The sequence below is a fragment of the Schistocerca cancellata genome, chromosome 4, assembly GCF_023864275.1.
Source record: "Schistocerca cancellata isolate TAMUIC-IGC-003103 chromosome 4, iqSchCanc2.1, whole genome shotgun sequence".
NCBI classification, from domain to species: domain Eukaryota; kingdom Metazoa; phylum Arthropoda; class Insecta; order Orthoptera; family Acrididae; genus Schistocerca; species Schistocerca cancellata.
Window position 1 is genome coordinate 691,764,751 of NC_064629.1, and position 144,179 is coordinate 691,908,929.

Here is a 144,179-nt window from a genome sequence, read left to right on the forward strand (position 1 = left end):
GTTAGACTTGTTGTTATCCATTAGTTGGCTATACTATCAGTCCCACAAAACTTCATTGTATCTAGGAGAATATTGTGATTTACACAGTCAATTGCTTTAGACAAGTCGCAGAAAATACCAACATGCCCTTTTTTATTATTTAATGCTCATAAAATGTCGTGAGTGAACTTGTAAATGGCATCAGTAGAACAACTCTTCTGAAACCAAACGATGATTTGCTGAGGATATTAACGTTGCTCAGGTGAGATTCTATTCTATAATATGTCACTTCTCAAAAATATTGGAAAATGATGTTAACAGTGAAACAGGTCAGTAATTATTGACATCTCTTCTATCAGTTTTCTTAAAGAGGAGTTTAACAATGGCATATTTCAGTATCTCTAGAAACATGCCTTGTGTTAGTGATGCATTACGTATTTCAGACCATGCAGGGCTTATTACACGGGAACAAATGTTTATTACTCTATTGGAAACACCATCAAAACCAGATGAGGTTTCATTTTTTTGAACATATAGTTTTCTTCATCCCAGAAGGTGAAGTTGGTGATACATTCATTTGAATGAATTCTATGATAGTTACATTTTCAACATAGTGCTGTGATTTTTTTCTCTATACTCTCCACTATCTTTAGGAAATGATTATATATATATTTGCTACCTGTGACTCATCATTTATAGCCCTCCATACAATTCAGTAGTGATGTTACCCTGTTCTGTGGTTGGCTGTCCTGTCTCTCGTTTCACCTTGTTCCGTTAGCCTTATGGCTGTTGTCAGAATTACTTTTGTTAGTAATTTTTTGTAGTGTGCAATTACTGCAAAACCTCTACTTCTTCTTGCCAATGGCTGATACATTTCCCTTTTCCTTTCACAAGGTAATTTAATCCCTCTTATGATCTGTGGTTTTTTACAGGGCTGTGTCAAAACAGATGGTTGATATATCAGTGGTATATCACCAGACCACAAAAAATGTGATAGATGAAGAAAAAACTGACACAGAAACAAGGCCCTGTGACTGATCCAACTACAGAAACCACAAACCTACGTGAAGGCCAGTCAGACATGCCTGCAAGTGTTGTTTTAGTTGCATTACGTGACAGTCTGGTATCTCTGGATAACTCCTCAGTGCAATAGAGGAGACAGAGAGAGAATACAAACATGCATAAAAAAATTTGAGAAAATGTCTGAGATATTCGAAATTACATACATATCCACTGTGACAGAAAATGCAGAGGCTGAGAAAGAAGTTAAATCTACAATTATAATGCAATTAAAAAATAAATTCAGTACCAGTACCGCAAGCAGTAATAAGATTCAAGTATTGTGTGGTAGTATTGGTGTTGGTAAACCTGGATGAGATATATCAAGCGTTCAAAGGTGAACATCAAAGACAGAAACAGGATTATCTGAACACTGCCAGTTACAGGCCAAGAACTGTGTTGTGGCCGGAGCAATCAATGTCTACAGCATGTATGTTTGCAGTATTCATCAAAATGTGAATCTCACGTCAGAAAGTGCAGAATAAAAGAGTTAACATGTGATACCAGTTGTCAACTTCATGTGTATAGACTTTTCTTCCTCGGGTCATTTGTAATCCTACACAGCCAAAATGTTATATGTCAATATGTGAGAAATGCCCTGGTATGTATTCTTTCATAATGTGTCGTGAAGAGTAGTTTGATGAAAATGGAAGTGATGAAATAACATATTAACTGTAGACATCTACAAATAGAACAACCAACCCTCCAGATATGCCTATTTTCTGTAGAACATATGTTGAAACACGCTGTAGACAAAATGAAACAGATACTGCTGCTCTCCTTCATAGCCAACCTACAATCTGCATTTCTACATTTCAAAGAGGCACTTTGTTACAATGAACACATTGTAATGCGTGATTTTACAGAGATATAGGCATTTGTCCTGCAGGATGGGATCCTGTGATTTCACTGTAACAAAGAAAGACCTTCATTCATTCATTTCTTATTATTGACATCCAGAAACCCATGCAGTAGAGCACATTTCATTTCTTATCGTATCAGATCGCCTCAAACGTGACATTTTGGATGAAACTTTTTTCCAACATCACTCGGTTTATCTCATGATCCCCACTATAAAACCTTTTGCAAACACATCTTTTCATCAGAGTGATTTCAGTGTCTGTACAGAGTGACATCTGTCACATCACATGGCAAAGGACCATGTGATGTTATCGCTGGTACCATAAGGAGACTTGCTCCCTGTTAGTCTGCAATGCATCTACAACTCTAATATAATAGTAGTAGTAATAGCTTTATTCATTCGTAGATATCTTTTTACAAGGATATAGGACATAACAAAGTATTTAAAATTTAGATAAATTTAAAATAAGCTAATTCGTATACACATACATTTACAGACTTCTAGTTAGAGACAATCATTAGTTTTACTCCTGGTATACAATACTTTTTTAAAAAAAATAACTTATTAAATAATGTAATGCCACATTGTTCACTCATATCTCACTATCAGTCACTGCACACACTATACACACATTGCTTCATAACACTTCACTCACTATACATACATACACACACAAACACACACGCACGCACACACACACACACACACACACACACTCACACACACAGGTGATTTCTGAGCCATTTTCTGTACCGCAAATTGCCATTTGCTATCCTGAAAAATTGAGTCAGCATCCCTCCATAATGACTGAGATGTCAAGCTCAGAAAGAGGAAGAGGTGTTACTATTGTGCTATGCGTAGCTTGGGGGTAAGTATTTCTAGAAAGGAAAAAAAGAAGGAAAAAACGTAAAGTGAAAGTGTTATGTGGAATGTTGGATATTTTACAATTATTATTATTATTATTATTTATTTGTATAACATTTTTTATCAAACCCCTACTCTGTTTTAGCTCAGTAATCCTTCAATGTATAAAATGTATTGCATAACAAGTACTTTTTAGCTGCCTTTTTAAATCAGCGTATTTTTGCAAATTCTTTAATCTCTTTTGGTAATTTATTGTACAGTTTTATTCCTTGGTAGAAAATGCTGTTTGGAGGTTTATGTTTATTTTTTCTTGGTAAATGTAAGTTACATCTATCTCTTTGTTGCATGGTCATGGGCAGAGCTGTTTGTGCAGTAATTACCAATGTTATTTTTCATTTGTACAACTGACTGGTAAATGTATTCACAAGGAACAGTTAAAATACCCAGGGTTCTGAACAGATCTTTACAGTGAGCTCGACTAGTATTTTCGGTTATTATTCTTATGGCTCTTTTCTGGAGTTTTAAAATTGTGTTCATATTTTGTGCATTTGTTCCCCAAAAAAGAATGCCATAGCTAAGAACTGACTGTACATATGAATAATATGTAACTAAAAGACACTCCATGTTATGCACTGATGATAGGATTCTAAGGGCATAATATGCTGCCAGTTCTCAACCACCCTCCTCCCCCTGTCTCCATTGATCCTTATGAGCTCCTTCCTTTCTTCCCCCAACTGTGCCTGAAGGGCACAGATTTTCCTTTCCTGTTCCCCAATCATAATGTTCCTACTGCAAACTCTACAGTTCCAGGTGATAGCCCCTTCTGTTCTCCCAACATTCTCCCCACTTCATCCCCCTCAGTGAAAATATTTCCTACATGATTGTCAACAAATCCCTCTACTCACTACCCCATAACAGCTCCTACATTTCTCACTCATGGTCAGTTTCGAAAGAATAATCAAGTTTAAAGAATGTTTTAAATTTATCAAGGACACGAGATTGGCTGTGTAAACAAAAAAAAACACACATAAAGATGTTATGTGCGGTGGTTGTTTTTTTCTGATTTATAGATACAATGAAAGAAGAATGAATTTGTAATTAATTTGCTTTTAGAGAATTTACGTTATCAGGCGTGTTTGGTCAGGTTTTTAAACTTTATAACTCGGAAAATTAAGGCGTAGATCGCGTCTATCTAACTAGTAAACAATACGAAATGTGTTAGTTAAATACGATTTAGAAACGTTTAATTACACTTTTATTGCGACAATAGATACTGATGAAACTAGTAGCAGTCCTTTTTAAACGAATTTTGCACTATCAAGAAAACTTGAATAGAATTTTTTTGTATTTACGTCAAGCAAAATTTCGGGTTATGTCGCGATTATCGGGACTTCAGCTAAAGAACAAGTTTTTTCAAGAACAAGCGCTGCTGGAACCCTAATATTCAGTTGTGTGACAAGAACGGCCATTACAGCGAGTATACAAAACAAAGAAAATTTAAATTTGACACTATTTCCTCTTAAATAAGTTATTTTAGCTTACAAAGAAAATACCTGTGATCTCACTTGGCGGCCATCTTGGTGACGGTACTCAGACAGTTGTTTGAAACAGGCGTCTAAATCTAGCGAAATGAGGGATGCTCAACTACCGGACCTACCGATAGATGGCTCTAGCGCGTGCCGGCCAAAGATGATATCATTGAGTGTCCGCCATATCTGAATTTGGCGAAAAACGAAGTGTCAAAACACGGATGAAAATGTTTTTCGTTCTGCGCCCTGATAAGTCTTTTATATTTGATGTTCTAGATATCTACACATCAACATAATGAAGTGTTTCTAATCTAGTGAGAAAAAACAGTGTCAGTTCTGCTATGAAATTCCTAAATTCGAGTGTGTTTTGGAAGTTTGACAAGCTGACCTATAAATTGTTTACTATTAATTTTATGAGTGCTTTACTTATTTGCCCGTTTTAAAATACTATTTAAGATTCAATGCAGCTCAACAAATTACCTTGGTTGCCAAAGCTTTTAACTACATGTATAATTCGGAAAATCAAGTGTGGAAAACAGTGAAGACGTGCCTTGAAAAAAAGTTGACACCATTTGCTTAGGCGTATCTTTACTGACAACAGAAATTACAACTGAACTATTAAAGTATTACTTAGTTATAAACGGAAAAACTTATTTTTCTTTATCTGAAGTGATGCTTACCGATCTGCATATATGCCGACACTGTAATTGCAACATTCACTTACGAATTTGGCTCTCTCTTTGATCAGAAATTTAAATGCCATGATTTTATTAACGCCTGTATATGACACAGTGTCTTTTAACTGAGTGATAAGGTAGAAGCACAAGGTTTTGACAGTGCTTCAGTCTTTGATACGAGACAAGAAATACATTTAAATGAGACAAACACAAAGGCCAACGTTAAGGCTCCTCTTAAATGCATAACTTGTATCATTTGGAAGTTAAGTGTAGTAATAATATTATATTGGACTGATCCATGATGATGTAGGAAGTGAAGGAACTTGTTGAAAATAACATTGATCACAGCTGTTAATTTTAAGGTTGGGGTGTCTTAAAACTGTAATTTTCCAGTCTGTCACCCAAATAATGACTGGTACCATGGTTTTATTTTAAAATTTAATTCAAAACATGTCAGTGAGCAAAATTAATTACACTATGTATTACAACCATGGAATTTTATTTCTGTGAATCTTGGTTCCAGTCTTTGACATGGTGTCAATCACTGGAATGAGTGGTTGTCATGATATGGCCCAAGCAAAAAACAAACCTGAAAGCGAAAGCTGTAGAAGCTGGCCACACAGGCACCCCAATGGCTGCTACAATCAGTGTTAGACAAGGGTGACATTGTATTGCAAATTTAGTGTAAAAAGTTCCATATTGTCTGAATTTGTCCTATACTGACAGGACATTCTAGTCCAGTCGATCTTCTTATCTGCAAAAGTACACTAGCCAATACCAGTGGTACAAAGGTAGTGTCAAATTACAAACTATCCAGTAACAGAAGTATTGCTGGACAATGTACAGTAAATAATATGTAATAACCTGAGACATTCAGAATTGGTTTGAAGAAATAGAACAGCATTTGGAAAGAGAGTAACATTTTGAAAATAACAAATGACACAAGTAGAGTTTTCAGTTCTTATGAAAGCTCGCTTGCTTTTTCTTTTTTTTCTTCTTCCTCTCTCTTCTCCATTCTCAAGGGAAAAATGTGATAAAATAAAAGTGCAAGAAAGTTGTGTACAACGTTGGAAATGATGAAAAAGAAAATCTCACTATGCTCTCCCCCTCCTCCATGTGAAGAGTATTCCTGTAATAATAGCATACCAAGAACATGAGGGTGTCACAGTGGAGATTTGTTTTCTGGTACAGACGTCTGATACAACTATTCCACAGCAAAACTTACTTTCAACAGGTGTGGTAGCAATGCGTTCCCATAGGATAACAGAATATTATGTCCTCCAGGAATCACATTGGGTACACCACTTACAGCATAAACTGTACAGCAACTACAATGTTTTGTGAGCAAGTAATACCAGTCAGTATCTTTAATTTTAACATAAGTCTTGACTCCCTTAATTACCTGCTTATACATGTGCTTGTACTACAGGTTATTGGTAAAGCAAATACTTATTGAATAGGTCTTCACACTTTTAATACTTAGCAGAAATTCTGAAAAAAGTAAATTCTTTTATTACTGTATCACCTCTATGGTGAATTAAGAGGTACTGACTGGTTTCGTTGAACATTTAATAGAAGCCTTCTTTTTACCTGCTATTGATAAAGAGCCATTCCAAGATCGGTACATTACAATCTCTCACATTTTTCATGAGGTTTATTATTCTGTACACTAATATTTCTTCTTCTAAATGGTAAATATTGCATTCAGACATTGTTGGTATTAAAGGTAATTCATGAAATAAATTATATTTAAACCAGAAAATTAAAGGTTCCACATGACACATGAAAAGTACGTTGTTACACACATGTATGTACAGATTCCAAAATGTCTGCGAATTTGAGTTACAAACTTTTTTAAATAGAAATATGAAGATCACAATACTTTGGCTCTGCAATAACTCAAATGTAAAATACTTTAGTTCCCTATGGGAAACTTTGTTCTTTACGTGACTCATGCAACTGCTTTCACTCTTAATGGAAAACTAAATGCTTTATGTTAAAGTTAACTTGCAAAAAGTGTAACCATTGTTACATAATTTCTGTGAAGTAAGATTCCTTAATGTTAATTCCTTCCTTTGTCATTATGACTTGATAAATTCAGTTCCATGTGGGACATATGACCCAAAAAAAATAATGAAATGCTTTTATTACTATGACCAAACAAAATCTTTTTAACATGTAGTACACAGTTCAAATCAGCAAAAAGTGTAACTGTATAATTAAGGTAAATGTTGATGAAAATTAGACATGTAACATGAATACTGAAATTTCCTAATCCGCAACTAGTGGTCGTGTGCTAGCGTTCTTGCTTCCCGCGCCTGGGTTCGGTTCCCGGCGGGGTCAGGGATTTTCTCTGCCTCATGATGACTGGGCGTTGTGTGATATCCTTAGGTTAGTTAGGCCTAAGTAGTTGTAAGTTCTAGGGGACTAATTACCATAGATGTTAAGTCCCATAGTGCTCAGAGCCATTTGAACCATTTTTTTAAATTTCCTAGATTTCCAAGTGTAACTGTAATCACTGTATTCAATACTTTGTAGTGCTAGAAAGATAATTCTGTATGATTATTTGCATTCTCTTCTCCTCCCCCCTCCCTCAACACAGGAAAATATAATAGAAAGACCTCCTAGCAAAATAAAGACAAAATTAAGAAAATTAGGTTTTGCCTGAATCAAGCCCCGTTATTCTAGAATGGTTCTAAAGTAATAAGAATGCTTATGATCAATTGGAACATTGTGTTCATTCTAAGAAGTATTAAAACAAGAATTAAGAGAGTAACAATTTTATTGCTCTTATGTTGCAGAGTATCCACAAACATTAGTGTTTGAAACATAGGGCCACTGCATACTCCATTAGATCACACCCATTCTGTGATTAAACTGTTTTCTTAAAGTGAAAAATTCAAGTTAACATAGTTATTGAGGGAAATATTTTCTCACACTGAAAGCTATCTTTCAAATAAGTCTCAGAACTTTTTTCATTCATTTCACACAAATCACCTGTTTTTAGTGCAAGTGCATATTTTGTAACACCTAACATCTTAAAATAAGCTTATATAATAAATAATTATAATTTAGTTACAATATCTACACAAGATGTAAAGAGTGTATTTCACTTCTATGTGATTCATCCTTTGAAGTTCATTACACAACAACAAATCTATGGACAAAATAGTTTTAAAAAATCTGTCAGAATGTCACCCATCTGCATGGAATGTCCCATTACATAATCTTTTCCAATTTGAGCACTATACATGATTAAACAATATGAGTTTATTTAACTTGTGCCTTATACTTGATTTGTTGTTTAAAATTTTCTCAGCAGACATTTTTTTCCATATATTTTTAAGCGTAGGCAGGAGTACAGGGATGCAACCTTACAAACAAGTTGAGTCTGATGTAAGTCCTCAATCCCAATTTCATAATGGTAATCATGACCGAGAGCAGAAAATGGGTAATCTACAAATTTATTTTTAACACAATGCAAAATCTTGGCCTGTATATATTTCTGTCGCATATCCCCAGCAATTGCAAACATCTGAAACAGTTTCTGAGTATTCAACAACAGAGTACACGCAGTCACTTGTTTTAAACAGTTTTCCCCAGTTAACAAAATTTACAAATGCATTTTTATTGGCCACATTGGGAAAAGCATAGAGATAAATACATTCTAATGCAGATTTAACATTTCTTGCATGGAGCAGCAATGGAACACCAATGATTTTTAAGCTTTTGATATAATTTTCAGTGTCTGAAAACACCAAGCCAATAAGATTTGTTGTCAAGTCTCAGGGGGCTCTTATACCCTTTACCTAATGGATTTCTGGAGTTCAGAATATCAAAAATCCTATCAATATAATACAAAAATTCTACTGTTGCTTCACTTCCTTTAAAATTTGGATCACCAACCCTCCTCAAAAACTCTATACTATCTGCCACACTAGAACTCAAAGTCTGTGCAGCTAATGAAACATTCATTTTTCTATTTACACTACTTATATGTTGTCCTGATAGTTTGTTGGCAAATGTCATACCATCGTGTTGTACCTTGTTCAATTGCTCAATGAAATGCCATGTAATAATGCCAGTTGGAGACTCAATAGCAGATACTTCTGCTAGAGCATTTCTGGCAAACTTAATCATATGACACATGTCCAAGATACACTAAACATTGTATTTTTCCACAGGATGAGGAAAGTAGCTTTTAAAATCACCCTTGGAAAAATTTAAAGTACAGCCAAGTGAACGTAAAGTGCTTATATTTACCTTACAGCCATCACATGTAACACACCAAACCCTAATGCCAGAACTATGCAGCCTCTCTAAAGCAGATTTTATCAGTGTGGCCTGATTATTTGCCTGTACACTGTTGATAAAGAAATATGCAATCAGGCATTTAAATTTGCCTTTAATAGAGACAAGCATGAAAACCAGAACCTCAGATGGCTCTATTACTTCTTTTACTGAGGCACTTCCCCACCAAAGTCTAAAAAACCTGTGTACTGCTTAGTTCCTTGGTCCCAAACTACTTGCTTCCTAATTGCCATACTGTCTACAATTAGACATGAATCGCTGAACTGGTCCCTTACAATGTACTTGAAAACATCTTTTAAGAAGCCAGGTTCACAGTCTACACTTGCCACCCATTTTGAAATCAATGATGTATGGGGCAGAGGCATTAATTTTTTCAGGTATTCATATGCTGCTGGTGAATAAAAGTACACAGTCATCGCAATCATTTTCACATTTGTTGTGTATCTATTACCCTTTGATGAGACAGAATTGTTCACTAAATTGCACACTAATTCCACTTGTGTTCCTTTCTGATGATTGAGGAAGTTATGTAACTTCTCAGGAAGATACCCCTTCTCCTTCAGTGAACTTATGATGTCATCCACGGAAAACACTTTCTTCTTCGAAGTTTTTCACGGACACACTTCAGTTTACGTTTTATTTCGTGCACAATGACTGAGGAAAAAAAATAAATAAAATATGCAAGTTTCGGTCGCCTTGTCTTCCATTTCTACTTTCGACTGTATACCACAATCAATTACTGAAGAACCAACTGCACTCTAAATAAGGAAATAATTTCGTTATATACGATTGAAATAACTCAAGGCTTGATGAAAAAATATAAGAAAACGTTGGGGGTGTGGAAACATCCTTATACTAACGTTTTCGACACAATTCGCAGCTTCTGCATTAGATAAGTGCGACATGCTTTCCACGGAAGAATTCTCATTGACAACATTCTCCAAGCAATCAGTAGCGTCTGCAATGGGCAAATCGAGCACGGATTCCATGACAGAACGCTAAAAACAAAAATATGGACCTGTATTACAACATTGCTTACCCCTATGTAGCGTACTAAATAAATTCACAAAAGTAAAAAGCGCACACACAGCAAGGAAAGTAATTAGCTACCTCAAATGGAGAATCATCGTTGTCACTCAAAATCCTAACAACATGTCGTCGTGGCTGTTTATTTGGTGCATCAAATGTGTCGGAAACTGATGACACTGCTTCGGGTTTGAAATGTTTCTTCCACGTTCCAGGGCTCACTACGTAATCATCTTGTCGGAAACGGTTTCCGCAAAGAAAACTGCAAGACGTAGGATTAACACGGAAGTAATCCACGTCTTTAGTAGCTCTGGGTGCTTTAGAGGAAGCCTGTTCAAAAACATCGAATTAGCAAACGCACTAAGTCTGTATTTTTATCGTATTGTATCAGTAGTCGTATTACCTGTGAAATGTTAAGTCACTCTCCTTACTCCATCGCTTCGTACAATTGAAAGCGGAACAAGAAATCACCATTGCGATAATCCGTAGTTCCTTATACACCATACAGACCGAGAGAAACTTCTTGCCAAATTCGAATATGGCGGGCAATACAGACGACAGTAATCAGCTGGTAGAGCTGGTAGTTGAGCATCCCTCATTTCGCTAGCTTTAGACGCCTGTGTTGTTTGAATGGTGTTTCAAGAACATTATAGTGTATCACTATAATGTTGTATAGGGTAAATCAAGGTGATATGGTGATCAAAAAATTTGGGCCTCTTAGAAGAAAAGAAATTGTTTATTTAAATAAAATAAAAACACTCTCCTTTCACAAAATACATAAGTAACACATTAACAGTACCACATCCTCTTTAAGGCACTACAAAAGTAAAAAAAAATACTTATTTTTATCACGCATTGGGTGAAATGGTGAACTTATTTCCCCTGTTTTTTGCCACATACGACACACATAGATTCATATTTTGAACAGTCTTCATGCAGCCAATGTTGGTAGCTAATACGTTTGATCGAATCCACATCCTTTTTAGTGCAAATGTACAGTTCACCACACCCTACACAAAAATACTCTTCATCATCCGCATCGTCATCATCGTCTTGCAATTGGATATCCAGCGACGAGTCGGATTTGGTGTCAGTGGTAGACGCTTTTCGTTTCATAGGCTGCTTCTTTTTGATAATTCCTTTGGTAGTCTCTTTGATTACGGTTTTTCATTTGGTTACGGTTTTCCTTTGGTTACGGTTTCTCCTTTGATCCTCTTTTTAGCATTTGATCTAATCTTCACTGACTCATTTTGTCGTTTTCTGTTTCGCAGGTTGTTGATGTTTTCTGGAGAAGTCAAAACCTCAGATAAAGCTCTGGACTTCTTCCTTGCAGATGCAACTTTATCTAGGATAGCTATCGGCGAAATATTGCCCAAGAGTTTGCCAGGGGTTATTTGACATTCTTCTGTTGCCACTGTCGAGGTCATATCTCTTGCTTCTGATGAAGACTGCATGTTTTCCTGTGGATTTTCTGCCCGTTGCGAACAACCCAGTTGTGGTGAAGCTTGTATGTGTTCAAGTCCCTGAACGTTATCTACGTCAGCAGTTGCTTCTTTCAAGGGATTAGGTATCTCCTGCTAGTGCGAACAACTTGGTCGAGGTGAAGTAGGTCTGTTCTCATTTCGTTGCTTTCCTGATGCTGATCTGAAGCTGATGTTAAAAACGTGTATTCTGGGATGATATCAGGATTAAACGGGATGATTCCTGTGCTTCCAAACCCCGATATTGCATTCTCTGTCGTAGCTGCTTGTACCCATGCCTTTGTAAGCAGTCCTCCGAACTCTAGTCTGGAAATTTTTCTATTTGGATTCATTTTAATCTACGAATTGCAAGCATTGTAATAATAGGATTTCAGAGCTTTACAAAATGCTCTGTATAGCGGCTGCAGATAGTGTGTGGTGTGGCTGGGTAGCCCGAGCAAAATTATGTTTTTTTTTCCTGCAAATTCTAATGTATCCATGCTGCTGCAATGAGAGCTATGTCCATCCAAAATACGCACGACTGTTCCCTCAGGCTTCCTCGGTGCAAAATGGTTCCTTAGCCACAGAAGAAAAATCTCAGTTGTTACGACGCCGGCGGCATACCGTCCTTGTACTCGGCCTTTTCATTTTTTCCCTTCAAAACACAAGCTGGGGGTAAAAACATGCCCTCCCCATTGCAGCAAGTGATTACAGATATGGTTTACCCTTTTCACGGGATGTTAGAACTGGAACGCTCTTAGACCCCTTTGCTGCCAACACGTAACCTGGTCTATTATTCAGCTGAAGTGCAGACTCATCTCCGTTGAATATATTTCCCGGCTTATCAAGGAGGTTATGCTCGACCAAGATGTTCTGCAGCAATGAAAAATAGTCTGAAACGTTTTTCGTACTTAAACCCCTTGACCATGCTTGTGCAACTCCTTCCGATTTGCGGATTGAGAGTTCCGGATTACTTTTTAAGAATAAATATAGCCAGTCCATTCCAGCAATTTCCTTTTCTCAGTTAAATTTCTAATGTTGGTTATATTTCTCAGCTAGTTTATATGCCATGGTACGTACTTCTGCCCTTGTCGGTGCAAATCCGAAGTTTTGAATTTTTGATATGTTTTTTCGCACATCCTTGTGTTAGTGCAGGCGGCCTACCCAAAGGTTTTTTCGTAAAGCACCCGTTTGCTAATCGTCTCTTCAGCGTTGATCATGGCTCTGAGCACTATGGGACTTAACTTCTATGGTCATCAGTCCCCTAGAACTTAGAACTACTTAAACCTAACTAACCTAAGGACATCACACACATCCATGCCCGAGGCAGGATTCGAACCTGCGACCGCAGCGGTCGCGCGGTTCCAGACTGTAGCGCCTTTAACCGCTTGGCCACCGTGGCCCGCCGTTGATCATGGAACGTGAAACTCCTTTGAGACTTTATTCAGATTCATTCCATTTTGCACCACTTTTACGGCATCGTTAAGTTGCTCCTCTGTCCAATCAGCATGGCTGGATCCTTTTTTCTTTTGTAAAATGTAGGAATCTTTACCTGGAACAATGGCGGTAGTTAGAACATTTACTTTTTTAATCACTGACAAACCAAACTGTACTCACAAAAAATATATAAAAACTAATTTTTAAATTAACGATTGTATTGAGACGTCGGATAAAACAGAATATAACTCTCACATGGGATAGAAAACGCTAACATTTCATGACTTGTCAAAAACCCTGGTTGGGATGTACCTAAATAAAAGCTTTACACTTTACACATAAGAAAAGTCCTTCGCCATATCACCCCTGCCTGAGTTCACCATTTCTCCCATGTGCTATGGGTGAAACGGTGCATAGCATGGCAAGAAGTTCAAAACACTAGATGCAACGATTTCTAGGTTATGTAGTACAAAGCAATATAAGAAGGCAGAATATATCAAAAAATACCCCACGGACTACGCTACCTGAAGTAGCATCTACAAATGCATGCAGCATATAAAAATTATTCAGCATCAAAAACAGTTTCGTACAAAATACGTACGGTTTTTAAAATGGAGCTGTTTTTCAACACGTGCACACTGCACAGATGATCAGGAACCGTTGATACGCAGACATACAGGGACATCTGTTTAACCAGTAAATAATTAAAGCAATTCACCATTTCACCCAATTCACCATATCACCCTGACTTACCCTAATTAATTATACAGCTAACAATAAGATGAAGAACAATCTCTCCTTCAAGAGCGTTTTGCACAGATTCGCACATCTGCAGGCACGCATAAGTTACACTGTGTGATTCCAGATGGCCATAACAACACTCAAATAAAAGTTTTCTCCAGTTCACCAGACATCAGAAATGAATATCTAAGATGAACGAAACAAGCCTCATACCTCAGCGATATCACAGGGTTTGTTGCATGCGTGTATGAAGGTTACTAACGACTTGGACATGTCTGCAATGTTAATGAAGATACCAGTTCGGTACCCTGACAAAAACGAAATCTTTTCTTTGGACAAAAAGGACGTTGTACTTTTTGCCACACTCATAATTAAATCAGTAAGATGATTAATCTAGGAACTTTCAACAGACTTCTAGTGTAGCTCCCACATGGATTGTGAGGATAAGGTTAGAATAATCACAGTGAACACAGAGGTGTTTCAAAAGTCATTCTTGATGTGGTAAAACAAGACAAGTGTATGTACTTTCACCAAAGATATACAAGCAATTTTACATCTAGCTACACATAATTGAGACACAGTAAGTATTTTGTGTAAATTTCAACTTGTTTGCCATACCTTCCACAAATGCGTTTAGCTGTGATGATTGTAGCATGTTTTGCATCACTGAAGGACAGAGGTGACAGTCTGTTACCTTGGGTATAACAAATGCATGCTATTGGCCTGTACACATTCCTATCTTATCGCACATTGCTATCACACCAAATTTTTCACAGTTAACATGCTTTACAGTGGTTTACGTTATTTTGTTGCTGTTTGCATACAATTTGTATTGCTATATAGCATCACATAGCTGTCCATATTAATTTATATATCCTAATCTAAATGTCATCCCAACTAGATTTTTTAATATTTTGTACAGTTTAGCATGAAGAAGAAAATATACAGTGGTATTTTTTCATCAGATTTGAAGATGATATGTATTGAGATACTCACAGTCAAGGAAAGTGACCTCAATTGTGTACATTGTTTGGATATGGCCTACCAAAATATCATTTGAAAATTTGTTCCCACTCTTTTTCCAAAATTACCTGTTTCACAGTCCCATCTCTAGTCATACAGAAGTTACAGACGTTTGTGTTTGCAGTGTTCGTGGAATTTTCTTCATGTTTTCAGAACTTCAACTAAATCTTTTGTTGCATTTGTGTCACGGTTCTGAAATATGAAGCTTTTAATTCCTCTGGCATGTGAAGTGAACGTGAGAGTCTCTTGTGACAGTATGCATTTGTCTGTTTTGACATTTAATTACAGGAAGTTGACATCACTTGACTGTCCCTTCACGAAACACTTGGCTGAGATGACAAGTTTTCCTGCAGTCCAGCCCCTGATGGCAGCAGAGCTTTCTAAACCAATGAAGGATTTAGTTCAGCATGAACTCTAATTTCCATCTCATGTTTAAGTCGTTCATGTGCAACAAACAAAACGAGGTAAAAGTTGTGTAGCAGGTCCTCATTGTAAACTGCGTAACTTATATATGATATATGTGTATAATTTGCTTCAAAATGGGTTCTGGTGACGTGTCTATTGTTTTTCTGCGTTTATCTTGCTGTTTTTGATGTTATAACGAAATATGCATTAAATATGGAAAACTAAATATGGCGAAAAGGTTGATATAAGGCTACACTGCTACCATGGGTTACTTAGCATTCACATTTCTTGGCTTCACCAGTTCAACATAATTGTCACCTTCCACCCTAACCTACACTGCAGGCTGTCACAACAACCAAAATTTCTGGTGTAAGCAGTTCACTATCCCATTGCTCCACTAGCAGGCCATATCCTGCTAAAGACTAAAAAAATTCATGGAAAGCAAGTAAATTACCAGTACTATTTTCCGAATATACATGCAGTGTCTGAACTTAATTCAACATAACAAACTATCTTCCGAACACACAATCACGGATCAAGTTGATAAAAATCTTGCTCTGTGTATGGTAAAGTACTTCATCATAACAGGCTTGGCAGTTAAGCGGTTTTGAGAATTTCAGAAGAGTTCAGCCAGTTTTTTTAAATAGAAATAAAGGCATACTGAAGAATGACACAAAGTCCTTGAATTTTTCATATTTAGTTTTCATGCCCAGCGGTAAAAACAGGACACAAATTCCATTTTTGTTCTTACTTTATTGTGTTCTGTTTGCTTAAATCCTTTACCATACTCTGATGCAGACCAATGATAGTGTTTCATTGTACAATGCAATTTCATGTCAACAATTTGATATCATTCAATTTACTTGAATGTAACAACATAGTGGGATAACATTACAGGGTGTCCATTAAGTCCAGGAACACTTTCAATTATTTATTGCACAAGAAATAAATATTGTACAGATATCTTACATATTGGGTTTTGAAGAGACTCTGAAAGTTTCTTTTTGTTTATTTATTTATTTTTTTTACAAATATCAGATATGAAAACAATGAGTGCCCTGGCAGACGTCAATACAGTAATCGAGTTCTAGCCATACCCATCCCAGCATGGCATCATCGACTGTGGCAGTCGCTTCCTGTATTCTCTCCCACAGCTCTGCTACATCACGTGGTAGAGGCGCTACATACACCAGATATTTAATGTGTCCCCACAGATGAAAGTCACACGGAGTGAGATCTCGTGATCGGAGAGGTCATTTCATGAAACACCTGTCCCCTTCTGTAGCACGGCCGATCTATCCATGCACAGCTTCGTCTTCAGGTACCCACGAACTTCACGATGAAAATGGAGTGGAGCCCCATCCTGCTGAAAGATGAATAGAGAGACCAATCGCATTTGAGGCAACAGCCATTGCTGCTGCATGTCCAAGTAGGAATATCCAGTGACAGTGCTCTTGGCGAAAAAGAATGACCCATACTGTTTACTATATGACAAGGCACAAAAAACTACTTAAACCTAACTAACCTAAGGACATCACACACATCCATGCCCGAGGCAGTATTCGAACCTGCGACCGTAGCAGTCGCGCGGCTCCGGACTGAGCGCCTAGAACCGCGAGACCACCGCGGCCGGCTATGCCTGTTCACTTTCCCATTAGTGTGAACAGTGACTTCGCCACTAAAATTTAAGCGGTCGACAATGTCATCCCCATCCTCATTCAATTGTTGCAACTGTGAACAAAACTCAAAACGCTTGTCTTTGTCGTCATCATTGAACTTCTGCACTAGCTCCAATTTGAATGGCTTCATAGACAACTTATGTCACAGGACTTTCCACACTGTCATTGGAGCCATTTCAAGTTCACAGGATGGACGACGCACCGATTTCTTTGGACTCCTTATGACTGTCTCTCGTATACCCTCCACATTCACTTTACTCACACCGGGATGTCCGCTTCCCTTTGCTTGGCACAAGCAACCCATCGTAACGAGTATATTGTGCCAGCGATAAATAGCCTTCTTCTTGGTGGCTTCATACCGCACTTGGTTCTAAATATCCAGTGAACAGCTGTAGCACACTTGTTTTTGTTGAATTCCAACACATAGAAAACTCGCTCCGCACCTGAACACACCATGTTTGCGACTAGTGCTGACTATCAGCAAATTTACCAAACTACGCTGTGGCGATATACACGAAAAAAAACTTTCAGGTTTTCTCTTCAAAGTGACATATGTATGATAGCTGTACAATGTTTGGTTCTTGTGCAACAGATAATTGAAAGTGTTCCCGAACTTTATGTACATCCTATATTTTTGTATACCATTATTAACAAAACTCAAACTCCTTTTCCCCTTCGTGCAAAAAATCTAACCTGAGTGTCAACCTTGACATTCAAATTTACTGTATTTCCTTACGAGAAAGAAAACTCTCCAATCAGATTACCAATAGTCTTATTCAGATCATTCAAAACTTTGGACTTCATCTCCTTTCCACTCTACGCTCTTTTGCTGAGTGCAGCTGTGTCTGCATATACATCTACATGATTACTCTGCAATTCACAGTTAAGTACCTGGCAGAGGGTTCAGCAAACTAACTTCAAGCTATTTCCTTACCGTTACACTCTAAAATAGTGTGCTCTGTTTTCTCTTATTTTATTATGATGAACATTTCTTCCTCTGCAAGTGGGCGCCAACAAAATATTTTCATATTCTGAGGAGAAAGTGGGTGATTGAAATTTAGTGAGAAGATGCCTTTGTTTTAAAGACTGCACCCCCATCAGTGTATCATGCCCCTGGCTCTCTCTCCCCAATTTCGCGATAATACAAAACGAGTTGGCCTTCTTTGAACTTTTTTGATACCCTCCGTCATTCCTATCTGATGCAGATGCCACACCACACAGTAACACCCTAGAAGAGGATGGACAAGTAGACCTGTTACATTTTCTAAGTGTTGTGCCAATAGATCATAGTCTTAGGTATGCTTTCCCCACAATGTTATCATGTTCTCGATCCAATTTAAGTTATTCATAGATATTAAACAGCGTATTTAGCTGAGTTTACAGCCAATAGAGTTATGTGATTTATTGTGTGACAGAAATTTAGTTGATTTCTTTTAGTACTCGTGTGGATAATTTCACACTTTTCGTTATTTACTGTCTACCACATTACTGGGACAAGGGCGGTACTGGGACACTCTGCATTCTTGCCAGATATATCCAAGATGGCGGTGATGACGTCATCCAAGATGGCGGCGTGTAGAATTGGCAACATCACATGTCGTCATCCAAGATGGTGGCCTAGTCGTCATTGAAGATGGCGGCTTTTGGCGGGAAGTTTGAATTTTGGCGAGAAAGTGCCACGCCCCTCCCCCCCCCCCCCGCAGAAAAAATGGTGGGAAGATCAAATTCCAATAGGATAATGCATCACAACAAAGTTATCTCTACTAAGCAAAGAAGATATCGAGAAGATAGCTCACTTGGCCTACCTCCATTAACCTAAGCCACCAGACCGCCACTTCCTCCTACGAACTGGCGTCAAGTTTGAATTATGGTGGTAAACAAATGTCACTTGCGGTTTCGCAACCAAACTAAGAAATTTGCGGGAAGATAGGTCACTTGTACTAACCTAAGTCATCCAACTGCCACCTCCTCCTACGAACTGGCGTCAAGTTAGAATTCCAACAGGGATATGTGTCACACTCTGGTTATCTCTACTAAGCAAAGAAAATCGCTGGACGACAGCTCACTTGGCCTACCTCCACTAACCTAAGTCACCTGATCGCCAAGTCAGGTGATGACACAAAAACCGTTATCCAAGATGGATAACTTGTACTAAAGTGTAGTCATGTGCACAGCCAGGATGGTGGAGCAAAATGGCGGGGAAACAACTCTGCCTATTATGGACAGTTTTTATTTTGCAAGCATTGTCTCCACCACGAGATCTAGTCTCCAGCTGACATAGTATACATTACTGCCACCAGAGGATACTGTCATTCCACCTGTGACCAAATCCCAGATAGTGGTCTGTAGGGGGAAAATGAAGTGAAAATGACTCAGGCCACATTGGGCTGGTGGGGAGAGTAAGTAAAGAGTGCGGTACTTATTTTGGAACATTTTATTTGGGGATGGAGTATATTTATCACACTGACTCAAAACACTCACCCCGATGTGCTTGGGGTCACAATACACAGTCTGCAGACACGCAAACAACTCAAAATTTTCCAAAATAATTTCAGTACAGACCTGCAAACTGATCCTAAATAATGCAGCTAAGTGATGTGCAGACACACTCAGTACTCATAAACTGTCCAAATAGCGCATGGTGCAGTCTACAGGCCAGTTCACAAAATAATTCCATCAATGTGCACAAGCAACCCCCCACCCCCACCCTCGCACCCTGCCCACTAGAGCGCGAAGTCAGCTGTGAAACCACTCACAGACACCCACAAGCGTGAGGCAGGGACATCCCTTTCGTACTTGACACAAGAGAAATCCCTATCCAAATACGTGTTCACCTAAGTGCCATTGATGATGCTCTCGGGGCGAGCACAGCCGCGAGCGGACGCCGGATGTAGATGAAAGTTCCCCCTAACGGAACATACGAGCTGTGTTCAGTTGTGCGTACCCATGAGACGTCCGCATGGCGACAGTTAGGAATGCTTGGATTCTTAAAAGTATTGTGAAATCTCTCCGCGCTGGACCGCGCCGCAGCTATGTGTCATTGCGTCCCCATGGTGTCTAGGTGACTTCTGAATAAGATGAGCCTTTATAGTTTGTAATATTTCTCTGTTGGAGGGTAGAGAATAACGATGACAGCATGTTGAGCTGACTGATTTGATGGACGCGAATTTGTAGTGCTGGTATCTAGTTTAGGGACGTACCACATTGCGCGCATTTCCGCCGAATGGTAAAACACGCTCCTTTTCCACTAACTCAGGTCGTTCTGTTTCTACTCGGGTTGAAGAAGGTGGTGGATATGTCTTTCTCGGACTTCTGCTCAGTTCCGACTTAAATTGGAACGATCACATGCGGAAAGCTGTAGAAATGGGACCAGTTGCAAGATGTGTAGGGGGTGACTAAAACCACATTGGAATTTTACTGTGTCAGCTAGGCTCGGGAAAGGTGACTCGTTTCGGGATATGGGAGTACCAGAAATATGACTGAGTGGTGGTTGTAATCATTAAATGAATTGCCAAAAGGATCCAACAGATGTATGTGCTTGAATGGAAAGAGCGGATTCCAAATCATGGACATCATTTCTAGCAGATAGCGAAACACTAGAGATCTGAGAAGCTAGTGTACATTTTCTTACGACCTCAATCGACACATCATCTACAACTACTGTTTGTGCTCCTTCCCAATAAGTCATCGTCTATAACTCAGTGGATATGTCGCATATCCTCTGATATGGTCTCGAGACAGAATGCACTATAAAATTATCCAGCTGGGGCGGTATGATGGAGTCGAAAATACCACTTACATACCACGTTCCTTAGCCGAATCACTTTCGAAGTTCAGTGATTTTATAGCGAGGTTGGATCGTGGGCTGATAATATACATTTCTACGATCACCGTCGCGGTATTTGACCAGAAAAAAAATCACCTCATTCAGAGGTAATGTCGTACCTCAATTCGTAAAGCGGGTATATCTTTTAACATGGATACTTGTGTGCACCTGTAGAACCAAGACCGCTTGTGACAGTAACATGCAGTAGTTGTTGCGATCGAGTTTTTTGTAACATCTGGTCGAGTACGTCTCTCTTTCTAGGACACAGTGGTAGGATTGGCAAGAGTAAAACTTATGCGATATGTCCACCCATAGCTAATGTTCGGCCAGTATTATTTCGTATCGTAGGCAATCAGTTATTGACGAAGTATTATTCTTAGTAGTAGTAGTGGATGCGTGATATGTTCGCATTTGAGCACCAGGTTTAAAAAGTATGTCTTTGTGGAAAGGAAATGCCAATGTCCACCCGTAAGGAGGGTATGGATTGTGCAGTACTGTGGAGTACTGTGATAGCAAAGGGAAGAGTATGTAGAGTCGTAAGGAAGGTACAGATATTTCCATTTCCAGAGCCACAGCCTTCAGCAGGGTGTATTTCCGATACTTCGCTCATTGTCGAATGCCATTCAATTGAGCCTGTGATCATAACATTTAATTGTAAGTATAATGATAAAGTATATATGTGACCAGTTTTCGAGAATGATTCTGTGTATGCATGGCCTGTGGTGGTAATGAAAGAATTGGCTGACGGTGCTTCCCTAGGACTGGTGAGCATCGTGACATGTAGCCAGTGTGAGTGTAGGCATACGATAATTTTTTTCAGTTGCTGTACGGATATAAAAGATAACTGCACTGGTTGTGTAAACCGTGTATATATTGTATTGTAAAGTTACTGTGCATTACGTTGTGTAAAATGTGTATATATTGCATTGTAAAGTTAGTATGGTTTATGTTATGGCATGACTAGAGAGGATGACTGTGTGTCCTGTCGTGACGGACGTACAGATTCAGCACATTGATAACTGTAGGGGTATGAGAGAGACTTTTCATGTGGAAAATTATGTGCACTATAGATACTAAAGTAAAGTCGTCAAGAGGAGACATTACCTGTACATCGATCGTTTGTCATACTGTAGCAGCAATAGTAATATTTAATTGTAGTTACACAGGAAAATATCTTCCTGGCTGCCAATATTCTTGTGAGTATGATATGTATTTGATGATCTGTAGACAACTTTGTGGGTTTAACTGTCAATGAAATTTAGCAATCTGTGCAAAATAATTTTACCTTTGAAAGTCCCAGAAAGAAAAGGTGGATTGTGTTTCGATACTGGCGGCATCAGTAATTCGGCGGGTAAATTCGATAAGAGCCAATCATAATGCTCGATTCATTCCCATCCTTTGTGCTGAGATATAGGAGCCACTTCATAGCGCCGGCCGGAGTGGCCATGCGGTTCTAGGCGCTACAGTCTGGAACCGAGCGACCGCTACGGTTGCAGGTTCGAATCCTGCCTAGGGCATGGATGTGTGTGGTGTCTTTAGGTTAGTTAGGTTTCATTAGTTCTAAGTTCTAGGCGACTGATGACCTCAGAAGTTAAGTCACATAGTGCTCAGAGCCATTTGAACCATTACATAGCGGTGAGAACATTTGCCTATGTTGAGAGCAGAAAGACTATCACGTTAAGAGCGCTGGGAAGAGTGCATTCGATGTTTTAGTTGGCGAGTCGCCACACGGACGTTTCACGGGTACGCACGGCTGAACGCAGCTCGTATGTTCCATTAGGGGGAACTTTCATCTACATCCGCCGTCTGCTCGCGGCTGTGCGCGCCCCGAGAGCGTCATGAATGGCACTTAGGTCACGTATTTGGAAAGGAATTTCTTTGTTGTCAAGTACAAAAGGGATGTCCCCGCCTCAAGTGGGCAGGCGTCTGTGAGTGGTTTGACAGCTGACGACCGCATCACTTCACGCTCTAGTGGACAGGGTGGGGGGGTTGGGGGGGGGGGGGGAAGGCTATGCTTGCACACATTGATGGAATTATTTTGTGAGCTGGCCTGTAGGCTGTGCCATGCGCTGTTTGTACAGTTTACGAGTACTGAGCGTGTCTGCACATCACTGTGCTGCATTATTTAGGATCAGTTTGCAGGTCTGTACTGAAATTATTTCGGAAAATTTGGAGTTGTTTGCGTGTCTGCAGACTGTGTATTCTGACCCCAAGCATATCAGGGTGTGTGTTTTGTGTCAGTATGATAAATATATTCCATCCCTAAATAAAATGTTCTAAAATAAATAGAGTGCACTCCTTCCTAACTCTCCCCAGCAGCCCAGTGCAGCCTGAGTCATTTTCGCATCATTTTCCCCATACAGACCACTATCTGGGATTAGGTCACAGGAGGGATGACAGCACCCTCTGGTGTCAGTAATGTGTACTAGGTCAGTTGGAGTCTAGATCTCTTGGTGGAAACAATGCTTGCAAAATAAAAACTTATGTCCATAATAGGCAGAGTCGTTTTCCCGCCATTTCGCCCCATCATCTTGGATGATGTCATGCACTGTGCACGTTAGTACACTTTAGTACCCGTTAGTACACGTTAGCCTGACAACATGGTTCGGTAATGGGACGTAGGGTTCTGTTGAGGGTCGTGGTGGAGACTTTAACTATTTCCTTCCAAGTCCAGGTGGGCGTGGTATTCGCGAAAATTCATTCCAAGTCCACAGTAGTGCACTCTGGTGGTGCCAATATGTACTATGCCTTGTGATGACCATATTGTATGTCTTGGGTAACAGTACTTGCGTCATCACCTGACATCACGGTAGCGCCCTCCGGTGCCGGTACTGTGTACTAAGTCAGTTTGAATCCAGACCTCATGGCGACCCACTGTTTGCCACCATCTTGCATTTCATCAGAGATGAGAACGTCTTCTGGTGGTAGCGATGTCTACTAAGTCAGCTGGAGTCCGGAACTCATGATGAAAACACTGGATGGCTGTAGTGCATGAAAATAATTAAATAAAGACTTCTGTCCAAGTCCTTTTCCTACAAATCTTTGGAGGAGGTGGCAGTCGGGCGACTGAGGTTAGTACAAGTGTCCTTTCTTTCGCGGCATTTTCTTATATTACCAGTGAAACCCCAAGTGACCTTTGTTTACCGCCAAAATTCAAACTTGGTGTCACTTAGTAGGAGGAAGTGGCGGTCTGGTGACTTAGCTTAGTGGAGATAGACCAAGTGAGCTATCTACCCACGATTTTCTTTGCTTAGTAGAGATAACTGGGTTGTGATGCATTATCCTGTTGGAATTCAAACTTGGCGCCAGTTCGTAGGAGGTGGCGGCGGTCGGATGACTTAGGTTAGTACAAGTGCCCTATCTTCCCACAATTTTCTTAGGTTGGTAACGAAACCCTAAGTGAAATTTGTTTACTGCCTAATTTCAAACTTTGCACCAGTTCGTAGGAGTAAGTGGCGGTCGGGTGGCTTAGGTTAGTGGAGGTAGTCCAAGTGAGCTATCTTCCCTCGATTTTCTTTGCTTAGTAGAGATAACCTTGGTGTGATGAATTATCCTGTTGGAATTTGAGCTTCCCACGATTTTTTCTGGGAGGGGCATGGCACTTTCTCGCCAAATTTCAAACTTCCCGCCAAAAGCCGCCATCTTGGATGACGTCATCACCACCATCTTGAATATATCTGGCAACAATGCAACAATCTCGGAGTGAAAATCTCATTCGGGAAATATCCCCCAGGCTGTGGCTAAGCCATGTCTCCGCAATATCCTTTCTTTCAGGAGTGCTAGTTCTGCAAGGTTCGCAGGAGAGCTTCTGTAAAGTTTGGAAGGTAGGAGACGAGGTACTGGCAGAAGTAAAGCTGTGAGTACCGGGCGTGAGTCGTGCTTCGGTAGCTCATATGGTAGAGCACTTGTCCACGAAAGGCAAAGGTCCCGAGTTCGAGTCTCGGTCGGGCACACAGTTTTAATCTGCCAGGAACTTTCATATCAGCGCACACTCCGCTGCAGAGTGAAAATCTCATTCTGGTCTCCAAGTAGCTGAGCATAGCCATTTCCAGTAAATGATCAATCCACCTGGACCAGAAGACCCAGTCCATTCCATGTACACACAGCCCACCCTACATTGAGCCACCACCAGCTTGTGGAGTGCTTTGTTTCCTACTTAGATTCATTGTTTCGTGGGGTCTGCACCTTTATCAAACCCTTCCATCAGCTCTTACCCACTGAAAACGGGACTCATCTAACCAAGCTACCGTTTTTGAATCGTCTGGGGTCCAACCAATACGGTCACAAGCCCAGGAGAGTCACTGCAAGTGATGTCATGCTCTTATCACTCTTAGCTAACGCACTTGAGTCGGTTGTCTGCTGCCATAGCCTACATTAATGCCAAACTTTATCACATTGTCCAAATGGATATGTTCATCGTACGTCCCACGTCGACTTCTGTGGGTACTTCATGCAATGTTACTTGTTTGTTAGCAATGATAACTTACCTATGCCCTTGGTTGCTAAATGACGGCCGCGACCCTGTGTTGCGTGCTGTGAGTGGTAATGCCTGAACTTTGGTATTCCCGGCATACTCTTGACACTGTGGATCTCAGAATATCGAAGTCGCTAACGATTTCCGAAGTGGAATATCCCCTGCGTGTAGCTCCAACTACCATTCCGCGTTCAAGTCTTTTAATTCCTGCTGTGTGGCCATAATCACATCAGAAACCTTTTTGCGTGAATCACTTGAGTTCAAATGATAGCTCCACCAATGTATTGCCCTTTTATACCTTGTGTATGCCATACTACTAACATCTGTATATGTGCATATCGCTATCCCATTACTTTTGTTACCTCAGTATGTATATAGATCCACAGCATGATATTACATCCTGTTCAAATTTGTCTGCAGGTTTTTCTGAATTGCGAGATAGCAATGCTGACACATATTCCTCATCTGAACTACAGGAAAGGAACATTGCTCATTCTTCTGGATAGCACCACACAATCATTGGACACATGTATTTATATGTTTACAGATATCAAACTTTAAATGTTATTTAAACAACTGTGCTTATATGAACGCACACAGATGTTACACTTAAATGACCAGTTTCCTTCAGATGTTAGTTCTGGGTTTTTGATAACACTGTACACTTCAGAACTTGTGGAAGAAAGCACTTCCCATAACCCTTCACCCCTGCACAAAATAATGATATTTGTGCTTTCCGAGGAACCATTGTGGCTTGCTTTCAGTTTTGATTCGTGGAGTACAGTTTATGTTTGAAGACTTTCGCTGAACTCCCACAAACTTTGTCTTTCACTAAACATAACAACAAATTTAACGACTTATCCAGCCTTCTGTACTTTTTCCCTTATAAGTAAAGGGACTCCAAGTAATTGTTCACATTAATCCCTAATAGGTGCCTAAAGCAATATTTCCACTTTTCCATTCGCTGGCAGCACGTCTTAAGAAAGTGTCTGGTAAATTCTACAGTGCTTCAATCATTTAACAAGCCTTCCATCACTTTATTCTGGCCGCTTCTAAAAACATCTGTAACCAAATCAGTCTGGAGTTTCTTCAGTCAACTAAACACTGACCATTTCTTCTCACTACCTCTTGCAATTTGCCTTAAATTCTGAGACTGGTTCCATTGTATGTGACTAGAACACAACAATTAGTGTGGTACAGGTTCCATTACTGCTGATTATACTTTATAGAAAGCTGGAGAATCGTCAGGCATAAACACATTGGTATTTGCAGTGCCCACCCTTATTTTCATGCAACTGAAATAAAAAGACAGATGGTCCACTATGTCCACTATTTGGAAAACAAAATGTAACTGACATGGTCCACTATGTCCACTATTTGGAAAACAAAATGTAACTGACATTCCAGCACCATATTGGTCAACAACCATAACAATAAAAAGCTGAAAATCGTATTCAGTCAAGCTGTGAGTGTCATCCTCACACATTCTGTCTTCTCCATACTTTAGATGTTGTTCAGCCTGAAAGTCCATCATTATTTTAAGTATCAAGTTCTCATCCTGAAAAGTAGAATCCACTTAGATTTGCTGTTAAAAACACAGTATTGCTGGGCTATCGCATTGATGTTTCAGAATACGTCCAAGGAACATCCTGTGACAGCTGACCGAAAAAGATAAAACGTTGATAAGAGTCAGTTTAAACAAATGAACTTGATAATTTCATGTCGCATTATTTATTTTACCTGCGAGCTCCGCTCTCTCATTCCCATCCATAAACTAGAACGACTAGAACTTTCATGTAAAAAAACGGGAGGTTTCTGAAAAATAGAAGTAAAAGACCCAGACAAAACTGGACACTGGTTGCAAAGAAAATATATTTCATATATGTCAGCACTGTTTTAATGATACAAATTAAAAATAAATTTTATACACGCTAATAGACTTTTATTTTAATAACATACTTTAAAAAAACATACACATCTTGACACTGAGTCATATTCAAATACATTAAGTTTTTTCCAAAAATTCTGTAAGGATTTAAAATATAAAAAGAACAGCAAAGACTATTGTAGATGTCAAATACCTTTTGAACATGAAATTGTGGCTTCTGAGCTAAGAACATCATTATTAACTTTGTACTTATCAGAAGACCTGATATCTTGCAAGAGTTTTGACTGGTCTAATAGCAAATTTTAGAGTTCCTTACAGCTGATGTATTAGAAATAGCGATAATATTTGCAACAGCTACAATAGGTTTGGTAGTAAAACGATTCTTTTCATCAATCCAAGGGGAATAAGCGTTTGAAAAGAATAGGGAGAAATGATCATCACTACAAAAATAAGAGAAATCAGGGCTCACACAGAAAAATTTAAGAGCTCGATTTTCCTGCACGCTATTCGAGAGTGGAACGATTGAGAGACAGCTTCAAGGTGGTTCATTGAACCCTCTGGCAGTCACTTTATTGTGAATAGCAGAGTAATCACGTAGATGTAGATTAAGGGAAAAACTCACAAGCACTACTATATTTATACATGAAATGCATGCATTTTTAAGTATGTCGAATACATCACACCATTTCTTATGAGTATCCATATATTTTTTTTTTTACATTCTTCAAGTTTTCTAGAAACAGTTTTGTTCACATGTGCTAACTTATCATATAATTCGTCTTCCTGTACCTGAGCTGTTGAAGCCAAATCTATGGTCTTAAGAATTTTCAGGCTTTTTAAAACTACATTCCAAGACACAGAACTTTTCAATGTTATCCAACTGAATGGTTTCAGAAGCTTGTATGGAGAGAGAAACCTACTTTTCTAAATAGATTACAAAAGTGTCATAAAATAAATTTATAATATTTTCATATTTCGATTGAGAGATACACCTTTATTTTCTAAATTAGTTAACAATGAAGAAATAACTGAAGTTTGAAAATTAATACAATTCCCCTCACTGAGTTTTTCTTTAAGGAGTTATCGTTCATCAGCTGATTCAGTAACATAAATTTTGGTTCTTTCCTATTTTTTGATCGAATTTAAAAACATTTTAAGTTGACTTTGTGTAAAATGAAGCCAAATAAGTGACTGTGGGTTCTCAAAAAACTGGTTTAGCAATGTGGGATATCTATACTGAGACATGAAATAAGACTTTAGAAGTTTGCACATATCAAGAAATCTTATACCTTTTGGCAGCAATAACAACCATCTACTTTCAACACTACCCAGCACCTGCTTATATTCAGTAGCAAAAAAACCACTAAACGATTTAAGTTCTTCCACATGCACAATAGAAATATGAATATCTTGAAATATTTTATTTAGGCTACAACAGTTTATGTATCTCGAGGAAGAATTTCTGCACTTATTTTTACACCATTGTGTACGACATGGGCTACACAACCAACACCTTAAATGTTAATCTTGTGCAAACTTTTCAATTTGGGATAAACATTGTTTCTCCCAGCCCTCTTGCAGCCACCAAAATTTGTGTTACAGTTCTCTATGGAAAGGGGGCGATCATGTCAACTAAATTATGCTTTCTCAAGATACCCAGGACATAACTAGCTAATTTCTGCTGTTTCTCTGCTAATACTCTGTAAACAGATTATTTTGCACTGAGTAGCTTTGGTAGCTGGCACTAATTTTGATCTTTTGGGATTTGACACATAACCATCACAGACAAGTGGTTAGCGTTTTTAAGTTCTGATTGCACTAGATGAATTGATACGGCGATAAAACATTCACTAAAATCGATTCTCACGTTGTCCTGGAACATATGAATTTCTTCTCAATATGTTCTCTGACGATAAGAGCTGTGCGGTCCATTGAACAGAATAAATGGTTGTGTTTTGCAGTATGAAACATAAACAGCAGCAATGCTTTTATCTTGCTCAGTTTGTAGTCGATTCATGCTTACAAAGGAAGTTACACTACTGGAAGTTCTCACAGAAAGTGCCAACATGTGCTCCTTCTTCTTCTTAATGTCTTGTTTTATACTGGCACATACTCTATGGTCAATGAAGAAACGTGAACGACATAAAGTACATTCTACGTTCATAGATATTGCATTTCGATTCAAAGAAGAACACTGTAATAGTTTCGGAAAAAGTACATTTTCTTTCCCCGTATTAACACGCATGTGTGTTCGAATAAAGAGGACAACAAACAGTAAAATACACTGGCTTGGGCTCACCATGTCCCCATTGTTAAAAGTTGTTCACTATCTTTTATCGTTAGTTTTTGCAATGTCGTGAGTGTGTTCCACATGTTTAGGATAAAATTGTAAGAAGCATTTGTTGTCTGTTGTAGTCACTTGTGTTAGATGGACAGGTACTGCCTATTTTGTTCATACTCACACTTTTGACACACCTGACCCCTGTTCCTCATTCAGCCTTGTAATGCCATTTGATGAACTAGTTGACTGACCAGTATCCAATAGCGTCTTCCCAGTCTGGAAAGTGTGCAAAATGGCAAAGAGAGCAGTGTGCTCACAACATGCACTCCATGCTGCATCTGCCTGCTGCTGAAAGGCAGAGAGTGACTCTCAGATGGTGGATATCACTTGGGCCTTCTTAGCCTCACGAGGAATTCGTTTGGCACCTCTTTCTTTAGCACTGAAACTGAAGGAGCGATGGCAGTGATTACAATTGTACACGTTTTTCTGGCCACTTGCACTCTGAACAGTTCGTAACGTAACGAACATCCATCTCTTGTTCGTAAGAAATTTTTCACTCTTGAAAGTCTGAAAAAATGTTAAGACAGCATTTGTAAGTTATGTATTTAGGACAAAAAATGTTCACTAAAACGCGACCGACACATTAAATATAAGATACAAACCTCCGATGCTATCAAATTCTCTCTATTGGTAGCCAAACAAAAGTCATTAAATGATAGAGACCATTGAGGGCATCTAAAGCGACATGTCTGACCATTTTCGGCCGACTTGAATCTATGTACCGTTACTTGACGCCATTTAAATGAGCTGAATGTCATAAATGCAATGGACAAAGTTTATTGACTTTCACTTTTTTTTAACAGATGGTTGTCCTCAATTTCATGAACTTTCCTCATGTGGGAATAGAGAATATTTTGCATTTTAAACTCGGAACTCTATTCCTCACACTTATCGAGCGTTTTGTGTGAAGCACTCATGTTCACCAAAACAAACTAAACAATATCAAGAAACATGAACAAAATTGAACAACAAAAACGAAATAACAAAAAATAGCAACAATTAAGTAAAAACTAGCAACAGTTAAATAACATCAAAATTAATTTGCAACTATGAAAGCAGTTATGTGGATAAACTTGTTTTACTTGTATTTTTGTTGGTAGAATTTCTTGGTGTTTTGTAATTGAGATCTAATTCTACTCTAGGTACTATACTTCACTCACTGAAATACAAGATAAATATTTTCCATTGCTAGTTTTGAGGAACATCAATTTGTGCTTCACACTCTGTAGCAGGTTCCAGTGATGCTTCCTGCATCTTGAATACTGTAATTTTTTCTGCATTCATAATTGATTTCATCGACTGATTTTGATTTGGTCCCATTTGATTGCATTATGTACAGATTGTATAGTGTAAAACAACATACTATTAGTCATTTAAATACATCATACTACAGTATTTCCAACTGATTACAGTACATATGTACATTAATAACTCCATTCCTCATTTTTTTACATATACAATCCACTATGGTGTAAAATTCTTTTTCCATTAAGTGATCCTTCTGAAGTTTCTGGAATGTTCTTTGCTCATACTATCCTGTAGACTCTTGGGAAGATGCTTCATCAGTTGTACATCTGAGTATCAAGGAGCTTTTTCAGCAACTCTCAGTCTGTGAGGTATACTTCTCAGCTGACCTTTATTTCTTGTGTCATATCAATGAATATCTGCATTTTTTTTCTGATGATGAATTGCCTATGATTGATGAACTTATTGTTTTGTACATGTAAATCGGTGGAAACATCAGTATTTTTAGATTACAGAAGGCAGTTCTATGTGCTTCTGTTTTTTTTTCAAAATGATCCTAATGTCCTTTTCTGAAACACAAAAATTCTTGTTGTGTTATTGCTGTTAGAGTTTCCCCAAACAGTAAATCCAAATTTTAAGTATGGTTCAAATAGAGCAGGTACCTGATTTCAGATATGTATCCAGATTCTGTTGTCACTTACTGTTTTCTGTCAAGGTCAAATGATTTTATCCATTGCAATGCATGTTCCTTTGTTGGTGATATGACTGTGTATCATAGTGTATAGAACAGCATACACCGAGAGAGGTGGCGCAGTTGTTAGACACTGGACTCGCATTCGGGAGGACGACGGTTCAATCCCGCGTCCGGCCATCCTGATTTAGATTTTCCGTGATTTCTCTAAATCGCTCCAGGCAAATGCCGGGATGGTTCCTTTGAAAGGGCATGGCCGAATTCCTTCCCCGTCCTTCTGTAATCCTATGAGACCGATGACATCGCTGTCTGGTCTCCTTCCCCAAAAACAACCAACCAACCAACAGCATACATCACGAACGTGCAGAAGTTAAATATTTAACTGTTTTGTTAATAAATTACACTTTGACATTGTCAAAAGCCAAGAAGTGATTTTCTTTTCTTTTGTAGCCCTGCCCTCACTCAGTATCCTGTTCCCTAGCTCCTCTCTGGGTAAACAATATAGTTAAGTAATGAATGGCATGTTTTTCAATTAGTACTGTGGGGGTAATGGTATCAAAAGGTTTAGACAAATCCAGAAATATAAGAGACACAGAGTTGTTTTTATCTAATGCATCTATTATAGGTTCTATTAGGCCGGAGATAGATTTTCTGTAGATGTCCCTTCTTGTAAACCATGTTGTGCTGGAATAAGAATCATAAGTTTCACTAGGAATGTGGTCACCCTACTACACAGGAGCATCTATAGTATTTTTGCGAAATGAAAGATTAAATATACTGGTCTGTAGTTATTTGGATCTTCTTTGTCACTTATCTTATATATTGGTAATACTTCACTTATTTTTATTTTTTCTGGAAATACTCCTTCTCTGAATCAGGTGTTTGCTATATTATAAAACAGGTTCTGTTATTTCTTCATTCACATACTTTATTAGATAATTTGATAGTTCATCATCTCCTACAGACTTCTTAGGTTTTTATTTCTGAATTACATTTATGAATTCTGTTTTTGTTACTCGTTCTAGAATGCTTTGACCCCTGGCGATTTCTTTCCACTTTTAAATTTTTCATGGCATCTATAAAATTGTTGTTGAGTATATTAGCGATTTTTGTTCCATCTCTTACCATATTGTTCTCAGTTTGCACTGTCCTAATCAGATTTCTATCCTTCACACTATTTTTACTACATTTTTCAGTGTTGATTATATCCCAAGCTCTTTTACATCTGTCCTTTGAATTTGCTATGGCTCTGTTTATTGAACTGGGTTTTGCTTCTCTTATTGATTGCCTGTATTTCTTCTTACACTGTTTCTACGTCTCCATGTTCCCTGTTTGCTGAGTTCCTTCGCTCTAGTCGTGAGTTCAATTAATTCTTTGGTATTCCATTGCCTACTGTGACTTAGCATTTTCTGACAGCCCATTTTTGGAGAAGACTGTATGAAATTTTGCATTAATACATTACAAAATGCATCATACTTCTCATTTGTCCTCTGTGCTTTCATTGTTTCAGTCAATCTTCTTTCCTCAGTGTTATTTTAAAAATGTTCATGTTTTGTATATTTGTAGTCCTCACACTTCTATTGTCTTGCTTTGTTGCTGTTTTTGAGCACCCATCTTTGTAGACACAAATCATTAATTCATGATGATCAGAGACTGCTGTTTGCAGAACTTTTACTTCACACTTTTTATTTTCAATGTTAGTGATAATGGACTCCATGAAGATTTAAAACAAATGTCAGGGTTCTTTTAATTCTTGTTTTAGTTTGATTCTTTAGCCATATCTGTGTTGTAGTCTCCACATATTACAACATACTTCTTTTAAACTTCAGTAATAATTTTGCTAGTTTTTTCTGCAATGTTACCACTTGGAAGCCTGTATACACAGAATATTCGTAGTTCTTCACTCGTTATGCCAGTAATTTCAGAATCTTTTTCAATGCAAGCTGGAAGGTTTATACATTTACAGTGCTGAGTATCTTGTAAACTACTAACTTCCTTCTTGTATATAGCACCACCTCCACCTTTATATTTTGGTCTACACAAATAATTAATGATATCATAGTCTCCTATGATTAGATTGTAAAGTTCTGCTTCATGTAGTCCATGCTTACTAAGGCATAAGACATCTGTTTGTGGTTCATTCAGAAGCACTTCCACTCCTTGTTTTTTGTTGACTAAATATTTAATGTTTGGTACACGACTTTAATATTAATTTCCTTTGAAAACTTCTGTATTGCTGAAAATCTCTTCTAGTTGGATACTGACACTTGATGATATTGTATTCGTTATTATTTGTTTTGTCCTACTTCTCTTTCGTCGCCTGTGGAATAAAAAATATTTTGGTAAGACATGGGGAACTGCTCATACTCTTTGACAAGCATGATTTCCTGTCAGAGAGGTCAACGTTCGTAGTAACTAATGGAAAGTCACTGAGTAAAATAGAACTGATTTCTGACGTTTCCCAAGGTAGTTTATAGACCTTCTGCTGTTCCCTATCTACTTATATAAACGATTTTGGAGACAATCTGAGCAACCATTTACGGTTCTTTGCAGATGGTGCTGTCGATTATCGTTTATTAAAATCATCAGAAGATCAAAATAAATTGCAAAACGATTTCTGTGTAGAATGAAAATTGGCAATTTACTCTAAACAATGGAAACTGTGAGATTATCCCCATCAGTGCCGACAGGAATCCGTTAAACTTCGGTTACACGATAAATCAATCAAATCTAAAGGTCGTAAATTCGACACAACTTCAATGGAAAGCACACAGAGAAAATATTGTGGGGAAGGTGAACTAAAGACTAAGTTTTGTTACCGGAACACTAAGAAGGTGCAACAGATCTGCAGAAGAGACTGCTACATTACACTTGTCCGTTCACTTTTGGGGTACTTCTGAACAGTGTGGGATCCTTAACGGACTTCACAGAGAAAATTCAAAGAAAGGAAGCACGTTTTGTATTATCAAGAAATAAGGGAGAGAGCGTGCTGGTCATGTTACTGGATTTGGGGTGGACATCATTGAAACAAAGACGTTTCTCGTGGGACCTTCTCACGAAATTTCAATCAACTACTTTCTCCTCCAAATGCGAAAATAAAATATTTTGTTGACGGCGACCTATATAGAGAGAAACGATCATCATAATAGAATAAGGAAATCAGATCTCGCGTGAAAAGAGTGTAATAACAGAGAATTATTGCAAAGGTGGTTTGATGAACCCTCCACCAGTGTGGTTTGCAGAGTACCCATGCAGATATATATGTACTTCGTGAGAATAAGGTACTAGTCGTGTTTCGCAGGAATGATATGTTCTGAATCCATGTTGACTATTTGTCAATAAGTCGTTTTCTTCGAAGTGATTTATAATTTTGAAGGCAGTATATGTTCAAAAACCCAACTGCAAACTGTCGTTAGTGGTATGGGTCTATAATTCAGCAGATTACTCCTATTTCCTCTGTGTGGGCTTGGTCGATGGGCTATAGTAATAATAATTAATAATAATAATAATAATAACCCCCGTGGAGGCCCGGGAAAAGAATAGGCCTCCGGTATGTTCTGCCAGTCGTAAAAGGCGACGAAAAGAACAAACCACTAGAAGGGCTAACCCCCCTTTTAGTGTGATTACTTGGTTCAGGATAGAACTAAAGAAGCCTCGGACAAGCGCCGTCATGGTCGGGGACGACGCTTGAACCCTATGCCCGCCCACAATGGTAACGACACTGCTAGCCAACTGCAAAACGATTTAAATCCAAATAGAGGTGTTTTGCAGGATATGATTCCTGCAACCACCCTAGAAGGAAAACAAAGACAGAGGATGAGATGGTCAGATGAAGCTAATCGACACCTCATGTTCTGCTATTACCAAGCAACAAACCTAGGAACCAACACAACTGGATACAGATCACAAGTATATACAATATTTATTACCAGATACCCGGAATTAAAATTTTTAACAGAACAACGACTAGCTGATCAGATCCGTGTAATAATAAAAAATAACAGGATACCCCAGTCAGAATTAGAAAACATCAAACAACAAGTACAACAAATACTGGAACAAAATAATGTGCAATCAGAAGAAGAAGAAAATACAGTAATGGACTCAAACATCCCAGAGCAAACAAACAAAGAACAACACGCATCAATTAAACAATCAGAGGAAAACGAAATCTTAAGACAGCCACCAGAACAAGCACAAATAGAACACGAAGAGACACACGTGTTAGATATAGAAGAGAAATTTCAGCTGACATATATAGAATACAAAGACACAAATACAGACATTAGACCATTCTTGCATAGACAGCCAAATAACCCACAAGTCGAAACAACAATAAAAACTATCAACACAATCATACACAACAAAATAAATGAAAATACAACTATGAAAGAGTTACAACTACTGGTTTATATAGGAGCACACACTACACTAAGTATACACACTAGGCAGAGATCAGAACAAACCAACACACAGAAGAAGCCCACAAAACTAGCATGGCAACACAGGCTACAGATCAGAATAGAAAAACTGAGAAAAGACATTGGACAGCTAACACAATTTATAAGAAATGAAATATCAGACAAAAAACGAAAAAGGTTAGGTAAAATCTCACAACAAGAAGCAATAGAGCAATTAGATGAAAAGAAGCAGAAATTACAAGCATTGGCCAAACGACTTAGAAGATACAAAAAAAGTGAAAATAGAAGGAAACAAAACCAAACATTCAGCACAAACCAAAAGAGATTTTACCAAACAATAGATAACACACACATTAAAATAGACAATCCACCAAACCTAACAGACATGGAACACTTCTGAAGCAACATATGGTCAAACCCGGTACAACATAACAGGCATGTACAGTGGATACAAGCAGAAACAGACTCATACAAGATGATACCACAAATGCCTGAAGTGATAATTTTGCAACATGAAGTCACCCGAGCAATTAATTCTACACACAATTGGAAAGCCCCTGGAAATGATAAAACAGCAAATTACTGGCTAAAGAAGTTCACCTCAACACATTCACATCTCACTAAATTATTTAACAGTTACATTGCAGACCCATACACATTCCCTGATACACTTGCACATGGAATAACCTATCTGAAACCTAAAGATCAAGCAGACTCAGCAAACCCAGCTAAATATCGCCCCATAACATGCCTACCAACAATCTACAAAATATTAACTTCAGTCATTACACAGAAATTAATGACACATACAACACGGAACAAAATTATAAATGAAGAACAAAAAGGCTGCTGCAAAGGAGCACGAGGATGTAAAGAGCAACTGATAATAGATACAGAGGTGACATATCAAGCTAAAACTAAACAAAGGTCCCTACACTACGCATACATTGATTACCAAAAAGCCTTTGATAGTGTACCCCACTCATGGTTACTACAGATATTGGAAATATACAAAGTAGATCCTAAATTGATACAGTTTCTAAACATAGTAATGAAAAACTGGAAAACCACACTTAATATCCAAACAAATTCAGATAACATCATATCACAGCCAATACAGATTAAACATGGAATATACCAAGGAGACTCATTAAGCCCTTTCTGGTTCTGTCTTGCTCTGAACCCACTATCCAACATGCTAAATAATACAAATTATGGATACAATATTACTGGAACATACCCACACAAAATCACACATTTGCTATACATGGATGATCTAAAACTACTGGCAGCAACAAATCAACAACTCAACCAATTACTAAAGATAACAGAAGTATTCAGCAATGATATAAATATGGCTTTTGGAACAGACAAATGTAATAAAAATAGCATAGTCAAGGGAAAACACACTAAACAAGAAGATTACGTATTGGATAACCACAGCGACTGCATAGAAGCGATGGAAAAAACAGATGCCTATAAATATCTAGGATACAGACAAAAAATAGGAATAGATAATATAAATATTAAAGAAGAACTAAAAGAAAAATATAGACAAAGACTAACAAAAATACTGAAAACAGAATTGACAGCAAGAAACAAAACAAAAGCTATAAATACTTATGCTATACCAGTATTCACCTACTCATTTGGAGTAGTGAAATGGAGTGACACAGACCTAGAAGCACTCAATACACTTACACGATCACAATGCCACAAATATAGAATACATCACATACATTCAGCAACAGAAAGATTCACATTAAGCAGAAAGGAAGGTGGAAGGGGATTTATAGATATAAAAAACCTACATTATGGACAGGTAGACAATTTAAGAAAATTCTTTCTAGAACGAGCAGAAACTAGCAAAATACACAAAGCAATCACTCATATAAATACATCAGCGACACCATTGCAATTTCATAACCACTTCTAGAACCCTTTAGATCACATAACATCAACAGATACAAAGAAAGTAAATTGGAAAAAGAAAACACTACATGGCAAGCACCTGTATCATCTAACACAGCCACACATAGATCAAGACGCATTCAACACATGGCTAAGAAAAGGCAATATAAACAGTGAGACGGAAGGATTCATGATTGCAATACAGGATCAAACAATAAACACCAGATATTACAGCAAGCATATTATTAAAGATCCCAATACCACAACAGATAAATGCAGACTTTGCAAACAGCAAATAGAAACAGTAGATCACATCACAAGCGGATGTACAATACTAGCAAATACAGAATACCCCAGAAGACATGACAATGTAGCAAAAATAATACATCAACAACTTGCCATAAAACATAAACTAATAAAACAACACGTTCCCACATACAAGTACACACCACAAAATGTACTGGAGAATGATGAATACAAATTATACTGGAACAGAACGATTATAACAGATAAAACAACACCACATAACAAACCTGACATCATACTCACCAATAAAAAGAAGAAATTAACACAACTAATTGAAATATCCATACCCAACACAACAAATATACAGAAGAAAACAGGAGAAAAATTTGAAAAATACATCCAACTGGCTGAGGAAGTCAAGGACATGTGGCATCAGGATAAAGTTGACATTATACCAATTATACTATCAACTACAGGAGTCATACCTCACAATATCCACCAGTACATCAATGCAGTACAGCTACATCCAAACATATATATACAACTACAAAAATCTGTAATTATTGATACATGTTCAATTATCCGAAAGTTCCTAAATGGAATATAACATACACCATACAGTTACAAGGAAGTCACGCTTGATCAAGGTCCGCGTCACGTTCCATTTTTAACCAGACTTAACAGTCTGAGAAAGTAAAGAAAAAGAAATAATAATAATAATAATTTTATTGTCTCTAAGCCATTACAGCAATAGACAAAGTCATACACATAATACAATACAGTACAGTACATGCTATAGAAGGACAGAATTGTTAAGAACTTTACAGTTTAATATCACAGGTCATGAAATCCTTTATATTGTAGAATGGGCTTACAACTAACCAGTCATAAAGTGTTTGTTTGTATTGTTGCTCTGGTAAATTTTGTATAGCTTGTGGAAGTTTGTTAAATACTTTGTGGCCCATAAGTTCATAACTGTTAACTGATTTTGACAGTCTATGGTAGGGCGTATAGATAGAGCTGTTTGTCCTAGTGCTGTAACAATGTATATTTGCCTTGCGTTTTACTTTAGGTAAGTTCTTTTTTGTGTATATTAAAACATAATAAATATATAGGTTTATTACTGTCATGATTTTTTGGTTGAGTAAACAAAGGTTTACAATGAGCCTTGTATGGTGAGCCTGTAATTATCCTAATAGCTTTCTTTTGCAGCAATAGTACATCATGCACACAAGTGGCGTTTCCCCATAAAATAATGCCATAGGATATGATGCTTTGGAAAAATGAGTAGTAAGATACTCTAACATAATTTTTAGGTACACAGTACATTAATCGCCTTAACAAATAGATTACCCTAGACAATTTACCGCTAATATACTTAATATGTGGATTCCAAGAAAGTTTACCATCCAAATATACCCCCAAAAATTTAACACAACTAGGATCATCTGATGGAAACTTGTCTTTTAAACTAAATAGCATCTGCTGGGTTTTGCTTTCATTAAGCAAGAACCCATTTGCTTTAAACCAGAGTGAAGCTTGCTCAATTGTCTCTGTAACACATGTTTTAAGGCTATTAAGATCATTACTGCTGTTCAGAAACGTTGTATCATCAGCATAGAGTACTGTTCTGCATTTAATAAATGATGGCAGGTCATTTATCATTATTAGGAAAAGGAAAGGGCACAGCACGGATCCCTGCGGAACACCTACCTTAACTTGTTTTAGGACATTTCTCTCACAACACAGACGGCTTCCTTACAGTTTTGTAAATATGATCTTAATAGCTTAAGGCTGTTACCTTTAACACCATAAAAGTCAATTTTTTGAGTAGTAGTGTATGTTCTACACAGTCAAAGGCTTTGCTTAGGTCACAGAAAGTCACTTGGGCTAAGCATTTATCTTCAAATACTTGATGGATGTATTTAACAACATTGTCTATGGCATCAATGGTTGACAGGTTTTTCCTAAAGCCATACTGTGATCCACTTATTAATCCTATGTTATCAAAGTAAACAGATAATTGTTGGTAAATTATGCATTCTAGAACTTTTGAGAAAACTGGGACTGTGGATATTGGCCTGTAACTTGAGACAGAATTTTTATCTCCTTTTTTATGTATTGGAACTACCCTAGACAGTTTAAGCTCATCAGGGAAAAAATCCTCCAGTATACACTTGTTTATACAATATGTTAGGGGGTACACTATACAGTCTATTACTTTCTTCAGCATGTTACAAGACAGGTCATATATGTCTACACTGTCTGATGGTTTTAACTGCTTCACTATTCTTAACACAAAACCAGGTGAGACCTCAGAAAAATTGAAGGTACTTGTGTTTGTTGATGACTTAGCAATATTTTTTGACAGTAATTGTGATGAGCTGATTTCAGGTTTAAGTATAGCACTTTCTACTTCCTCAACTGATTTAATAAAAAAGTCATTAAATTCCTGGGGAGATATACTAATTTTGTCACTTCTATTATCTTTGTAGACACTATTTATTAGAGTCCATGCTGCTTTGCACTTATTGGTGGATTTCTCAATACTTCTGAGATTGTGTGCTTGTTTGGCTTCCACAATTGCTTTTTTGTACTCATTCCTAGATCTAACATAGGCTAATTTAGCATGGTTGGTTTTCAGATTTTTATAAATATTGTACAACAACATAACTTGATTTTTCATAGTAGACAGCTGTTTTGTATACCATGTATTTTGTATATTTGGAACTTTTGCTTTTAGGACTCTGTCAGTTACTTTGCATTTCTTTATTGGTATGCAATCATTAAAGTTTCCAAAAAATGCTTTGAGAAACCTATCAAATAGTACCTTTGCTGGCAGATAATTGCTTAGAGTATAATGTGTCTCATCATAACACAGGCCAAACCAGTCTCTGTTGAAAGGGACATACGAAACCTGTCAATTTTCTCATCTGTGACTGGTCTAGTGACCACAACTTCTGGGACAAGCTTATTTACATTACTCTTATCAAGAGGGAACCTACTTGTATAATTTAAAGATACTGAATCATATCAGAATATGGAAATACTGTCACAAAACATGATTCTTCTGTTGTTTTAAAATATACAAAAATATTGTCAAGACATGCATGTTCTCTTGTAGGTTTGTTATTGACTGAATGTAAGTTGCACTGTCTTAGTAGGTTTTGGAGTTCAGTGACAGTACGTTTTTGTGTTGTGACATCGAATTCAGCATTCACATCTCCACCTATCACAATATCATAATGTATCCATCTAGTATCTGTAAGTACATGTAACAGCAGGTCCAGTTTTTCTAAAAATACATTGTTTATACCCTTAGGTGACCTGTACAGGGAAATTACAACTAACTTAAAACTGTCTATTACTATACCAGCAGCTTCAAAGTTCTGTTCATCACACAGAAAATCTAGATCTAATCTATTGAATGTACCGCTAAGTGACTTGTTAACATATATTGCCACACCACCTCTTAAATGCAATTTTCTGCAGTAGCTACTGGCTAGATTATAATTATCAAATTTAATAAATGTAAGAGATCAATACACTAAGCAGATTCAGAAGGATGTAGGTTGCAGTAGGTACTGGGAGATGAAGAAGCTTGCACAGGACAGAGTAGCATGGAGAGCTGCATCAAACCAGTCTCAGGACTGAAGACCACAACAACAACAACAACAAGTTCACTCTCACTAGCCCAGTGTTCACTTAAACAAAAGATATCAAACTTATTTTCTAATCCAAAGTCATTGACAATAAATTCTTTATCCCTTACTCCTTCAATGTTAAGATAACAGATTATAAAATCAAACCTGTCTTTCTTTACAGATGCACTATTTTGCTGAGAGGCTATTAAATCTCTGGCACTATTTGTCTTATGGGCTTCTTCCCCTTGCTGCCTTCTACTAAAAAATCCTTTAGACGTAATGGAGGTACAGTTTTCCGTTTGCCCGCTACACTTGATACTGCTTCTACTCTTGGAGGTCTCTTCGCTACTTCTTGTTCATGGCATGATCTAAGTGGCTGGGTTCCCACTGTAGGTAGTTCAAATGTTGCTGCAGAATGGACAGCTGGATCACCTGTTGCTACACTTGTTGCTGAATATGCTGCCACTTTTGCTGTTTCTGTTATCTTAGTTCCTGAATGAGGTGTCCTGCCTGTTGTAACTGTAGTTACAGCTTCTTCTCTCCCAGCACATTCTTTTGTAATCAGTGATACCTGATGTTGTGTTACTGCTGCAACTGGAGAACATGGTAGGGAAGATACTTTGCAGGGGTCCTTTACCATTGGTAGTGGAATAGGATCACTTTTCTTACATCTAGGAGAAACACTATCCACTACCATTTTGATCTTTTGAGTGAGCAGCGATTTGCCCCATTTATTTAAATGCATACCATGTGTTGTGAAGTGCTGTCTTTCAAGATCGTCAATACCGAGGAAAAAAGCATTTGAAGTGGTCTTGCAGATCTTTTTATACACCCTGTTTGCTTTTTGGATTTCTCTGTTCACACAAGAAGATTCAGTACGGTCATGTCTGTGTGGAATGCCTACAACAATAACTTTTTGATCCTCTGTTGTACATAGCGCATCTCTTAGCACTCTGTTTGCTACTATTAGTTCATCCTTATATACATCGTTTGCGCCGCCCAATATTACAATGCATTCACTTTGTGTCATGTGATTATTGTTTTTATAGTTTTTCAAAACTTCTTTTAGGCCTGCTCCAGGTTTCACAACACTTGTAACATTGAGATTCTGCTGGAAACGAAGAATTCCTGCAATTCCTTCCGTAATGAGATGTTGAAATCGATTTCTTAACGGAACTTTTAACGCACTGGAAACAAATTTAGGTTTTGCATATTTCTTTGGTTCACTGCACTCCTGAAGTTGACCGAGTTCCTTATGTGATGGGTCAGATAGACTTTTAATAATGTTTTCCAACAACAGAGCATGTTCTCTTGTGGCTTTCAGTTCTTTCTGCAGTGATTCGAGTACTATGATTTCACGATTTGCGTGGCACATTTCGCTCGCTGCCAGACGTCCGTTACACTTTGTTCCACACGTACACGAAATGTTTTCTTGATTTATTTTCGCGAAGCACTGCGAATGATACCAAATATGCAACACTGAACAAATTCTAATGCCACTTGATACGATTTTGTCGCATAACTTGCACCTTATTGACGCTAAATACTCGCAATTTATGGACCGATTTACTACCACATCTATATGCGTCGCCATCTTAGAAACCAAGTTTTGTTTGTTTCTGAATTTTCAATGCCTTACCTGAAAGCAGAGGAGGTCGCAATACCACAAATTTTGCTTACATATTTCTTCGACCCCGTCGTCAGATCGAATGGATTTCATTACATTGCTTAGCTCTTTGCGGCAAACAGTCCGCAACGAATTTTCTTCTGGTTTCCCTATTTACCGTAGGGTCAACAGCCTGTAATTTCTCTTGCAAAGAATTATAAGCAGGTGCCCTCTTAGCTCCATCGCTGTATCCCTTCCTTTTAATTTTTCACAAGCATGTGTTACTCTTATAATTTTTAATAAATTCACCATTGAACTCTATACCGGTCTGACGTGTGTTTGCCATTTCGAGGTTAATCGTGCACACACATGTGAGGAAACACTAGACTGAACAAACTGCTAATTCAAATACGTTTCTCCTTCCCACACGTTACAAGTTGTCTGCGCAGACGTGGTTGGTGCCCACAGACATGAGCAATTTTGCTCAAACGTCTTTAACTCCCAACTTCCACGTTTGCGCACATTTCATATCTGCACAAATCTCCTATCCACACACATCATTCTATCTGCGTAGATGTTTTGTGCGTAGATAGACGGTTGCGTGTGGACAAGCCTTTAAATGAATATGCATGAATGCTACTCTAGCCTTGGTAAGAAAAGACAATAATGCCTCGTATCGATTTGTCTGCGCAGACGTCATGTGCGCAGACAGACCTTTGCGTGGGGGCGGGCCTAGAAGACAGTACGCGTGTATACTACTACAGCTTTTGGTCTGATAAGAAAAGAATTCCTGTACAACTCTCTTCCCAATCAACTCTTTCGTTATTTCTCGAATAACTGCACCTATAAAGTAAGCAATGGCCAGAGTATCATTCAGTGAGTTGTAAGACGCATAAAATACATAAAACAAAACAAAAAACAATCTAGAAAAAAAAGTAAAGTGCTGAAAGTTGCTACTTTAGACACAGCTGCTGACAGCGTCGATGTTGTAGATTATCGGTTCTTTCCGTGGAAGTTCGGGATCTTGGAGACAGTAGGGGTTAGCCACGAGTTGGAACAGGTGATCAGCTGTTTTCCCACATTGTGTGTCTTTTCAAAGAAGTTACTTTGTGTGGACGTGTCTATGACAGCGTCACTGGGGGTGTTTTGAAACAGTGTTTGTGGTAAATGTTAAAGGTGTAGTGTTTACATCTGTAAGGGTTCAATTAATATTTGCGAAGTGTTTACAAACGTATTGGTGACCAGGTTAGTAGAGCGTTATGCATACTAAAACATAAAACTTTTCAAATATTTACAGCGACTATAAAGTTTTTGTTTGGAATTTTTCTTTGAGCGCGACATATGTGTTTTAACCAATCTTCAAACTTTAATCCGAACCGTTCTGCTTTAAATAGTATATAACCTGCTTTCAAATTTCGAGTGAAAACTTGTAGAGTCACATACAATACGTTCGAGTGAAAACTTGTAGAGTCACATTCAATACGATTACTGTTCACCGGAACAGGCTGACGCAATCGAAGTCTAAAGCCTGTCGCTTAAACGCAAGCACATTAAAATCTGCTACGAATGCTGGGTGTAATGCGTTAACTCTGTGAAGTTCTGTATAGAGTGAAATAAAAAGCGAGAAAAGCGTGGTGCTTGATATGTGAACAAGTGTTGACATTTTTCTCTTCAATAAGAGTGAGTTTCCTACCAAGAGTCTGTATTGTTTGGATCGGCTTCTCAGTTTTTGCTCACTCACGGTAGAGCATTTTCTGTGAATAAAAATGAAATTGCTCTATGAATAGGATTCCACTTTAAATTGTGATTGTCTGTATAATTCGTCGGGTGAAATGAATGTCACCGTGGATGAAGTAAGGTCAAGCCTGCTTCCTATCCATGGTTTGCTTTGTGTTGGTATTTCTCTTACGCCATATGATCCCTTCAGTTATAATACTGTTCAGGAGCAATTCTTTGAATTGTTACACAAATGATCTCTCTCGCAAGGAAGTTGTTTTTTTAAGCCAACAGTAATCTCTATATGTACACAATACTGAAAAGGGTTACAACTGGTTTAATGTTGTTTGTGACTCCATGTAATTCCATTCAATGTTATTTTCAATGTTGCTATCTAGATTTGTGTGGATTTGTTACAGACATGGTTACCGTATACCAAAAATTAAATTTGAACTTGGTGTATATCTGGTTTTACTATCAACTAATGTTTAACATCCTATTTTTGTAGTCATTTTGTCTGTGGACACTTTAAATGATGATATTGTACACACCAACTACGGGAAATGAATATTTGCAAATAACAACCCACAAACATAAGTTATATGTAATTTGTAAAAGACTATGTGAGAGAATGGATTAAGAAATGACATTGTTAATGCTAATAGGTGATTCACAGAGACCTGTAAGAGGGAGATTGGGGCACACATTCAGGTATCGAACACAAGTGCAATGATGTATCTTCTTGTCCTTTTTGAACATTTTAATTACATTAAGTATATTCCATGGATCTCCTGGAGGGTGGTCTCTCAGATGTGTAAAGAAGTCAGATATGTGTATTTATTTTAATTAAAGTGTATTGTTGCAAAGTGACTGAACTCACTGTATTACAGTGTTAACTGTAATTACAAACTAACTTAAAACATCAGGTTTAAAAGATTCTGTGAAGATGGGTTTAAAAGATTCTGTGAAGATGCTCGGAAATACGGAAGCGTCCGATCCCGCCCGTCTGCTTTGACCCATGACGTCACAAATATGGCGGAAACAAAAACAAACGCACACATTTTCCACAAGAAGCCTAATGACACTAACGGGACAAGCGCAGGAAATGGGGTGTTTTGGGTGGGGGGCAAACTAAATATAAACAAATTTAGACGCCTTGCGTAGCTACAACGTGTAAGAGAAGACAGCCATGCATGAATACCCACCCACCTCCCCAGGGGTCGTAACCCCTGCAACCCATAGAAGATAAAGATGCTTCAGTAGCTGATGAGTGTTTCTTGTCTTTTTTTAAAAAAAAATCTCACGGGATAGAACGAACAGATCAGAAAGATAAATATAATAAACTAAAACAGAAATTGGAGGAAACATAATTAAAATAAGTAATAAGCGTTTTTAAATTTTAAAAAAATCTCACGAGATATAACGAACAGATCAGAAAAGTAAACAAAATAAGATAATACAGAACTGGAGACAGCCACACTCAAACCAAACTCCGCGCCGTCATGACGTCACACACAACACCCTTACGTCACGGGTCAAAGCCGACGTGTGGGATCGGACGCTTCTGTCGACCCAGATGCTCTTCACCAGAGTAGGGGAAGCTGACCAACAGAAAGTAGTGTAATAATGTAATTCAGCCTTCAAGTCCACTGCTTTATCTACATGGCATTAATTTTCTCTGAGCAATTGTTGAATCCATGGGTACCATTGCGTTCAACTCCTTTTTGTACTAGTGTTAGCTCCTTGGTGTCTTTGTAGTGCTTGTTTATGGCCCAAGGGTTCCAATTTAGTTAAAGAGACATTGGCAATGACAAAGGAGATCAACAAATATGTGTATTATGAAGTAGTTGTCAGAATACAGAGTTTTATGAAGAGGCCTTTGCATAATGTTTCAGAGTTCATACCAGATTTAATTATTATATTGTGCTTCTGTATTCTGAAAATATTTTCCGTGTGCATCTAATTTCCACAGAAAATGATTCCATAACTCATTGTGAAAGGAAATGTGCAGTTATATTAAATTATCAGGCCACTAGGAACATAATTATACATTGAGGTATACTGAGGTGACGAAAGTCATGGAATAGCGATTTGCACATATACTATGTAATCAAAAGTATCTGGGCACCCTCATAAACAGGTTTTTCATATTAGGTGGATTGTGCTTCCACCTACTGCCAGGTACTCCATATCAGTGACCTCAGGAGTCATTAGAAATCATGAGAGAGCAGGAATGGAGCCTTTCGCAGAACTCACGGACTTCAAACGTGGTCAAGTTATTGGGTGTCACTTGGGTCATATGTCTGTACGGGAGATTTCCACACTCCTAAACATCCCTAGGTCCACTGTCTCCAAAATGATAGTGAAGTGGAGATGTGAAGGGACACTTACAGCACAAAAGCATACAGGCCGACCTCATCTGTTGATAGACAGACCGCCAACAGTTGAAGAGGGTCGTAATGTGTTATAGGCAGACATCTATCCTGACCATCATACAGGAATTCCAATCTGCATCAGGATCCACCGAAAGTACTATGACAGTTAGGCGGGAGGTGAGAAAACTTGGGTTTCACGGTCAAACGACTGCTCATAAGCCACACATCATGCTGTTTAATGCCAAATTACTCCTCGCTTGGTGTAAGGAATGTAAACATTGAACAATTGAACAGTGGAAAAACTTTGTGTGGAGTAACAGATCACGGTACACAATGTGGCAATCTGATAGTAGGGTATGGATATGGTGAATGCCGAGTGAACGTCATCTGCCAGCATGTGTAGTGCCAACAGTAAAATTCGGAGGTGGTGGTGGTGTTATGGTGTGGTTGTGTTTTTCATGGAGGGGGCTTGCACCTCTTGTTGTTTTGCATGACACTATCACAGCACAGGCCTACACTGAAGTTTTACACACCTTCTTGCTTCCCACTGTCGAAGGGCAATTCGGGGATGGCTATTGCATCTTTCACCACGATCAAGCACCTATTCATAATGTACGACCTGTGGTAGAGGGGTTACATGACAATAACATTCTTGTAATAAACTGGCCTGCACAGAGTCCTGATCTGAATCCTATAGAACACCTTTGGGATGTTTTGGAATGCCAACTTCATACCTGGCCTCACCGACTGACATCGATACCTCTCCTCAGTGCAGCATTCCATGAAGAATGGGCTGCCATTCCCCAAGAAACCTCCCAGCACCTGACTGAACGTATGCCTGCGAGAGTGAAAGCTGTCACCAAGGCTAAGGGTGGGCCAACACCGTATTGAATTCCAACATTACCTATGGAGGGCGCCATGAACTTGTAAGTCATTTTCAGCCAGGTGTCCAGATACATTTGATCACATAGTGTATACAGATGGTGGTAGTATTGTGTATACAAGGCATTAAAATGCAGTGCATTTGGGGAGCTGTCATTTATACTCGGGTGATTCATGTGAAAAGTTTTCCAACATGATTATGGCTGCATGACAGAAATTAACTGACTTTCAACACAGAATGGTGTTCAAGCTAAGTGCAAGGACATTTTGGAAGTCATTAGGAAATCCAATATTGCAACATCCTCAATGTCAAGAGTGTTTCAAAAATACCAAGTTTCAGGCATTCATTTTCATAAAGGACAGTGCAGTGGCCGCTGGACTTCATTTAACCGAGAGCAGTGGAGTATGAATGGAGTTGTCAGTGCTAACAGACAAGCAACACTGCATGAAATACCACCAGAAATCACTATGTCATGTACAAGAAATTTAATCATTAGAATGGTGTGGCAAAATTTGGCATTAATGGCAGCAGACGACCGACTCAAGTGCCTTTGTTAAGAGCATGGCATAGCTTGCAGTGCCTTTCCTGGGCTCGTGGCTATACTGGTTGGACCCTAGACGATTGAAAAACTGTGGCTTGGTCAGACAAGTTCCAATTTCAGCGGGTCTTAAGAGATGATGGGAGGATTTGATTGTGGTGCAGGTGGCTCCGTATGTGGTGGGCTATGTGTACATGGAATGGATTGGGTTTTCTGGCCCGGGTGGAATGATGATTTACTGGAAATGGTTATGTTCAGCTACTTGGAGACCATTTGCAGCCATTCATGGACTGCATGTTCACAAACAATGATGGAATTTTTATTGATGACAATATGCCATGTCACCGGACCACAGTTCTTTGCAATTGGTTTGAAGAACATTCTGGACAATTCAAGCAAATGATTTAGCCATCCATATTGCCTGATATGAATCCCATCAAATGTTTATGGGTCACAATCAAGAGAGAAGTTTGTGCACAAAACCCTGCACCAGCAACACTTTTGCAATTCTAAATTTCTATAGAAGCAGCATGGCTCAATATCTCTGCAGGGGACTTATGGATGACTTGTTGAGTCCTTGCCATGCCAAGTTGCTGCACTAAACTGGGTGAAAGAAAGTCAAACATGATATTAGGAGGTAGCCCATGACTTGTCACCTCAGTGTATATAGGGTGTCCCAAAGAAATGGTCAATATTCAGCAATGTGACAGCAACTACCATCCAAAGCAGAAAAGCCTAGTGAACATGGGCTCTGAAATGTGTATCTTAAGAGCTAGGAGCACTTAAGCTTTGATACTGTGAAAAATCTCTTCTACTGCAAGCTCTTTGCTTTCCATGTTTGGTTAAAAGGTAGTATGGACAAAAGAAAAAAAAAAAAAAAAAGAAAATCTAGTGAACATGGGCCCTAAAATGCATACTGTGACATACATCACAGACTGATGTTGACAGATACGAAGTGTGGAAGGAGCAAGGTGCACCTATCTTGTGCAGTGCAGGTACTATACCTTTGCTTTGTGTATTGTACCAAGCAGCTTTCTTCATTGTGGATGGTGAGGTTTGTTTTCTGAGGAGTAGATGGCACCAGAAACTCCATCACCCTTTTCAGCATAAAGATCCTGAATACTGCATAGTTAAATAAAGCGCAGTGTTCAATAATGGCTATGACTGTGTCACCATGCACTGAATTATTTTAGTTGAAAGTTTGGTATTGGCTGCACTGGACACAAAAGACTATCCCCCACCACTTTTTGTTGCATATAAGCACCAACAATCCTCGATGCTGATTGATTGATTGTTTTTTTACTGATCCAGTATTATTGTACAGCACAAACTGTAAAATTGTTACTGAACAGGTAAAGGAAAGCTGCAATAATCCAAATTAAAGTTAGATACCTATTCTTAAAATTTAACTTTTAAATAACTTTTTTGTTACGTATTCAGAAATTATTTTAGAGAATAGATCAAGGCTTTATTAGAAATGCCTTTAGTTTAATTTTAACTGTTGGATATCTACTAGTTTTTATTTCTTCTGGTATCTTATTATGTAGTATAACACCAATTATTATGCTCCTCTGATAGGCTGTCATTGTGTGATATTTTTGATGTATATTTGATTTCCTTCTGGTTCAATAGTGGTGTACATTTTCGTTCCGTAGTTGCTTGCCTGTTTTCAACAGGTGGTCTCTAGTGAACAAGATAGCTTCATAAATGAATAAACATGGGACATTCAGAACACCAATCTCAGTAAAATGAGATTTACAGGACTCCATCTTTTTTAAGACTACAAATTATTCTTAGAACTCTTTTTCATTCTAAAAACATCTACACTGTGAGTTGAGTGTCCCCAGAAAATGATCCCATATCAAATCAGTGAGTGGAACTGTGCATAGTATGCCTGCAGTACTATTGTTTTGCTTGTTGTTGACTTTAATATTCTTAAACCATAACACACGGATGAGAGTTCCATAGACAAGTTATTTATATTTGTGTCCCACTTTAAATCTTACTGAATCCACAGATCCAAAAGTTTTGTGACACTTATATTTGGGGATCATTTTCTGATTGTACTTGAATAGATATTTGGTTAGATGGAGGAAATCAATAAAAGTTGACACACACAGTCTTTTCAGGATTTACAATGAGTTTTGTTTGGTGAACCACTCCGAATGTCTTTTCATAGAACCTCCAGCTGTTGACTGCAAGGCTTCTGGGCTGGATCCAGTAGGCAATACACTGGTGTTATTTGCAAATAATTTTTTGAGATCTCGTACATTCAACAAAATTGTGAACATAAATCAGGAGTAGTAGTGGACCTAAGATTGAACTCTGCAGTATGCTGCATTTTGTTGGTAATTTGCTAGAAAGGAAGGAGTTGTCTTGTTTTATTCTTAGCCATGAATTCATACTGAACTGATACCTTCTGCCTACAGTTTTTTTTTTTTTTGTAGGTATGAACACAACCAGCCACATGTTACACCTCTTACTCCACAACTTTGTAATTTTTCAAGCAGACTGCTCTGGTCCAGGTGTTGAAGGCTTTTGACAGGTCTAGGAAAATACCTGCAGCTAATTTATGTTGATCAAGGGATTTCAAAGCACAGTCTAAGAATTCAGAAATCACTGTCTGTGTGGATTTAGGCTTTCTAAAACCATGTTGTTGTACATTAAGAGGAGAATATTTATTTATGAAACTTAAAAACCTATTATAAAAGGGTTTTTCTTAAAAACCTGTTATAAAAAGGGTTTTGTAGAATTTTTGAGAAGGAACTTAACTGTGACACAATTCGGTAGTTTGATATTCCATCAGGAGAACCTTTTTTTAGAGATGGTGAAGCTTTTGCTATTTTGAGAGTATCTGGAAAGACACCAATTTCTAGAGAGAAAGAGGTCGAAAATTTTTGCCAACAGTTTTACTATGTGGTGAGCACATGCTTTTAATAGGAAATCAGGTACTTCATCAAGGGCACTTGACATTTTATTGCTTAATGATTTAATTTTGCTTATAATTTCCTTAGGATTTGTTTGATAAACATACATAAAGGCATCCAAGATCACCGATTTGCTGGAGAAACTTTTGACTGATCCTTTACAATTTACTTGAATGATGTCTTCAGCTAGTGAAGTGAAGTATTCATTGAATTTTGTCATGGCTAATTTTGGGTCTATGACGTTTGTGCCTTCTGGTGATAATGATACATTCTCATTTTCTGGTACTGAACACAATTCTCTTTCTTTATAACTCTCCACATGGATCATATTTTGTTAGATGAAATTCTCACCAAACTGTCATTCCACATAATTTTTGCCTCTCAGACTACTGTGCCATCTTTTGTAGGCTTTAGAATAATCTGCAAACTCTTGGGTAACACAAAATTTCTTACAACAGTACCACAGAAATCTGTTTTCATCACTGGAAATTTTTATGCCTTTAGTTACCCAATGCTTATTGTTGTTAGATTTTACAGTTTGTAATTCTTTTGGAAATGCTGCATTAAAATACATTGAAGAGCCAAAGAAACTGGTACACCTGCCTAATATCATGTAGGGTCCCCGTGAGCATGCAGAAGTGCTGCACCACGATGTGGCATAGACTCGACTAATATCTGAAGTAGTGCTGGAGGGAACTGACTCCATGAATCCTGCAGAACTGTCCATCAATCCATAAAAGTACGAGGGAGTCGAGATCTCTTCTGAACAGCACATTCTAGGCATCCCAGATATACCAAGTCTGTCAGAATGCACAATGGACATGAATGGATGCAGGTGATCAATCAGGATGCTTACATACGTGTCTGCTGTCACAGTTGTATCTAGATGTATCAGGGGTCCCATATCACACAAACTCTACACAACCCAGACCATTACAGAGCCTCCACCAGCTTGAACAGTCCCCTGCTGACACAAATGCTCCATGGATTCATTAAGTTAACTCTATACCTGTACATGTCCTTCCACTTGATACAGATTAGATTAGATTTACTTTCATTCCAATTGATCCATAGTGAGGAGGTCCTCCAGGATGCAGAACATGTCAGAAAAACAACAATACATGACAAATATTTACAACTAAAACAAATAAGCTAATGTACCATTCCACAGCTCCCAAGTGGAATGATCATCATTTTTTAATGAAAGAGTCATTTTACAAATACTAATGCACTGAATTTAAAATAAAACAGTTTATTTATTTATTTATAAGGTAATAAACATGTAATACAACTACTATAATACTTATTTACAATGAACACATTACTGCACTGAAATTGTGCCGAAGTTATATACACACACAAATAAGTTGGTTTTACTAAGAAATTCATCAATGGAGTAGAAGGAGTTGGCCACCAATAAATCCTTTAGGCTTCTCTTAAACTGAATTTCATTGGTTGTTAAGCTTTTTATGGCTGCTGGCAAGTTATTGAAAATGTGTGTTCCTGAATAATGCACACCTTTTTGTAGAAGATTAAGTGACTTTAAATCCTTGTGGAGATTATTCTTATTTCTAGTATTGATTCCATGAATTGAGCTGTTGGTTTGAAAAAGTGATATATTTTTAATGACAAATTTCATTAAGGAATAAATATAATGGGAAGCAGTAGCAATTTGAAACGAGACTCATCTGACCAGGCAACATGTTTCCAGTCATCAGCAGTCCAATGTCAGTGTTGATGGGTCCAGGCAAAGTGTAACGCTTTGTGTTGTGCAGTCATCAAGGGTACACGAGTGGGCCTTTGACTCTGAAAGCCAATATTGATGATGTTTCATTGACTGGCTCATACACTGGCCCAGCGTTGAAATCTGCAGCAGTTTGCGAAAGGGTTGCACTTCTGTCATGTCGAATGATTCTTTTCATTCGCCGCTGGTCCCGTTCTTGCAGGATCTTTTTCTGGCCGCATCGTGTTGGAGATTTGATGTTTTACCTGATTTGTGATATTCACGGTACACTCGTGAAATGGTCATACGGGAAATCCCCACTTCATTGCTGCCTTGGAGACATTGTGTCCCATTGCTTGTGTACTCACTATAACCCCATGTTGAAACTCACTTAAATCTTATAACCTGCCATTGTTGCAGCTGTAACTGATCTACCAACTGCGCCAGACACTTGTCTTATATGGGCATTGCTGACCACAGTGCCATATTCTGCAGGTTTACACATTTCTGTATTTGAATACGCGTGACTGTACCAGTGTCTTTGGTGCTTCGGAGTAGTAAAGAAAGATATTTTGAAAACTCCTGTAAATTCTATCCACATTACTCTGAATTTAGATGCTTTCCCAATTTTCCTTAGCTTCTAAGAAATTAAGAATTCTAATGTTATCTTCAGAAAAAGTTCTTTTTTTAACTACTTTTTTTTGTAAATGTTACTAACCTGTTGTCATTTCTATACACAGCAGCTGCACCTACTCTGTTTGTGAATTTGTAACTTGTGTAAGAGATGAATATTTGTCAATGATGGAGTCTGTACATTCTGTGAAACTTGTTGGACAGTGTATTGTGGGGTTCATATTGAATGTGTAGGTCACATCTATCAAAGCATCTCTGCTACCACTGTGTTTGAAAAAATCAGTATTGCCATAAAGCACTATCTTTGTATTTAATGCACTGATCCAGTTCAGCAGAACCTCTAGTTTACTCACGAAGACTGGAAGATTTCCACTAGCTGCTCCATATATGTTAATAATCATGAAATTAAGTCCTGGCAGCTTAGTAATGGAAATTTTGAAGTCTTTTTAATTTGGTCAATATAATTTTTATTGATATCACAGAAATTTATATTTGCTCTTTCACAAAGATAACAGAGCCACCATATTTGGAGAACTCTTGCCTAGAATGGGTTACTAATGCTTATCCTGAGATTAAGGTTAATTTTACTTCATATTTTTGTGAAGTTAATTTTATTTCATCATTTCATATCCAATGTTCAGTAATGCAAATTATGTCTACATTTAGTTTATACTGGAATAATGCCTCCAACCTGGTAATTTTAGTTGTGAATGACTGAATGTTATGGTGTAATACAACAAAATCTGGGCATTTAGAAACTTAAGCTGAAACACTTTCTAGTTCTTGATCTAAGAATACAGCACATACCCTAAAAAAAATTAGGTGTCTTTCTTGTGTGTGGCATCTATTTGCTGGTGACAAGTAATAGGTGAGATAACTTCTGGAGCTTGTACAAGTTTTGCTTCATTCTTCTTTGTCCTCTTTGGTTTAAACTGTTTCATAATTTGCATTTGACAGATGACTTGATTATTTACTTCTGGTTTATTCAGTTTAAACTACACGGTAGTATGTGTTTGGCCCATGACATTATTGTTTGCAACTCATCTAAAACACTTTGTAATCTTCATTTGTTTGCCATTTATCATTTTTTATTCACTCTTCCTCAAAATATGAGTACATATTTTTTTGGCCAGCAGTGCCTTTCTTGGCGCATTTGAATGAAGTCCACGGACTGTAAGAAAACTTCTCTCCAAGCTGCTTATGTCTACAGTAACAAGATTCTTAAAGTGAGTGATACTTCAATGATATTCTTGTTGCAGCACTAATTTTGTGGTTCACACATCGCCAGGGTGGTAAATCATGATGATGTGGGATATTCGCGAGTACATTTGTGTAAATTAAATTACTTAAACATTTCCTCTTTTCTGCTGTAACCTTGTACGTCTTGTTGCTATAGATGTCGTTTGATCCTCCTATTAACATGATAAAATCATCTTTATTCAAACTAGCTATGTCAGTGAATTTTTTTCGGTTCATTATTTCATTCAGTGGAGCCCCTGGTTTTCCAAAACAAGATGCCTTGAAATTACCTGTTCCCATCAGCACTGCAGAAAGGTCACAGCCATGAGTATCACCTTTGTGCTCAAAGAAGTGGCCTACATTAATTCTTTTCTTGCATGTCAGTATTTCTTTGTGAGAAGGATGCATCAACAAATAGCAGTAATAAACAATGTGATCCTTACTAGAGATGGAAGTAGAGGCATTTTGTCTGATTTGAAATTTAATAAGCTGTTGCCTTGTATTTTATTTGTAGATTTGTACTTTGGGTTAAGGATTTCACTTGTGTTTTTGTGTCACCAACTTGTAATTACCAAAATTGTTTGCAACTCATCTAAAACACTTTGTAATCTTCATTTGTTTGCCATTTATCATTTTTTATTCACTCTTCCTCAAAATATGAGTACATATTTTTTTGGCCAGCAGTGCCTTTCTTGGCGCATTTGAATGAAGTCCACGGACTGTAAGAAAACTTCTCTCCAAGCTGCTTATGTCTACAGTAACAAGATTCTTAAAGTGAGTGATACTTCAATGATATTCTTGTTGCAGCACTAATTTTGTGGTTCACACATCGCCAGGGTGGTAAATCATGATGATGTGGGATATTCGCGAGTACATTTGTGTAAATTAAATTACTTAAACATTTCCTCTTTTCTGCTGTAACCTTGTACGTCTTGTTGCTATAGATGTCGTTTGATCCTCCTATTAACATGATAAAATCATCTTTATTCAAACTAGCTATGTCAGTGAATTTTTTTCGGTTCATTATTTCATTCAGTGGAGCCCCTGGTTTTCCAAAACAAGATGCCTTGAAATTACCTGTTCCCATCAGCACTGCAGAAAGGTCACAGCCATGAGTATCACCTTTGTGCTCAAAGAAGTGGCCTACATTAATTCTTTTCTTGCATGTCAGTATTTCTTTGTGAGAAGGATGCATCAACAAATAGCAGTAATAAACAATGTGATCCTTACTAGAGATGGAAGTAGAGGCATTTTGTCTGATTTGAAATTTAATAAGCTGTTGCCTTGTATTTTATTTGTAGATTTGTACTTTGGGTTAAGGATTTCACTTGTGTTTTTGTGTCACCAACTTGTAATTACCAAAATTGTTTGCAACTCATCTAAAACACTTTGTAATCTTCATTTGTTTGCCATTTATCATTTTTTATTCACTCTTCCTCAAAATATGAGTACATATTTTTTTGGCCAGCAGTGCCTTTCTTGGCGCATTTGAATGAAGTCCACGGACTGTAAGAAAACTTCTCTCCAAGCTGCTTATGTCTACAGTAACAAGATTCTTAAAGTGAGTGATACTTCAATGATATTCTTGTTGCAGCACTAATTTTGTGGTTCACACATCGCCAGGGTGGTAAATCATGATGATGTGGGATATTCGCGAGTACATTTGTGTAAATTAAATTACTTAAACATTTCCTCTTTTCTGCTGTAACCTTGTACGTCTTGTTGCTATAGATGTCGTTTGATCCTCCTATTAACATGATAAAATCATCTTTATTCAAACTAGCTATGTCAGTGAATTTTTTTCGGTTCATTATTTCATTCAGTGGAGCCCCTGGTTTTCCAAAACAAGATGCCTTGAAATTACCTGTTCCCATCAGCACTGCAGAAAGGTCACAGCCATGAGTATCACCTTTGTGCTCAAAGAAGTGGCCTACATTAATTCTTTTCTTGCATGTCAGTATTTCTTTGTGAGAAGGATGCATCAACAAATAGCAGTAATAAACAATGTGATCCTTACTAGAGATGGAAGTAGAGGCATTTTGTCTGATTTGAAATTTAATAAGCTGTTGCCTTGTATTTTATTTGTAGATTTGTACTTTGGGTTAAGGATTTCACTTGTGTTTTTGTGTCACCAACTTGTAATTACCAAAATTGTTTGCAACTCATCTAAAACACTTTGTAATCTTCATTTGTTTGCCATTTATCATTTTTTATTCACTCTTCCTCAAAATATGAGTACATATTTTTTTGGCCAGCAGTGCCTTTCTTGGCGCATTTGAATGAAGTCCACGGACTGTAAGAAAACTTCTCTCCAAGCTGCTTATGTCTACAGTAACAAGATTCTTAAAGTGAGTGATACTTCAATGATATTCTTGTTGCAGCACTAATTTTGTGGTTCACACATCGCCAGGGTGGTAAATCATGATGATGTGGGATATTCGCGAGTACATTTGTGTAAATTAAATTACTTAAACATTTCCTCTTTTCTGCTGTAACCTTGTACGTCTTGTTGCTATAGATGTCGTTTGATCCTCCTATTAACATGATAAAATCATCTTTATTCAAACTAGCTATGTCAGTGAATTTTTTTCGGTTCATTATTTCATTCAGTGGAGCCCCTGGTTTTCCAAAACAAGATGCCTTGAAATTACCTGTTCCCATCAGCACTGCAGAAAGGTCACAGCCATGAGTATCACCTTTGTGCTCAAAGAAGTGGCCTACATTAATTCTTTTCTTGCATGTCAGTATTTCTTTGTGAGAAGGATGCATCAACAAATAGCAGTAATAAACAATGTGATCCTTACTAGAGATGGAAGTAGAGGCATTTTGTCTGATTTGAAATTTAATAAGCTGTTGCCTTGTATTTTATTTGTAGATTTGTACTTTGGGTTAAGGATTTCACTTGTGTTTTTGTGTCACCAACTTGTAATTACCAAAATTGTTTGCAACTCATCTAAAACACTTTGTAATCTTCATTTGTTTGCCATTTATCATTTTTTATTCACTCTTCCTCAAAATATGAGTACATATTTTTTTGGCCAGCAGTGCCTTTCTTGGCGCATTTGAATGAAGTCCACGGACTGTAAGAAAACTTCTCTCCAAGCTGCTTATGTCTACAGTAACAAGATTCTTAAAGTGAGTGATACTTCAATGATATTCTTGTTGCAGCACTAATTTTGTGGTTCACACATCGCCAGGGTGGTAAATCATGATGATGTGGGATATTCGCGAGTACATTTGTGTAAATTAAATTACTTAAACATTTCCTCTTTTCTGCTGTAACCTTGTACGTCTTGTTGCTATAGATGTCGTTTGATCCTCCTATTAACATGATAAAATCATCTTTATTCAAACTAGCTATGTCAGTGAATTTTTTTCGGTTCATTATTTCATTCAGTGGAGCCCCTGGTTTTCCAAAACAAGATGCCTTGAAATTACCTGTTCCCATCAGCACTGCAGAAAGGTCACAGCCATGAGTATCACCTTTGTGCTCAAAGAAGTGGCCTACATTAATTCTTTTCTTGCATGTCAGTATTTCTTTGTGAGAAGGATGCATCAACAAATAGCAGTAATAAACAATGTGATCCTTACTAGAGATGGAAGTAGAGGCATTTTGTCTGATTTGAAATTTAATAAGCTGTTGCCTTGTATTTTATTTGTAGATTTGTACTTTGGGTTAAGGATTTCACTTGTGTTTTTGTGTCACCAACTTGTAATTACCAAAATTGTTTGCAACTCATCTAAAACACTTTGTAATCTTCATTTGTTTGCCATTTATCATTTTTTATTCACTCTTCCTCAAAATATGAGTACATATTTTTTTGGCCAGCAGTGCCTTTCTTGGCGCATTTGAATGAAGTCCACGGACTGTAAGAAAACTTCTCTCCAAGCTGCTTATGTCTACAGTAACAAGATTCTTAAAGTGAGTGATACTTCAATGATATTCTTGTTGCAGCACTAATTTTGTGGTTCACACATCGCCAGGGTGGTAAATCATGATGATGTGGGATATTCGCGAGTACATTTGTGTAAATTAAATTACTTAAACATTTCCTCTTTTCTGCTGTAACCTTGTACGTCTTGTTGCTATAGATGTCGTTTGATCCTCCTATTAACATGATAAAATCATCTTTATTCAAACTAGCTATGTCAGTGAATTTTTTTCGGTTCATTATTTCATTCAGTGGAGCCCCTGGTTTTCCAAAACAAGATGCCTTGAAATTACCTGTTCCCATCAGCACTGCAGAAAGGTCACAGCCATGAGTATCACCTTTGTGCTCAAAGAAGTGGCCTACATTAATTCTTTTCTTGCATGTCAGTATTTCTTTGTGAGAAGGATGCATCAACAAATAGCAGTAATAAACAATGTGATCCTTACTAGAGATGGAAGTAGAGGCATTTTGTCTGATTTGAAATTTAATAAGCTGTTGCCTTGTATTTTATTTGTAGATTTGTACTTTGGGTTAAGGATTTCACTTGTGTTTTTGTGTCACCAACTTGTAATTACCAAAATTGTTTGCAACTCATCTAAAACACTTTGTAATCTTCATTTGTTTGCCATTTATCATTTTTTATTCACTCTTCCTCAAAATATGAGTACATATTTTTTTGGCCAGCAGTGCCTTTCTTGGCGCATTTGAATGAAGTCCACGGACTGTAAGAAAACTTCTCTCCAAGCTGCTTATGTCTACAGTAACAAGATTCTTAAAGTGAGTGATACTTCAATGATATTCTTGTTGCAGCACTAATTTTGTGGTTCACACATCGCCAGGGTGGTAAATCATGATGATGTGGGATATTCGCGAGTACATTTGTGTAAATTAAATTACTTAAACATTTCCTCTTTTCTGCTGTAACCTTGTACGTCTTGTTGCTATAGATGTCGTTTGATCCTCCTATTAACATGATAAAATCATCTTTATTCAAACTAGCTATGTCAGTGAATTTTTTTCGGTTCATTATTTCATTCAGTGGAGCCCCTGGTTTTCCAAAACAAGATGCCTTGAAATTACCTGTTCCCATCAGCACTGCAGAAAGGTCACAGCCATGAGTATCACCTTTGTGCTCAAAGAAGTGGCCTACATTAATTCTTTTCTTGCATGTCAGTATTTCTTTGTGAGAAGGATGCATCAACAAATAGCAGTAATAAACAATGTGATCCTTACTAGAGATGGAAGTAGAGGCATTTTGTCTGATTTGAAATTTAATAAGCTGTTGCCTTGTATTTTATTTGTAGATTTGTACTTTGGGTTAAGGATTTCACTTGTGTTTTTGTGTCACCAACTTGTAATTACCAAATGAAAGTAGGGTCTTCTTTTTTTTTTTTTAACTGATGTTTTCATTTGGATGGTCTGTACTGTATAGTCTGAAATATTTTACTATTTTCTGAACTTCAGCCATGCTGTCTTTTATGTCTTTCTAATATGTGTATTTTGCAAAATAGTGATAACTGTTGATGCAAGCTGTTTTGAATTTGAAACGTCCAGAAGTTCAGTGCCTTGACACAAGCCTATGCGATACTGTACTGTAACTCATTTCCACAAGAGAAAAAGAAAGAAAATAAAGAGAGAGAAATGGGATGAGATTCGAGGTTCACCACAGTATTTTTCTGCCCTCTTTTGCCCCAGAGGAGCTGCCCCAAATCATTATGCAATATGTTATGTCACTATGAAAAAAATGCATAATAGGAGCTAAGCATAATGTTTTCACTCACACATGCTCCAAATCTGTTTAGCAAATATATGACTCTTGATAGTTTAATACATATAAAGTCTGGTGGTGGTTCCATGTTAATCTAGAATCCAAGCGTAAAGTCAGCAGTTTAACGAACGTACAGTCGGTGTTAGACTTACTTAAACTAAAGACTACATTTTCAGTTTTATTCAGATTTGCAGCTATTTAGCGATCTTTAGCCTGAGAACACTAATGTCTCTTTACCTGTTCTAAATACTGATAATATACAAAATGTAAATGTAAATCTTTAAATTAATTATATTTATGACATATTGTATGCGAATTATTATTTAGATATAAAATGGCTTAGTAATGGAAATCACAGTTTGTGTGTATGAAATTAGACATGAGAGCATTGTGGACAATCAATACACACCTTTTTCTGATGTTTGCTGCATATTGGATTGTTACAGGGTACATAGCAAACTATTGTCACATGTTTCTTGGAGTAGTGGCAGTAAGAACAGTACTTACTCAGGCATGTTGCGGAAAAGGTCCTTGCTGTTCTTGCACATTCATTTGTAATATCCCTTTTTATTGCATTCTTTAGGTCCTTGCTCAGATATGACACAGAGTCTCATTGGATGAGCCAGGGATGTGTAAGTTGTTGATGCAGTTCTAACAGGAAATTCAATCTTGTCAACAGAGTTTTGCTTGGAGCCTTTTGGAAGTGTTGATGGGCATATATGATAAACAAATATGCAATATTCAGAATGCTGTAAGACAAACACTTTGGCTCCATTCATGTTTTCTGACCACAGTTAGTTACAGTATCGCTGGCTGCTTTGTCTGGTTGTATGTGAGTACTACTTCTGTCTATTTTATGTGATCTAAATAGAGGCATCATCATGCATGCCTGAAACTAGAGTTAAAAGTCTGTTTGAGCTAGGTTTGTAGGAGACAGCTGTCATATCTCCTGAAAATAAGAAAAATGTTTAGTCTCCCCTGCTGTGGTATTTCAAGTCTACAAACTCTGTTGGAAGTCCTTTTTTATTTTCTTTATTGTTCCTACAACAGTTAAACCATAATCAGCTTGTAGTTCCCTCACAAGAGGCACACTCACGAACCAGTTGTCCACGGTAATATTTCTGCACGAGCTCTTCATTTTACCTACCAGTTGTTCTACAAAATGGTCAACAACTGCCACCCCATCTGAAGTTGTTCCTTTCACAAGATATGGAATAGCCTTTATCATGTAGTTATTAGCATTGCCACAAATCATGACAACTTTCAGGCCATATTTGTTTGCCTTATTGTTCATGTAAACCATAAAAGGATATCTTCCACAAAACCAATGAGCTGTTTATCAGTGCTGCAGTAAGAACTTGGCTTATAGTTTGTCATACAGTTAGTTACAAATGCTTCCTGCATATGTTTGATTGATGTCAGTTTACTTCCTTTCCTCTGTTCTTCCGTGGTTTCTCTGTCATCAAATCTAGTGCAGTATATTAGGAACATAAACCTGTTTCCAGACATAGTGGCACAATAATAATCACCACAGAAGGCGCTATTAAATACTAATCTAGCATATAGCTGACTATCTTTCATAACAGCTGAGGGACTCAAGATAACAATCAATGCCTGAAATTCTTACTTACAGGTTTCCCTTAGTGTAGCATTCATTATTTTGTAGTTTTACCGATGTCATTCTATTTGTTCTTAGAACAATCTTGTTCTTAGAACAATCTCATTTTTGATATCTTCAGTCAAAAGGAGGTGGAACACCTCAGTGGATGAGAATCAGTGTTTTTTGTGGCTCCAGATCTTTGGTAATATATTTTTAATTGGTATTTTCCCACCTTGCCTAATTGGTTGTGTTTTCCAGTAGTAACATGCTTTCCCAGTGATTTCGTTATTCTCGGGTACTAAAAGAGTAGTAGCCACAGCTTTTTCTTCATTATAAGATATAAGAAAGGTACTTCTCGAGCTACTTCTCTTTCTTTTTTTATTGGTAGGTGCAGACAAATCTCTCTTCATTTTGTTGTTCCCTCTTTCAATCTCTTGGAGTCTATATAATGGATTTTCATCTTCATCGTTTTCTTCCTCGTCTGGGGAAAAGTCAGGATCCTCATGACTGCATTTACAATCTAACACATTCTGTCTTCTTCATCATTGCTTAGGACCCTCTCCATTACACTGAAAACACAGTAATATTTAGCCCACTGATGCTCAGTGCTTACAAATATTGTATGCCACCTTCATAGAGTAAACATTTAAACTGAAATGTTGTTTCACAGATTTATATAGTACACACAAGTGCTAAAACTCCCAAGCAACGCAAATAACTTCTAACAACCATTGACACTAATGGCACATATTCTTTACATAGACAGATTTTCTATAAACTCTGTATGTAAATTTGATGTAGTGAATTTGCCTTTTGACCCCATTGTTGACATTTCAACTATTAGTCATGTCTGTTCCTATTGGATTTCATTTCCTTACTGCATGCTTGAAGCACTTAACATGACACAGACATATATTGCAGATGATAGTTATGGAACTATAACTTGTAGTATACCACTATACATGCATATTACATAGTATTAGTGTTCTAAAGTTAAATCAGATACTGAAAACTATAAGGTTGGCTTTGCGCTGTTCTTTTAGATCCTCTGTTGCTTCCAGGAGTAATGAATGTGGTATCATCTGTGTAAGGAACAGACATGCATGGTATGATACTGGGCAGGTCAAACACATAAAGTGTAAACAATAAAGGAACAAGCATAGAACCTTGAGGCAACTCTCTTGAAATATTTAGGAATCAAGAGCTTTTATTGTTAAAGTATATCACCAACTTCCTATTGCCAAATTATGATTCTATAAGCAACAGTTCTAAATCTTTAGAGCCAGAGCATCACTACCTGGCTTATTCTTACTTTTCTCCCTTTCTGTCTTTTCTTTCTTTCTTGTTTTTCTGCCTCTCTTCCTCTCACCCCTAACCGAGTGATTTAGTACAATGATTAAGACTCTGGTCTCATATTCATGGAAAGTGGGGTTAAAATCTCTGTGTAGTCACATAGATTATATCAGAATCCTCTGAAAATACCACAGCCTATTCATTTCAATTTGTCATTCCAAAAGAACACGTGTCTTGTCTCTAACGACCTTGATGAGATGTCACACTGTAATTTTTTTTTCATTCCTCATCCTATTCCTCTTCCTTTGTCATATTTTAGAGACTGCCCAATGTCATTTAGAAAGCAAGTTGTGTACAGGAGACTAATTTTGTGCAAAGAAATCCATTTATTTATTTATGCAGTTATTCACAGGTTACATGTTTAATAATTAATTAATAAATTTCAATTTGCAGATTTGGACAAACTGGCGCCAACATTTTCTGGCAAAAAAACACCAAACATGAGGAGGGCACATGCTGGTACAGTATTTTGTTTCAAATCACGATACTTAAGTCGAAAGCATTTTTTGGATGCTTTGAGTTGTTGGTGCCTAACCTACATTTTCATGGAAATGAGATATTTAGTTTCAGGGTTCAGCATTACTGGAAAGTCAGCATACAATATAATGAACATATCTTTCGTGTATTGTGGCTACAAAATAATTACAAAGCATTTAATAAAATTTAAGTATAACAACACCATTTAATAAATAAATTTGTAATAATACTGTACTTTCAAAAGACTGACTTGTATGAAGGACATCTTGGATTGCCCATTTGTACTATGTTAGCCACAACATAGTTTACACAAAAAAAGGAACACTTAATTGAGAACCATTACTATGGTTGTCATAGATAAGCATCGGTGATATGTTCAGTGATAAATTTCTTACGAAAATTGTTTTGCTTTCTGGTACATACTGTGCTTTGCACTTAGTAATCTCTCCATGTTTATATGCAGATGGGATTGCTAGCATATGTTACACACTTTCACCCAATACGGTTCTGTGGCATAATCTTCTAGGACAATACAGCTAAGTCAACAGATTATGTATTCCACAGAAACACACATATAAGGATGTTGTGTAAATACAATGGAACGGTTCTGTGGCATAATCTTCTAGGACAATACAGCTAAGTCAACAGATTATGTATTCCACAGAAACACACATATAAGGATGTTGTGTAAATACAATGGAACATATTGTTGAAACTTTACAGGTACCTGGGGATTCTTGTACAGAAGTCAATACATTGGGTTTAGTAACAAGGACAAATTAAGGCAGAACTGTACAGTTCACTACCACAATACTAGAAATAAAGACAATTTCCACATGGACAATGTGTCTCTGTCTATGTTTCTGAATGGAGTTTTATATTCTGGTACAAAAATTAACAACAACTTACTGGAAGAAATTAGGAAGAAAATTGAAAATCCCAGACATTCAAAAACATAGTAGAAGAATGTCTGAAGAAATTTCAGGCTTGCAGCCAGTCATCATCAGTTACACTCCATATGTTTCAACTGGCCACCTGCCAGTCATCCTCAGCTGAACCACCAAAGATTGATGGCTAACTTGCAGATGACTGGCAGATGCCCAGTCGAAATCTCGTGCAGTATAAAGTTGACGATGACTGTCGGTGAGCCCCAAATTTCTTAGAATACTCCATTTTAAAATTCACAAAGTAAAAGAATACCTCATTAGCTGCTCTTCCTACAATTTATCAGAATATTTGGGCTCAAGACTGTAAATACCACTCCAGTGTATGTATTAAATATAGCCAACAGTGCACTGTGTGAAGTTACAGAAATACTTTGTTTGAAGTATTAGACAAAGATGAAGATGAAGAGCAGTGGCCTTTTTTTCTTTTTTCGTTTTTATTTTTCGTTTTTTAATGAACTATTGTTTTCCTAAGATACATGAAGTAATTCAGAATTAAATCACATAGTTATCAGTGTGAATCGATCAGTGCTAGTCATAATTTGTTGTTTGTATACTTGACGGAAGTAGCCAGTAGTGGCTGCTTCTGGCTATTCATGTATAACTGATTCCTTCCATGCTCCTGAAGGCTCTCCTTCATGACAAGATTTATGAAACATATTGGGTGAATCAATGAGTCAGTAATTTTCATGGCCTAACTTTTACAAATTTACATGTTTTAAATTATATTTAATGAAAAGTTTGCTGTTTCAGTTTACTGCAGTGATAGCTGATAAATGTCAGAACAGTTTACCTTTTGCTCATCTGCATTTTTTTTTTAATTTTTGATGTAGGCTCTTGAAACTGAGGATGAGAATGTCCTGTGTGGTAATTTTGTTAACAAGAGAGTATATTATTCTTTTGTGACTGTGTCACAGATTATCAGTGGATAATGTGTATTGGTGATGAGATTTTTCTTTTTTTTTTTTTTTTTTTGTCATTCTAAAAACTGGTCCAGGTAGAAAAACTGTGACAAGGAATTTTTAAAAAGTTATCTTTAATTACCTTTATTTGTCGAGCCAAACAAAAATATAAAATGTTTTGCATTCTGCAGGAATCACTGAACAAATTAAGAATTTTTGTAATATCAGCAACAAAGCTTATTTGGTGATAAAATCTTCTTGGGTTTATTTGTTTCTGAAAACATGATGCAATTTTTCAGACATTCCTAGACGACACATTTTCACTTGGACATTCATGTACTTCACACTTGAATAATCATTAATAACAATATTATACATACAGAAAAATTGCGTATGATACACTACTCCAGTCATTAACATTTTGACAGTTAAACTGCCTGCAAATTGAACAGCAGTACTTATTATATATATATATATATATATATATATATATATATATATATATATATATATATATATATATATATATATATACCTAAAAACAAAGATGATGTGACTTACCAAATGAAAGTGCTGGCAGGTCGACAGACACACAAACGAACACAAACATACACACAAAATTCAAGCTTTCGCAACAAACTGTTGCCTCATCAGGAAAGAGGGAAGGAGAGGGAAAGACGAAAGGATGTGGGTTTTAAGGGAGAGGGTAAGGAGTCATTCCAGTCCCGGGAGCAGAAAGACTTACCTTATGGGGAAAAAAGGACGGGTATACACTCGCACACACACACATATCCATCCACACATATACAGACACAAGCAGACATATATATATATATAGTATTGTTCATTAGGTTTTGAGAATATAGATTAGATTGATTAAAAGTTGGCTGGCATTCATATAGATTTTGTAACCTTACATTTAGTTTCACTAATATGATACTACAGAGTGTCCATGGCATTATATATATATATATATATATATATATATATATATATATATATATATATATATATATATATATATATATATGCACTTCAAAGGACAGAATATACATACATTTTCATTACATTGGTTTCTAAGCAGTGTTCTTCTTCATACAATACAAAGTCAACATGGGAATTATTATTATTCAACATTATTTCACATTAATGGTTCATACATTTTGGACAAAATTAAAGTTTTAGAAGACATAAGCTATGCATGGGACAGGTAATATTCCCAGTTTTTTAAAGATTGGCTGGATAGGTGTTTTTGATGGTACTCATATCATGATCTTGACAATTAATTTTTGCATAACAAATATTTGCTTGTGCATTGACCCCCAGAAAGGAATGCCATTATGAGATTACTGTGTTACCTAGTGCAAGGTACACAGTTTTAATGGTAGTCAAGTCAAACCTTGGACTAAGAACTCTAAACGCATAGCAGTGGTTACTCAGTTAACAACTTTTTTTTTTTTTATCTTAGGGTTTTAGTTCCATTGCGAATGTATCCTGTGTCATGAAAGTACTATGTTTTCACAATGTTGCCAGCTCCATTTTCTGTTTTTAATTTAGTTCTTGGCTTACGAAATAGATTGTGTGTACTTTAGTTTCTTTTTGTCTCTGACATTTGTTTGGTCTTTAATAGACATATCTTTCATTACATAATCTGCCTTAAAATAGGTATCAGATGTCTGCTCTTTTCTTTCTTGAGGTATCTTATCCTTGCATCTCTTAGGACAATACAAAGTTTCTCTCAAACACAATTTAGCTGGAACATGCTTACCAGTTGTTGAAGCACACGTAACACCTTCCTGATGATTAAGTTTTCTCATACACTTTTTTGCATTGAGCAAGTTTGCAGTTCTTCCTGTGATGAACTGCCTTCTCCTGATCAACCATAATATTTGGTTACATTGTTATCATTAATTTTTTTGGCACTTAAAAATTCTCACCTGCTTCTGAAAACAGCTCATGGCATTAAAAAAGATAAGATCAAACTTTTCTAAGCCATATCTCAGTTTATTGGGTTATGTGACAAATTGATTATGGCATGTGTGTGCAAGATACAGTCATAGTCCTCCCACAGTACAGTTTATAGAGTTCTGATTATACTACTATTTCATTGGAGAGCAGATAGTATCAGCATTCTATTTCCTAGTAGCCATCATTTTGCTCCCATTTAAGTTCTCCAGGCATATCTTTTACATTTTTGTGTGGCCTATACCGACCAGTTATGATACTGGCAGCATGTGTCTAAATTTATCCAGTTTCTGCTCTTGTGCCTACTGTTATAACTTCAAGTTGAACAAATATATTTCAAGGAAGATGCAATACATGAAAGTCACAGATCAAGTAAACAGAGTAAGACGTGTGTACACTTTAACAGTCAAATCATAACTGAGTCCGAGTCTAGCGGCCGCTGGCCACTTAGGTGGTGCTGCTGCTGCATGGCTGGCAGACAGAGCCGCATGTAGAGGACACACGTAACTGCGCGGTGGCACTTTGAAAGATCAGCGAGTCACAACACCTACTTGATAACGGCTCCAAACACTGGAACAGTATTCTAGAGTTGGTTGCACTAGCATCTTGCTTGCAATTTATTGTACAGATGCACTGCACTTTCTCAGAATCCTTCCAACAGATTTAAGTCTTTCACATTGCCCAATACTGATTGTAGGTGATCATCAGAGAACTTGCCCCCCTTCTAACAGCCGTGTACCGCAAGTCTCTAGAGGAACGGAAGGTTCCAAATGATTGGAAAAGAGCACAGGTAGTCCCAGTCTTCAAGAAGGGTCGTCGAGCAGATGCGCAAAACTATAGACCTATATCTCTGACGTCGATCTGTTGTAGAATTTTAGAACACGTTTTTTGCTCGAGTATCATGTCCTTTTTGGAAACCCAGAATCTACTATGTAGGAATCAACATGGATTCCGGAAACAGCGATCGTGTGAGACCCAACTCGCTTTATTTGTTCATGAGACCCAGAAAATATTAGATACAGGCTCCCAGGTAGATGCTATTTTTCTTGACTTCCGGAAGGCGTTCGATACAGTTCCGCACTTTCGCCTGATAAACAAAGCAAGAGCCTACGGAATATCAGACCAGCTGTGTGGCTGGATTGAAGAGTTTTTAGCAAACAGAACACAGCATGTTGTTATCAATGGAGAGACGTCTACAGACGTTAAAGTAACCTCTGGCGTGCCACAGGGGAGTGTTATGGGACCATTGCTTTTCACAATATATATAAATGACCTAGTAGATAGTGTTGGAAGTTCCATGTGGCTTTTTGCGGATGATGCTGTAATATACAGAGAAGTTGCAGCATTAGAAAATTGTAGCGAAATGCAGGAAGACCTGCAGCGGATAGGCACTTGGTGCAGGGAGTGGCAACTGACCCTTAACATAGACAAATGTAATGTATTGCGAATACATAGAAAGAAGGATCCTTTATTGTATGATTATATGATAGCGGAACAAACACTGGTAGCAGTTACTTCTGTAAAATATCTGGGAGTATGCGTGCGGAACGATTTGAAGTGGAATGATCATATAAAATTAATTGTTGGTAAGGCGGGTACCAGGTTGAGATTCATTGGGAGAGTCCTTAGAAAATGTAGTCCATCAACAAAGGAGGTGGCTTACAAAACACTCGTTCGACCTATACTTGAGTATTGCTCATCAGTGTGGGATCCGTACCAGATCGGGTTGACGGAGGAGATAGAGAAGATCCAAAGAAGAGCGGTGCGTTTCATCACAGGGTTATTTGGTAACCGTGATAGCATTACGGAGATGTTTAACAAACTCAAGTGGCAGACTCTGCAAGAGAGGCGCTCTGCATCGCGGTGTAGCTTGCTTGCCAGGTTTCGAGAGGGTGCATTTCTGGATGAGGTATCGAATATATTGCTTCCCCCTACTTATACCTCCCGAGGAGATCACGAATGTAAAATTAGAGAGATTAGAGCGCGCACGGAGGCTTTCAGACAGTCGTTTTTCCCGCGAACCATATGCGACTGGAACAGGAAAGGGAAGTAATGACAGTGGCATGTAAAATGCCCTCTGCCACACACCGTTGGGTGGCTTGCAGGGTATAAATGTAGATGTAGATTCCATTTTCATATTCCTTTCTGGTATTACCCCTAAATATTCATACAATTTGACTTTCTCAAGACAAACACCACCAATTTTATAATCAGATTCTATACTGTTCTTTCTCCTTCTTATAGGCATGATGTACATTTATTCACATTTAAGGAGAGCTATCATTTATTACACAAAGTGGAAATTTTGTTTAACTCTTTGTGCAGTTCAGTAAGACTGTCCAACTTTTCATATACACAACTGTATCATCAGTGAACAATCTTACAGTGCTGCTAATCCTCTCTGGTTACTTGTTTATGTTCTTGGAAAATATTATGGAGGTCCTGTCATGCTTTCTCATGGCATACCTAATGTTACGTTCATTTCTGTGGAACATTTGCCATCCAGTATAACACCGGTTTCTTGATATAAATTTTTTCTGAGTATTTTACTGTGTCGTAATGTAAAAGACTGCACTGTTTTCTGTTAGTCAAATATTCCTCAAGCCAATCATGTATTTGTGAAGATATTTCATATGATCATATCTCGGTTAGTAGTTGACAATGTAGTAGTGTCAAATGCCTTACTGAAATCTAGGAACATGGATTCTTCACTTGCATCTATTGATTTCAAGGTGTCATTTATGAATAAAGACAGCTGTGTTTCAGATGAGCAATTTTTTTTTAATACCTGCTGATTCTTTGAGAGAAGCTAATTTTCCTCTGGGAACATCATAATTCTTTGGCTTAGAATATGCTCTAGGATCCTGCAAGAAATTGACGTTAGCAATATTGGTTTATCTGTTACCTTTTTTGAAAATAATGTGACCTGTGCTCTTTTTCAGTGACACGGGACTATTTGCTGCACAAGCGATTGTCCATAAATATGATCGAGGAAAGGAGCTTATTCAATGTAAAATCTAGCTGGTATTCCATCAGTGTCTGATGCTATATTTGTTTTAAGTAATTTTAATTGTTTCTTAATACTGGGGGAGAGAGAGGGGTACCAGTATCAAGTTCATTAATTTGTGAATCTGTATGGCAATCAAACATTGAACCAAGAAATTGATTGATGAATTCTTCTAAGCTTATCAGCCGAGTGGTGGCGTCGTCTTGTCGCAACGTTTCGATGAGTTTCATACCCATCATCTTCTGGCGAAGTGTTGGGATGCTGTGTTCTGAATATATGCAAAACCATGGCATCAGTAAAATACAGAAAGCAAAGTTGATTGATTGAGATTCACAACAGCTTGGAGCTGGTGGAGAGCATATCTGAAGCAATCTGTTGAAAAATTATATGAGTACAGAGATGCACAACACACTAAATCTTGTTCTTTCAAGAATTTGTGACGATCCCTTTTCACTTGCTCACTTCGTCAATAGTTACTCCTCTCCTTGCCAGATATGAAATGTTTCATAATTAATAGTAATTGCTTGGGGGGAGTTCATCAAGCACAATAGATTGATGGGTTTAGTTTAATATATTTTTTCTCAAAAACTATTATTGTATTATAGTAACAACATGAATGCTCCAATCTTGGATGAAATTCCTTACATGCAAGTTATTGTTCAATTTCCTTCTGACATGCAGCCAGAAAATTTGTACTTCCTCTGACCAACTGTTAACCACCAACTGTATTTGTAGACTCCTCTTTAAAGGCTGGCACATTCTCAAAATCGAGCAACCATAAAACTCTTTGTTTAGCCCAGAGATACTAACCACACATTCTTGCTCCTCACAGAGGTAGTATTTGTTCTTGTATTGACTGAAATACACAACAGTGACCTCACAGAGTCTGAGCATCTAACATAAAATTAAATAGTATGGCAACAGGTCCATTAGCTGGAAGCATAGTTCACATGTTATAGTCGTAGCCTCAAAACTATGGCATTACTTTCTGTGCAGAAAAATAATGGTACCCTCCTGTTTTGCCAACAGAGTGTGTGAACAAGTTATGGACTCTTTCTTCCGATATTCATGTCTTCTGATGTTTTTGGTGACATATCAGTGGTCTTGTTCTCAGGTAATTATTCTTACCATCCAGTGGTATCAATGGGCCAGAACTTATCCTCGTGTCAGTAGTAACTTAGGTGGTGTTAGAATCCATGAACATCCTAAGTTTAGGGTCATTGTAAAGGCTAGCATAAAAATTGTTGACAGTGTTCTGCTCTTTGCTCAGTTCTACAGGCTGTCAAAACGTTCACACCCAGTCGTCACCAAACCCCAATCCAAAATATTATTTCAGAACCTTCTTTGATGTGAAGACCTTAATATCTAGACTCAAGACGTCCTGAGATTATCAGTATTGTATGTAAGTGTAGAATATCTTGCATGATATTGATGTCAGTTATCAGCCTTATCTTTTATCATCTATAATTAAGTCAGATGTTAAAGAACAAGTGGAACAAATGTGTACATCAGCTGTACCTTACAGCCATGCAGTAAGAGAAGGGATGTAAATTGTTAAGGTATCTTGTTTGGCTTTTGTTTTGGGAAATTTCATGAATTACAGTACTGTATCCTACTTATTCTACTTATCAGTGATGTGCCCAATGGCTTATGTTGCAACATTTGGTTACAGAATTTGTTTGGGAGTAATAGATAGTCACTGAGTATGACATTCAATAGCATGAATAACCTCTGATGAAGGCTTGTATTGAAAAATTTTATCTTGCTGCAGTAGCAAATAAATGAAGAACTTGCACTTCAGTATGTCAGCTGCCACAATCAGTTGGGCTTCTTATGACTATTTCTGAGCAGTGTGTTGTTGGTAGTATACCGACTTCAGTAATTTTTGTAGCTAATAATAATTTCCCATGACATAATTGGGAATCACCCAAAGAGCACATTTATAGTTCTATTAAATGCATTGTGCCTTTCGATATTGGTATGACACTCCCAGTTGGCCAACTCAACGGAAGAAAGTCCCCAACCCATTATTCATTTATTTATTATTTTTTTATTATTTATTTATTTATTATAAAGTTCACCCACTTCTGTTGCATGTTATTCCTTCCTAAGGCATTCCATGTCTGACATTCTCAACCATTTTATACACGGTGAACACCTCTGAATAGATGTGGCCAGTAAAATCATTTATTGATTGTGCCGTAAATCTTAAGAGGCCCTAGATGACTAGCTGTTGGTGTTATTGAGATACTGTTCAACTTTTAAGTTTTTGGGTTTACAGATGTTAAGCAGTTTTCTCTAACATATTTCTTAACAAAGCACCCCACCTTTTTTTTCTTATTATACCATATAAAGTACTATTCAAGGCATGGTGGCAGGTTTGAATCTGCATTCTGTTGTTTAGTTTCCCATTCAGTGCTGCAGAATTTCTTGATAATCTCTTTCTAGATTTCATCCACTCATATGCACCACAGTAATGCCATGCCCCTGGAGATTTCAAGCCCCTCTTTCAAGATGGCCAGGATTATGCTTTAAATGACAAATAACGTAAATGGTGCTCTACAATGACAACTAAAAAATACGGTGTTATAGGTTATTGATGACCTAAATAATAGCCAGTATTCTTTCTACACCACTGAATAGTTTCAGCTTTATGCAGAGTTAGGGAGGCATGTGCATTACTGTGTCGTTTTGTATAACCAGGTCTGGAAAAATATCACTTGACAGCAGTATACCATTTGGATATCATCCTTACACCCAAAATATTTTAAATATTATGGAGTAACAATTTCTGCATTGATGAGAATATAATACAAAAGTTTTTAATAAATTAGTCATAATAAATTACTACATAAAACAATGACATTGGCAAGGAGGACTTTTCTAAAACCATTTAAGTATGTACAACACATGACTGATGCTGACACAAGCAAATGATGACAGTAGGTGACTAATACAATGGTTCTGCCAGAAAGTGTTTGTTTTGAATGTTACTCTCAGCTTCAGATAAGTGTATTTTGTGTTTCTGTGGTATTGTAGGTCAGTATGTCTGGACCAAGCTCTTCAGTTGATTGGAATTGGCTTGGAGTGGTAGTAAGTTCATCCTTTGTTCCAGAGATCATTGAGCAAGTAGGGGGAAAATGTTATTTTTGTGTTGGTGCATGTTGCATAATACTGTTAGGCAAGTGTCATCTACAGAATAGTATTGGTTATTGAGCTTTATTGTTCAAATATATTAAGTAAAATATTGTACTAAAATCTTTGTTTTGGACTGTTTATCACCAATGGAGATTCATTTATGAAGAGCCTACTGCTCCATTTTCAACACTAAAAAAGTGAAAAGCTGTATTCAAATATGTCCTTACTTCCCTTGAAGATGATCCACATTAAGGACTTGCCACTCTGCAGTCACTGATGTAAATTTAAAAATATAGCACGCTATGACATTGTGTAATCAGCAGTTAAATGTTTATGAAGCAGCTGACATTGTATTCATACCAGTAGGGAAAGTATGGTCTATTTTATATGAATTAAATGTAAGAAATCTTGAATGTTAGCCAAAAGAAAATGAGAAAAAAATTGTCAGAAATGTTTAAACTACTGTAAAAAGAATGTAAGTAATTTTGTGCCCTAATTTTTTATTGTGTATGAGACATGACTTGATTACTGTATGCAAAAATGAACAACTGCCAAAGCAGTGAATGAAAACTGGTGGCTCTGTGCCAAAAAAGATGAGCTTGAAGTCATTTTTCAGAAAGTTCGTAATGGAAACATATGAGGAAAGAGGCTATGATTGCAATAGAAAGGAAAAAAAATCTTTCACCAGGAAAATGCAACAGTCCACTCAGGTACTTCAGTAATGGCAAAGCTGGGGTCAGTTTGAAGTAAAACTTGTTGAAGTAAAACTTGTTGGGTACCAGACTTGGTACCCTCTGACTCAGACCTTGTTTTGCATCTAAAGAAGTACTACACAGACGTTATGGGAACTATTCATTGCAAAAATATTGGACAGAGTGAATTGATCTAAAAGACGACTATATTGAGAAATAAACACACATGGCTCTGTGCAGACCATGTACTGATTACTGTCATAACAAAGTGCATTAAATTCATTGATAAAACAACTGACTTTTACAGTATACACTGACAAAAAAAAATCACAATATCAAGAAGGAGTTGTCTGAAATAGATGAAAGTTGGTAGGCATATTTCTACATTTGAAGGAGGATGTCTGTTCAAATTTTGCACCAGTCGCATAAGAGTGGCACTAGTAGCACCACTATGAGGATGCAAATCAGGTTTGCTTTAAACACACACTGTAATGGTCGTAAGTGGTAGCTTCCTTTGAGGTTGGGCATGGTCGTTCATGCTAGTCAAAAATGTCTTTAATGTGACAAAGACACCATTATCAGTACCTCACTGAGTGTGAACGGGCTATGAGAAGCTGAATGTTCCTCCTGCAATATTGCAGAAAGACTTGGCAGGAATATTGATTGCTGGCAGCAGTGGCTACGAGAATGTACGGTTGCAAGACGACCAAGTTCTGGATGGCCACATGGCACTAATCGTGTTTGACATATGGCTCTGGCACATTGTACTGCATCTGCAGCAGCAATTTGAGCAGCAGTTGGCACCACAGTGATACTACGAACTGTTACAAACTGGTTAGTTAAAGGACAGCTCCGAGCCAGGCACCCTTTAACCTGCATTCCAGTGACGCCAAACCACTACCATTTGCAACTTCTGTAGTGTCAAGCGAGAGCTCATTGGAGGGCAGGTTGTTGGAGGTTTCTTTGTGTTTTCTGAAGAGAGCTGGTTCTGCCTTGATGCCAGTGATGGCCTTGTGTCGGTTAGGAGGCGGCCAGTTGTGTGCCTGCAACCAACCTGTCTATGTGCTATACACATTGGACCTATACATGGAGCTATGGTCTGGGGTGCAATTTTGTATGACAGCAGCAGCACTCTAGCAGATATCCCACCCATGCTGACTACAAATCTATGTCAATCTGGTGATTCAACCTGTTGTGCTGCCATTCATGAATAGCATTCTAGGAATGGTTTTTCAAGAGGATAACACTCACATACATACCGCTGTTGTAACACAACATGTGCTACAGGGTGTTGACATGTTGCCTTGGCCTGCTCGATCGCCAGATCTGTCTCCAATCGAGCACGTATGGGACATCAGCAGACAGCAATTTCAGCATCATCCACAAACATCATTAACCATACCTGTATTTACTGACCAAGTGCAACAGGCGTGGAACTCCATCCCACAAACTGACATTCGGCAGTTGTACAACACAGTACATGCATGCTTGCATTCAACATTCTGGCCATTACACTGGTTATTAATGTGCCAGCGTTTCACATTTGCAATGGTTTATCTCTCACTTACGTTAACCTGTGATCTTGCAATGTTAATCACTTAAATATGATACCTCAACAAAGGTACTCCTAAAATTTCATACCTGTACTTTAATTACTCTTTGGTGTTGTGATTTCTTTTTCCTGTCAGTGTATATGTACTATATTTTCATTAAAAATCTATTAAATATGAGCTGTGCAGAAAAAAAAGGAATTTCAGTTTTCTGCTTGCCATATATTTTATCTGTAATTACTAATTAGATACTGCAACACACATACTGATGTGAAACTCTGAAGCAGTCTGTTCTTCATTTTCAACAAATTTGTGTTCATCCAGAAATTTGTACTTAATTCAGTAAACATTTTACTTAAGATATTTGCCTGTACTTCACAAAATTCATAGTACTGTAAATGTTGTTTTAACAGGACAGTTTTATGAACCAGTTCCTACAAATGTAGACCATGGAGATATTCTGGAAGAAGAAAATGAAAAGATGACTGCACTGTTAAGAGACAAGATTCATGATTTGAAAGCTGTACGTATACTTTGAATAATGGTTTTATTTTCTATAAGAGCACAGAAATCCTCATTTTTTTAATATTTTGTTAAGCATGTAATATATTTGGAAACATTATCACCATACAGTGAATATTGAAATGTATGTGAGGTTGATAGCTATTTTACTGGAATCCTGTAAAGCATATTTAAAAGGGCCCAGGAAACATTCTTTTCCCCATTAAAAGCAGAATGCATGTATTTTGCGTCTAGTTATCAGTTATAATGACAGTGGTGAATTTATTGGAAGAATCTTAAAAAAAAACCTCCAAATTAAATTATTATATTGATTGGGCTATAAGCTGCCATGCTGACTTTTCTGGACCATTTCATCAATCATAACATTAAATACTTGTTCTTGGTGTTCATCGTTCATGTCCAGAATCTTATCTGATAGAATACAATTTTCATTTGGAATTTGGTGTTGAAGTTTTGTTATATAATTTCTATCATGTGCCAGTCCCAGTTGGGCAACTGAAAGCAATATTCTGATATTGTTCCAAATAAAACCCATGTTAGCCAAATGTAATTGGTATTTGATTAATATGAGTTGAAAGCTCAACCACTCTTAGAATGCCACCAACAAATAGACATCAGTTCTTGTAACATGAAAACGTGCCAGAGGTGATTTGCCTTTATATGTAGTAAAATTTTCTTCCATGTCATCGTACACTGACTTATGGTTGGTGATTACTGTTTATAGCCTGTCTTTATTGGATTACTAGTCTTTGTTGCTACAGTGTATCATCTTCGCAAAAAGTACTTGAGGAGGAGTTACTCTAGCTCATCAAAGGATAACTCCCAAAGCTAGCAAGTTTTCTTTCTTTTGTGCGTGCCTATCAACAACCCAATGCTTCTGCTTTTTGGTCAGTGGTCTTCTTTAATCTAAAAGTAATTATAGTTATTGACATTGTTATCTGAAGGCCTAGGAACCACATAAGTCTTACATATCCTACGGTTTCAGTAATCACAGGTCTTACTCTTTCCAGGACCCTATAGTTTCCTCCTATCGCCCTCAACCCTCTTGTTCTGAAGGCAGTTGCTATGAACCTTCATCCATCTCTCAAAATTTCCATTAATTATCAAATTTTTACTGTCCTAACTACCATCATAGGCTCTTCTTTTGGTTGAGGGGGATGCCGTGAGAGAATGTGAGTGATAGTCTATCAGATCATGATGGACAGACAGTAATACTGGAAGGCAGTGCAGTAGAATTATATCCAAAGGTGATCAACAAGGGATTTAGTGGTGTGGGTCTACTTTAATGCAAACTTTTAATGACAGTCTTGAAAGCTATTCTTGCCAAAAAGTTCACATTACTCACAACTTGAATCACTTTCTTTGATAGTTTCTCATCAATTACAATATTTCAAACCAAAGTGTACTTCTGATAAGGAGCTATTTCAATAGCTAATGCTATTAAAATAGCATTTGGAAGAAAATAGAAGGTGTATCACAACATTAAAAGTAGCCCAGTTACTAAATTTCACTACATACAACACTGAGAAGTACTGGAGAATTTAATTCAACAGACGAAAACCACACATTATGCCAACTATAGATCTTTTACAACAAAACTGAAACTATATCAATTCAGTTTAAATAATTTAAGGAACAAAGGCTGCTGAATAGTAGACGTGCTGAGTTTTTGTGAAATACAGAAAGAAGACTGAGAACTTTGCTAGCTTTCAAACAAATGTTTTTTTTTTCAGAGGGGGGGGGGGGGGAGAGGAGGGGGGGGGGATGGCTGACTTCACTGAGCTGTTAGCTTTATTTTTCTTAAATTATTTACATTCCTCCAGTGCTTTCCATTACCATATCAGTACTAGTTATTAAACAAAATACTTTTTCCTACAGTGTTGATATTTACTTTGTCAGACAGATTTCACCTTTTATGCAAAGGTCTTTATCACATAAAAGGCAAAACACTACTGGGAAAATATTGCAGCATGAAAAATGTACAATTTTTATAAACAGATGGTTATATAGGTTATGTGGAAAATGACCACCCCAACCAACTTGAAACTGTATCCTCAGTTGTGAGAAGCATATCAAGGCAGAAGTTGGGTGTGAAATATTTATTAATCACTTTCTGTCAACTGTTATATCAAAGTTTTATTGGCCAGGAATATACACAGAACCTTAACTTCAAGACATCTACTTTGATTGACAGCTACATCTAACAAACACAGATGAGATGAAACACATACTTAAGCACCTGTGCAATGCATCTTTTAAGTGTGGCCACTTTACAAAATGGGAAAAAGAGAGAATGTAGGGAATTGTAGGTTGATTTCCTTACTATCATTGTTTTTAAAAGTTTTTGAGTAGGTCATTTAGAAAAAAAAAACTAGTAACATATCTCTGTACACACTGTTTATTGTCAAGCTCACAGTTTGTTTCCAGGAAAGGAGTGTGAATAGAAAATGTAATTAATTCTTTTGTGTACAAGATACCTGAAGGACTGAATGAAATGTTGAGTGCAGTTAGATATCACTTTTGATTTAATGAAAGTATTTGATTGTGTGGATCATGTTAAGCTATTGCATAAGTTGGAGCATAGCAGAATTTGGGGAAAGCTCATCAATATTTCATTTCACATCTAGTAAAGAGGAAGTAGAAGGCTGAAGGTTGTCCTCTAGTGGCAAAAAATTATGAGCAAATTTCAGTATGACTGGGGTGCATAAATCGGGGCACCATAGTGTTTGTTCGATAGATTGTTCGGGTTATGTTTGAGGAAAATATTTTGTGCATAGTATCTAAAAATTAAAAAAAAGGAAGCAAAATGTGGTTTATTTTTGCCATGTTCCTATATCAAGAAATGGCAATTAAATGGAATTTCAGAAGTTCACCTTAAATATGCCTTCCTTCATGCACCTCTACCACAAGCTTGAATTATTTTGGAATGGGTATGACACTGTGATACAATTTGTATGATTGAACGCATGAATGCAATCAGAGACACAGTGTCCACACCCCCTCCCCTCATTGTACATCAATTACAATCATACCGGCTATCTTGCTTGGATTTTTGGGCACCAGTAATTCTTATAGAAGTTAGATGTATCTCTCGAATTTGCAAGTCTCTTGGTAGCAGAAATTTGCAGCACCTCACTGGGAGGCATTAAAATATTTATTAAGTTAAGTTAAGTTTTAAATAGCAGCCAAATGTAAATGTTTAATTGTGAAAGTAATTCATATTGTGCCTTAGTATTCTGCAAAACTCAACAGCATCAACCAGTAGTAACAACTGTAAATATTCATACAACAGTAGTGCAAAACTTTTAAAATAATAGTTTCACCTACACTGTTATCAATATTTCGATCATCTGTGATGTGTACTTTTTGAATATCCTTCATGGGAATCATCTTCAAGATCTGTACAACATGTATGAATTCAGCTATGCATTTCTTAAATGAAAATGAATGAGCAGACTCCTTACAAAACTTCTCCAATTTTGAATGATTTTCCATTTCTTGTAAGACAACAAAACAAATAAATTTGTGGTAACACAGTATTCTATCATCAGACACATTTGGGGAAAAAAATCTGCCTCTCATTTAGATGCAAAGATGGAATACACCTTCATGAACAATATTCTAGTTCATCTTTTTGAATGGAAATCAAACAACACCTGTAGACTACTTTAGAAAACCATGCAAACAGAACTAATTTGCTGATCATGTTGACGTACATTAATTTGCAACATACAACAACATCATCACAAAACAGGATAGCATTGATATTACCACCATATTTGTGTCATATTACCACCATATTTGTGTCAGGCCAAGAACTTTCACATTTCATTTGTAAAAGATGTCTTATATTTCATATGCAAAATATCATCATCAGTTGGTATTACAGAAGATAAAAAAAAGATGGAAGTTTGTAATTGATTTTCAACTGAATGTGTGTAATATTAAATAGGAATCACTTTCCTGATGTTCTGCAAAATATTTTTTGTCTGTGCCTGTGACATGCAGTTGTCACCTGATGATGTAAGAAACCGAAGGCCAGTTCATGACCAAGTAAATAATATGTTGCAGAACATAAGGGAATTATTTCCTATTGATGTCATATTCTGTCAAGCACAGATGGAAAACTCTGTTCATGTAAGTGCAAAATTTGTCATAATTTCAATATAAAATATGCTAAATGTCGGAATTCCTTTACTTAACTGTCAGATAATTCTGTATTTACAAGAAGTTATAAATTGATGTACTTATCCATTATATACTTATGTAGATTTTGTGTGTCTATTTCTTTAGGTTACACTTGAAATTGGAAATGAAGTGAAATATCAGGAGAAACTTCTAAACCACATGGTATGTGTGACATTATTTTTAATTTTTTTAAAACTTTTCTGATGTCTTTAATATCTGGTGTATTCTGACATTAAAATAATACTTGCATCTACTCTATTTTTACTGCACAAACCAGGTTTCACAATCAGTGCACTGCCATGACATTGTTGATCATCTTTCACAATTTGAAATATGTATTTGGAGCATCTTTAGTGGATACCACCTGTTTGTTTAATGTATTGTGAAAAAAAAAAAAAATCTAAAATCAATATGCTGTAAGAGGAAAAAAAACTATCTAAAATCAATATTCTATAAGAGGAAGAGTAATAAGAAACAGTTCTCAATTGGGGGCTCTGCCAAACATTAAAATGATTGTTTCAGGAGCCTATAAAAGTCCCAGTTGTAGGTGGCAACAGAATTCTTGTACAAGTGGAAGCTTCTTGTTTTATAAGAAAAAGTTAAATGCCAAGAAAGGATAAGAATTTAACGTCCCTTTGCTGTTGAGTTCATAACAGAGTATCAAGATTTGGTTGACTAAGGATGGAGAGTGAAATTGAGTGTGGCTTTGATTATGGAACCATCCTGGTGCAGTGAGTACATAAGTTACGTCCAGTTACTGGAAGAAAAATAGAACATTATAAGGTGTCATCTTTTTCATAATTGTTGTGGATTTACTCACACACAGTCCAAGCACCCTATTTTTTAATGATTTGACTGAAACCAGCATACTGACCACATTCTTATTCAAACATGATGTTACTCCAAGTGACTGTTGTGTGCTTTTCAGATAAGCAGATTCATCATATGACACAGGCCCTATTCCCAGGCTTGTGTACAGTCTTTAAAGATGACATCACATTAGTACTAGAACATTACATTACATTTGGAAGACATTAAGACCAGCTATAGTATGTTAGATGAGGAGGTTAATGTATTGACTCAAATATTATTGAAACACTTTGGTAAGTTTTAAGTGTTACATTGAGAGCTTTTGCTTCTAAACCATTGCTGATATACACTAAAGGACAGTTTTCTAACAGGTTGAAATCTTTTGTCATGTTACAGATTTCAGTAACTACTAGGAAGTTCAGGCAATGAATTTATTTTCACCTCAAAATGTACATTAACAAAATATTCCATTTCCAAATTCATGGTATATTACATTTTTGTTGGACTGGCATCTGTAACTAGGTTGTGTACACCTTTTCTATTCTATTTCTTGCACCAGAGAAAATGTCATAGCTCTTTTGTTAGGGCTTATCCAGTTCTTAACATACAATGTTATAGGATAGCACCATTAACTGTTTGTCTGTATAAACTTTGTTTGTCATTTGGCTGTTAATTTGGTAGGCACGGTAGAGTTACTAGATGCATCGCAGTTTCTAAAAAATACAGATAGCTTCAACATCTTCATCTGCATATGTACTCCAAAAGCCACAGATTAGTGCATCGCAGAGGGTGCCTCGTACCCCTGTTAGTCATTCCCATTCCCTGAAATTCATATTGAAATCTAATGTCTATTGATGGAAAGTGGGGGATTATTATGGCAGAGTGGAACATGTTGGTTCCAGAGCAGTATGGAATCTCATTCACTTTAAGGCATGCAGGACATGAATGGCATTACTGAGGTTGGTCCAGTATAATGTTATTATTTTGTGGCACCTATGAATTAGAAGAAAAATATTTAATGCAGAATTACATGACTACAAAAATAGATGGACATCCATTAGGCAACACATGTGTATCTTTGACAGGGATGGATGAAAGCTTTTGACGAACACTCTTATGACATTAAAATTATTCTCTAACGTACTTTGGGCCATTTATTTCTCAGAGCAACTATGGCATGTCTTCAGCTGCAACTAACACTGAGCTTGTAACAAGTAAGTGATATGGCTTCTGAATAAACACCAAAAATACAAAGTTATTTATGAAAATACCAAATGTGGTGTCTACACTACATCATAATCAAAAGTTATACTGATGAATAATTACGTAATACTTCTCTTGGAACTTTCACAATACAGTACACAGCAGAGATAATAAGAGTGAATATTTGTCAGCCAAAGTGCAGCAGTCATTTCAGTATTAGATACTTAAAAGGTAATTTGCTTTTATGAAAATGTAACATTAAATGTTCCATTTAGTGAGCAAATTTAAAAAAAAAAAATATGTTTTTGTTTCACTGGTAATGCCATATCAGAAAATGTATTTGCTATCATGTCTCATTTTTGAAAAAGCAGAGGCTTAATAACACACAGTACTTGGGGAAGAGTATACATCGTCACTAAAGCAACTGTGTGAATTCAATGACTGCAGCGTTTTTCATATTTTTCCTTTCTTTGTTTTAGGCAGATGATTTTGACAGAACAGGTGGTTTCTTGAAGAACACAATGAATCGCGTCGTTCGTCTCGGAAAAGGAAGCCATAACCATTACATATTGTATCTGTTCATTTTTTCATTTTCAGTCTTTTTTACGCTTTGGTTAGTTCTAAAGATGAGATGAGGATTGTATTTTAAAATGGAAAGCTGTACAAATATTACTAAAGGAAACAAAAATATGGCTAGTATTTTGGTTTAAACTGTGATATACATGTTTTTGTTCTCATGTGGAAGGTGGTTGTTGACTATGGTATGCACGGAGTGTGTGTAAACTGTACTAATACCATACTGTGTGAGTTCGTATTGTATTATGAATGTGTATACTATATATGTTTCAAAATATAAAAATTATGTTGGAAATGATGTCTGTCTTTCAGTAATTCATTATATGAGATTTTTGTGAAATCTTTTACTAGAAACCTGCAAAAATTCCAGTCATTCTTCATTTTAAGAATCTTTAATTCAGTTATTCTCCTTTGGAGCCGAATCTATTTTTATATGCTTTGTCACATATTTTAAAGTTAGGAGATTGTTTAAAGAATTTATGTAGTGAACACCCTGCCCAGTAATAATAAATAATTCAAGCTAGATATGCTCTAAAAAATATGTAAAGTGTAAATAATGTAAACAGCATAGTATGAAATGAATTAGAAAGAGCTCAACTGGTGAGCCATACATCTGCTACAAGTAAGCTGCCAGAAGACTTTTTTTTCTTTTTTTACTGGAAAACTTACCTCCATACAGCAGGTGATTGCTACACCTGTAAAATATTTATTATTAACAAGTAATGAGATGTGTGACTAGGATGTCGTCAAACCTTAACACTGGTCAGTGGCATGGTTCTTGTGAGACACACACAGTATCAGTGCATTCAATCGTGCCAAATTTTAGGTGCCTGACTCAATGGACATTCCATCTCAGGTTTTTTTCCTGCCAAGATGTCAAGGGAGTATTGTGAGTACCTCACTTGAGGGAAAAATATTGTCACTAGAGCCAACTGTTGTGGACAATGTCATGTTGATGATAGCGGTCACTGTTGACTGTCGTGCATTGTGACAGTGGACAATGGGGCCATGGCATTGCAGATCAGTTGCCAGTCCAGTGTTAAACAAGGAGGACCAGTGAGAAGCCCCACCATCCCAAACATTACCTTAATATGGAGTGCAGGAGCCACTGCACCACATGTGTGTGTTTACTAACCAATTGTCACAGGGCTGTTTTAGCATTGGTCCAGGAATAGCGCCTTTAGATGCTCAAAGTATGGAAAAAGGTTGCCTGGACTAATGGAGTCATGGTACACACTGGCACACACCAATGGCAGGGCACAAGTAAGTCAAGAACCACATGAGTGACAATGCATACCTGAAGGCAACAGTGGCTGTTCCGACACATGGTGAAAGTATTTTTGTGTGGAGGTTGTTTACACAGGATGGAATGTGGCTTCTGATTTTTCTGCTGTAATCTCGGTGGCTCATGGGTAAACACTAGAATACAAATCCAAAGGTCTGAAGTTCAATACTCTATCGACCCAAGGATTTTTTTATGTAGCGGCACCACCGTTTAAGATGGGAAAAGGTTAGCTTCGGTGCAATATTTCTGAGCACACAAGTTACAGCCAGGTGTGGGCCTGTTGACAGTAAGTTATACTACCAGCAGTTGTGAAGTAGAATGGAGGCCACAGAGCCATAGATCCGCTGAAAAGAGTAAACGCAGCGGTGTGCATGGCACAAGCTGCAGGCAGAAGGGGCCCACTGGCCCAACCCAGGTGTTATGAGTACATGACTCGGAGGGGCGCGTTAGGAAAACAGAGGTGCAGAGCCACGTATAAATAGGTGCCGGTTCAATAACAAGGCATTCAAGTGTGACAGCTCTTCTGGACGGCGGGGTGTGTCACACCACCGGCTACACGCAGCAGCAGATAGGGCGCCAGTGTTCTAGTCACGGACCGAGCGCGGTGGCGCAGTGGTTAGCACACTGGACTCGCATTCGGGAGGACGACGGTTCAATCCCGTCTCCGGCCATCCTGATTTAGGTTTTCCGTGATTTCCCTAAATCGCTTCAGGCAAATGACCTCGTTGTCGACGGGACGTTAAACACTAATCTCCTCCTCCTTCTAGTCACGGTAGGTCGCTGGTTCGACCCTCTGAGGCCACACCACAGCTCACTACCACGGACAGTCTTTTTGGCTTCTAACACATGCTGGAGGCATCTCGAGGTGAGAGCTGCAGATTTGGCTGTCAGATTGCAGGTGCTTGTTGTTGCCGTGATCCTAACCACGACAGTGAAGAAGCATGCAGCAAGCAGTGCTGAGACAATGGGGATGGAGGCCGCTGAGTCGGCTGCCGGCACATCCTGACGTCATCACAACTCCGCGGCTGTACAAGGCCGATGCACAGCAGGGCGTTGCATGGGTCACTGAGGCAGCCATTCCATGCCAAGCAGTTTCACAGACAGCGAAATGGTGTCCTCAGCATTGTGGGACCCGTTGATGGAGACCTAGAGGAACGAGGGGACTGTAACTGGAAATAATAAATCGCTTGGGAAACTCGAACAAGTTTTAATATGGCGCATCCTGACAGTTTCCATCCACATCCAACATCCATCTACATTTGGTGTCAGGGTAGCGGGCGTTGTCTGTACAGTAAGACATTCGAGCCCACCACCTGCATTTCAGTCACAAAATGTGGTGAGTGTTGACCAATTTTTCTTTTTGAGTGTTGGACGTTTTGAAGTTTTCTTTCATTTTTAGTTTGTGTTTTGAGTATGGGTCCTGGCAGGCCATTTTAGATGTTGTGTGTAGGCTTTTTTTTTTTTTTTTTTTTTTTGTCAGAATAAGAGTTAGTGTGTTTGGGGTAGTAAGATGATGTTTTTTGTGGCATTTGATTACTTTTGTATTGATTTATGGTGATACTGAGTATGATGATACAGAGCTGTAGGAAGTCAGGTTATTCTTGTACTTAAATGTTTTGTTTTTGGACTAAATGGGAACGAAAGCAACACAATGGCAGAGTCAGGGACAGAAGGTGTGTCTGAACCAGAAGCGGTATGGATTTTGTTGAAAAAGGTAGCACAATTAACAACGGACACTACGCAGTTGAGAAGTGAATGAACATCTAGAAGTGAGTGGGAAACCGCATTGGATCAGTTGTTTTTGCCTAGGGTGCTGCAGCAGGAGATTGATCCAGCTGCCGCGAGTTTGATTATTCTGTTTTCTGGCAAGACTCCTGAGGATGTGCGTTCATTTGTGGAGGACTTGGAAACTTCAGCTGTGATAAATGGTTGGTCTGATGAACAGTTGTTACATGTAGCCAAGATTAGATTAACGGGTGAAGTGAAGACATACATAAAGAGTTCTCAGGCATTAAGGAAGGCAGGACAGTTCAAGCAGTTGAAGGAGGGGCTTTTACAGAGGTACAAAAAACAGAATAGTGCTCAGTACTTCAGGGTGAGGTTGAGTAAAATGACGAAGAGGCAGGGGGAGACAGTAAAGAAATTTTCAGACAGGGTAAGAGAAATTAACGAGTATACTTACGAGTTGGGTCAGAGCGATGAAGCAAATGGTATTCTGTTGCAGGAGGCCGAGCAAAGGGCACTTGATGTATTTTTGAGGGGGTTACCGGCGCATATGTCGTGGAAAGTGCATGATTGGGCTCCGAAAGATTTGTATTCGGCCATTCAGCTGGCAATTCAACATGAAATAGACATGGCAACAGGGGTAAGTGATAAACAAGCAATGTTTACAGCGGGTATAAAATGTTATAGGTTGAAGGAGACGTGGTGATGGAGTTATGGATGTGTCAAAAGTGCGTTCGTGGGTGCGACAGTTTAATGACGGCAGAACATCGTGTGACAACAAACCGAAACAACCTCGGGCTCACACAAGCCGGTCTGACGACATGATCGAGAAAGTGGAGAGAATTGTTTTGGGGGATCGCCGAATGACTGTCAAACAGATCGCCTCCAGAGTTGGCATTTCTGTGGGTTCTGTGCACACAATCCTGCATGACGACCTGAAAATGCGAAAAATGTCATCCAGGTGGGTGCCACAAATGCTGACGGATGACCACATGGCTGCCCGTGTGGCATGTTGCCAAGCAAAGTTGACGAGCAACAACAGCATGAATGGGACTTTCTTTTCGTCGGTTGTGACAATGGATGAGATGTGGATGCCATTTTCCAATCCAGAAACAAAGTGCCAGTCAGCTCAATGGAAGCACACAGATTCACCGCCACCAAAAAAATTTCGGGTAACCGCCAGTGCTGAAAAAATTATGGTGTCCATGTTCTGGGACAGCGAGGGCGTAATCCTTACCCATTGTGTTCCAAAGGGCACTACAGTAACAGGTGCATCCTACGAAAATGTTTTGGAGAACAAATTCCTTCCTGCACTGCAACAAAAATGTCCAGGAAGGGCTGCGCGTGTGCTGTTTCACCAAGACAACGCACCCGCACATCGAGCTAACGTTACGCAACAGTTTCTTCGTGATAACAACTCTGAAGTGATTCCTCATGCTCCCTACTCACCTGACCTGGCTCCTAGTGACATTTGGCTTTTTCCAACAACGAAAGACACTCTCCGTGGCCGCACATTCACCAGCCGTGCTGCTATTGCCTCAGCGATTTTCCAGTGGTCAAATCAGACTCCTAAAGAAGCCTTTGTCGCTGCCATGGAATCATGGCATCGGCGTTGTGAAAAATGTGTACGTCTGCAGGGCGATTCCGTCGAGAAGTAACGCCAGTTTCATCGATTTCGGGTGAGTAGTTAATTAGAAAAAAATATCAGAGGCCTTAGAACTTGAATGCACCTCGTACATATGCAGAGGTGGAATGTTCAGTGGTAGGATCCATAGGAACTAAAAAGTTTAAGGTTTTGTTGGACATGGGGGCACAAGTGTCAGTGACTACTAAGAGTTTAATGAGATGAAGGAAGTTAGACCCACCACGTTATAGGCTGCGTGGAGTGGGGGATAAACTGACCTTTGGGGTCAGTGACAGTTGACTTTCACATAGGGAGAGTGATTTGATGCGTGCAAGGAGGTAGTACCGTGGGTAAGCAAGGCTACGACATGATCCTAGGAGTAGATTTCTTGCATCAACATCATGCCAAAATTAACCTTGGACAACGAACTGTGGAACTCGGTGGAATGTTATTTCAGCCAGGGGAAACTGTTGTCAATGCAGAGCTGTTGCGAGGGGCGTTCAACATAATGAACAAACCAAATGAACCGCGATCATTAGCATTAAAGCTTAATTTGCATGAGTATGTGTCTAGTGGCACCGGGAAGTCGCTTTGGGTAAGTGTAGAGTCAGATGTACCTGTCGGTATGGTATGTGTTATTGAACTTTTGGAGGATAATGAATTTTTGGATCCATTAGGTTGTTTTGTGAAACGTTGTATGTATGCGTACAACAGGGAAACAACTGTTGAGTAGTCCCCGTGAACATGGATAATTTAAGTGCTGTAGATGCGAATTTGAGAAAAGAGGTTTTAGTAGGAAATTTGGATGTACCAGATGATGAAGACTGGTGTTTAAGAGATAGGCGTAGCGATCAACCACTAACTGCTGATAGAACTGCATTGCATTACAAAGTTAAGCATTTGGAAGGAGGAGAAAAAGAGCTTATGGAAGAATTGTGGGAATTTAAGGATTTGTCTTTTCTGCAAGGGCCATTACCAGCAACTCCATTAGTTCAACATAGGATACCAACAGGTAACGAAGCACCTGTTTACCATAAACCATACAGAATACTGAGGTATTTGCAGCCAATTGTGGAGGATTTCATTGATCAACAGCTTGGGGACTGTATTATAGAGCATAGTAATAGTTGCTGGGGAGCGGGCATCGTCATTGTGCCTAAGAAATCTATGGATGGAATCAAGAAATAAAGGTTCTGTTGTGACTACCAGTATCTCAATAATAAGACAGTAACGGACGCATACGCCATTCCAAACATATTGGAGACTTTGGGTCACTTAGGACAGTGCCAGTACTTTTCTACGATGGATTTGACAAGTGGTTATCTTCAGTGAGAGGTGGCTCCAGAGGATCATCCAAAAACTGCTTTCCCTACTCCGGGAGGCCATTACCAGTACATCAGAATCACAGTCAGTTTGAAAAATGCTACGGTAACAATTCAGAGGTTGCTAGACAGTGTGTTGAGGGGTTTGAAACCACGGCAGTTTCTTGTGTATTTGGATGACATTACGGTGTTTTCAAGTAGTATGGAGCAGCATAGACAGCAGTTAAGGGAAGCCTTTATGAGCTTAAGAGCAACTCATTTAATGTTGAGCCTGGAGAAGTGTCATTTTGCATTAGAAGGAGTAAAATATTTGGGTCATATGATCAGTAAGGGCGGAGTGTGAACAGATCCGAGGTTGGTACAGGCTGTAAGGGATTTTCGGGAGCCGAAAACAGTTAAGGAAGTGCAATCATTCTTCAGAATTTGCAATTTCTATCAAAAGTTCGTGAAGAGTTTTGCAGATTTAGCACAGCCACTGACGCGATTGTTACGGAAGGGTGTGAAATTTGAGTGGACAGAAGAGTGTCAGAAAGTGTTTGACAAACTGAAAGAAGTGGTAACATCAAGTCTGGTTCTTGTGTTTCCAAATTTTGAAAAGGAGTTTATACTGGCATGTGATGCATCGAATCAAGCATTAGGGTGTGTTCTAAGTCAGGAAATTAATGGGAAAGAACATCCTGTAGTCTATGCGTCTAGGCAGTTGAATGCAGCAGAGAGGAATTACTCAACAACGAAGAGGGAGATGCTTAGTGTAATCTATGGAATCACATATTTTAAATGTTATTTCTATGGGAGAAGATTTCGGGTAGTGACAGATCATGTTGCATTGAAGTGGTTGTTGGGGTTGAAGGATCTGTCCACTAGACTCACTAGATGGGCTGTGAGGCTTAGTGAATTCGACTACGAGGTGGTACACAAGCCTGGGAAGAAGCACGGTAATGCGGATGCACTTAGTACAAAAGCGGTAAAAGTAGAAGTCATCAGAATGCCTAGCAGTATGGCAAGAATTACAGGACGCTGACAATGATTGTAAATTTTATCGTTCACAGCCAGAATGTAATATGTACGACGGTCTTCTGTGCAGGGAAACAAAGTTAGGGCCAAGGGTAGTAGTGCGAGCGAAACTGAGAGATGAGGTTTTAAAGGAAGCACATGATCACGAGTTATCTGGTCATGGCGGGTGTAGAGCGACGAATAGGAGAGTGGCAGAGAGGTATTGGTGGAGAGGTAGGAAAGTGGATGTAGATCAGTATGTCAAGAATTGTATAGCATGTGCGCAGAGAGCAGATTTGAGTCAGAAATGGATACAGCTACGACGATTCCGGAAGCGATATGTCAATTTTCTATGTTGGGAATTGATGTCTTAGGACCATTCAGTCGAACACCATCGGGGAACAGATTCATTCTGACAATAATAGATCATTTTTCGAGGTATGTGGAGATGGTATCTATGCCAGATCAACAGGCAGCAATGGTCGCGCAAGCGTTAGTAAATAACTGGATTTTGAAGTTTGGTGTACCAGAGACAATAATTACTGACCAAGAGACCAACTTCATGTTGAGTTTAATGAAGGAACTGTGTAAATTGTTGAATGTAAAGGAGATGAGGACAAGCACGTTGCATTCACAGGCGAACAGAAGGACAGGACGGGTACACAGAACGATTCGGAAGATGCTGAGTTTTTATGTGGATTGTCATGACGATCAGTGGGACGAGTATTTGAAGCATATTGTATGCGTATACGATGCAAAAAGTCCATACCAATACCAGTTTGTCTCCATATGACGTCGTGTATGGGCAAAAAATGCTGTCACCGTTTGATTTAGTGAAACTACAGAAAGGAAGGACCGGTGAATCTGTATGTCAGTTCACGAGGACAATTTGGGATGTTTGGATATGGGTACAAAAGGCAAATACAAAGGCTTTGGAAAGACAGGAAGATGCAGTGAAGTGGAAAGATAGTTTACCACAGTATAGAGTAGGGCAATGAGTAATGCCATCCAGCCCCAATACCCCGAAAGGGAAAATGAAGAAGTTTGTCACGAGGTGTCAAATAGCTGAAACCACATCCCCCGCTAATGTTAAGCTTCAGCTGCCAACTAGTAAAACGATAGTACACATTGGGCGGTTGCGGCCATTTAAGGGTTGTCCGGATGTGATTCCAGGCATGTCACAGGAAGGGAAGAGGAAGAAAGAGAGTGGATAGAGGTGTTCAGTGCAGAGAAAACCAAGAAAATAGAGTACAGCATGGTGTACTATATGCTTTGCGATCCAGAAGGTAGTAGTGTATTTGTAGTTTTTTGTTTTCTTGTTTTGTATCATTGGGTTTGCGTAGATTAATTAGGCATTGTATTTTCATATGTTGTATGTATTTTCGAGTATTGTGAGCCTACTGGGGACATCAGTCTTTTTGAAGAGGGAGGAAGGGTGATGGTGATCACTGTCCACAGGTCACTGAAAAGGGGAGCACTGAGCAAGGTGGCAGAAATAAAAAACTGAGGAGGTATTGCTGATCTCGGCAGTTAATAGCTGGTACACCAAGATGACAAAGGAGGAATTATGGAGCTGCCATAGAGGGAAGGTAACGGTATGTCCAGCCATGGTGATAAGCACCAATCAGGACACATGCACGATGCAGTTATTTTTAGGCAGGAGGAATGAATTAGGCTGTCCAAGGGACACCATGGAGCCAAAACTGAGCTTGCGACGGGTCAGGGTGCATTGGATCTTCTCCACCTACGAAAAATTAATAGTAGTTGCAAGTTGTTTTGAGCAGGGAGTCTTTGCTGAAGCAAATCGTATAGAGCTCGAGGGGAGCAGAATTTTAATCAATGGAACTAAGTATAACGTAATAGGACCAACCTTCCATCTGCCAGCATCAGTTTCAAGAGTCTCGCAGTTGAATGCCACACAGCCACCGCTGTACTGGCCGGAAGCAACTTTAGGGTTTTGACAAGGCAAACTCTGACCTTGTTAAATCAAACTCTGGAGTCACTTCTGTTGAGATCCGTAAACCAGTTCATTTCAGAACAAGAGGGCCACATATCAGCTGAACAGCTTGTGCAGCATGTCGTTCAATATAGGGAAAGGCAGCGGCAAGTAACGATTGTTTTGAGCACCTCTGTGCCAAGTGCCATCACAGCCTTAACTTTGTTGTGTGTTGTTTTCATTCTGATCAGGCGGATAGCCAATTCCAAGAGGGAATGGACGTTAGTCAAAATCCCAGTGGATTGGATACCGAGGGCGTAAGACGGATAGGTAAGGGGTTGATTGAGCATTAAGTGGAGTGGTAATCCGGTAATGAATTTTTACGTTCTTTCTCATGTCATGTGTTTTAAGAGGACGAGACCACATCTAAGTTTCCTAATAGCAGTAGTAAATATGTCATAAGTACGTGCCAACCCAAACAAGTTTAAGAGTAGCTAGAGGTCGACCCGGGGGCCGGATCTCTCTGAAGGGCGGGGGGGGATAATGTAGCGGCACCACCATTTAAGATGGGGAAAAGTTAGCTTCAGTGCAATATTTCTAAGCGCACAAGTTCCAGCAAGGCCTGTTGACAGTAAGTTACACTACCAGTGGTTGTGAAGTAGAATGGAGGCCACAGAGCCTGTAATGGTCGCCTAGTCGTAGATATTGCTAATTGCTATAATCGCACTATTTCACTCCCATTTACGGAGCTTCTTAGCACTTGATGTTAGGTTGGCGCCATTAAAATGCATTGTGTTGTGGTAATCGCTGCTACTTGCTGGATTGCTGCTGTGTCTCGATGCTGATGCTGGCTCTAAATCTGGTTGTCTAGGGTTAAAAACATGAGGTCCCGTGTTTTTTATGTGCTTTTGATGATAAAGAACGAGCAAAACCAACAAATATGTAAACTTCAAATATTTATTACTCTGGTGGCCATCTTAATTCCACTGTCCACCAAAGACCATGACACAACACAAAGTAGTACTTCCTTTACATGTTCTTTGCATTGTTTATCCACCTCAAACAATAACACACAAACACACTTTACCAAAGTGACATTCCGACTGCCCACCGACCCTTCTTGCTGCTTGTATTTATAACATTGTCAAAGAACTACTAAAAAGAGATATAGTTTATAAGTCACATGTACATCTGTTATCATAATTTGTGCAGAAAAGTTATTAATTTGCATCGAGTGACATAATTTAACATGTTACTAAAATGACAGAGAGATTTGTTGACTTGACAGAATAATTCTTTGTTACAAAAAGTCCGTTTTTTAGAAGTTTGTCAATTGACTTCTGTAATTTGCATAAATAAGTAAATAACATGAATTATTAAGAATTACATTGGTTTTCATCTAAAATAGGATTGCTTACGTGAATACTGAGTGAAAACGCTCCTAGTGAACAAATAGGTTTCACTGGGTGATTTTTATTTAAGGAGATCCAAAATACCTAAGTTGGCTACTATTTTTCGTACTTAATATTAATTATTTAAGATGAACTTAGTGTTTTTACATGATGACATTTGCTGTATCAGTGATCAAGTGATATAAACTTTTGTGTGGGTCAGTTACTCAGTATAATTTAATGGGTTGACTGTTTATGCAGACATGTTATGCAATCATTGTTAACATACACAATAACTTTTCTATAATCATAAATACTCGTTAAACTGGTTGAATTTGGAGGGTATTTCATACTTCGGTAAAGTAAAGCCTTTAATATGTTCCGTTACAATACCCCCCTCGGGTAATATCATTTACAGAACGTTAATGATATTAGCCGACTAGGACAAGTGTGTCAAATGGTTAAAATGACCGTTACAACGTTTCAAAATGACTTTTTCCTGCAAATATTTTAGTTGTGTTGTTTCAAATGCACTTTGTGTTATGGCTCTCAGTATGACAGCATAATAAAAATATTTAGTAATATATGAAAGTAAAAAAAAAAATGTTAATCTTTGCTCCCAGTGAGCCACATGGAAAATGATCAAAAACAGACACAAATATATCACATGCGATTTTAAGATATATAAAAAATATATGTAAATTATTTCAAAGTCAGTTCTCATTGAGTCGCAGATTAATCAAGATAACAGAAGGAGCATAAATATACTACATAGATGGACAGGTCATATGTCCATAGGAAAATATTGCAACTGTCTGCTCTTTTTGAGCCACATAAAAGAAATGAAAACAAAGAACATAATTATAAGTATGGACATGATATATAAACACAAACACTAGAGAAGTCACATGTATGAATATAATATGCATTTGAAAAAAAAAGGAAGAGTTTTTTAAATATTGTCTCCCATTGCGACACATAGTCAAGACAGTACAAGAACATATTAATACTAAAATTGGACACTTAAATTGGTCACAACATAACACAAACATCAAACTTGGTGAACATCTGATTAGCTGTAGAAAATTGTACACAAATCTTATGCCTAAGAACACAATAGTAACAAAATGATGGGTCTTTTTTTTGGTGCAAGTATGTCCCATATTCAACAATACAAAAGGAAAGTAATAAATGTTTGTCACCTTCTTGCCCATTGCAAGTAAAGAAGATGTCTCAAAATTTAATATTCAATAGTGACCATAAAAATATAAAAACATTCTCTCAGAGATCTGTAACTTGTCCATGGTCTGTAGGATGAGTGGTAGTTGCTATTTGACACACCCAGTAAAATCTTTGCTGATAACATGCTTTATGGAAAATGGGTAAGTAACCATATTCAAACAGGGAAATGTGCTTAATCATGTTTATATGGTTTCAATTCAGTGATGTTTCTTAATCCAAATAACCTTCTTGATCTAGGAAAGATAAGTCTATACGCATTAGGATGTGGGCTTTCTTTTATTTCAAATGGACTAATGTCAATGTTTACTTTAACATATGGACAACCTAGCTCAACATCTTTGTCTATTTCCGTATTTTCAAACAATAGATCATTTTCAATTTCTTTGGTTCCTAAGTCTAATGTCTCGTTCCTACACTTAAGACACATCCATCTCTGTTTGCAAAGCATTGACATTTAAACATAAACCTTTGTTTTCATCTGTTCCTTTTAACACTGTGTTGTCACTTAACAAACTACTGTTTTCACCCCCTTTTTCATAAAGTCCACTACGGATTCTTGTCCACCATGTAGGATACAAGGTTGCACTTACCTTTGCTAATTCTTTCCAAAAGGCATCTTTGTTTATACAGTTTCCATAGTTGTTCCACAAAACTTCTAAAAACTTTTCCCCTTTTTCTTGAAAACACACATTTACATTCCATCCCTTTATATTTTCTTTAATATTATTATTATTACGATTCTCATAGATTAGTGTTTCAAAGTTCCCAATCGGCAATAGCTTGTCCTCAGATACACATTCCCTAGTCTGCATTTCACTTAAATTAACCTCATTATTACCCATGTTTGTCACATCACTTACCTTTACCACGTAATCACTTTTCAATTCTACAAATACTTTTGTTTCTTCCTCCACACTCTCATCAATAACATCACTTGATTTAGGATCATTATTTAAATGTCCCTCTATTACTTCTTCCTCCTCCTCCACAATAACCCCATCTTCAGTTTCCTCCCTATGTATCTGAATCTCAGCAATTGAGTCTTTGGCTCCATTAAACACTTCGTCATTCCCCTTCTTATCAAATAAACCCCCCAAAATAGATTCTATTTGTGGTGTGTCTGACTTGTTATTAACACCAGTATCTTTTTCAGCCCAACTATGGAACTCTTCAATACCTTCAACTTCTGCACTTTCACTAACTACCTGTGCTTGAACACTGTTTTTATGAACTGTATCACTTTTACTCATAGTATCCCAAAACCTTTTATTAAATTCTAATTTATTCATTCTAACAACATCAGTATTTTCATGGTACTTACTCTTTACATTGTATCCTCTCCTTTTCCAGTTTCGGTTATGTGTTGTCCTGTCATAATATTGTCTAGCCCCAAAACTACGGACATCTAGTGGGACTGTCCACCGTTTCCCGGCAGGTTCCCTCGGTCTGTCCGTTTGTAGTTGTTGTTTTGTTCACTAGTTTCAACAAACCCTCTTCTGTCTTGTTCTCTTCCCCAATACCTATTTCTATCGTTCCTGTTATCTCTCCTCCCTCCTCCCTCCTCCCTCCTGTGTATTGTTTCTGAAATCATTTTCATATCTCCTATCTCCCCTATTTGGAGCATTATTTCCAGAATTTTCAAAGTCTCTCCTCCCATAATAATCTCTATTTACATTCCTGTTCCACACCCCCCCCCCCCCCCCCCATACTGGTTGTTGCCAGAGCCAAAACTTTGGTTATTTTCTCTTTCCAAGGCCCTATCTAATCTATCTACAAATTTCAGGAACTCTTCCATTGAATCGTCTGGTCCATGGACCAATTCCCACTGCAGTCTCTCTGGTAACCTCCTTTTTAAAACATCAATTTGTGTCATAATATCAAAAGAGATATTCAAGTGAGCAAGTTTTTTCAATTGATCTCTGCAAAATTTTTGCATTCCCCCTACTTTCCCTTTATACACTGGTCCATTTAGAAATTCTGACTTTAATCTGGCTTGTATGGATTGTGACCAAAATTTGCAAATAAACTTAGCTTCAAACTCTTCAAAAGTATTCCAAGAATCATTATTCTCATTTGCCCACGATAGGGCCTCCCCTTCTAGAAACCGTTTTACTAACTTAATTTTTATGTTATCTGACATTCCTACAACAAACATATCCTTACATTGGTGAATAAAGTCAATAGGGTGCAGATTTTCACCAGGAAAGCATTTCACTTGGATGTGCCCATACATTGTATTTTGATTGTAAATCGTTTGTTTGGACATCAATGCGTCCTCCAATTGTGTATATTTAGTGTGTATATTTTCTACTTTTGTATCTACATTAGTGGTATACAGGTTGTATTCTTGTTTAAGGTTTTCTGATGTTTTGTCTATTCTCTGATCTAATCTTTTAGCTTCAGTATCTACTCTGTTATAGATGACAGCAATGCTGTCTGTGTTAGCTTGTATGTTTTCATTTAAACTTTCAACTTTAACTTGAAATTCTTTTCTGAAGTGTATCAGCTGTTCTCTAGTGTTCTTACTGAGGGTAGTTTTGATTTCCTCACACTTCTCATTGAGATGAGTACTTAATAGATCAAAATCCAAACTTAACTTATCCAGTCTATCTGTGTTTTCTTTAAGTTTCAAACTTACTTGTTCACTTGATTGTTTAAGTTGCGAGCTTATTTGAGTTGCAAACTCTGCTAGCCACTCTGTTAAGTTTAATTGTTCACCATCCCCTGGTTCAGTTTTTACATTTCCTACGATCTCATCACTCTCAGGTAGAGACATGTTAACTATTAATTATTTTAAATGACAACAACAAAATACCTTGCTTTATGTAGCTATGCTATGATGTCGTGATCGGTGTTCTTGTTGGCTTTCTTCACTTATATATGGTTTTATCGAAGCTGAAGTCTTGATTGATGAATTCCATTGACATAATCCAGACGTTAATCTTCCGAGCGGTGTGATGATAGTTTTTCGTAGTCGCACAAACACACTTTATTTATTTATTTATTTATTTTTGACATATTTTCACAGTTGACACACTGCACAAATAAACTTTTTTGGAATGCTAAGCACTTACGAAATTTATCGCTGCACTATTATCATCGATGCACTTAAAGATCCCGGCTGAGCCCCACTTTTGTAATGGTCGCCTAGTCGTAGATATTGCTAATTGCTATAATCGCACTATTTCACTCCCATTTACGGAGCTTCTTAGCACTTGATGTTAGGTTGGCGCCATTAAAATGCATTGTGTTGTGGTAATCGCTGCTACTTGCTGGATCGCTGCTGTGTTTCGATGCTGATGCTGGCTCTAAATCTGGTTGTCTAGGGTTAAAAACATGAGGTCCCATGTTTTTTATGTGCTTTTGATGATAAAGAACGAGCAAAACCAACAAATATGTAAACTTCAAATATTTATTACTCTGGTGGCCATCTTAATTCCACTGTCCACCAAAGACCATGACACAACACAAAGTAGTACTTCCTTTACATGTTCTTTGCATTGTTTATCCACCTCAAACAATAACACACAAACACACTTTACCAAAGTGACATTCCGACTGCCCACCGACCCTTCTTGCTGCTTGTATTTATAACATTGTCAAAGAACTACTAAAAAGAGATATAGTTTATAAGTCACATGTACATCTGTTATCATAATTTGTGCAGAAAAGTTATTAATTTGCATCGAGTGACATAATTTAACATGTTACTAAAATGACAGAGAGATTTGTTGACTTGACAGAATAATTCTTTGTTACAAAAAGTCCGTTTTTTAGAAGTTTGTCAATTGACTTCTGTAATTTGCATAAATAAGTAAATAACATGAATTATTAAGAATTACATTGGTTTTCATCTAAAATAGGATTGCTTACGTGAATACTGAGTGAAAACGCTCCTAGTGAACAAATAGGTTTCACTGGGTGATTTTTATTTAAGGAGATCCAAAATACCTAAGTTGGCTACTATTTTTCGTACTTAATATTAATTATTTAAGATGAACTTAGTGTTTTTACATGATGACATTTGCTGTATCAGTGATCAAGTGATATAAACTTTTGTGTGGGTCAGTTACTCAGTATAATTTAATGGGTTGACTGTTTATGCAGACATGTTATGCAATCATTGTTAACATACACAATAACTTTTCTATAATCATAAATACTCGTTAAACTGGTTGAATTTGGAGGGTATTTCATACTTCGGTAAAGTAAAGCCTTTAATATGTTCCGTTACAAGCCGTAGACTCACTGAAAAGAGTAAACAAAGCGGTATGCATGGTGCAAATTGCAGGCAGAAGGGGCCCACTGGCCCAACCCAGGTGTTATGAGTACATGACTCGGAGGGGTGCGTTAGCAAAACAGAGGTGCACAGCTGCATATAAATCGATGCCGCTTCACTAACAAGGCATTCAAGTGTGACAGCTCTCGTGGACCACAGGGCATGTCGCACCACCGGCTACACACAGCAACAGATGGGGCGCCAGCGTTCCAGTCCATGGCAGGTCGCAGGTTCTACCCTCTGATGCCAATGCGGGGGCGCAACCAGCCAGTGGTGGGCCATGCCATGGCTTGCTACAATGGGAAGTCTTGTTGACTCACAACACATGCAGGAGGAATCCCGATGCGAGGGCCACAGATTTGGCTATCGGATCACAGGCACTTGTCGCTGTGATCCTAACCACGACGGTAAAGAAGCATGCAGCGGGCCACCCTGCGGCTTCCCGCAAGCAGTGCTGAGACAACAGGCATGGAGGCCGCTGAGTCAGCTGCTGGCGCATCCTGACGTCGTCACAATTCTACGGCCGTACAAGGCCGACACACAGCAGCACGTTGCATGGGTTGCTGAGGCAGCCATTCCACGCCAATCCATTTCGCAGACGGCGAAGTGGTGTCCTCAGCATTTTGCGTCCCGGTGATGCAGACTGAGAGGAACAGGGGCACTGTAGCTGGAAGTAATAAATCTCTTGGGAAACTCGGACGAGTTTTAATACGGCGCATCCTGACAGCCCATCCTCATCCAACATACCCATCTACAGTCATAACTTATTCCTGTAGTCACTTCTATAAATAATTTGTTAATGTTAAAAAATGCCAAGTTGCACCATGGTTTGAAATCAACATTAAACTACAAGGTGTGTTTTTCAAGTAACTATCGTTTTGAAATTAACAAGAGACGTGCTAAGATATCTAAATAATTTTATTTTTACATGAAAGCGTGTACCTTAATCTACGCACTGACGCCATTACAGTCTGTTTCTTCCTTGTTTACGTTGTGTACTGAGTGTTTAAGATGCCTCCTATAATCGTGAATCCTGCCAACTGTGAAGTACATGCTGTTATAAGATTTCTTAGTGCTAAAGGCCTAAAAGCGATCGATATTCATTGTGAGATCTGTGCAGTTTAAGGAGAAAACATTATGAGTGATGTAATGGTAAGAAAGTGGATGAGATCATTTAAAGATGGCCGCACAAATGTGCATGATGAACAACGGAGTGGTGCAGGAAGTGGACAATAAGGTGAGAGAAAACAGATGCTTTACGATTTTCTCCTTGCGGGAAGACTTTCCTAGTGTTTCTCGTAGTGTTTTGTATGGCATTGTGACAGAGCACTTGAATTACTGAAAATAGTGCACATGTTGGGTACGAAAAATGTTGACTGCTGTGCACAAAACCAAACGTTTAGACAGTGCATTGACTATCCTTGAGTGGTACCACAACGACGGTGATGATTTCTTAAGTTAAATTGTTATGGGCGATGAAACATGGGTGGCCTACGTCACACCAGAATCAAAGCAGCAGTCCATGGAAGTTGAGCAAGGGCATCATTTTGCTGAAAGACAATGCTCGTCCACATGTGGTGAATCAGACCAAAGATCTCATCGCATCTTTTCAATGGGAATCTCTAGATCATCCTCTGTACAGCCCCGATCTGCACGCAGTGACTACCATCTGTTCCTGCACTTGAAGAAACACCTGGGCAGTAAGCATCTTCAAGACAATGATGAAGTCAAAACAGTGGTGATGCAGTGGTTAACAAGTTAGGCGGCAGACTTCTGTGAGGAGGGTATTCAAAAACTGGTACAACGTTATGACAAGTGCCTCAATATTGACAGAAATTATGTAGAAAAGTAGATTAAGGTACAGGCTTTCATGTAAAAATAATATTATTGAGATATCTAAGCATGTCTTTTTTAATTTCAAAATAGTACTTACTTAAAAAATATGCCTCGTATACAGTCGGTGAGATTAATTATTGGTATTGACAGTTGTCATGGATAAGTGCCAAAGTGATGTGTGGAATCCAGTTGCTTTAACTTGAATACTGTAGCAGCAGAAACAAAACAAAAACATGATAACGTGTGTCGTATACACATGGGTAGATTTATTTTTAGTTAAAAGCTGTGATATATAAACTTGAAAACTGCAAAGAGCTATTCAGTTTTTAGTGTGCTGAAATGTATAGCTATTTGATCTAGCTTACATTGAAAATGAAAACCATTTTTGCAATATTGTAAGGTATTCAGTTTTGGTTTTCATTCTTAAATATTTTACTTATTAGCATGTTCTGCTAATGAGCAACAGAATAATCTATCAGCATACTATCAGTTATAATCTGATAATAGTGATCACAACATGAAGGTCTATTAATGGCATAGTCTCCTTTTAAATTCCTTGCTGCGTTGCAATTACTGTAATCTGTAAACTCCATTCAAATAACTGTCAGAATCTGATTGCAATAGTTTTCTTATGCACTGCTCAAACTACTGCTGTTCCTTCTCAGATATATAATTAATTTTTCCAAAAAGCCTTCAATTTTGGCTGTGTCTCTAATGACAGCTGTACTTCTCTTCACTGTCTTCCTTCAGGTGTTGTTTGCAGCAATATACTGTTTTTAATATGGCCCTACACTTCCGGCAGCAGTGAAGTAACAGAGATATACAAATAGCTTTAAGCTTTTATTTCTGTGTGTTTAAGCAATGTCGATGAAAAGTGTCTGATGTTAATTTCTTTTACCGTAGTTGTATGTATGACAAGAAGTGGCATCTGTCTGGAAATAGCCCACCAGGGCTGTCACTTGCTATTTCCTTACTCACTTTTCTTGTGGCATCTAAAACTTTGTTGTGCCAGTAACATTACGGTCTGCACTGGTTGACCTAAAAAAGTGAAGTACACACAATGGGCAGAACAAACGAAATGAAACTTCACAGGTTGAAAACGGTATGTAATGTTATTTCAGTGATTACAATATAGAGTCAAATTTACAAAGAACTTGCCAGTATAAGCCCACTTATCAGTATGACATTGAAAACCCCTGTGGCCTGCATGCATGCACTGTTTTGGTTGGAATGGGTAGCATACAGCTTTTATCCTTGCCTGAGGCAAGCTGGCCAACAACTGTTGTAAATGGTCCTTTAAATCATGGATACTGACACTGGGGCAGATTTGACATCTGGCCACGAGAGTACCTCAACAGCATACAGATAGTTCATAGAGACATGTGCCATTTGTGGGTGAGCATTGTCTTATTGAAACAATGGCACCACAATACTGTCACATGAGAGGTAGCACATGAGAATGCATGATGTCCGTGATGTACTGTTGTGTCCTCAGAGTTCCCTCAGCCACCACCAGCCATTACCTGAAGCTATACCCGATGGCCCCCCACACCTTGACACCAAGAGTAACACAGCTTTTCCTCTCCTAAACATTGGGAGATTTGGATATCTCCCAAGATCAGCACCATACTCACTGACAGTGCTCATTTGTTGTAGCTGAGAACCACTGTGCATCACTGAACACAATACATCATCATTCATCAGCAGTTTAATGCTTCCTGGCCATGGTACCACTCCAAATAGAGAAGTTTGTGTTGTAGTGTTAATGGTAGCCTATGCATGGGATAGTAATTCCTATGTCACTGCTGCTAGTCTCTGACCAATGGTGCGGACTGTCACAGGATGTTGCAGGGAAACCATTACTTGTTCTTGCAAATTTGAAGGAGTTGCAATGTGCTTGGTGCACAATACAGTGCTCTTCCCGTGTGGTGGTCAGATGTGGTTGACCTTAATGTTTGACAAGTGTGCCTGTCTTCCTGTTCCCGTGCAACTCAACATCAGGTCACTGTCATATCCAAATGACCCACAAATCTGGATACTGCACAATTCAACCAGCTGGCCGAATGGAGAACCACAATGTTGCTCCTTTCAAACCTTGTCACGTGCTGATAATGCTGTCTCACATGAGTACATGACCTCCCTGTGTCATTCACAGTGATAATTCAACATCTGTTACTGTTCATCACCCTTGTATAACATATCAGGCTGGGTAACAACAACTGTTCCAGAGAACTGCAGCTCTAATTATTTACACATCTGCCAATGTTGCGTATGTATACAAAGTTACAGTGAGCAAGGGGGCATTGTGGTAATACCCTGGACTCATACTCAAGAGGACAGAAGTTCAAATTCACTTCTGGTAATCCAGATTTAGATTTTATGTGATTTCCCTAAATCACTGTAGGCAAATTCTGGGATGGTTCCTTTGAAAGGTTGTGGACAATTTGCTTCCCCAACCTCAGTCTGAGTGTCATCCCTAATCACCTTGTTATTGACAGGACACTAAATGCTAATCTTCTCTCCTTGCACTGTGGTTACCAATGGACAGTTTGGTGCAATGGTATATGGTACAGTTCCTTGGAGGTCTGCAGGGATCAGCTGACTTCAGCACTGTGCAATAAGCAGGGCCAAGGTTTTTTGTTGTTCATAACCAGCTACCCTGGAGACCTGAAAATATACAGAGGTGAAGTGGTATTTGAAGTTGTCTGATGATTAGAAGGTGTCCATGCCATCAGCACACTGAACCCTCTTGACGTACAATCTAAAACTGCTAATATGTCCTTTTCTTAAAATGTCCTCTTAAAATAAAAATACAGCTCATGACTACTCCACAGTTCACATTTAAGTGTTTGACAGAGGGTTCATCAAACCACCTTCAAACTATTTCTCCAGCATTCCACTCTTAAACAGCGCATGTGGAAAAATGAACATATATTTTTGTGAAAGCTCTGAGTCCTCTTATTTTAGTACAATGATCATTTCTCTGTATGTAGCCTGATATCAACAACATATTTTTGCATCTGAAGGAGAAAGTTGGTGACTGAATGACTGCCACCCCAACTCGCATTATTGCTCTCTGCCCTACTCTGCAACAATACAAAACAAGCTGCTGTCCCTTGAACTTTTTCAATGTCCTTCATCAATCCTATGTGGTACACTAACAGATGGGAATAAAACAATAAATCAGGATTTTTTGCTGGTTGTTCACTTACATATGTGCCAACTTCCCAGAAAACACACTAAAATCTCCTATATAAAAATTCAAGTGGAAGGTCAGCACAATAGAAGGTCAGCACAATCATCTCTTAGTCACATTAAATAGAGAGAGCACATGAACTGGTCAACCAATTGTTGTCTACTTTTAATAATGTAAAACACATTCAGTTAAAATATGGCATACTGATATTTGTATGCCACAAGCCCTATACACTGGTGGATTTCCTTGCCAGAGGAGGAATCTAAGCATCACAGGGCTGTGCCCAATCTGGAGGTAAGTTCGGAATATTTCATCACACCCCTGGAGTTGGACATAATTATGCCATGACTGTATAGCTGGCTTCACTGATCACAGTTTGTTCTCTCTCACTTCCAGCTACCACTCCTTTCAGTGGCATATTGCATTGTGTCCAAACAGCAAGTATCACAGTATGTAGAAGTGCTTCACTCTCAACAGCCGTAGATACCATGCTATCTCTCATCCTACTCCATCTATCTCTTCATTGCCACAAATTCGCAAATCTCATGGTTCGCATTGCCTAGACGCAGCTGAAGGCAGAGTGTCTTGGGCTGAGTGGACTGGTTTCTTGGCTGGATACATGAACTTGGTGGTTTGTAAAGAACTCAGGCAGTTGGAGCAGATAAGGAATTTTGTAGCTTGACTACTGTCTTTTCCATTGCACCCAAGAATGCACGTTCTCCAGAGCAGTCATGGCTATCTCCCTGCTTAGACCCATCAGTGTAGAATGGAGTATAATTACAGTGCTGTTTTCAAATATTGTTAAATAATACTTTGGATATGAAGTCAAGAGCATAATCTCTCTTGTATGCCATTAAATTAAAAATAACTCTGTACTTCAGCAGCGACCTTGGTGGTTGTCAACTCCAATCCCGATTAAGGGCTGAGACTTGTTCCACACCCATCACTAGGTCTTCTTTCATGTTAACCCCAAATGGCTTTGTCACTCTTGGATAGTTTTTGGATACCATTCCCCCAGTTGGTCACTCAACTAGACTGAATACCAGCAACTGCAGATCAGTGAGGTATTTGTGTGTGATGCATCTGTAACTAATCTCACTTCACCCTTCCATGTCTCCTTTCCCCAAATTGTCATTAGTATTGTTGACCTTTAAATGTGGTGTCTTGCTGATCCATATTCCTGGCACCTGTTATCTAACATGGTCTGCACAAAAGCTTGATATAACTTGAGCAGGCATACTATGCAATTCCTCCAGGCCTATGACAGAAGCACTTCAAAATGTTAGGTTAAAAGGACCAATGGTTTCAGGTCACTCTGATGTGATATCCAGAAGTTCTTATGAAAACTGATCCAAAAATACCACTGAATCTCTCATTCTACACCATACCGAAATAGCCTTTCCATATTATGGGATGGGTGGTCAGTCTGGCTTTAGGCATTATAGGAGGGTGTGATTTCCTTGTACATCAGCAGGGAATACTTGACTACATCCATGGCACGTTCTTGATAGGGGAACATAAGCAGAACTGGGCAGACACCTGGCATTATATAAATGCACATGACATACTGGAAAACACACATTTTGTCAAATGAAAAGTGCTGAAATAGACACACATTTTGCCAACTACAAAAGACAATTACTGGGATGTACTAAAAAAGAAGCTAAAGCTGGAACCACAGCAAGCCCTAAGTAAGCAGAATGAGTTACACACAGAGTCCCTTCAAGAGCAGTTTCATGAGGAAAGAAGAAAACAAGACCCTTTCAGAAAGGTAGATGCAGAGCTAAGTGTGAAAAGCTACAAAAGCTAACAAATCTGTTTCCACTACAGAATCAAAACAAGTAAAAGAGCATACCACAATAACAATATGACCATTTAAGGAAAATGTCTTGAGGATCAGACACCAATTCCTTCTGTGGAGCATGGTACTACACAAGGACAAAATACACTCAGGGAAGGTGGCTTTACAACAGTAACAGCCTAGCGTAAGAAAGATCAGTTAAAACATTCCAACAATCATATTGTCAAAGAAGAAGGATGCTAATGGCATACAGAAGAGGGAATGGATAGGGGATTGGTGCCTTTAAATGAAAGGAGAGTTGATATGTCACTCTCTTTACCAAAAATTCATAAGATTCTCTATGGCTTTGGAAAGCACATTAGTAATCCACCTGTGGCCGATAGTAAAAGGAATACAGGAAGTGTTAATACATGAAAAAAAAATTGTTTTCAGAGCCTTGTAGACATTATCAGCACAAAAGAATGATAATGAGATATAAAACTGTGTCAAGCAATTCTGAAGGCTGATGAATTCTGTTTTCAGGGAACACTATGGAGAGAAGCAATTCATTTAACCAGATGACGTTGTATTTGGAGTTTTGCTAAAGTAATATATTACTGGCTGTCTGATGTAATTAAGTATCTGTCCCAGCTTTATTTAAAGTCACAGATGGGTAAGTGTGAATTTTTTAGGACTAAAGTGGTCTGTTTGAGCCATGTAGTAATGTCACCTAAACTCCAATCAGATTCCTCAAAAGTATAAGCTGTAGTAAATTTCCCATGTCCAAATACCACCATCAGCTAAAGTAATAGGATATTACTTTCAATTCCACAGTGATTTCAGCCACATTATAAGATCACAGCACACCTTGCCCAAGAATAATGTGTGAATGGGGTGTTCTCTTGCGTGAAAATATGTATGTCTTCTTTAATGTTAGAGTGAAATGTAGTTCCTTCCAAAAGCACTGTCTAAAGTGATAAACATGCTTTACCATTATACTTGCATAAAATATGAAGGCACACTTCAAGAGTTAACACAGAAGTTAGCCATATCACTGTTTCTTGCTGATCTAGAGTTCATTCAACTACTCACACTTTGGACTGATCCGGGTAGGAACTGCTGGTTGCTGTTCTAAGCCAGAGAGAGAATACAAGAACTATCCCTATTGCCTGTGCATCTCAAACATTAAATAATGCAGAAGGTAAGTGTAGTACTATTGAGAAAGCTTGTAGCTATGGTGTAGGCTGTCAAGCACTTATGGGTGTACTTATATGGCTTAAGATTCACTGTGAATATAGATCACAAACTATTCTTCTGGTTAAAGAGTATCTGTGACCCCTCATCTCACAAATGAATGTGATGATAGAGTTTGAGGAACACAGTTTTAACTTTCAATATTGAAGTGGAATACAAAACCATGATATAATATCATTATTCCGAATCTACAGAATTGAGCAATGCCATAGCCACTGATTGGAATGCCATTGAGTCATGCCATGACAGCAAAAAGCAACACCACCAGTTACCAAGCTCAGCAACAAATTAGTGTGGACTCTGCTAAAGCAATGCCACAAGTCGCTCATAGACATACATGACACATGGTTAAAAATGTATATCACATGATCTGATACATGCAACTCTACAAGGCTCGTGTATCTAAAAATTTTATACTGCTGCAGTGATACTAGGTGCTCTATGAACCATCTTTAAAACAATGATATCAAATTTTGCACTATTTCTGTCTCTGTTTAGAGGACTGTGGAAATCATCTGTTGAATTCACATTTTCACAATGTCTGTACCATTCAGTTATAAAATCAATATAAGTTCTGTCAGGGAACTATGGACACAAAAAATTGGAAATGAAGTTCCAAATTTCAGAAATTGGACTAAACAAGTAGTTAATTTGCTTAAAACAACCAAAAAGCACTAGTTTGTGAAAAAGCAAAAATACTACTGATCATAAACTCCTTAAGGTAACTGTAAAATAAACATGAAATAATAAATTCAACAGAAACTGAAGAACCACAGCAAATTTGTGCTGTGTAGGCTATTCATTATACTTGCATAAAATATGAAAGTACAAAGTGTGAAGACTAGGTCATGGTAGCCATAAAATTTGTGAGTGTTGTGTTACACGAAATCCTGTACATTTTCTAAGTCCCACAAAGCACCAGCTTGCTGAAAGTATTGCAAGAAAAATGATGTGGCCAAATTGCCGTCCAGAATAACGCATATCCTGCCTGTAACATGACTGGAATCAGACTGCCCCAACCACTGGCCAGAATATTCTCTGGAGATTTTCCTCTGACCTTTTTGGAGGATAAGCCCAGATGACCACATCATTTTTCTTGCAATACCTTCAGCAAGCTGGTGCTTTGTGGGACTTAGAAAATTTACAGGATTTCATGTAACACAACACTCAAAAATTTTATGGCAACCATGACCTAGTCTTCAGACTTTGCACTTTCATATTTTATGCAAGTATAATGGTAAAGCATGTTTATCACTTTAGACAGTGCTTTTGGAAGGAACTACATTTCACTCTAACATTAAAGAAGACATACATATTTTCACGCAAGAGAAATATACATAATAATAAAACAGAAGTACAGCTCTTCAACTGTGTAGGTAGCCTGGTCAAATGGTCATTCACAACCATACCCAGCAATTGAATCTTCTCATTCCTAAACCTCTGTGCGTTCTCATGGAAATAGTTAGCTGTGTGGGTGAACTGGTGCAGCAAGTACGTGGTATTGGAGAACTGGTGTAGCACTGTGATCCTGAAGTTCAATAGAAGATGTGGTGTCATGGGTAGTGCCCTATTTTGGACAGTCTCCAATCTGGAAACATGAATGTCTGTGGCATTACCCCATGCTAGTGCCATAGTGCCATGTAATTCAGCAATGCTTAGATCACAGTATTGTATATGGTAATCCCCACCTCAGGGGGGGGGGGGGACAATGACAATGAGTTGAGCAACAGATATAGGATTCCCATCCATCCTGTCACCTTCACTGTGATGTTGAAGTGCAAACTTCAGGTTAGTCCAGGTCATCTCATGTCATGTCCTCGCCTCAGACTTGTACAAGAGCCACTGCTTCTGGCAGAGGTTTTGTGCAGACTGCCAGCACCTGTGTTTTCCTGGCAGTGAATGTCAGGTGTCATTTTGCTTCCCACCCAGCTAGATCATCAACATTACTAGTAAGTCATGCTGCAGAATTGTGGCATTTATGCTGCAAATCTCCAGTGCTGTGTCAGCTGCAATACAATGTCAGTTGTACATGAGCTGCCCCGAGGTCTGATGTGTCATGTTTAGTGTGTGTCCTCTGGACTGAGTTCCATTTCCTTTGCCACTCCTGCTTTGTTGTTTGTATTGTTGGACACGTCCTCCTGGGCACATACATGAAAAGTTCTTCACCTGAGATAAGATCTGAGGGGGTCCACATCTGACAGTGGGAGCCACAGTAAAAGAAGCCCAGGAAACGGCCATCATATCTTATGGAAGTGAATGCACAGAATATGTAAAATAGCATTGCTCCAAAGTACTCCCAGCATCCTGTGGCAATCTGCTCCTCCTCAACCAGGCAAAGAAGCTGGTGTGTGGTTGCATGCCCTTTGCAAAAAACGAAAAGTTTGTCATGGAGAAGGCCATAGTTTCCACATGGAGCATGAGCCAATAAAATTCTGTAGCCCTTCAGGGTGACAGTGATGGAGATGATCTTCCTCTTCTACAAACTGGCAGGTGTGTTGACCACCCTGAAGGTGTCTGCACCACAAGGAGACCTGTCAGTGCTGACACTGTTAAGAATGACGATATCATGATGTCAGCAGTGACATGTACTGCTCCAGCCACATGTAAGAGGTGGAGGAGGGGAGTTTTAACCAGATGAGTATATGGCACATGTTTTTCTTCATTGGGCAGGCCATTGGGAGTTGCAATGTTGATGTGAATGCTTTGAACAAATCTCTCACTGTTTTGCATCTCCACTGTGTCGACAGCTTTGGTGAGAGCTGCCACAGCTCAGTTTCTTTTCTAGAGAGTGCGAAAAAGATGAAATTAGACTACAGCATTGTTATAGTATGAGCTCTAGGTTCTGATCGCCCCTCACCACAAAGTGGGAGAGTCCAGGTAGGGAAGGTGCAGTGTAGCTGTAGCAGTAGTACTGATGTACTAGTGAAAAAGTCATGGAAAATTTGATCTTTTGCAAGCTGGAGTGAAAAGATTATTTTTCAGAACTGATGAATTCTAAAGAACAGTAGCAGGTGGCGATTAAGAACATCGTCTAAGGAAACAGCTAATGAAACAAATGCTTGGATAAACCCAAAGTGCTAGATACTGGGAATCACTGCTGGGGCATCTGGAGTGCTTGTGGCAGATAACCTCTTGCTGCCTCGGCTCAGCCCAGAATCAACCCCCTTATTTCTACCATTACAGTGGATTTTCCAAGTGCAGCATCATTATTACTGAGATAGGTGGCATAACACTAAGACACTGGACTCGTATTCAAAAGAATTATGATTCAAATCCCCATTTGGGCATTGAGGTTTAGGTTTTGCATGATCTTCTTAGACTGCAAAAGGCAAATGCTGGGATTGTTCCTTGAGAAGGACACAGTCAATTTCTTTCTCCATCATTCCCCAGTCTGAGCTAATGACCTCATCAGTGATGGGATGCTTAAACCCTATTCCTCCTGTTATTTTCCATTGTAATTAACCAACAACTCTGTCTCTCTTCATAAAATCTGAACCCTTTGGACTGCACATATTCCAAAAACATATAAAAATCTCACAACAAACAATGTGATTTGTCATACGTTACTATGCTCATTATTGTTCATTAAAATTTAAAGCAACTGCATCAGTACCACAAATTACTTAAATGTTCCTTTATGAATATATGTATAACTGACAGCACAAAAATCTTATAGGAAAGTTTCTTCCCATTACTTTGGCACAATTGTAAGTTATGGAACATGAAAATGACCTAAATGGCAGGCATTTTTCTACTCTTAATTACTAAAATTCACAAGTATCCTAACAAAAATACATGAAACACCAAATGTGTAAACTTAATGGTGTGTGAAGTACTTATAACTACAAGAGGCCTCTGTACTTTTATGTTTATCTGTCTTGTTTGGTTATTGCACTATGGTAGAATGTGAGTACATTTTCTGAATCACTGTATTGAAACCTATAATTTGATACACCGAACATTGCCATAACTTTTGTGTCTTTAAACATTATATACAAACATGTCTGACTTCTTGAAATATTCATCTCTCTATCTCCTTTAAAACAATAGCTCAGCCAGCAGATACTGAAAGTACAGAGGGAATCCTGTCCCCACATTCTCAAGTTTTACCCTTTTCTAATGTTTTTCTTTCCACCCCAAGTACAGGAACAGCAAGCACAAGCATGTGACGGCCAACCGGCCAGTTTTGGTGGGTGATATGACACAACTGACTACAGCCAGGGTGTGCAGCCAGACAGTGTCAAACTGCTACCAAGGCAGAATTATGCTCATGGCTGTGAGGCGTTCCAACTATAATGTCCCAAATTGGAATGCCACTGGTCAGGCTGTGACAGTTATTGGCAAAGACACAAATCACAAAACCAAACAAAAGTGGACTTTGCTGAACAATATAATGCATCATTCACAGAAGTACAACAGGGAATGCTTGTTGAAAAACGTGTATTACATGGCCTGAAATGAGCCATGGCCTGTACATTTGTTGTTGTGGTGGATGTTAGAAGAACAAGATTATGCATCAAGATCTGCAAATGCCACTTTTTCTGATCAATATGCATAATAATGTGTTATATTACAGTAATGACACAATGGCATAATGAATGCTCACAGAGTATCAAAATGAATAAATCCCCACATACCAAGGGACTGATGACCTCAGACGTTAAGTCCCATAGTGCTTAGAGCCATTTGAACCCACATACCAGGATGATATTACTAACTACCCAATGACTGGATGCCAGCATAGTAGCCCATATATATTAGTGAAAATAAGTAATGTGTCATGGACACCTTCCACCTCTCTCAGCAGTCAAAGAAGAAATTCCCGTAGTAAAATTGTGCACACCATATATAAATTATTGCACATATGTGTGCATATCATAAGAAAAGTAATGATATCTTGTACAAAAATATGAAACACTTACAGAATTCCTGTGGCACTATGACAATTGCTCAGATCAAATTAACAGGAGTAGATGGATCAGCTACTGCGTTTGCATTCATCAAACTGTCACATAGTACCAGAAAGTACTTCCCCCACCTTCCCACACCACCACATGTTATATTACAGATGAAGATTCAGTATGCCCAGAGTGTAACAGAAAAAACCAAGTTTTGAGTTTAGCTGGCAGGAACAGAGAACTGAGGAACAAACTGCAAACTTTACATCACTTAGCATGTTTGCACATTGAAGAGAGTAGGTCACTGAAAAACAAGCACAATGATCAAGAGTTTTCTATGACCAAGAGATAATGACTCAGAACTTGATCCCTGGAACCCTCACACTACTACTTGATGATGCTGTACATCATGTAATCTAAGAAGGTCGAGTTTGCAAGAGTGAGGTCCATACAGAGTTAGTTACATGAAGAGAACCTATGTCATTCTGCACTAAGCCACAGAAAACACATATCAGTTAATGTTAATTATCTAAAGAAGATTTCCTGATGTTCATTGGATGCTGCTCATAATTTTTGCAAAAATAAATCTATTTTGCTGCCTGTGACTTGCAGCACCCCCATTGCAGAGAGGAGCAGCTGTGAGCCACAATGGTTGAGCAGGTAGTGGAGGCGAGGTGGGAGCTCAGGGAGCTTCAGGAAAAGGTGGCTGCAAAGGTACAAAGTTCTTTATTGACACATCTGCACTGTTTAGTACACTGGCTCAGTAGCTGATTCTGCCAGATGGGCTACTTGCATGACCCTTGATGGTGACACAGTCCCTGCTGTGCACTGGCAGCCTTGTTACATAAGCTGGCCTTGCAGCTTCTGTGCCACTATGGCTCCTGGTGGCACCTTGGCCATGTCACGGTGGGGATTTGCACTGTGGCAAGGTGCGAGTCCTGTGATGGCAGTAGACAGCTGGTGTGAGTGGGGAGCAACCCACTGCCATCTGGGCAGGAGTTGACCATGCTGCTGAAGTAGACCTGGGATGGCCAGCTGTGCTGTGTCACTAAGTCCGGGAGGAACTTAATGCATAAGTCTGGGAGGAACTTAATGCATAGAACTGCTGCTCTGCCATGGCATCAAACTGGTGACTTCTACTGGCTGGTGCATGTGGTGACCCTGTCCAGCACAGCCCTGTGATTCTAATAGAGCTGTGAGACAGAGGATAATTTTGTTACAAAGTGTTCAGTACTTATAGTTGGTAATGGTGTCTTGCTGTACACATGCACCACTACCAGTCTCATGTCTCAAAACACCGCCGCTACTGCCAGTGTGGAAATATGCCTTGCCCCTTCCTGCATGAGTTTGTGAAGTACCACTGAGCTTGCTGTTCCAGCAAGCTAACCTGCTGTGCCAAATTGTGTCAGCCTTGTTGAATTATTACAGTGACAACATCCTGCATTCACCTGCTGTCAGCACAGCTGCAATATATTGTTCAGGCTTACACTATTATGCCCATATATTTTTGTTATGCTACAGACTGATCAACAGGGGGTGTACAAGGCACAACCGAGTCATTCGTCCAAACAACTTTGTATTGAACATTTTTGTTCGTAGAGTTGGAAAAGCATTGTACCTGATGTCATGCGTCTCCTGGTTAAATTATTTCTGTATCTTGTTATTTGATAGTACTTTCCAACCACATAATTATTTGCTGTGGCAAACAATGTTGTACATGTGGGCATCATGTGTAATGCCCCGAATGTTGTGGTAGAGAATGGAGTGCAAATGTGCTTCAGTAAAGGAAGGCAACACAAAGTTAATATCTGTGAGTGAAAGGACAATAAACGCAAGGCTCTGAGGAAAAGTGGTTGTCCTTATATACTGAGGAAAAATTGTCCTGTTCCTAGGAAACTGCCATCTGATGTGGTGAGTGGAACAACATTGTAACTGCTACTCAAAGTGAAAGATGTTCCTAATAATCCACAAAGCCAAAAAGTTGTGTATGTTAAATATTTGTAGAGTTCTCATATGGTAGTGTATCACTTTAATAAATATTTCACTGTTGTAGGCCAGAAATTCCTAGTTACAGGGCATAGTTTTCTACCATGTGATAGAGATTTTACATAATAGAGAAGAACAAAAGATCCTTTCATGTTTTCATGTATATCACCCAGACAACTGGAATCCAGTCATTGCTGACACCAAGGACAATGGATTCCTTGGCTGCAACATGGAATCACAGGATTTTAGGGGTATTAGCCCACTAGACCAAGGGTAGCATAGAGGCTCATTCAAGTTAACTGAGTATGTCTGGCTGCATATTTCCTCTGACAACCACACTTCACTAGTAAGGGGAACACTATACCATCCTGCAGGTGTTGATTTGCCAAAGCGTTTCAAAGAAGCTGAAATGTACCAGGAAAAGCAGTCTACTGCCAGCTAACATTTAATTTTTCCCTATCTTGTATGATAAAGTTTGCCAATCAAAAGCACCTGTAAGAAAGACTTACTTGACATGTGTCAGTACATCATATCTGAAAAATGTGATTTCTATTAGAAACTATAGCGAAGAGCCAAAGAAACTGGTACACTTGCCTAATATCGTGTAGCACCCCTGCAAGCATGCAGAAGTGCCGCAACATGATGTGGCATGGACTGGACTAATGTCTGAAGTATTGCTGGAGGAAACTGACACCATGAATCCTGCAGGGCTGTACATAAATCCGCAAGAGTACAAGTGGGGGGGGATCTCTTCTAAACAGCACGTTGCAAGGCATCCCAGGTATGCTCAATAATGTTCATGTCTGGGGAGTTTGGTGGCCAGTGAAAGTGTTTAAACTCAGAAGAGTCTTCCAGGAACCACTCTGTAGCATTTCAGGATATGTTGGGTGTTGCATTGTCCTGCTGGAATTGCCCAAGTCCATTGGAATGCACACTGGACATGAATGGATGCAAGTGATCAGACAGGTTGATTAGGTACGTGTCACCCATCAGAGTCATATCTAGACATATCAGGGGTCCCATATCACTCCAACTGCACATGCCCCACACTATTATAGAGCCTCCACCAGGTTGAACAGTTCCCTGCTAACATGCAGAGTCCATGGGTACATGAGGTTGTCTCCATACCTGTACACGGCCATCCTCTCGATACAATTTGAAGTGAGACTCATCAGACCAGGCAACATGTTTCCAGCCATCAACAGTCCAATGACAGTGTTTATGGCCCCAGGTGAGACATAAATCTTTGTGTCGTGCAGTCATCAAGGGTACGCAAGTGGGCCTTCAGCTCCGAAAGCCCATATTGATGATGTTTCGTAGAATGGTTCACCTGCTGACACTTGTTGATGGTCCAGCACTGAAATCGACAGCAGTTGCACTCCTGTCATGTTGAACGATTCTCTTCAGTCATTGTCCGTCCCGTTCTTGCAGGCTCTTTTCCCATCTGCAGTGATGTCGGAGATTTGATGTTTTGCTGGATTCCTGTTTACAATTTTGGAGTAATTTATTGCAATATCACTGATTTTCTTGCACTTTTCAAGATCATCATACTGAGCCAAATAGAAATATGAGAGTTTAGCTGTTAAACAATTTGCACAGTGTGATATTTCTAACAAATATATGAATATTCCAGGTTAAACAATTAGCACAGTTCAATATTTTAACTAATATATTAATATCCTATGCTAAACAATTAGCACACTGCAATAAATATGCTGCTACATACCAACTCTGCATTTCACTGTAAGGAGCTTACCCTTGAATTACCAGTGTGTTAAAAACAATGATGTCACTATAAGACTGCTTTAGAGGAGTCTGACACTGTAGGATTATAGTAGGCTTGTAAATGAAGGTGAAAAAAAAATCCCTGTATTAGTAACAGGATGCCTTAGATGGGTGTGACACTGTAAGTATATACAAGACTTGAAAGTAATTGAGGGAAAATCCGAGTAGGAGCATTTCTACAGGCAAGTATTTTATTTAAAAAAAAAAAAAAAAAACACCACCACGCACAAGACATTGCTGAAATGCACTGTATGCAATTTTCCTCACCTGTGCTGTTACTGCCACCACTGGCCTTGAAGAGGAATGGTAGAGGTATGCTCTTTATTGAAAACTAACAAGAAATTATATTCTGTTATGCATTTCACAAATACACATGGCATCTGAACTGTCCATTCACACTGTACTGCCAGGGTTGCAGAACTGCTGCGACAATGCTACTTACGATACTGGAGTGGGAATGAGTTAGAGAATGGTCGCTCTCTCTGCCCCACAGGCAGAAGCATCCAACATATTTGATAGATAAAGCTACTGGAGAATGAGAGAAGCAGGGAATGGCCTCTTTGTCACACCAGAAAAGGCATTTGAGACGGCAGTGGTCAAAATGGTGATGAATGGCAGCTAGCCCTAAATGTGGAAAAATGTAAGTTAATGCAGATGAGTAGGAAGAACAAACCTGTAATGTTCAGATGCAGTATTACTAGAGTCCAGCTTGACACAGTCATGTTGTTTACATATCTGGGCATAATGTTGCAAGGCAAAGGTGGAAAAAACATGTGGAAACTGGAGTGGGGAAGGCAAATGGTCGACAGTACTGCTTGAATGTTTGGGATCTGTACCAGGTCAGATTGAAGAAAGACATTGAAACAATTCAGAGGAAGGCTGCTAGATTTGTTACCGGTTGGTTCAAAGAAAACATAAGTGTTTCAGGGATGCTTCGGGAACTCAAATGGGAATCCCTGGAGGGAAAGTGATGTTCTTTTTGGGAAACACTGTTAAGAAAATTTAGAGAACTGGCATTTGAAGTTGACTGCTGAACTATTCTACTGCCGCCAACATAGATCGTGCATAAGGACCATGAAGATAAGATGTGAGAAATTAGGGTTCATATGGAGGCATACAGCCAGTGATTTTTCCCTTGCTTTCTTTGTGAGTGGAGCAGGAGGGGGAATGACAAGTGGTGGTACAGGGTACCGGTGGCTTGTGGAGTATCTATGTAGACAGGCTTGTGGAGTATCTATGTAGACATAGATAGGAATGACACACTGAGATTTTTGGACATTAAAAAAATTTCATTTAATGGACAAGAAATTAAACCAATGCTGAAATTTGGAAGTGGACGAGAAGGGTTATTATTAAATGTTGCTATGTATTTACAAAGTGTTTCGTGCAGGAAATGAATGAACACCCCCATACTGTACAACAGTGCCTGAACTCAATATTATATTTCAGAAGACCATCGGAAGATACATTTCATTTTAGAAAATTCAGCATTACACTGATTCACAGTGATTGTTTCACTCAAGCAAGGGAAGAAAAAGTCACTCACTCATTGTATTGCGAATGATATTGGACACTGTTTTGAGGGATGGGTGAAAAAGTAAGGAAGACTGTAGTTCAATGTCCCATCTACAACTGTGTTATTGAAGACAGAGCACAAATCAGCTAATATCTGGGTTTGATATTAGATTTAGGGTAGTTTAGCATATATCTCATCCATGTGTCGCAAGAACCTGGAAGTAAATCCTTGATAGGGACCTACATAATTCTGTTTGAAACAGTGCATGATTTTCTTAAGACCTGTGGAATAATAGTATTTGTGAGGACAGTAGTAGCTAAAGGTTATACTTTTCCTTAAGACCCATGGAATAACAACAATGACCACTCCACTACATGCTGATAAAATACAGATGTTGATATAGATGGATGGGAAAGTGGATACAACACACTGAGGTTTGCATCACATGACTCTACTTCACAGAACAATGAGATTACCACATTCGGAATCCATGTATATACAGCATTGTGCTTGGGATCCTTAGGCTGAGCCATAATTTTAACTGTGGTTTCTCGAAATGTGTGTTGGAGGATGTCATCAGCTGAAAAGATATTTTGTAACATAGTCTAAAATATGTCTGCCAGTCCCCTTTTTTTGGTAGAGTGGTACAGTGTTGTGTGACCTCCCACCATTAACAAACTGTTCCATTAAAACTACAGTCTTCTACAGAACATACACCACCAAATTCCATCCTCCTGATTTTGAAATGCAGTTGTCTTATGACAAATAGCCAGTACACTGGTGTAGCAATGGAATTGGAAGTGTAACATAGATTTCCATGTATTTTACAAGTTTGCAGGCAAATAATAAAAACTGTAGGCAGACAAAGCACAGTTTATAATACTAATATAAAATAATCAATTATGGGATAAGCACAAATTACGTAAGGATGAGGGTGTAAATTGGGTGTGTCCTTTTCTAAGAAACTTATCTGGTAAGAATATCATTCCTCACAGCAGTACTTACAGCAAGACAAACCCGATTTATGGAACACAGTACTTTATAGAGCCCACTTAAGATACGATGAAGTACAGGTTGTGCATAGCACAGAATACACTGAATGGATAACAGTAATACAGGTTACAGAATAGGCCGAGCACTTGTTTGCAATCACTTAAACAATCCTGCTTCCTTGGTGGATCACCAGAGCATGCCAGGAGGCTAACCCAGGTAGCCTCTATAAATGGACCTGTCAACTATATGGACACGTGATCTCTGAAATTGTGCACATCGTGAGTGAAAGTACATCACTCCTCCCTTCTAGGTAGTAGGAAAACCACATACTTAACAAAAACACTAGACACAGAAAAATACGTGGTAAAGAAAAAAGCACTACATAAAAAATGCACTGATCTCACAAGACACTGAGATTACCAGTCACGAAAAAACACCAGTGATGGTGCTGATGTCCATTTCATCACATGAAGACAGTGACTGCTGGAGCACGTTGCAGGCAGGCAATGACAAATAGGGGCAGAAATGATGAGGGACAGTTTGGTGCACTGTCCCCCTCTTGTGAGAGGCCATAGGGCAGGAATGGGGATGGCATCTCCATAGCAACGTCCGCATCAAGGTCAATGGTCAGCATCAAAGGCATCAGCGGGGACATCAGAGATGATAGTGCCACAGGACCCAGCAGCAGAGGTGGCGGCGGTGGCTGTGGTGTCAGGTGCAGTGGCAGCTGAAACGGCAAACCCAGTCGAGGTGTGGGGGTGGAGGCAGGGACACCCGGACAGTGATCCACCAGGCAGCGACACCTGCTGCAGCACAAACTGGACTTTCTGTGACACAGGAACAAGCATTGCCAGTGCAGGGGCGGGGGAGATGGTGGGCCCTCTGGAACAGACCCGCTGTTCACAGCTGCAGCTGGTCAAAGTGATGGGATTTCCACCCACCAGGAGTATGGTTGACCCTCAGCGATGCTTGATGATAGCACGAATCCAGTTCAGCCTGCGGCCAAAACCACAAGGCACACCCTGCCAGAACTGTCACAGAGCTGGCGATGCTGGCGGATGTGGCATCAGATGTAGCAGGTGAAGGAGAGTCTGTGCTTGGCGGCCATGAAGCAGCTATGCCATACTTTTGTGCCCCCCACCTGCCAGAGTGAAACTATACTTATGCATCTGAATTTGAAATGTCCAAAACATGTGTTAAGCCTCATTAGATTCACGATGAAATGGGGAAGCTGTGAGATGGCAAACACCATTAGTCTGACAAAAAGATGCAAATTCTTGAGAAATAAACTGTGGGCCATTATCAGCAACCACAGTATGTGGAAGCCCCTCAACTGCAAAAATCTTAGACAGGGCCAATATAATGTCTGCCATGGACATGGATGGACAAGACACCACACAGGGAATCTTGGGATAGGCATCTACTACAATGTGCCTATACTGACTTAGGAAGGGCACAGCAGAATCAACATGTAGCTGCCTCCACAGGCACTGCCGTGTCGGCCAGGGGGAAAAATATGCCCATGGGGTTGCCTTTTGCTGAACACAGTAAGTGCAAGCAGCAATAAGCCGTGTAATGTCCCCATCTATGCCTAGCCAATGCACATACCAGTGGGCCTAAGCTTTGGTGCAAGAGGTTCCCCAATGACCGACATGCAGAAACCGAAGTACACTATGGCATAACAAAATGGGAACCACAGCCTGAGGAGCAGCGTTCTCCATAGCTAACAAAAGAACCCTGTCAAACAAAGAAAGGTGGTGCTGGAGGGAGGTATGGTCTGGGAGGTTTTTCTGGCAACCCGTGCTGCACAGAAAAGAGGACCCGACTAAGTACAGGATCCTGAGCGACGGTCAGTGCTATTATGGCATTAGTAATGGGAAAACCATCAACAGCATTTTGGTTCGCAATATCTAAATAGAAACAAAGCAACTTGTCCTTATCAAATGCCATGTCCAGCCCAATCAGCGGGCGAGATGAGTTATTGCCAATTTTTGCCCAATTGGAAGGCAAGATAAGGTATTGGCATTTGCATGTTGCACCATTGCCTGGTAATGGATCTGAAAATGGCAACAGGAGATGAAGAGAGCACACCACTGCAAGCCATGCACTGCCTTGTCCAGTACGGAAGCTGAAGACTTACAAAAAGCAACCAATTACTTGGGATCCATGATTAAATGGAACTTAAAACCACACAAGGAGACATGAAATTTCTTGAGGGCGAACACAATTGGTAAAGCCTCCTTTTCAATCTGAGAATACCACTGATGAGTGGGAGTTAAAGTCTTAGAGGCATGAGCAATGAGTCCTTCAGACCCATCTGCATGTTTGTGCATCAACACTGCGCCAAGCCTCTCTGTAGCAAACACAAGATGCTGACCTAGCTGGAAAGTGACCACACACGGGGCAGACTGAGCTTAGATTAAGCAAAGCAAGCACTCAGTCACAAGCTGGGCACCAGAAAAAAGGCACATTTTTACGCAAATGCTTGTGCAGGAGCTCAGCAACAATGGATGCATCTGTTAAAAACTTATGGTAGTACACAACTTTACCTAGAAACACTTGCAGTTCCTTAATGGAGGATCGCCATAGCAAAGTCGCAGTTGTATTAACATGCTGATGCAATGGCTTGAAACCTGTGCGAGAGGCCTCAGAACATAGGTACTCAATTGAAAGCTGAAAAAATTGAGATTTGGCGAGATTGCACTTAACACCCACAGACTGCAAACAGAAAACAACAATCGGAGACTGCTAAGTTGGTGTTCAGTGGAAGAACCCAAAACATGATATTGTTGAAGTAATTGATGCAGCTGGGCACAGAGGCTGGCAGCTGTTCCAAAAAATGCTGAAAAATTGCAGGTGCACTGGCAATGCCAAAAGGCAAGCTTTGATGTTGGTATAGGCCGAAAGGAGTATTGACAACTAGAAGGCACCTAGTGCCCTCATCCAATAGGAGCTGGATGTACACTTCTGACAAATCTATCTTGGAAAAATAGTGGACGCCTGATAATTTTGTGAGCAACTCATCAGGGGGGGGCTAAGGGTATGTATCCATCACAGACTGTGCATTAATTGTGACACTGAAGTCGCCACAGATGTGAAGTTTACCCATTGGCTTCCTAACAGTCCTCCAAAGTAGTACGTTCAGTCAACGATTTAACAATTGCAAATTTCAGGGAAAGCCTACAGCAGTTAGACTGGGATGAGGTGTACCGTGAACCTGATGCCAATTTAAAATATAATTTATTTCATGACATTTTTGTAAATGCATTTGAAAACTGATTCCCCAAGAAAATAGTTAAATATACTCGTAAGAAACCTTGTAATAAGCCATGGCTTACTAAGGGTATAAAAATATCTTGTAACCGGAAAAGGGAAATGTATCTGACAACAAGAAAGAGTAGTGACCCAGAAACTATCAAAAATTATAAAAACTACTGTGTTATATTAAGAAAAGTTATTAAAAAATCCAGGAGTATGTGTATCATGTCTGAAATCAGCAACTCTGATCATAAAATTAAAACAATTTGGAATATTATTAAAAGAGAAACAGGTCAACCAAGAGCAGAGGAAGACAGTATTACCATCAAATTGAATGAAAACTTTACGAACAAAAAGTCAGAAGTTGAAAATATTTTTAATAATCATTTTCTAAATGTTGTGGATATAGTAGGATCCAGGTGTTCATTAGAAGATGCTAGGCTGTTAATGGAAGAGGCCATACCTATGCAGTTTGATACAATTGAAATCTCACCCACTTCTCCCTCTGAAATTAGGAAAATAATAAACTTGCTTAAAAGCAAAAACTCACATGGAATTGATGGCATTTCCAGCAAAATACTAAAAGCTTGTTCTCAACAGATAAGTAAGATTCTCAGCCACCTGTGTAATAGCTCTCTGGAACAGGGCATTTTCCCTGATAGACTGAAATATGCTATTGTTATACCTTTGCATAAAAAGGGGGATAGATCTGATGTCAACAATTACCGTCCAATCTCCCTTCTAACAGCTTTATCCAAAATTTTTGAGAAAGTAATGTATTCAAGAGTAGCTTCACATATCTGTAAAAATGAAGTACTAACAAAATGTCTGTTTGGTTTCCAGAAAGGTTTTTCAACAGAAAATGCCATATATGTTTTCACCAGTCAAATTTTGAATGATCTGAATAACCGAAGACCACCCATTGGGATTTTTTGTGATCTCTCAAAGGCTTTTGATTGTGTAAATCATGAAATTCTGCTAGACAAGCTCAAGTATTGTGGCATGAGTGGGACAGTGCACAAATGGTTTAATTCGTACCTAACTGGAAGAGTGCAGAAAGTTGAAATAAGTAGTTCTCGTAACATGCAAAGATCAGCACATTCCTCAAACTGGGGAACTATCAAGAATGGGGTTCCACAAGGGTCAGTCTTGGGTCCTTTGTTGTTCTTATTATATATTAATGACTTGCCATTCTATATTCATGAAGAGGCAAAGTTAGTTCTCTTTGCTGATGATACAAGTATAGTAATCACACCTGAGAAACAAGAATTAACTGATGAAATTGTCAATACTGTCTTTCAGAAAATTACTAAGTGGTTCCTTGTAAACGGACTCTCACTGAATTTTGATAAGACACAGTACATACAGTTCCGTACAGTGAATGGTATGACGCCATTAATAAATATAGACCTTAATCAGAAGCATATAGCTAAGGTAGAATATTCCAAATTTTTAGGTATGTCCATTGATGAGAGATTAAATTGGAAGAAACACATTGATGATCTGCTGAAACGTTTGAGTTCAGCTACTTATGCAATAAGGGTCATTGCAAATTTTGGTGATAAACATCTTAGTAAATTAGCTTACTACGCCTATTTTCACTCATTGCTTTCATATGGCATCATATTTTGAGGTAATTCATCACTGAGGAATAAAGTATTTATTGCACAAAAGCGTGTAATCAGAATAATAGCTGGAGTCCACCCAAGATCATCCTGCAGACATTTATTTAAGGATCTAGGGATATTCACAGTAGCTTCTCAGTATATATACTCTCTTATGAAATTTGTTATTAACAACCAAACCCAATTCAAAAGTAATAGCAGTGTGCATAACTACAATACTAGGAGAAAGGACGATCTTCACTATTCAAGATTAAATCTAACTTTGGCACAGAAAGGGGTGAATTATACTGGCACTAAAGTCTTTGGTCACTTACCAAATAGTATCAAAAGTCTGACAGATAACCAACAAGTACTTAAGAAGAAATTAAAAGAATTTCTGAATGACAACTCCTTCTACTCCATAGAGGAATTTTTAGATATAAATTAAGAAAAAAAAAAAATAAAAAAAAATAAAAAAATAAAAATAAAAATAAAAAATAAAGAAAAACAAAAAACACACAAAAAAATAAAGTTGTTATATTAACTTAAGTATGTTGTTAAATTAACCTAATTATGTCATGTATTGGAAAATTCGACTCGTTCCACATCATTACGAAATATCGTATTCATGATCCATGGAACTAGTATTAATCTAATCTAATCTAATCTAATCTAATCTAATGTTAAGCAATAGTGTAGCCCATTCGCTGGAAGAAACAGGCCAAATAACATCAAACAGTCTAATTCATACTCGATAGAGTTGCACAATGCGATGGCATCAGATCAGAGGGATTCCAGTTGCTTATACTGATCTTGATCTCACACTAAATTTACCTCATCAGCAATGGAAAAACCGAAAGCATTAAATGCATCTAACCTGAACAAATCTGGGGTGTGGGAATGATTCACAACAAGGAAGGTAGGCCTAAGAGGGCAAACAACAGATTTGTAAGATACAAGAATGGAGAATTGACCTAGGATTGGAATCTGTTGTTTATTGTAGCTAACCAACTTCCCTGAAACCCGTGTAATGGGAGGGGAGCCCAAGTCCATGTACGTTTGTGCATTTAGTAAGGTCGCTGCAGTTCCTGTGTTCACTTGCATTTATAGCAGTTTATTAAACACATGCAGATCAATAAACAATTTGCTCAGGGAGACAGTCATGGTAGAGATACAGTTTATGTCCATTGGCAATATTGTGTCTGCCATGTTTGAAGAGGAGTTAGACACCGATGCAATGTGGCCTTTCCTTCAACACTTGTTCCAAACAGCCCTACACATGAAGCAGTATGGGCAAGAGGGAAGGCGGGCACGTGGCCACTGTTGTGACATGGCCTGTTGCTGCTGTGACCATAACTGACGGTGCCCCATGAGACACTGAGTCTATAGAGGTTGTACTACTGCAATGGCTTCCCCATAGTCCTGAACACTTGCAGCATGCCTGACAGGGGTTGACTGAGCAACTTATGATACCACTATACATGCAGTAATTGGATTGTCTCTAGCTCATGAAACTTGAAAGGACTGGGCTATATTGAGAACATCCGTAAGTGTTGGGTTCTCACATTGAAGTGCTTTTTCATGGACTTTCCTATCTGGGGCCAGATGAATAATAACATCCCACAGAATGTGATTAGCATAGGATCCGTGATGGGTACTAGTGACAAATTTACAGGGTTGGGTCAACCCATATAATTCTGCAGCCCAGGCTTTGTAAGATTTGTTTGGACTTTCCTATCTGGGGCCAGATGAATAATAACATCCCACAGAATGTGATTAGCATAGGATCCGTGATGGGTACCAGTGACAAATTTACAAGGTTGGGTCAACCCATATAATTCTGCAGCCCAGGCTTTGTATGGTTTGTTTGGACGTTTCTGACAGTTGTAAAATTCTACACACATCACAATGGCATGTGTTCTGTTACAGTAATAGCTTGAGAGAAGCTTGCACATTTCACGAAATGATAAGCTGGTCAATTCTTGCAGAGGCGCAAGTTGGCACAACAAGTGACACATGTGGGGTGAAAGCCAAGAAAGAAAGAGAGCCCTACACAATTTTGCACTGCCCATGAAAAAAAAAAAAAACTGGAAACATTGGAGTAACCATGTCTGGTAGGAGTCCCAATCTTCAGGCAATTCATCATATGCTGAACAGGGCGACGGTTGCACTGACAGAACAGTAACCTGCCGTGAACATGCAGATGCCACTTGATTAAGAGCCTGCTTTTCTTCCAAGAAAGATTGCTGCAGGGCAATGATACATTGAAGTATTTTTTCTATCAAAATGTTTGTTGGGTGACTTAGCACTGACACTAACAGGCAGAGAAAACATAACCCTCACTTGTCACCAGGTTTGTAACAGTACGAACAAACACGATTTATGAGACATAGAACTTTGGAGAGCCAACGTAAGATGCAATGTAGTACAACTTGCACATAGCACTGAACGCATTGAATAGACAACAGTAATACAGGTTACAGAACAGGCCGAGCAGTCCCTTGCAATCACTTAAACAATACGCAGACGCACATTACGGAGGGTTGTACCCACTGCTGGGGGCATAGTATTAGCGCTACTGAGGCGCTTCTCTTTCTTACGTGGTGTGGGATTACATGGGGGTTATGGTCTTTACTTGACTTTTGTGCTGGTTGTTTTTTTTATTTTATTTATTTATTTATTTTTTGTAAAGTTGAAAGGTTAGTCAGAGCGATAGTAGAAGAGGTAGGAAAAATGAACGGCCCAATTGACTGGCCAGCGTGATTTTTTTTTTAAAGATGACAGGACAGTAGAAGGGACAGTAGAAGTGTGAGGAAAACGAACAGCCCATTGGCTAGCCGGGATTTACAGCTAAATGACAGATTAAAGGAGAGGAGGAGGAACAGTAAGAGTTAAATGAAAGCGAAAGGCCATTATCCTGGCCCCTTCTTCTTCGTGGCGGCGTCTTTGATGGTGGCGACAGACAATCTTGAGGTGGTGGAGTGGGGGGAGGGGAGGGGGGGGGGAAGAGAAAGACGTCAGAGAGTGACAGATGGAGAAGTGGAAAAAGGAAGGGCCTGTCATGATTAGGCCAGCATTGGGGAGGGTGGGGGGAGGGTGGTGATGTAGGTGGTGTGTTCAGAAGGGAGGGGGCTGAATGGCATGACGTGGTGGGGAGATGAATCGATGATGTGAGAAAGAGTAATAGGCATGAGATGAGGTGGCTAGTGAATGTGGAGTCATGGGGGGCGGAAGAGAAGGTCAGGCCATCAAGTGGTGGCTAGACAGTGGACTCGGGTGCCCAGGGAAAGGATTAAAGGATTGGGAGAGTGTCGGGTTTGTTGGTAAAAGGAAGTGGCTGCGGAGAGGATGCGGGTTCGAAGGAGAGGCACCTCAGCCAGGATGGAGTTCTTGGGTAGGGAAGGCGAAGGGGAGGTGGAGGGCACGCCGGACAGCCTGGTTCTGGACAGTTTGGAGTCGACAGAGGTGGGTGGGGGCAGCATTTTTCTACACCACCACCGTGTATTCAAGGATGGGGCGAACAAGGAAGGTGTACAATCTGACAGCAAGGTATGTAGGGAGTGAAGAGGTTGGATTGATGAGAGGGTAGAGCAGGCATAGCCGCCCTAGTGCCTTACGATGCATATCATCAATACGGGGGCACCAGGTGAGGCGCTGATCCAGGGTAACGCCCAAGTACTTCGCAGTATGAGTCCAGGGGACTGGGGTACCAAGGACCATCACCTGTGGGAGCCGAATGGGAATATGGCGTCGGCAGATGATAAGGGCTTGGGTTTTGGAGGGATTAAATGCCAGATGCCAGGTCCTAGCCCAATCGGTTAGGGAATCTGTAGCCCCCTGGAGCCACTGTTGGAGACCTGCCGCGCTCCGAGAATGAGAGAAGAGCACAGTGTCATCGGCGTAGAGAGCTAAATGTATCCTCGGCGCAGAGGGCAGATCGGCTGTGAAGAGGGAGTAGAGTAGCGGTCCAAGTACGCTGACTTGTGGTACTCCTGCCCTGAGGCGTCGTCGCGTAGATTTCCCATCTGGGATCCTGACATGGAAGGTGCGACATTCTAGGTATGTGGCTATTAGCCGTACATGGGACACTGGAAAGCCGAGTGAGAATAACTTGTATAGCAGCTCTTTGTGCCAGACCGAATCAAACACCCTGGACACGTCGAGGAGTGTGGCCCCAAAGAACTCCCTACGTTCTATGGCATCCAGTGCCTCTTCTACAAGGCGCAGGAGTTGGTGAGTGGTTGCGTGACCCTGCCTGAAGCCAAACTGCTCATCAGGGAGGACTCGTTCTCGGGCAATGTGGATGAGCAGTCGTTCAAGGTACAGCCTCTCGAACACCTTGGAGATGACGGGCAAGAGGCTGATGGGATGGTAGCTGGCAGGGGAACGAAGATCCTTCCTAGCTTTGGGGATGGCGACCACCTCGGCATGTTTCCAGGCAGTGTGGTATTGCCTGGTTGTGAGGATGTTGTTGAAGGTGGCCATCAGGATGGGAATAGAAGCTGGGGGTAGCTGTTTGAGGAGGGCATTCGTCAGCTTATTGGGGCCGCCAGCTTTCTTAGCTTTGAGGTACCGCAATTGCAGTTCAACCTCCTCTTCATTGATGGGGGTGATTTCATCCTCATGTTCCTGGACAGCAAGGAGTTGAGGAAGGCGTGCCGTTACCAGGCGGATATGGTCGGGGTTGACGGGGTCATCGACCGGGATGAAGTTGTGCATGAAGACGTCAGCCAAGGCATTAGCTTTGGCATATGGTTCGGACGCAAAGTCATTCCGACCTGGAGGGGGGGGGGGGAGGGGATCCGTTGCCCTCGTCTCAGAAGGCTTTTTGTGAGCTGCCAAGCAGATGGGTCACTCAGGTAAATGGCAGAGATTTTGTTCTCCCATGCCTGATTGCGGTGGTCTTGCTCCGCAGCCTTGATTTGGCGCTGTAATCTATTGATTAGGCGCTTGGTTGCCGGTTTCCTAGTGAACTGCCATTCTCAGATGGTCCAGTTTTCCTCTGTGATGAGCGCAAGGATGTGGGGGGGGGGGGGGGGGGGATGGACACAGATGGTCTGGGGGTTGATGTGGAAGGTGAGGGATCGCTGCCGCTGCAGAATCTAGGGCGATGGTGGTGAGATGTATGAGGGTGGGATCTGTGTCCGTTTGTTCAGCAGCAGGGATGCTGGGTAGGGCTGCTTCGACCCGTCGCTGGTAGGACCGCCAGTCAATACCGCGGATGTTCAGGCCTTCACTCGGCGCGGCCATAGTTCCAAGGAGATCGTTGGAACAGATGACTGGCCGGTGGTCAGAGGCTAGAGCGATGCGGGTGGCTGCAGTGATGGGGTGTGGTAGACTTTTCACCACTTCGATGTCTAAGATATCTGGGGGATGTCCTCCAGTAGGGTATATGGTGGTGTCATACGGGCTGATGGTGCGGGCATGATGCCGCTCAGTGACCCGGAGGAGTCGACGACCAGATGTGTTGGTTAATCTGCTGTTCCAGGTAGCGTGTTTGGCATTGAAGTCTCCGCCAACGAAGACTTCATTGCCAAGTGACAGCAATGCCTCATATTCTGGTGTTTCGAGAAGGCCTCGTGGTGGTCTGTAAAGAGCCACGAAAGTGATGGGACCCCTCATCATGTGAACAACAACGTCAGTGGCTTCCACGGTGTTGAGTTGGGGGAGGGGGATGGGGTGATGGCGGAGGGAATTACACACGCACACTGCCATGCCGCCAAAGGTGGTGGGCCTGTCTGTCCTGTAGCAGGAGTAGTTCGCTACATGGACAAAAATACCAGGTTTGAGGTGCGTCTCAGTGACAAGGCAAATATCGACCCTCTCATCAAGGAGGAACTATCGGAATTCACCCTGTTGTTTGTAGAGACCACTGGCGTTCCAGATCATGGCTGTCAATCCGTGGTGTCTAACAGCCATGACTGGTTGGAACGGGGGTGGTGGTGGTGCGGGACATGAATAGGGAGAGGGCAGAGGCAAGTTGGAGGGGGAAGGTTTGGAGGAGGGAGTTGAATGCAGAGGTGATTGCCGAGGTCAATGCCTCGACAACATTGTTGATGAGGTCACCAAAGGGGGTGGGAATGGAGGACGGGGTGGGGAGAGGGTGTTGCTGAGATTGTACTGGGGAGGGAAGGGAGCAGCAGAGCTTGATGCCTGCTGTCGGGGTGGGGAAGGAACAGCAAAGCGTGACGCCTGCTGTGGGGAGGGGGAAGCAGAGCTTAACACCTGCTGGGAAGGGAGGAGAGGGAATGCAGGTGGTGGAGGTGGGATAGGAATGGAGAGGAGGGGGGTGGGTAGGAGCCCAGAGGGGCAGGATGGGAGCGAGACGCTTGGTGGGGGTAAGTCCGCAGCGCCGACCCCCCCCCCCCCCCCCCAGGGCGCCAGAGTAACTGACGCCAGGACAAGTCGCCGCAGAGGGCCCCATGTATCGTTTTTGGTTTGCCCTGAATGATTTGATTTTCGGGGAGCCCATGCCCTGACAGCGATAGCACACCAGGGTCAGCCTCCTGGAGCGGGGTTTCTCCATCGCCACGCTAATGCGGTCGATGGAGGTGAGGGTGGGGAGGAGGCGGCTCTCCGGCGTGTCCGGAGCACAGTCGAAAAAGAGTGGGGTGGGGCGACAGGTGCGGGGGGAGATGATTCGGGAGACTGCTTTGGGCGTGATATTCAGTGAAGTTAGTGCTGCCCTCAGGTCGCCATCAGTGTACTTCATAGGAAGCCCCCTGATGACGACCCGGAGGTGGCGAGACTTGGTGGGGTAGGAGTAGTAGCCGATTTTGAGGGAGCAAAGGGTGTGGAGGATTTTATAGAGGTCTTCTGGGGACTGGACAGAAAGTTTGTATTGATCATTGGGGCATTTTTAATCTGGTAGGGGGAGGTGCCCTGTTTCCGTAGCAGCTCACCAGGCGGGCCTGTGAACTGTATGGACACTCGATCTCTGAAATCGCGTACTTCAAGGGCAAACAATGTTGGTAGTCTGATACATTTTCTAAGTGTTTTGCAATCTTTGGTTTGCTTTTCTGCATGACCCAGACACTACTGAATACTAGGCAGTAGCACATGTTGCAGCATTTTGTTGATTTTACACACACACACACACACACACACACACACACACACACACACAAAACATGAACCATATGCATTTGATGTTCTTGTGAAACGCTATTGAGAGAAAATGCATTCAACGAGGACTACAATTCCATTATCATACCTAGTGTAGCGCTCAGAGAGAGTATCACTGATATGATACATGAGTTGGGGTAACAACGACTAAAACAAAGGCGTTTTTCGTTACAGTAAGATATGAAATTTCAATTAGCAACATTCTCCTCTGAATACGAAAATATTTTGTTGGTGCCCACCTACATAGTGAGATATGATTACTGTAATAAAATAAGGGAAATCTGAGCTTGCACAGAATCATTTAAATGTTTGTTTTTCCTGTGCAATGTTCGAAAGTGGAACGGTAGAGAAATAGTTCGAGGGTGGTTTGATGAACCCTCTGCCATAGACTTAATTGTGAATTGCTGAGCAGCCATGTAGATGTATATGTGGAGTGTTGTATGTAACATTGTTAGGCAATGCAAACCTCGAAGTACTGAAACCACTTTCCCACCCATCTACATCTACATATACACTTTATCAGCATATGATGAAACGGCGACGTTTTCCTTGTCGTTGTTCCATGGGTCTTAAGAAAAAGAAGCACCTTAAGCTTCTACTCTTCCTCCAAATTAGAGATGGGCAAAACTGTTCTTTTCAGAGATCTGATCAGAACTGTTCACTCCCTGAAATGAACTAGCTCTTTTTCATGACTCACCACTCATTCACAATAGAAAATAAATGGAAGGCACATTGCCCTTTAAACTTGGTTTATTCCAGAACTATACCTGTATTTTGATCTTATTTGATCCTATTTTGAAGTAACACAGATAATGAGTATGAATTTTGTATTGTTTATTGAAATTTCCATGATGTGACAAAGATTTTGATTATTGATTTATTTTGCACTATCGTGGTTTTTTCGGTGATCGGAAAATGTTGTAACTTGAGATTTACGTTAACAATATATTTGGTTATAATTTATTAAAATTTCATTAACCTTGTACAAATACATCGCAAGCCATATATTTTTAAAGTGAACGTTTCCTTCTGAAGACGCCTAAAATCGCAAAATCTGTACTACAATAAAAAAAAATGTATAAATTTGACAGTAAGACCAAAGTGCTGCACATAGCCTTACGTAAAAGAAAACAAGGAAAATATTGGTGTATCACATTTTGCTATACGTTTATCGGTTCGCGCGTAATTAAAGCGTAAATTCTAGTGTCCATAATAAAAAATCCTATAGTAAGAGGAGTCGTCAGGAGCCTAATCTGATCAGTTTAAACAAATAAAAATAAAATAAAAACAAATGATGTATACATAACATAATTATGTAATATACATACTGGTATTACTACGAAGAACAATATCCAGTAGAGACGAACTCCGATGCAGAGGCGCTGAGTCAAGCAGGTCGAGCTGCGAGCTGTATTACTGCGTGAGCTAAGACCGCAGAGACCAGAGTGACACCTGAGTTGCTTTGCTCAACGCTCTGGCTAGAGTCGAGAACGGTTGGGTGAGCGTTGAGCCGGCGAGTTCCGAGGGTGGGGGGAGCGGTGAACGGTCACCAGTCACCTGCTCTGAGACAAATCGTCCGTTCTCTTGCAAGCGGATTGTTACAAGTGTTCTTATGTTCTCCGCTAGGAGGCTCTCTGTCCTGTTGCTCGCATCAACTGCCCAGAGGGCAGGACGTGCGACTGAAACGATCGCCGACGGAGTGCGTTGTTAAGTTAAGGTGCGCCAGACACTGCACATGGCAGAGGAAGCACAGGGAAACATAGATGTGAAACACAGAATCCAATAGGGCACTGCACAATGCAGGCAGCCAAGGCAGAAGCAGGGCAGAGGCCGGCGCTGGCTGTGTTGTGTGGCGTGCAGCGTGCTCTGACCAGCAGAGGCCCCGCTGATCTGCTCCGACTCTCTCTTTCTGCTGTGGGAAACGTTTGGAGCTACCGATCTTTTTTTCTGAATCACTGATTGTTCACTCCTTTGAAAGATTCAACTCTATGAATCAGTTCAGGAGCGGATCCCCCATCTCTACTCCAAATATCGTAATTGCGTAGGTCTTAAGAAAATGATACAATCTATCAAACAGACGCACAGCAGCTGAACAAAAATATGAAAACACCGCGATAAATGCGTGCTTGAACATAAATACAGATACTAGTCAAGCCTACAGCTGGCGCTGTTGTATTTGACCAGAAACGGCGGATATACGATGCTTTTTGTTCGTTGCAAGTGTCTGTCATGGTCGGAACAGTGTTTTGTGGCGTGGTGAGTGTATTATTTCGAAGCTAAGTGACATCGAACGTAGGCAAATTGTTGATTTTTGTATGGTGGGTACTTCCACTAGGAAGTTAACAAAAGCGTCTGTTGTCTCAAGAGCAAGACAGTCATTTGTTTGGAGGAGTCTTGTTTCACACTGTTTCCGTCTTCTGCCTGAGATTATGTCTGGCATATACCTTCCCAAGCGTACGATACAGACTGGTTGTTGCCAGGAGTGAAACATGGTGAAGGTTCAGTGATGGTTTGGGCAGCCACATCATGGGTCCCATGATTATGCCACAAGGTCACATTACTGCCACAGTTTATATGACCATTTTGGATGATCAGGTCTATCCCGTGGTACAATGTTTTTCTCCCATTAGGAACATGAGGATTTATTTTTCCATCTCCCCTGACCATCACATTCACCAGATAGCAATATTATTGAGCCTTTGTGGCCGAGCGGTTATAGGTGCTTCAATCCAGAACCGCGCGACTGCTACAGTCACAGGTTCGAATCCTGCCTCGGGCATGGATGTGTGTGATGTCCTTAAGTTAGTTAAGTAGTTCTAAGTTAAGTAGTTCTACGTTCTAGGGGACTGATGACCACAGATGTTAAGTCCCATAGTGCTCAGAGCCATTTGAACCATTTTGAGCCTTTATGGTCTACTTTGGAGATAAGGGTGCATGATCACTATCCATCTCCATCGTTGTTTCCTGAACTTACCACTATGTTGCAGGAAGAATGGTATAGGATTCCTTTGAAAACCACACAGGAGCTGTATTTATCCATTCCGAAAAGACTGGAAGTTTCTTTGAATGCCAACAATTTTCCTATACCATATTATGCATGGTAATGTGTTGCGTTTTTGGTGCTTCAATATTTTTGTGTCTCCCCCCATGAACCATGGACCTTGCCATTGGTGGGGAGGCTTGCGTGCCTCAGCAATACAGATGGCCGTACCGTAGGTGCAACCACAACGGAGGGTTATCTGTTGAGAGGCCAGACAAACGTGTGGTTCCTGAAAAGGGGCAGCAGCCTTTTCAGTAGTTGCAAGGGCAACAGTCTCGATGATTGACTGATCTGGCCTTGTAACACTAACCAAAATGGCCTTGCTGTGCTGGTACTGCGAACGGCTGAAAGCAAGGGGAAACTACAGCCATAATTTTTTCCGAGGGCATGCAGCTTTACTGTATGGTTAAATGATGATGGCGTCCTCTTGGGTGAAATATTCCGGAGGTAAAATAGTTCCCCATTCGGAGCTCCGGGCGGGACTACTCAAGAGGACGTCGTTATCAGGAGAAAGAAAACTGGCGTTCTATGGATCAGAGCATGGAATGTCAGAGCCCTTAATTGGGCAGATAGGTTAGAAAATTTAATTAGGGAAATGGATAGGTCAAAATTAGAAATAGTGGGAATTAGTGAAGGTCGGTGGCAGGAGGAACAAGACTTTTGGTCAGGTGAATACAGGGTTATAAATACAAAATCAAATAGGGGTAATGCTAGAGTAGGTTTAATAATGAATAAAAAAATAGGAGTGCGGGTGAGCTACTACAAACAGCATAGTGCCCATATAGTACTAGGGACAGAAAGTTGGCTGAAACCAGACGTAAACAGTAATGAAATCCTAAACTCAGTTTGGAATGTATACCGCAGAGACAGGCTAGAGAGTGAAGGGGGAGGCGTATTTATAGCGATAAGAAGTGCTATAGTATCGAAGGAAATTGACGGAGATTCGAAATGTGAAATAATTTGGGTGAAGGTCACGGTTAAAGCAGGCTCAGACACGGTAATTGGATGTCTCTATAGGCCCCCTGGTTCAGCAGCTGTTGTGGCTGAGCACCTGAAGGATAATTTGGAAAAAATTTCGTGTAGATTTCCCCACCATGTTATAGTTCTGGGTGGAGATTTTAGTTTGCCGGATATAGACTGGGAGACTCAAACGTTCATAACGGGTGGCAGGGACAAAGAATCCAGTGAAATTTTTTAAAGTGCTTTATCTGAAAACTACCTTGAGCAGTTAAACAGACAACCGACTCGTGGCGATAACATATTAGACCTTCTGGTGACAAACAGACCCGAACTATTTGAAACAGTTAACGCAGAACAGGGAATCAGTGATCATAAAGCGGTTACTGCATCGATGATTTCAGCCGTAAATAGAAATATTAAAAAAGGTAGGAAGATTTTTCTGTTTAGCAAAAGTGACAAAAAGCAGATTACAGAGTACCTGACGGCTCAACACAAAAGTTTTGTCTCAAGTACAGATAGTGTTGAGGATCAGTGGACAAAGTTCAAAACCATCGTACAATATGCGTTAGATGAGTATGTGCCAAGCAAGATCGTAAGAGATGGAAAAGAGCCACCGTGGTACAACAACCGAGTTAGAAAATTGCTGCGGAAGCAAAGGGAACTTCACAGCAAACATAAACATAGCCAAAGCCTTGCAGACAAACAAAAATTACGCGAAGCGAAATGTAGTGTGAGGAGGGTTATGCGAGAGGCGTTCAATGAATTCGAAAGTAAAGTTCTATGTACTGACTTGGCAGAAAATCCTAAGAAATTTTGGTCTTATGTCAAAACAGTAGGTGGATCAAAACAAAATGTCCAGACACTCTGTGACCAAAATGGTACTGAAACAGAGGATGACAGACTAAAGGCCGAAATACTAAATGTCTTTTTCCAAAGTTGTTTCACAGAGGAAGATTGCACTGTAGTTCCTTCTCTAGATTGTCGCACAGATGACAAAATGGTAGATATCGAAATAGACGACAGAGGGATAGAGAAACAATTAAAATCGCTCAAAAAAGGAAAGACCGCTGGACCTGATGGGATACCAGTTCGATTTTACACAGAGTACGCGAAGGAACTTGTCCCCCTTCTTGCAGCAGTGTACCGTAGGTCTCTAGGAGAGCGTTGCGTTCCAAAGGATTGGAAAAGAGCACAGATCATCCCCGTTTTCAAGAAGGGACGTTGAACAGATGTGCAGAACTATAGACCTATATCTTTAACGTCGATCAGTTGTAGAATTTTGGAACACGTATTATGTTCGAGTACAATGACTTTTCTGGAGACTAGAAATCTACTCTGTAGGAATCAGCATGGGTTTCGAAAAAGACGGTCGTGTGAAACCCAGCTCGCGCTATTCGTCCACGAGACTCATAGGGCCATAGACACGGGTTCCCAGGCAGATGCCGTGTTTCTTGACTTCCACAAGGCGTTCGATACAGTTCCTTACAGTCGCTTAATGATCAAAGTTAGAGCATATGGACTATCAGACAAATTGTGTGATTGGATTGAAGAGTTCCTAGATGACAGAACGCAGCATGTCATTCTCAATGGAGAGAAGTCCTCCGAAGTAAGAGTGATTTCAGGTGTGCCGCAGGGGAGTGTCATAGGATCGTTGCTATTCACAATATACATAAATGACCTTGTGGATGACATCGGAAGTTCATTGAGGCTTTTTGCAGATGATGCTGTGGTGTACCGAGAGGCTGTAACAATGGAAAATTGTACTGAAATGCAGGAGGATCTGCAGCGAATTGACGCATGGTGCAGGGAATGGAAATTGAATCTCAATGTAGACAAGTGTAATGTGCTGCAAATACGTAGAAAGATAGGTCCCTTATCATTTAGCTACAAAATAGCAGGTCAGCAACTGGAAGCAGTTAACTCCATAAATTATCTGGGAGTACGCATTAGAAGTGATTTAAAATGGAATGATCATATAAAGTTGGTCGTTGGTAAAGCAGATGCCAGACTGAGATTCATTGGAAGAATCCTAAGGAAATACAATCCGAAAACAAAGGAAGTAGGTTACAGTACGCTTGTTCGCCCACTGCTTGAATACTGCTCAGCAGAGTGGGATCCGTACCAGATCGGGTTGATAGAAGAGATAGAGAAGATCCAACGGAGAGCAGCGCGCTTCGTTACAGGATCATTTAGTAATCGCGAAAGCGTTACGAAGATGATAGATAAACTCCAGTGGAAGACTCAGCAGGAGAGATGCTCAGTAGCTCGGTACGGGCTTTTGTTAATGTTTCGAGAACATACCTTCACCGAAGAGTCAAGCAGTATATTCCTCCCTCCTACGTATATCTCGCGAAGAGACCATGAGGATAAAATCAGAGAGATTGGAGCCCACACAGAAGCATACCGACAATCCTTCTTTCCACAAACAATACGAGACTGGAATAGAAGGGAGAACCGATAGAGGTACTCAAGGTACCCTCCGCCACACACCGTCAGGTGGCTTGCGGAGTATGGATGTAGATGTAGATGTAGATAGTGAACGCATTAATGTGGCCAAGATAGACATGAAGCCCATGCCTGCTACAGTAGTACAAGTTCATATGCCAACTAGCTTTGCAGCTGGTGAAGAAATTGATGAAATGTATGACGAGATAGAAGAAATTATTCAAGTAGTGAAGGGAGACGAAAATTTAATAGTGATAGGTGACTGGAATTCGAGAGTAGGAAAAGGGAGAGAAGGAAACATAGTAGGTGAATAAGGATTGGGGGTAAGAAATGAAAGAGGAAGCCGCCTGGTAGAATTTTGCACAGAGCATAATTTAGTCATAGCTAACACTTGATTCAAGAATCATAAAAGAAGGTTGTATACATGGAAGAATCCTGGAGATACTAAAAGGTATCAGATAGATTATGTCATGGTAAGACAGAGGTTTAGGAACCAGGTTTTAAATTGTAAGACATTTCCAGGGCCAGATGTGGACTCTGAGCACAATCTATTGGTTATGAACTGTAGATTAAAACTGGAGAAACTGCAAAAAAGGTGGGAATTTAAGGAGATGGGACCTGGATAAACCGTCTAAACCAGAGGTTGTACAGAGTTTCAGGGAGAGCATATGGGAACGATTGACAGGAATGGGGGAAACAAATACAGTAGAAGAAGAATGGGTAGCTTTGAGGGGATGAAGTAGTGAAGGCAGCAGAGGATCAAGTAGGTAAAAAGACGAGGGCTAGTAGAAATCCTTGGGTGACAGAAGAAATACTGAATTTAATTGATGAAAGGAGAAAATGTAAAAACGCAGTAAATGAAGCAGGCAAAAAGGAATAAAAACGTCTCAAAAATGAAATCGGCAGGAAGTGCAAAATGGCTAAGCAGGGATGGCTAGAGGACAAATGTAAGGCTTATCTCACTAGGGGTAAGATAGATACTGCCTATAGGAAAATTAGAGACACCTTTGGAGAAAAGAGAGCCACTTGCATAAATATCAAGAGCTCAGATGGAAACCCAGTTCTAAGCAAAGAAGGGAAAGCAGAAAGTTGGAAGGAGTATATAGAGAGTCTATACAAGGGCGATGTACTTGAAGACAATATTATGGAAATGGAAGAGGATGTAGATGAAGATGAAATGGGAGATATGATACTGCGTGAAGAGTTTGACACAGCACTGAAAAACCTAAGTCGAAACAAGGCCCCGGGAGTTGACAACATTTCGTTAGAACTACTGACGGCCTTGGCTAGCCAGTCCTGACAAAACTCTACCAGCTGGTGAGCAAGATATATGAGACAGGCGAAATACCCTCAGACTTCAAGAAGAATATAATAATTCCAATCCCAAAGAAAGCAGGTGTTGACAGATGTGAAAATTACCGAAATATCAGTTTAATAAGTCACAGCTGCAAAATACTAACGCGAATTCTTTACAGACGAATGGAAAAACTGGTAGAAGCCGACCTCGTGGAAGATCAGTTTGGATTCCGTAGAAATGTTGGAACACGTGAGGCAATACTGACCTTGCGACTTATCTTAGAAGAAAGATTAAGGAAAGGCAAACCTACGTTTCTAGCATTTGTATACTTAGAGAAAGCTTTTGACAATGTTGACTGGAATACTCTTTTTCAAATTCTAAAGGTGGCAGAGGTAAAATACAGGGAGCGAAAGGCTATTTACAATTTCTACAGAAACCAGATGGCAGTCATAAGAGTCGAGGGGCATGAAAGGGAAGCAGCGGTTGGGAAGGGAGTGAGACAGGGTTGTAGCCTTTCCCCGATGTTATTCAATCTGTTTATTGAGCAAGCAGTAAAGGAAACAAAAGAAAAATTCGGAGTAGGTATTAAAATCCATGGAGAAGAAATAAAAACTTTGAGGTTCGCCGATGACATTGTAATTCTGTCAGACACAGCGAAGGACCTGGAAGAGCAGTTGAACGGAATGGACAGTGTCTTGAAAGGAGGATATAAGATGAACATCAACAAAAGCAAAACGAGGATAATGGAACACAGTCGAATTAAGTCGGGTGATGCTGAGGGAATTAGATTAAGAAATGAGACACTGGAAGTAGTAAAGGAGTTTTGGTATTTGGGGAGCAAGATAACTGATGATGGTCGAAGTAGAGAGGATATAAAATGTAGACTGGCAATGGCAAGGAAAGCGTTTCTGAAGAAGAGAAATTTGTTAACATCGAGTGTAGATTTAAGTGTCAGGAAGTCGTTTCTGAAAGTATTTATATGGCGTGTAGCCATGTATGGAAGCGAAACATGGACGACAAATAGTTTGGACAAGAAGAGAATAGAAGCTTTCGAAATGTGGTGCTACAGAAGAATGCTGAAGATTAGATGGGTAGATCACATAACTAATGTGGAGGTATTGCATAGAATTGGGGAGAAGAGGAATTTGTGGCCCAACTTGACAAGAAGAAGGGACCGTTTGGTAGGACATGTTCTGAGACATCAAGGGATCACAAATTTAGCATTGCAGGGCAGCGTGGAGGGTAAAAATCGGAGAGGGAGACCAAGAGATGAATACACTAAGCAGATTCAGAAGGATGTAGGTTGCCGTAAGTATTGGGAGATTAAGAAGCTTGCACAGGATAGAGTAGCATGGAGAGCTGCATCAAACCAGTCTCAGGACTGAAGACCACAACAACAACAACAATATTTTTGTTCACCCCATGTAGGTAGGACCATATTAAAGAATTTACTTCTAGCTCCTGCAACAGATGGATGAGATGTACGCTACAATACCCAAATATGAAGTCAGATTTGAATATTAGCTAGTTTGTGTTTCGTCCTTGATGGCACTGTTGTAGATGGGGCGTTAACTTTAAATTTTACATACTTTTTTTCCGCTCCGTCTTGCAAATTAATTTTTCTGGTTGCGCAAAAATACAGTAGGTTACATTATATTATGAGAAAGTAAGCTCAATCAGAATATTTAGTAAATAATGCCACATATTTGGAGCTGTAAGCTTAGCACTACTTACAGAGATGTGTGTGCATCAGATTTTTTTTCGCTCCCAATTGGATGTCACTGTTGCCTGCTTCCAAAATCGCCAAGGATTGTCTGTAGCGAAAGATTTTCGTTATGTTCCATTCTCTCCATGTGCATGGTGACGTGGTCAGGCTGTCATCCTGAAGCAACTCATTGTATAATAGTAACTGCCAATGTCCCTGAACATGTTTCAGTGCAGTCGACCTAAAACCAAGTTAATGTGCAAGAGGATTTTGTTAGCATACAAAATGTTAATAACGACTCAATAATGGAAATATTCTCAGAGTGTGAGAGAGACACGAGTGACGTGGTCAGGCTGTCATCCTGAAGCAACTCATTCTATAATAGTAACTGCCAATGTCCCTGAACATGTTTTAGTGCAGTCGACCTAAAAACAAGTTAATGTGCAGGAGGATTTTGTTAGCATACGAAATGTTAATAACGACTCAATAATGGAAATATTCTCAGAGTGTGAGAGAGACACGCAGTGAAAATATGTTAGATTGTTTTAAGAGAGGCTGCTTGGTGTGTCCTCAAGCTGCAGTTCTTATTGCGGTTAGCCATGTATCCTCCTATATGGCGATAGCGTGCGGTCACTGTGGTTCTGCAGTTACAGCCATTGGCTGTGGTCTTCTGTGTGTAGGCGATTTTTGACGGCTGGTGGCTGGTGAGACAGAGTGTGCCCAAGAGGCCATCTCACTTGCCCTCTCTCAGTAGCGTTATCTATCACGTGTGCAGGACACTTTTGACTCTCTCTCTCTCTCTCTCTCTCTCTCTCTCTCTGTGTGTGTGTGTGTGTGTGTGTGTGTGTTAGAGAGAGAGAGAGAGAGAGAGAGGGAGGGAGAGGGAGAGGGGATATTCTCCACCTAGTTGCATTTCGTTAGCATAACTGCCATTGTAGTGGGAGGATTGACTAAAAGTACCATGCAGAGGGATGCATACTGCAGAGGCTTCACACATAACAGAAGATTTTTGTTTTGTTTGTAATGGTTAGCAGCATAGAGGGGCTGGGCAGTAATTGTTCACAATGTAAATTTAGCAATGTTTTGTATGTGTGTGTGTTCATACTTAGATTTTCCGTCCTTATTTACAAGTTTACTATAATCCAATAGTGTCAGACTCCTTTAAGGCAGACTTATACTGATGACATTGTTTTCAACACACTAAAAATGCAGGGATAAGTTCCTTAGAATACATAGCAAGAGTGTATTTGTTGCAGTGTAGTAATTATTTAACATGAAATATGGGTGTATTTGTTAAAATAACGCACTGTGCTTATTATTTGAAGTGGGATGTTGGTGTAGTTGTTTAATATATCAAACTATGGAAAATGTTTAATTAACACTTAAAGTTTTGTGTTAATGTGTGTCATAGGGTGATGATCTTGAAAAGTGGAAGAAAATCGATGGAATTGTAAATTGCAATGGAAGGTGGTCATGCATTGGAGTGTTCACAGAAAATGCCATGATGTATTTAAATTATAGTAATTCAGCTGTGCCCCTTCAGATCTCCCAGTAGTCACACACTTTAATGTGAAAGAGTCCTACATTATATATTAAGATAACCTTTACCAAAATTTTTTAAGTAGGAGAGCTCTGCCCCTAGTGCTTCATGATGATCCTTACAGTACATGTACAGACCTCGAGTGACAATACTTGCGCATTTTGCCTAGAGAGAGAAAGAGGAGGGGGGAACTTGTTTTTCTGCCATTTTGAGTCGTCCTATTGGCCTACATCAATGGGGGAAGTTTGGCCTTGATTCTGGTTCCAGAACCGTAACATTGGATCAGTGACCTCAATTTTACCAATATTCTTTAGTCGCACCAGTTGTCCTAGGGGTGTGGTCAGCAGAAGAGTGGGGCCTTATCTTGACATGTGATAGATATCAGGTTACATTGTGACCTTGAATTTCCCACATGCAGTTGTCCGAGAGCTGTGAGCTGGGTATCAAGTTAAATCATAGCCTTGAGATTAGATTGCTACCTTGCCCCATAGGTAACCTGCTCTCCCCTACTTTCACTCACACATGTGTGGCAACTACCGCTAAATATCTGCACCTTTGGACAAATACCTTTGTTTGTGAACAATCTCACCTTGCAAAACCAGAAGCCAATAGAACCATACCTGATCCACATTGATCACTGCCTTGTTACAGTAGGAACAGTAGCACCCTGCTGCATGTCGGTGGTTCTCTCCTGTTCCCTGTAATTATTGTGATGTTGCTCACACAACTGCCATGCCTGTTTAACTCCTACATTGACGTTGCCACTGCACCATTCGTTGGAGTCTACTCACAGGGTACAGTACTGCCACAGATGATGACAACATCTTAGGAGATTTTGCAGACTATGCCTTTCATAACTTCAATGTGCCCGCCCATGATGGAGATGTTAAATATGTACCACAATAAAACTGGGCCTGTGATAGGACACCCCTAATATATTCCCATGACCTTATATGTATGTCTAAGGTATCACAGTATGGTAATCATGGTAGTTGTGTATATATGTGAGACACTGTGCAGAAAATACTCTATAACCGAATCACATCTCACAATTTGGCCTCATCCCCTTACAGCGGAGTATCGTAAGGTATTACGAAGCAGTATCCAACACAGTGAAGAAAACGGTTGTACATCCATTTGCAAGATGAAGAATGCTGAGATTTTCAGAAGAACTAACAAAAGCAGGCTTCGGAAGTATGGACTATCCACTTCCTATCCAGGCACTCTCATTCAGCAGTAAACACACTAATTTAACAAGATGATTCTGGGCTGCTCACATGACACCAGGAAACCACTTATCAATACCACATGCAGATTCTTATTGCTGTACTTTCCTACCAAGCCATAGCCTTCCACAGTTAGACGTCAAATGAAAGGCGCTTAATCTACTTTCAAGGCTCAGCTTCCAGATTTGAAAGGTGAAGCGAAGTGGTGAAGTGATTCAAGACACTGGAAATGCAACCAGAAGAACAGCGACTCATATCTCCATTTGATACCCCAAATTTAGGTTTCCCAAAATTTCCTTACATCACTTAAGGAAAATGTTAAGATGGTTCCTTTGTAAAGCACTTGGTCGATTCCATTTTTCATCTGTCTCTCAGCTTGAGGTTGTGCTGAGTCCCAAACAAATGTGTCATTAGTGGAGTGTTAATTCCTAAACTTCCTTCTGTGAGACCATAGTCTATCTTTTAGCTGAAAAGTAATAAGAAATGGTAAGTTAACCACAAGAAAGAGTGCATTAGCCACCACAAGCTGGAAGCTGCTGATGTGGCGACATGTAGGACAGGACAGGAAAGTGGAATATGTAGTGAAGGCAGCTAACCGCAGCAGAAAACAGCATAGTGCAGCAATAGCCCCCACAATGGGTGAGGCGTTGTCACCACACCAGGGCTGGTTTCTCTTATGAATGACGCAATTGGCTGTGAGTTTCTACATCTACATCTACATGATTACTCTGCAATTCACATTTAAGTGCTTGGCAGAGGGTTCATCGAACCACAATCATACTATCTCTCTACCACTCCACTCCCGAACAGCGCGCGGGAAAAACGAACACCTAAACCTTTCTGTTCGAGCTCTGATTTCTCTTATTTTATATTAATGATCTTTCCTACCTATGTAGGTTGGGCTCAACAAAATATTTTCGCATTCGGAAGAG

The 144,179-nt window shown here is 39.2% G+C and overlaps 1 protein-coding gene across 5 annotated transcripts; it reads left to right on the plus strand.

Moving 5' to 3' along the window:
* The first annotated feature begins 44,041 nt into the window (after positions 1-44,041).
* On the plus strand, positions 44,042-84,304 carry LOC126184624 (BET1 homolog). 5 transcript variants are annotated; one of them, XM_049927088.1, is made up of 5 exons: positions 44,042-44,195; positions 64,426-64,491; positions 77,121-77,230; positions 81,523-81,579; positions 83,910-84,304. In XM_049927088.1, exons 2-5 carry the CDS (start codon positions 64,473-64,475, stop codon positions 84,063-84,065), a joined length of 342 nt encoding a protein of 113 aa, XP_049783045.1. In that variant the 5' UTR covers positions 44,042-44,195; positions 64,426-64,472; the 3' UTR covers positions 84,066-84,304. The 5 variants fall into 5 exon arrangements, with proteins under 5 accessions (XP_049783045.1, XP_049783046.1, XP_049783048.1 ...); XM_049927089.1 differs by lacking the exon at positions 44,042-44,195 and adding an exon at positions 44,269-44,405; XM_049927091.1 differs by lacking the exons at positions 44,042-44,195; positions 83,910-84,304 and adding exons at positions 44,412-44,590; positions 81,940-83,903.
* The last annotated feature ends 59,875 nt before the right edge of the window (positions 84,305-144,179 follow it).

Excerpts from the sequence above, each read along its gene's own strand:
- LOC126184624 (XM_049927088.1), top strand. Across the intron at positions 77,231-81,522 it reads AGATTCATGATTTGAAAGCT|GTTACACTTGAAATTGGAAA; the intron begins GTACGTATACTT and ends CTATTTCTTTAG. Across the intron at positions 81,580-83,909 it reads AGAAACTTCTAAACCACATG|GCAGATGATTTTGACAGAAC; the intron begins GTATGTGTGACA and ends TCTTTGTTTTAG.